At 43.0% G+C, this 141,275-nt stretch overlaps 9 protein-coding genes, 4 long non-coding RNA genes and 3 pseudogenes across 22 annotated transcripts; 5 read left to right on the top strand and 11 right to left on the bottom strand.

Annotated features, from left to right (window-relative positions):
- Positions 1 to 9,334: 9,334 nt before the first annotated feature.
- On the bottom strand, positions 9,335 to 10,236 carry LOC133914545 (14 kDa proline-rich protein DC2.15-like; annotated as a pseudogene).
- Positions 10,237 to 11,108: 872 nt separating this feature from the next.
- LOC133917140 (NADH dehydrogenase [ubiquinone] 1 beta subcomplex subunit 8, mitochondrial-like) lies at positions 11,109 to 16,991 on the bottom strand. The gene is made up of 4 exons (XM_062361138.1): positions 16,832 to 16,991; positions 16,645 to 16,731; positions 16,444 to 16,539; positions 11,109 to 11,645 (listed from the first exon to the last, which is right to left on the bottom strand). Exons 1-4 carry the CDS (start codon positions 16,946 to 16,948, stop codon positions 11,589 to 11,591), a joined length of 357 nt encoding a protein of 118 aa, XP_062217122.1. The 5' UTR covers positions 16,949 to 16,991; the 3' UTR covers positions 11,109 to 11,588.
- Positions 16,992 to 17,342: 351 nt separating this feature from the next.
- LOC133914924 (scarecrow-like protein 6) lies at positions 17,343 to 22,595 on the top strand. Its single transcript, XM_062357884.1, has 2 exons — positions 17,343 to 17,648; positions 20,538 to 22,595. Exons 1-2 carry the CDS (start codon positions 17,343 to 17,345, stop codon positions 22,338 to 22,340), a joined length of 2,109 nt encoding a protein of 702 aa, XP_062213868.1. The 3' UTR covers positions 22,341 to 22,595.
- Positions 22,596 to 45,336: 22,741 nt separating this feature from the next.
- On the bottom strand, positions 45,337 to 47,669 carry LOC133917139 (AT-hook motif nuclear-localized protein 2-like). Of its 2 annotated transcripts, none has more exons than XM_062361137.1 (5): positions 47,233 to 47,669; positions 47,086 to 47,141; positions 46,868 to 46,993; positions 46,388 to 46,537; positions 45,337 to 46,040 (listed from the first exon to the last, which is right to left on the bottom strand). In XM_062361137.1, the coding sequence occupies exons 1-5, from the start codon at positions 47,558 to 47,560 to the stop codon at positions 45,672 to 45,674; spliced, it is 1,029 nt and encodes a 342-aa protein (XP_062217121.1). In that variant the 5' UTR covers positions 47,561 to 47,669; the 3' UTR covers positions 45,337 to 45,671. The 2 variants fall into 2 exon arrangements, with proteins under 2 accessions (XP_062217121.1, XP_062217120.1); XM_062361136.1 differs by having other exon boundaries at positions 45,337 to 46,163; positions 47,233 to 47,662.
- A 1,300-nt stretch (positions 47,670 to 48,969) lies between these two features.
- LOC133917138 (uncharacterized) lies at positions 48,970 to 53,292 on the bottom strand. Its single transcript, XM_062361135.1, has 3 exons — positions 53,024 to 53,292; positions 50,080 to 52,050; positions 48,970 to 49,619 (listed from the first exon to the last, which is right to left on the bottom strand). Exons 2-3 carry the CDS (start codon positions 52,039 to 52,041, stop codon positions 49,290 to 49,292), a joined length of 2,292 nt encoding a protein of 763 aa, XP_062217119.1. The 5' UTR covers positions 52,042 to 52,050; positions 53,024 to 53,292; the 3' UTR covers positions 48,970 to 49,289.
- Positions 53,293 to 62,793: 9,501 nt separating this feature from the next.
- On the bottom strand, positions 62,794 to 65,563 carry LOC133914923 (voltage-dependent chloride channel 1, chloroplastic-like; annotated as a pseudogene).
- A 2,701-nt stretch (positions 65,564 to 68,264) lies between these two features.
- LOC133914544 (uncharacterized) lies at positions 68,265 to 71,277 on the bottom strand. Of its 2 annotated transcripts, none has more exons than XR_009909266.1 (6): positions 71,196 to 71,277; positions 70,376 to 70,462; positions 69,665 to 69,735; positions 69,215 to 69,373; positions 68,722 to 68,885; positions 68,265 to 68,451 (listed from the first exon to the last, which is right to left on the bottom strand). It is a non-coding gene; the product is annotated as an uncharacterized LOC133914544 (long non-coding RNA). The 2 variants fall into 2 exon arrangements; XR_009909265.1 differs by having other exon boundaries at positions 70,376 to 70,900; positions 71,196 to 71,266.
- Positions 71,278 to 75,101: 3,824 nt separating this feature from the next.
- LOC133917137 (mediator of RNA polymerase II transcription subunit 12-like) lies at positions 75,102 to 88,969 on the bottom strand. Its single transcript, XM_062361134.1, has 13 exons — positions 88,683 to 88,969; positions 88,126 to 88,443; positions 86,696 to 86,755; positions 86,337 to 86,442; positions 86,054 to 86,125; positions 84,966 to 85,019; positions 84,722 to 84,829; positions 84,088 to 84,237; positions 83,647 to 83,997; positions 81,260 to 83,550; positions 77,545 to 80,088; positions 76,204 to 76,522; positions 75,102 to 75,959 (listed from the first exon to the last, which is right to left on the bottom strand). Exons 2-13 carry the CDS (start codon positions 88,245 to 88,247, stop codon positions 75,522 to 75,524), a joined length of 6,615 nt encoding a protein of 2,204 aa, XP_062217118.1. The 5' UTR covers positions 88,248 to 88,443; positions 88,683 to 88,969; the 3' UTR covers positions 75,102 to 75,521.
- Positions 88,970 to 100,797: 11,828 nt separating this feature from the next.
- Positions 100,798 to 103,024, top strand: LOC133917136 (uncharacterized). The gene is made up of 2 exons (XR_009909574.1): positions 100,798 to 100,933; positions 102,552 to 103,024. It is a non-coding gene; the product is annotated as an uncharacterized LOC133917136 (long non-coding RNA).
- Positions 101,591 to 106,792, bottom strand: LOC133917134 (uncharacterized). Its single transcript, XM_062361132.1, has 7 exons — positions 106,654 to 106,792; positions 105,868 to 106,130; positions 105,367 to 105,425; positions 103,052 to 104,648; positions 102,862 to 102,974; positions 102,528 to 102,777; positions 101,591 to 102,443 (listed from the first exon to the last, which is right to left on the bottom strand). Exons 2-7 carry the CDS (start codon positions 106,022 to 106,024, stop codon positions 101,896 to 101,898), a joined length of 2,724 nt encoding a protein of 907 aa, XP_062217116.1. The 5' UTR covers positions 106,025 to 106,130; positions 106,654 to 106,792; the 3' UTR covers positions 101,591 to 101,895.
- On the top strand, positions 104,754 to 108,719 carry LOC133917135 (uncharacterized). Of its 3 annotated transcripts, none has more exons than XR_009909571.1 (5): positions 104,754 to 105,082; positions 105,513 to 105,653; positions 106,119 to 106,270; positions 106,532 to 107,334; positions 108,496 to 108,719. It is a non-coding gene; the product is annotated as an uncharacterized LOC133917135 (long non-coding RNA). The 3 variants fall into 3 exon arrangements; XR_009909572.1 differs by lacking the exon at positions 105,513 to 105,653 and adding an exon at positions 105,221 to 105,264 and having other exon boundaries at positions 104,757 to 105,082; positions 108,496 to 108,718; XR_009909573.1 differs by lacking the exon at positions 105,513 to 105,653 and having other exon boundaries at positions 104,759 to 105,082; positions 108,496 to 108,717.
- A 4,023-nt stretch (positions 108,720 to 112,742) lies between these two features.
- Positions 112,743 to 114,430, top strand: LOC133914543 (uncharacterized). Its single transcript, XR_009909264.1, has 3 exons — positions 112,743 to 113,819; positions 113,899 to 113,973; positions 114,064 to 114,430. It is a non-coding gene; the product is annotated as an uncharacterized LOC133914543 (long non-coding RNA).
- Positions 114,431 to 116,104: 1,674 nt separating this feature from the next.
- LOC133917132 (protein PAIR1) lies at positions 116,105 to 123,176 on the bottom strand. Of its 4 annotated transcripts, XM_062361127.1 has the most exons (12): positions 122,850 to 123,176; positions 122,523 to 122,748; positions 121,561 to 121,711; positions 121,139 to 121,276; positions 120,947 to 120,999; positions 120,662 to 120,859; positions 120,180 to 120,239; positions 119,721 to 120,094; positions 118,699 to 118,873; positions 118,305 to 118,386; positions 118,059 to 118,174; positions 116,105 to 116,581 (listed from the first exon to the last, which is right to left on the bottom strand). In XM_062361127.1, exons 1-11 carry the CDS (start codon positions 123,068 to 123,070, stop codon positions 118,065 to 118,067), a joined length of 1,788 nt encoding a protein of 595 aa, XP_062217111.1. In that variant the 5' UTR covers positions 123,071 to 123,176; the 3' UTR covers positions 116,105 to 116,581; positions 118,059 to 118,064. The 4 variants fall into 4 exon arrangements, with proteins under 4 accessions (XP_062217111.1, XP_062217113.1, XP_062217109.1 ...); XM_062361129.1 differs by lacking the exon at positions 116,105 to 116,581 and having other exon boundaries at positions 117,775 to 118,174; positions 119,721 to 120,088; XM_062361125.1 differs by lacking the exon at positions 116,105 to 116,581 and having other exon boundaries at positions 117,776 to 118,174.
- Positions 123,177 to 123,354: 178 nt separating this feature from the next.
- LOC133914922 (branched-chain amino acid aminotransferase 2, chloroplastic-like) lies at positions 123,355 to 129,717 on the bottom strand (annotated as a pseudogene).
- A 1,455-nt stretch (positions 129,718 to 131,172) lies between these two features.
- LOC133917133 (SKP1-like protein 21) lies at positions 131,173 to 136,029 on the bottom strand. Of its 2 annotated transcripts, XM_062361130.1 has the most exons (10): positions 135,854 to 136,027; positions 134,782 to 134,954; positions 134,435 to 134,659; positions 134,149 to 134,340; positions 133,967 to 134,077; positions 133,673 to 133,748; positions 133,272 to 133,372; positions 133,037 to 133,191; positions 132,511 to 132,629; positions 131,173 to 131,614 (listed from the first exon to the last, which is right to left on the bottom strand). In XM_062361130.1, exons 2-10 carry the CDS (start codon positions 134,815 to 134,817, stop codon positions 131,598 to 131,600), a joined length of 1,032 nt encoding a protein of 343 aa, XP_062217114.1. In that variant the 5' UTR covers positions 134,818 to 134,954; positions 135,854 to 136,027; the 3' UTR covers positions 131,173 to 131,597. The 2 variants fall into 2 exon arrangements, with proteins under 2 accessions (XP_062217114.1, XP_062217115.1); XM_062361131.1 differs by lacking the exon at positions 133,673 to 133,748 and having other exon boundaries at positions 133,967 to 134,033; positions 135,854 to 136,029.
- Positions 136,030 to 136,092: 63 nt separating this feature from the next.
- On the top strand, positions 136,093 to 140,910 carry LOC133917131 (ATPase 9, plasma membrane-type-like). 2 transcript variants are annotated; one of them, XM_062361123.1, is made up of 14 exons: positions 136,093 to 136,287; positions 136,404 to 136,529; positions 137,090 to 138,148; positions 138,232 to 138,360; positions 138,478 to 138,582; positions 138,667 to 138,784; positions 138,886 to 139,032; positions 139,124 to 139,362; positions 139,459 to 139,488; positions 139,573 to 139,654; positions 139,744 to 139,904; positions 139,986 to 140,159; positions 140,400 to 140,523; positions 140,616 to 140,910. In XM_062361123.1, the coding sequence occupies exons 1-14, from the start codon at positions 136,252 to 136,254 to the stop codon at positions 140,756 to 140,758; spliced, it is 2,673 nt and encodes an 890-aa protein (XP_062217107.1). In that variant the 5' UTR covers positions 136,093 to 136,251; the 3' UTR covers positions 140,759 to 140,910. The 2 variants fall into 2 exon arrangements, with proteins under 2 accessions (XP_062217107.1, XP_062217108.1); XM_062361124.1 differs by lacking the exons at positions 139,986 to 140,159; positions 140,400 to 140,523; positions 140,616 to 140,910 and having other exon boundaries at positions 139,772 to 139,904.
- Positions 140,911 to 141,275: the final 365 nt, after the last annotated feature.

The following is a 141,275-nucleotide window of genomic DNA, read 5'->3' as shown; positions in this document are numbered from 1 at the left end:
ACGGCATGAACTGTTTTCTGCAGAAATTCAAAGTGTCCGGAAAAAGTCTGGAGACTTCAGAATGGCTCGTACTTTGTAGAAATCTAGAGTGTCCGGAGAAATGCCCAGAGACTCCGCATTGTGGAGTGCCTGGAGAATTTTCCGGAGGCTCCGTAGCCTGGAGAGTCCGGAAAACTTCCTGGAGAGTCCGAAGATTTTTTCAGAGTCTCTAGTTTCCTGTTGGTTTTTCGATGTACTTTGGATCGCACAGTTGTTATTCATTCGCATGTCTTACACTTTTAGTGTGTTGTTTTGCATATTGTAGTATGCTTTGTTGCACTTTATTCATGCTCATCATTGCATACGTTCTTCTCTAGTGAGCGAAGAACTAGCGCGTGACCCGACCGTGGTTGAAGGCGACCCGATCTACCGAACTTTTTCAAGTGTTGCGCAGGTTGCATTAGGCAGACACCTGAGTAGTAAGGCAAGCATCTAAACATACCTCTCCCATTAATTTGGATCATATGTGTCATATGTGATAATTACACTTTCTGTATGTTATGCATGAGTTCGAGTCGATGTCGGATTTATGATAGGTAGAACCTATGTTGATGTACTAATTCTCATGTCTTGAATAATTATTGATCTGTCATTGCCCTTACTGGAAAAAGTTGACATGAGTACTCCTTATATGGACCTATGTCATGCAAGCCGTATAGTACTCAAGTCATGTAGGTAAAGGAGCACCCCTGCAGGGTGTAAAAATATTTTGAAATGCCACACTCTTAGTCATGAGCATACTTCTGTCCATTTGCAATGGTCATAGAGTTACGAATGTGGATTGATGTGGTGGTTATGATGAGATGGTTTTGTCGACAAAGGTTATTGTTACTATGGTTCTGTTTACATATATGTTCAGTTGAGGCTTATGTGTAGATAGTCGTGTTGGTCAAGTATAGATGCTCACACATGTTTATATCAAATTTACTTTCACATCTGAAGTTTATTTAACCATGTGGCTTTTTCTTACTAATATTCAAATACATGATCCTTGGAATCGGGTTATTTATAGGTGCACATTATGAATTAAGTCTTACGAGTACCTTCGTACACACGCTGTTTGTTCAGGTGTTACTGGCGAGGATGAGTTGGTTTTTGGTTACTTCACGCCTGCCGAGGTTGGTGACGGGCACGAGTAGGCAACTACTCTGAGATCGTGCTTTTTGTGATGGAAACTAAGTACACATGGATCCATCCTCCTTTTGTTGTTAGGTGTTATGGAGAAGTTTAGTTTAAATTATACATAGACTTTTTGGGTGAATCTGATTAAAATAGATTGCACATAAATTATGAAACATGTACAAAAAGTTTTAAATTTTTTGGAGAAACATAAGATCATTTTTTTTGTGTGAATCCAATTAAAATTGGATTTTGTATGAAATTAGTGCACAATACTTGTAGTTTTATGTTACAAATGACACAATGCTTGTAGTTTTGTCCAATTCACTGTATAATTTAATTACTAGCTCTTTATTAAGCTATGTTGTCATGTGTTATATTCGAAAGACATGTGTTCCGATTTGGACATAAAATACGTGCAGGGACTACCAGAATAGTATTCTTGTTAATCATTGAAGTCATGGTTAAGGAAATGATTAACTTTTTGATTAATTAGAATACTGTTTGGACGGTTCTTTACAGCGTGGTATCAGAGCTTTAATTAAGTAGCCTGAACAATATCCTAAGCATTGTTTAGTAAGTGTGCCTAACCCATTAAAACAACCCACTAAAGTTTCTTTTGCACCTGTTCATGCTAATATGTATAAACTTATTATATTATACCTCTAAGTGTAACGCATGCTTGGTTTGTTTGTTTATGCAATTGTGTTATTTCTCATTTTGTTGCATCAACGCATCCCGATAGTAGTAAGTATCAGAGTCTCAACTAGTGCTAGGTAGGAGCCCGATGTGTTCCGTACAGAGATGGTACAGAAAGTGAATATATTAGCAATAGCGTATGATTATCCATCATACGATGGTAGATATGGTCGTCTATTCATGTGGCGATTATATGGGGTGTCTCGTAAGGTAAAGGTATGGGAAGTGAGTACGTGAGCAACCACGTATGAAACATCGCTTGTGCGGCGAGTTGCACAAGCACCATTCGCGTGAATACTTATTCTTTTCGTGTGAAAGGTGATGTATGTGTTTGTGATGATTGTTTGGTGAGAGATGCATTTGTGAAAGAAACATGAAGATAAGGATCAAGCATGCTTCCATGTTTCGTTGTTCATTTCACACCATATTTTTGAGCATGCATTTTCTCTTGTTAAGATCTAACCTACATTTCTGTCTAACCGCGGAGAGTCCGCAAAAATGTGCGGACACTTCGGATATTGTTGCGGACACTCCGTAAATTCTTGCGGACTCTCCACACCTGACAGAGTCTAAAATTAATGCATCACTTGCGATTGTTATCTGACTAATATTACTTTTGTTATGTCAGAATTTGACTTTTACCTTTTTCACCTTATCGTCACCGTAGGATGAGAACCCGCGACACTTTGAGAGAGTGTTCGAATGAGAACAACCCTCCACCGCCTCCACTACCAATTATGGTGGATGTCCTGATGCAGATAGAGCAAAACCGCTAAGCTCAAACTACTCTCCTCAAGGCCCTCGTGCGTAACATGGCCCCTCAAGGAGGAGGTGGGGCTGGATGCCATGATGACTTCGCTGATTTCCTTTGAACTCAGTCACCCACCTTCACGCGGGCTGATGATCCTCTGGATGCCGACCACTGGCTTCAAACTGTCGAGCAGAAGCTCACTCTCCTTTGATGCGAGGACCATGAGAAGACGCCCTTCACCGCCCATCAGCTTCAGGGTGCGGCGGACGCGTGGTGGTCCAACCTTTTGGCCATGCACCCCGCCAATCACTGGGTGTGTTAGGCGAAGTTCCGCCAAGCATTTCATGACTTTCATATTCCTAAGGGCATTATGGAGATCAAGAGGCAGAAGTCTATGGACCTCCAGCAAGGAGGCAGATCGGTGATGGAGTACGTGCAAGTGTTCAACCACTTGACACAGTGTGCTCAGGATGTGAGGTCAACACAGATGAGCGAAAGCAATACCACTTTGTGAGCAGCCTCAACTCGAAGATGCAAGACCGGTTGTTGGTGCATGAGTTCGTCGACTTCAACAAACTAGTGAGCACCTCCCTCACGGCTGAGTTCAAGCTAAAAAACCACTAGGAGGAGAAGAAGGGCAAGAGGGTTCCGTCGCCTTCCATGGGCAGGAGCTCTCAATGCACACAGACAGAGAATCAACCTTCTCCATCCCACATGTTGGCCTCGACTGCTCCACGTCAGATGTGGATAGTGAGATGCTTGTCCTTCTCCGCTCCTCAAGGACAACCTCTAAGACCCGTCGGTTCTCAAGTGAGTGTGACGGGTGGCTCTGGCGGCCGTGTTACTACTGTGGGTGTGTTGGGCACTTCACCTGTGATTGCCCTTACTAGAAGCCAGGAGCCGTAGTGACTGCTCCAAAGCCGTCACCCGCTCAACCCGCTCCACAATCCTCCCAGGCTACACACGTCCCCAAGCGTGCCCAAGTGCGTTACACCACCACCGAGGGTGCTTGAGAGGACAACAATGTGCTCGTTGGTACACCATTTGTGAATTCTCACATCGCAGTTGTTCTTTTCAATTCAGGAGCATCTCACTGTTTCATCAGCGATAGTTATGTTTTGAGTCATAAGTTGGCTACCGAGACCCTGTCTTCTGTCTATATCATTGATGGATTCAGAACTAAGTTAGACCGACCGAGTTGTTACGAAGGCCAAAGTTCTTATTGAGGGAGTTCAATTTCCTGCAAACCTAATCCTCCTTGACACTAGAGGAGTAGATGTAATATTAGGGATGAACTGGCTAACTCAATATGGTGCTCGACTTGATTGTGCCAAGAGAGTCATTTCTCTTAAAGGTCCCAAGAGCAATCGGGTTTCTCGTCACCTTGGAGAGGGTGGTCTCCATGTGTGTACTCTTAAAGCAGTCATAGCCACTGATCTCTTGGATATGCCAATTGTCTGTGAATTTTCTGATGTCTTCCCAGAAGAATTGCTAGGAATGCCACCTGACCAAACAGTGGAGTTCTCCATTGAGTTGTTGCCCGATACGGCCCCGATTTCAAAGAGGTCTTATCGGATGCCGCCAAATGAATTAGCGGAATTGAAGAAATAAATTCAAAAATTTCTTGCGAAAGGGTTTCATTCGTCTGAGCTCCCCTTGGGGATGCTCGGCGCTCTTTGTCAAGAAGAAGGATGATATTCTGCGGATGTGTGTTGATTACCGTCCGTTGAATGTTGTTACAATCAAGAACAAGTACCCGCTCCCTCAGATTGATATACTGTTCGATCAATTGACCAGTGCCGAGTGTTCTCTAAGATTGATTTGAGGCTGGGTTACCACCAAATTATGATCCGATCGGAGGATATTGCGAAGACGGTTTTCTCGACCCGTTACGGACTCTATGAGTTCACCGTCATGTCTTTCGGCTTGACTAATGCATTGGTATTCTTCATCTATCTGATGAACACGGTCTTTACGGACGAACTCAATCAATTTGTCATGGTTTTCATTGACAATATTTTCATCTACTCGAAGACTGAAGAAGAGCATTCTGAGCACCTCCGCGTTGTTCTTGGCCACCTTTGAGACCACAAACTCTATGCCAAGTTCAGCAAGTGTGAGTTCTGGCTTAAAGAGGTTGCTTTTTTGGTTCATATCTTGTCAGAGAACGGTGTCACCATTAACCAGAGCAAGGTACAAGATGTGCTCAAGTGGGGGCAGCCTAGAAGTGTCACTGACATCTGGAGTTTTTTCGGACTCACGGGTTATTACTCTTGAAGAAGAATGTCAAGTTCAAGTGGTCCGAGGAGTGTGAAGCGGCTTTCCAGAATTTGAAGTCTCGTCTCACCACAACGTCAGTTCTAGCACAACTGGACGTTCACAAGACTTTTGATGTCTATTGCGATACCTCTCGCTTTGGACTCGATTATGTTCTCATGCAAGAATGACGTGTGGTCTCCTACACCTCACACCAATTTAATCCACATGAGGGAAGTTATCCCACACATGATCTGGAACTTGCAGCCGCAGTACACGTCCTGAAGGTATGGAGTCACTATCTCCTCGGAAATGTGTGCAACATCTATACTGGCCACAAGAGCCTCAAGTATATTTTCACCCAAGCTGGCCTCAACATGAGGCAAAGGAAGTGGCTCGAGTTGATCAAGGACTATGAGTTGGAAGTCCACTATCACCCAAGCAAGGCGAATGTTGTCGCCGATGCCTTAAGCCATAAGGCTCAGTGCAATTGCCTTATTGTTTCATCCAAAAATGCTACACTTTGTGATGAGTTCTGAAGGCTTAGGCTTGAGATGGGATCGGAGGGATTTCTTGCAAGTTTGGGGATTAAATCCACTCTCCTGGATGAAATCAAGGAAGCTCAGAAGGCCGATAAGGGCATGGCCTGAATCCGAGACAAAATGAAAGTATGCAAGGCCACATGTTTCTCTGAAGATGAGCAAGGTGTTCTATAGTTTGGAAACTTGCTAGTGGTCCCAAAGGTCGAGGATTTGAGAAAGAAGATTCTTGATGAAGCTCAAGACTCATTACTATCCAGTCACCCGGGGAGCACAAAAATGTACCAAGACCTCAAGCCCTGATTTTGGTGGACTCGCATGAAGCGAGAAAACACCCGATATGTTACTGAGTGTGATGTCTGCCGAAGGGTGAAGGTCGAGCACCTTAAGCCTGCTGGTACACTCCAGCCTTTACCTATTCCCTCCTAAAAATGGGAGGAAATCGATATTGATTTTATTACCGGATTGCCAAAGACTTCTAAGGGCTATGACTCGATTTGGGTCATTGTGGACCGATTGAAAAAGTTCGCTCATTTTCTTCCTGTCAAAACCACATATTCGGTCAAGTAATAGGCAGAGTTTTACCTCACTAGGATTGTTTGCCTCCATGGAATTCCGAAGAAAATCATCTCTGATCGAGGCATCCAGTTCACTTCTCATTTCTGGAGGAGCCTTCATGAGGCAATGGGAACTGAGCTCTTCCATAGCACCGCATATCACCCTCAGACCGATGGCCAAACCGAGAGGGTGAATAAGATCTTAGAAGATATGTTACGAGCTTGTGTTCTCATGTATGGCAAGAAGTGGGAAATCTGCTTGCCATTTGCAGAATTCTCCTACAACAACAGTTATCAGTTGATCATTAAGATGTCACCATTTGAAACTCAAGGAGCACCGGCGTTCTTCCTCTTTCCGAGCTTATCCTCCTTCAACCGATGGTCCCCAAGCTCGGCAAAGAATTCTTGGGTGAGTCTCCTAGGATCCCATGGCATATATGCATATTTTGGTTGGATGAATCCAGAATTTGGAGCTAATGTTGTGAAGTTGGTGTGTTCTTGAACTTTGGAGTGAATTAGAGGGATTTTGGTGAAATTTGAGTTAGAAATCGAGTTGATAGGTTAGTAAGTAAGTTCTAGACCCCTTGAACTATTGAAAAACCTTTCTCTTTGGTTTGAAATCGAATCAACCAAGTTTCCTCTTGAAATTTGTCTCTGCGAAAGTCCGGAGACTCTGGACAAATGTCCAGACAGTCCGAACTTTCCTAAAAAAGGGGCGTTGAATTGTGCTAAAAAATTGTAAGGGTTTAGGCTGCGAGTGGAGTCTAGAACCCTTTGTATAATGTATATGCATGCCTATGTAGCATAGATTAGTCATGCGAGTCGAATCGATCGATGAAACGGCACGAATGCATTTTTTGCAGAAATTTGGAGTGTCCGAAAAAAAGTCCGAAGACTCCGAAATGGCTCGTACTCTGCAGAAATCCAGAGTGTCTGGAGAAATGCCGGGAGACTCCGCATTGCGGAGTGTCCGGATAATTTTCCGGAGGCTCCGCAACCCGGAGAGTCCGGAAAACTTCTCGGAGAGTTCGGATAAATCCGGAGAGTCCGGAGATTTTCCTGGAGTCTCCGGCCTCATGCTGTTTTTGATGTACTTTAGATCGCACAATTGTTATTCTTTCGCATGTCTTACGCTTTTAGCGTGTTTTGCATGCATTCTTCTCTAGTGAGCAAAGAACCGGCGCGTGACCCAGCCGTGGTTGAAGGCGGTGCCGATCTACCAGACTTCTGCGAGTGTTGCACGGGTAGCATTAGACGGTCACCTGAACAGCAAGGCAAGCATCTAAGCATACTTCTCCCATTAATTTGGATCATATGCGTCATATGTGAGATATTGCGCTTTATGTATGTTATGCATGAATTCGAGTCGATGTTGGGTTTATGATGGGTAGAACCTATGTTGATGTACTAATTCTCCTATCTTGAATAATTATTGATCCGTATCCTTGTATCTTGGGTTTAATATGGTGTTATCCAACTTAAAATGTCATTCGTGATGCTTAGTAAGTGCTTAAGTCCTCGGTATAAATCGAGTGGTAAAATGTTTCATCATTCGTGAGTATAGGCTTTAATTACTTGCACAATTATCATAATGATAGGTTGATGTGTTGGTTCGATGAATGGTGAGGATGAGATGAGATGTAGGCGGTGTCAGGGGTGTTTGTCCTACCTGGATGTGGAGTCCCCCTAGGTAGGTCAAGAGAAGGACCCAGACACCATAGACCGCTTGCATCGTTTAACCACCGATCGTTGTTGCAGTTGGCTTTAGCACTTAACGTCTTACTATATGTCGCATATGGGAATGATAAGCCGATTACCTTTGTAGCTGTGGCTTTTTGGCGTGCAGGTTGATGGTGTCGGACATGAGGCCGGTTGGGATTTCTATTTTGCACTGGGAGTAGTTCTGGATGACCCCCGCACCTATCGACGCATGATCAAACGGTCGGGGCTTATTAGAAAAGGTTGACATGAGTACCCCCTTGTATGGACCTGTGTAGTCATGCAAGTCGTATGGTCATCAAATCATGTAGGTAAAGGAGTACCCCTGCAGGGTGTCAAAACATTTCGAAATATTGCGCTCTCGATCATGAGCATGCTTCTTTCCATTTGCAGCAGTCGTAGAGTTACGAATATGGATTGATGTAGTGGTTATGATGAGATGGTTTTGTTGACAGACATTATCGTTACTATGGTTCCGTTTACATATATGTTTAGTTGAGGCTTATGGGTAGATAGTCGTGTTGGTCAAGTATAGATGCTTACACATGTTTATGTCAAATTTGCTTTTGCACATGAAGTTTATTTAACTATGTGGTATTTTCTTGCTAATATCCAAATACATGATCATTGGAGTCGGGCTATTTTATAAGTGTCCATTATGGATTAAGTCTTATGAGTACCTTCGTACTCACGCTGTTTTTTAAGGTGTTACCGGCGAGGAGTTGGTTTTTGGCTACTTCACGCTTACCGAGTGTGGTGATGGTCATGAGTAGGTAACTACTCTAAGGTCGTGCTTTTTGTGACGGAGCCTAAGGACACATGGCTCCATCCTCCTTTTGTTGTATAGTTTTTAGTTTTCCGCTGTGTAGTTTTTTTATGGTTAGGAGTTGAGTAGATTTTAGTCTCCTTCTAACTCTCTTTTGTTGTAAATTGTAATAACTTGGTAAATACTTAAGAATTTGTAATATAATTTAATTACTCACTATTTATTAAGCTATGTTGTGATGTGTTATGTTGAAAAGACATATGTTCTGATCTTGTATACAGAACACGTGACGAGATTACTAGAATAATATTTTGATTAATCGTTGAAATCATAATTAAAGAAATAATTGACTTAATAATTAATTATAATACTGTTTGGACAGTTCCTTACAGTATTGCCCTTCTATAATAAATATGCCCCCTTCACATATTGGTGTCCCTCTGTCTTTCACCATACATTGGCGGTCCCTCAGGCCTTGCCCCACCGACATAAACGGCCCATTAGACCTTCACACACACTCGTGTCTATTAGACTAAATATTATGGCTCACACCTTATGCATTGGGCTCTTATACCAATAATATGATAAAATGGTCTTTTTATACCTCAAAAGCTAGCTAATGAGATGAAAAACTTCACATTTTAAGTTGTGCACATTGTACTTCTGCAACCAATATAAGACTATTTCAACATTTATAATACATTAGGAAAGAGAGATCATTTATTTACGTGAGTGATATCACTTATTTAGCAGGAGCAATGATGAAAGGAAATATTAAAAAGTGTATTGACGTCCAAGGATGACATACCTTCAGCGAAGAGTTTGTGAGACTAAAACACGATATATATTTGTGATCGGAGAGAGTATATAAGAAAGATTGATACCCACATCAATTAACAGATTCTACAAGTTACATTTCACCAAGCAAATAGTACAAATTCGTTTAAAAAACAAATAGTACAGATTACATGCTTATTGTTGAAGCAATGATCGATGTGTTCCTCTTACATCCAAACACACGCAATTTAAGAACGAAAAGAAGAAGCAACAACCAATGGACGCATTACATTCGATGACACACAAGAATCACACATACAGTAACTGCATGAAGAGATGTTCTACTGTTGGAGGAACAAATAATTAAGAATCGACGAAAAATTAAGTGACACGTGCATGCCCCTTAATTCAGGCGCACTGGAAGCCCTCAGGGACGCTTTTGCCGCAGTAGTTGAGGAGCAAGCTGAGCTTGACGGGAATGTCGAGGCTGATGCCAAGGACGTTGGCTTTGAGCGCGGTGCAGAGGCAGACGGCGGCCTCCAGGTCGGCGAGTCCGTCCAGCAGCGGGCAGCACGAGTCCGTCGGCACCTTGCCGATGGACACCTTCACCAGGCCGAGCACGTTGGCGCACACACCCAGCTTCAGCGTGTTCTTGGGGCACTTGCCGTAGCTTGAAGGCGGCGGGGGGCACGGCTTGGGTGCCGGCGGTGGAGGGGTTGGGTGCGATCGAGCAGCTGCCGCACGCCGCGACCTCGCTGACGAGGAAGGTGCTCGCGACGAGCAGGAGGATGAGGGACGCCGCCGAGAAGGTCTGCGAGGCCATTGCTGGGGTTACTAGCTAGCTGTGGCCGCTCGTGAAGCTGTAGCTGTAGCTTAGGGCTGAGCTAGCCAGGAAAGGGTTTATTTAGGCCTAGAGGTATTTTGCTGTATCTATGCATGGGCCATGCAGGCAGGCATGTGAAGCTGTAGCTGGCACGGCCCACTCAAGTGCCCCATTGGAACCTAGCTAGTTTAGTAGTGATCTGAAAGGGTGAAACCTGTGGCTCACATCTCAACTTCGATTATATTCGACCCGTGCATGCATGCATGCATCAAAATATCTAACCAGTTTTGCTGGTTTCATCTTGATTTTGTGTTGTCCTCTCAAGTCTCAAGTCTATACTAGGGCGTGCATTACATTGTTCGCTTCACAGGAGATGTTGAACTAGCTAGAGGCCAGGAATGAAGAGACAGTGCATGCATGGATCGATCCGATCCATACAGTGCATGCATGGATCGATCCGATCCATAGCTAGTGACACATCATTAGTCAACAGCGCCAAAATAAAATTGAGAGGTTCCTCTTGCCAAACAATCAACAGAGACCCTTCCGAATTACAAGCTAAAGTATGAGCTACCTTGTTAGCTTTCCTCGGGCAGTGTTGAAACATCACATTAGAAAATCTACGATACATAAACGTGCATTCTTCATAAATAACTGCAGCCGAACCTATGGAATTGCCACCATCCTTCTTAATATCGATCGCTTCCGTACAATCAGAATTAACTATGATCAAGTTGTAACCTACCTGTTGAGCTAGCCAACATGAGAAGTGTGAGAGAGGTAACAAATCAAACAGACTCGATGCATGCAAGTTGCAAGTAGTACGCGATGAATGCGTTGCGAGAGGGGGCCTGCCGGCTTGGATAGATTATTCATTATTGTGTAAGATCTTGAAACTTATCCAGCAGCGCATCGGGTTCACCAACCGATTGGCTCTGTAGGAAGGAACATCCATGTGTAGGCTGCACCAGGAAGACCATCACGCCTCATCATCCACACGGCCGCTAACGGTACTAATGGCGTGCTTGGTTTGAAAAGTAAATTGATCCTCGATGAAGTAATCTATATGAATTTTGGTGTGATTTTATTCCTCACGTTTACACCGGACATTGCTTACAAGGGTAAACACAAGGGATTCCTAAGATGAACTCCCCAATCCAAACGCACCGTAAGCCATGCAATGGATGCACCACCTCGTTACATTTGCATTCGCTGATAAACCCCAACAATCCCAAGCTGTCAGCAGCAACCATCCAGGCAATGCCAGATCACCTCGCTCACAAGTCACACCAAGACAAGACCAATGCTCTGCTATAGTCAGCGTCACAACGTCTGTACTCTTGCTGTGCTAGCATCATCACTTTGCTTCAAACACATAAAGTTAGCTAGCTGTAAAGTAATGGAAACAACAACCAACCAGTCTAGGGTTACACACACCACTCATGAAAGTGTAGGTTATAAGTTTTAAGAGCAGCAGGTCATTCTGATAATGGCACACATCGTAGCTTGATTTACCACAACTCCATCAGATGAAATGGTCCTGCTATGGCCTATCACCAAGTTCCACCCTCAGATTGTCGTATGGGTAGACTTTTGGCGTCTGCAACAACCAATATGACAGTCTTGGTCAGTTTGTGAACAATACCTATCAAAAGCAGCTGGCAGATTTCTCAATTTGTTTGCACATAGAGATTAAGTGACGTACAGGTAAAACAAATAACTTCTTACACTAGCAAGTTGGCATGCCAGCACAAAATGCCAAAACATTGAGAAAGACTGCGATTTTCAGAATTGCAATCATCACACGATATCATGTTACTTGCATACATGCATGGCCACAAATAGTACTAATAACAACCAAATCATATGGATCACAGTCCCATGTGATCCTGCAGATGGATGAATCACTTTATAGTACAGATTGGTTATTGTCTTTCATAGTTGTTATGGCGTCGGGATATCGTCGCCATAACGACGATATGTCGTCGTGGCGGAAATCCCCTTGTCACCACAGGGACGCCACGACTCCGCCGTGTATGGCGTCCGCCATATCGCCGTGGCGTCCGCCATATCGTCGTGGCGTCCCCGTGGCGCCTGTATGGCGTCCGCCATATCGCCGTGGCGTCCCCGTGGCGCCTGTATGGCGTCCTGTGGCACATGGCGGCTCTGTGGTGGGTGCAGTAGAAGGTTAGGTTGGTGGTGACTTACCTGGTAATCCAGTTAAGGACTGAGGAATCCGCCCGCACCATTCTATCTGCATCCATCGAGAGCCCGCAAGGACTGAGGAACCCTAGCCTAAGCCACCGCCGGTGGAGGTGGGACAGTCGATCTCCGCCCGCCCCTGCCTGGAAGTTCACCACCCCTGCACCTGCTGTGTTCGCCGCTCCCGCCTCGGATCTCCGGCCGCCCTCGCCCTCTGTCGGCCTCGCCCTCGGTGTCTCCCTCGTCGGCCACCCCCACCCTCGAGTTGACATCTCCCGAGCCGGCCGCCCCCGGCCGCCCTCCATCGAGTAGCTCCTCGGCTCCTCTTCTATTGTGTTTTTTTTTCTGTTTCAACTCTCATGCACAGTAGCAGCCAGCATGCCAGTATCACACTATGAGCACACACACTAGCAGTAGCAGTGTAGCACACTTAAGCACTTAGCACGTACACAGGTCAAGCAGCCAAGCACACATTGACACGTAGCAGTAGGCCAGTAGCAGTGTAGCACACAGCTCAAGCACTGCTGCACTAGGCACACATAACAGTAGAGAGTAGGCAGTAGCTATACTCTAAGCTGTAGCACACATAGCAAAGTACCACACTAAGCAATTAGCAAACATAACAGTAGCTTAAGCACATTAGCACACAATGACATAACAGTACAACTTTGAGACATGAGAGAGTTATGTCTTTTGTGCTACATTTACATTGATATTTGCCTTTTGTGCTACATTTACATTTCCTAATATCGTAGATTATAACTGTTAAGCTACATTTACATTGTTATTTGTTAATATTCTAGACTATAATGTGTGTATTCGCCACATGTTTATGGCGTCGCCACGCCACGCCACGCGCCATGGCGCTGTAAAGTTGTGAAGGTGGTGGGTCGCCATGCCTCGCCACACCGCCGTAACAACCATGGTTATGGACTCGAATCTTCCGTAACATTCTAACACAGCACATACAAGATATGTGATAAGACTCATAGGACAAGACTATCTTCACAGTTTCATGGTAACAAGGGATTTCCTCAAGCCTCAATGGAGTTATGGATTTCAAAGCTACAGAAAACTAGTAGAGCCGAGTTGAAACCACAGTTTCTTGTGGGAATCTTGTTCTGTTCACGCAACAGAAGTCCACCAACTTGTGGGAATCTTTTTCTATTCCAAATAACAGTAAATTATAGCACCAGCAGAACCAAAAAAAACTATCTTCACTTTCAAAATTCACTGCATAACAAATTTGTCCAATCTAATTTTCAATGTTTGCTACGACAGAGGTCATGCACAATACATGATGAGGATTCGGGCAAAGCGGACCAGCAGCATGATATATATGAAGTTCGGACCAAACAAGTAAACATTAACGGGTGGCATTGGGACATGACACCAAAATATTTTTTTGTGATGGAAATCCATAGCTCCACACAATATTAACCATATGAAAGGTTTCAATTGGTTACAACTTACAACATATATTTGGTCAGCCAAATGCATAGGGGAAATCACATTAGGTCTGCAACCACAAAAAACAAAAATCCTACACCACAATAGTTACATATATACTGGTTGACGAATTTGTTCAACATGGATTGCAATCACACTGCTCTTGCACCAGCCAAGCAGGGAAGGCAGTTGGATGATGGAGGAGGAACACCTCACTGAGCTAGTTTGTCTTGAGCAGTTATTTCCTAGAGGCTATATCCGTTCATTAGATCAGACACAAGCCTGACACCTCCCATCCAATTATCCATGTAACATTAGTACAGTACCTCTAGTTCCTCCCTCAAAAGTTGACTAATTAGAAGTTCTTAGGTTCCACCTATTGGTGTCACCTAACCGATCTCTCTCACCAACTATAGCAGTACAAAAAAAAACTACATATAATGTACAGTGTTTAATGGTGATTCGTGGTATAGGTCGAAACCGCGTAATTGGAGCATGTGTCATGAGTTATGACAAAAATTTACCATGTAGGAGGCAGTCCCAAGCTAGAGTTGGTAACAGGGAGACATGATGCATTGGATCAGGAGAGATTTATTTTGCCTGCCTAGTCAGCTGCCCAGATCACGTAGGCGTCGCCTAGTCGCTAGTCAACGGCCAACCGCCGTTTTTAGGAGGTTAAACGGTTGGCCAGGGGATCAAGCCGCCTAGGCAGTCCAAGGCGGTCCTAGGCGGCCTGGTCTGGATGGCAGCTAGGTGGTTCTGGGCGGTGAGTAGGGCATCTAGGCAGCCGACATGACCAGCTGATGTTGCTACTGCTTGCCTGCTTGGTGCTTGGTCTAATAAATATTGTGTTACCGACTTACTGCTAGTGCTACTTCTTGAGCTAAGATTGTGCTGCTGACCAGTGATTACTTGATTATGTAATTACTGTAGTAGTGTGTAGTGAAGTGCTGTAGAAAATCTGAAAAAATATGCAATTAAGGTAGTTTTTAGTATTGCTTCATGCTGCTCTGCTGCTCCACTTGACAATGTCAAATATTGTATGGACATGTCATAGCTACTTGTTTGCATAAATACATGGATGTTTGCTGCTACAGTACAAAGCCTCCTGACGTCCTAGTCACTAGGTGACCACCCGTCTAGCGTCTAAGTGAACACTGTTTTTCCCCACTCGGTGTTCAAGGATACAACATGGTATTTATCCTACGGCTGTGACAGAAAAAAGATGGGCCTTGTTGCTTATTTACAAACAATTAAGGCCTTGTTTAAGGTCAGTTTAACTCGAAAAAAATGGCCAATGAGCAGATTCCTTAGTTCTGATAGACGCAAGTATAGCTTACAATGATACTGGTGTACACATGTATCTGATGAGACGAAACATGTGAAAACCACAAACTGTCTTTGTACACATGTATCTGCTTGGTGCTTGGTGCTTAGTGCTTGGTGCTTGGTGCTTGGTCTAATAATTGTGTTACTGACTTACTGTTAGTGCTACTTCGTGAGCTAAGATTGTGCTGCTGATCAGTGATTACTTTATTACTGTAGTAGTGTGTAGTGAAGTGCTGTAGAAAATCTGAAAATGTGCAATTAAGGTAGTTTTTGAGTATTGCTTCATGCTGCTCCACTTGACAATGTCAAATATTGTATGAACATGTCAAATATAGCTACTTGTTTGCATAAATACAAGGATGTTCGCTGCTACAGTAAAACCCACCAAGACCGCCTATGCGCTGCCTAGACGTCCTAGTCGCTAGTCGCTGGGTGAGTGCCCGTCTAGCGTCTAAGTCAACACTGTTTTGCCCTACTTGGTGTTCAAGATACAACATGGTATTTGTCCTACCAACACCAAAACCTACAATTACATCTGTGACAGAAAAAAAGACAGCCTTGTTGCTTATTTGCAAACAATTAAGGCCTTGTTTAAGGTCAGTTTAACTCAAAAAAATGGGCAATGAGCAGATTCCTTAGTTCTGGTAGTCGGAAGTATAGCTTATAATGATACTGGTGTACACATGTATCTGATGAGACGAAACATGTGAAAACCACAAACAGCATTCTTCTACTAAGGACATAAACCAAACACGGCTTAGTTTGCTCCTAGTAACATACAACATCACACCTAGCTTACTTCCATATTACCTTGAACAATAATAGATTCAAGCTAGAGTTGACAACAGGGAGACTTGGCACACTGGACCATGAGAGATTGGTTTTTCTCCACTCGGTGTTCAAGATGCAACACAATCTTTGTTCTATCCACACCAAAACAATAGTGTTGTGCTTTGCAAAGGGCCGAGAATATAAACCTACAATCCCATCTGTGACAAAAAAAAGGACCTTATTGCTGATTTGCAAACAATTAAGGCCCTTATTTAAGGTCAATGTAACCCAAAAAAAAGCCTATAACAATTCTGCTGTGCACATGTATCTGGTGAGATGAAACGTGTGAAAACCACAAACAGAAGTCCTGTAGGAAGGACATAGACCAAACGCAGATTAGTTTCCTCCTCCCAATATACAACATCACACATTGCTTACTTCCATATCCCCTTGTACAATATGTAATACAAACACTAGTACGTTACGTCTTACACTCCCAAAGCCTAAAGGAATGTCTAAATCGCAGAATGCTTTCTAGTTGAAACATTCATCTGAGGTGGCAATGAGTAAAAGCATCTTATTCAAACGCAAGTTTACAGCGCGATTAATAGAAATAATGATTTTGGGGGCGTTGAGGAGGCACTCACATAGGGCACCTTGGACGCCTTGTCGTTGACAGCAGCGGCCAGGCCGAGAGTGGCGAAGAAGCCGAGCCCTCCGCAGAGCCACGCCAACGCCTCATACTGACCGAATCAGATGAGCAGAGTAAAGCTTGGATCTATGGCGTGCGTTACAGATAGAAAAGAAATAAATTTGGGGGGGGGGGGGGGGGGGGCAGAGGTAGGTACCTTGCCGATGTGTGGTGCGAGGCGGTCGATGCAGGGCTCCGGGTAGGGCGTGCCGTTGTCCCAGACGAGCTCGTCGTTGACGGGGAGCTGCGAGCGATTAGGCTCGAATCAGACGCGACGGAGTACAGAGCGAGAGATCCTCTACTCGATTAACAATGGAGGAGGGAGGGAGGGAGGGAGCACGTACGGGCTGATCGGGGACGATGTGCTTGCCGGCGGGGAGGCCCATGCCTGCGCGGTGGCGGAGGGCGGAGCGGGCGGCGGCGCCGGGGCCGCCGAGGATGCGGGATAGAGAGGCGGCCATCAGAATTGGGTGGGTACGGTGGACCTCTCCCTCTTCCTCCTCGATGATCTCAGCTACGTTGGGCTTCTCGCTTCGGCCCACATTCTGCGTGCTATACGGCCCATCACAGTCCCTATAAGGAAAAAATCCATATAACCTCCTTCAACTTCAACTATTGCTCGAATCTATTTTTCCCATTTAAACCGTAAAACTAGATATCTCACATCCTCTAACTATTTAAATCGGTGTAATTTACCTCCTTAGCTAGCTTTGATGGTAGTTTCGTCGTACGTGGCTCACACATGATAATGGGACCCACATGTCAGATGACATCTCATCATCTTCTCCATCTTTCCTAGCCGGTCCCCATGGGCGGTGGCTAGCAGGGCCTCTGGTCGATCCTCTCCTCAGTGCCATGGGCAGTAGCAGCAAGGTCTCCAGCTGGTTCTCCTCCTCTGCCTCGATGGAGGACGAAAGCAGCTCCACCCCCATCGTTCTCGGTGGGAGAGCGGCAGGGCCTCAGCGGGATAGCAGCACGGCTTGGCGGGGTGACAACAGGGCTCCAGTCTCCTCAATCCACAGTGATGGCAGTCCTTGGCGTGGCGAGATGCGTGGCATGGCTCGACGTGCTGCGACAGCAAGAGCTCCTGCCCATGTGGCTTCGGAGGAGACGACCGTGATCGACAAGAATTCGGTCTTCATCATGATGACCAATATTGCGGTGAGCAAGGAGGAGGAGAAGAAGAAGTTGCAGACCTCGTAGGAGGAGGCGACGAAGCAACTGTCGGTGGTGGTGGTGCCATCGGCACCGGTGCGCATGTCGAGCTGCACCAAGGAGTAGGTGGACGTGATCCTCATCCAGTGCGGTCAGCTCAGCCTAACCAACCATCTACTAGCCTACGCAAGGAAGAAGGCGGACTGAGGATCACTGAGAAAGAGAGACGACGATCAGAGTGGAAGAAGACTTGATGAAGTGGAGTAGAGCGACGACAGGGTACAAGGCTTGTGCGTGATCACCACTGGTCCGGAGCTTGTCCTTGGCGTCGGTGCGTCCCGGTGGCTCCTTGGCTTGAGCGTCAAACCACAATTAGAGACGGCTGGGATTCCACCGCAAGGCTCTCCTCCTGCGATTGTGCAAGAGGATCACAAACGCATCCACCATAGAGAGAAGGAGATAGTGCTCGATGCACGTGAAGGGGAAGCCTGCCAGGGGGTTCTTGGGCTGAGGGCCTGGCCGTGGCCCGATCGACGGTGTGCGACCGAGGCGCTCGATCACCGTGAAGAGGCGCCGGTGTCGAGCCAAAGGAAAAGTAACGAGCGCAAAAGAAGGAGGAGGGCGAGAGGAAGCTGACCGTGTGCTTGTTTGGTCGGAAGGAGCGCTACAGCGATGGCTCAATGTGCGATCGGATTGGGTGGTGGACAGAGTTGGGGAAGATGAGGCCGACGCACTCAATTTAGGTCAGAAAAGGGTAGAACGAGGCTCGGGTGCTATGAATAGTGCTCAGTGGCAGTTCTGCGCTATGCTCTGTGCTCTGGCCGAGAGAGGGAAGAACAAGGGAGAGGGAGAGGAGGAGGTGCAATGCCCTTTAAAGAGCTTGGGACAACGGCGTTCGTGGGTCGATGAGCTCTGTTTTTTTAGAGAAAGAAAAAAGAGGGAAGAAGAAAAGATAAGATGTCATATTACAAGTAGGGCTCACTGCCACATGTGACCCACGTTAGACAAAACTACTATCAATACTATAATTTTACTATATTTTATTATTATATTATAACAAAAATTAGTAGTCAAAATTGTATTATGAGGATCATGTTAATATTAAAAAAATATTTGGTTATTTGTTCTACTGTTCTTACCTGTATAAGTGGATGCAAAAATACACCCTCATCTGTTCATACAAGCGAACTCACTTATTAGTATCATAAAATTATCTTTATATGAATAACCAATCGTAATCTCATCTCGTACATCAACTTATACGATCTTAAATTTAATCAACCAAAAAAAATATATAACATCTACTTATACGATCTCCACTTAATCCCCTTTCTTTCAATTTACTTATACGATACATCTCTACCGAACCTTATTCAAGCACTAAACACACCCAAAATGATCGTTTGAGATGCAAAGAGAAGCTCGATCGAGCTGTAAGAAAGAAAGAGAGAGAGGGGCAAAGGCGGAGAAGCTGCTAGTACTTATCCATTTTCCTTGGACATCAAATCCAAATGGTAGACTCACACCGCCACGACAATAAAAATACTCGGCCCGGCTCCTCTCTTCTTCCACTAGTCAGCTTCACACACACCTCGCTCCAAAGACGATTATAGTTGTTGCAGAGATACTCGATCGTGGAGTGAGAGGGCAAAATTTTTAAAATAGGTAACATATATAATCATATTTATTAGAATAAATAATATGTTATCGTATTTATAATTATAGCATATGAATTGGACATTTAATTTATCAAAAACCGTTTTTTTTTCACGAGATGCCAAATATGGGTCGGTTCCATTATTTTCAGCACACGAAATATCGAATATGACATTGTAGATCATATTCGACACCTCATGTGATATAGTGCCGAATATAATCGGGATTGCCATGCGGTCATGTTTGTGTGGCACCTCGTGTGCCGAATATAGTCGAGATTGCCGTGCGGTCATGTTTATGTGGTAACTACTCTTGTAACGCGTGTGCTTATGTGGTAACAGCTCTTACAAATTCTTACAACACGTGTGCTCGTGCAGTAACTGCTCTTACAACACGTGTGACTGTGTGATAATTGCTCTTGTAACATGTGTACTTGCACGGTAACTGCTCTTACAAATTCTTACAACCCGTGTTTATATGGTAACTGCTCTTATAACGCTTGTACTTGTGTAGTAATTGCTCATAATAAATTCTTACAACGTATATACTTGTGTATTAATTGCTTTTATAATAAATTCTTACAACGTATATACTTGTGTATTAATTGCTTTTATAATAAATATGCTTATTTTATCTAAAGGCTGACTTAAAATATAGGTATGAACTTATGTCATGGTTGGAGCCTAAACATATTAATGTTAGCAATTGTCAATTTTTGATAAAATTAGAAATTATTTATTAATTTAAATATATATTTTAAAATTTTTAATTCACCTTATAGTCTCAAAGACTATGAACACTCTTAATATGATGTACTAAATACGTATATTAGAATTGTAAATAAGATAATATGTTATCTATTTAAAGAAATATAGTGGTGTATATTGCGTACCTTTGGATTTTTCCCGCTCACCTCAGCTCCGTACTTCGGTAGTAGTACAGTATTAAAAACAACACAAACAGCAGTTTGAACCAGACAAGATAGATATCCATCCACGGGGAGAGGAGCAAAAGCAACCAACCGCAAGGCCACAGCAGAGACAGAGCGGAGAGGAAGACTGATCGAGCCGAACAACAACAAGAGCAGCCAAGGCGCCGTAGCAGCAACAGACATCACATCGCAGCAATCATATTCCTGCTGCTCCTTGTTCTTACTATTCTTGTCGCTGCTGCATGCTGTGACGGAATGGAGTGTCTGTGATGAGGTAAGTGCTCTCCCTGCCTGTCCTTACTGCTTAGACGACATCGTCGGAGCCGCGCAATAGGGGACTCCCGCAACAACACCTACTACTCGCCCACGGCAAGCCCCATCAGGAGCTCGCCGCCTTCTGGGATCTCACCTCGGTGCTCGACCACCGGCCTAGCCCGCCCACCTCGGCGTCCACGCTGTCTTCGCCCCTGGGCGACGTGGCGGCCCTCGCCGGCGCTAACGCTAAGAGCGTCTCCCCGCCCCCTCCCGCATGGCCGGCCGGGGACGACGACGATGCCCAAGGGAAGGAGGACTGGGTCCACCACCTCCCGCCCCTTGACATGGAGCTCGGCGCCGCAGAGGCCTGGGAGCCTCCCGGCGTCGGGCTCCCGGAGGCCGTCGCTCAACCGCAGGGGCTCTCGCAGGACAATACCTTCCTCCGGTGGATCATTGGCGGCGACGACGCATCGCAGGCGATGCCCGGCGTTATGGACCACCCGGTTCTTGACCTCGACCACATCCCCTCCTCCGTGCTCTCGCGCCAGCCGCTGCCGTTCCAGCAGGCCTTGGACGACACAAAGGCGGCACCTTTCGGCCCTTCGATCCACCAGCCGCACCGGCACGCCGCGTTCCTCGGTGCGCTCCCGCCCTTCGACACGGCGCTGGCGCCGCCGGAGCGGCAGCACCCGATGGCCGGCCCCGCCGCGACCGCAGGTGGGCTCGTGCCCGCCCTGAAGCCGAAGGCGGAGGCGGCGAGCGACGACCCTGCCGCGGAAGTGGACCAGCTCGCCGAGGCGGCCAAACTTGCCGAAGCCGGCGACGTCTTGGGCGCCCGCGAGATATTGGCGCGGCTCAATTACCGGCTCCCCGCCGCTCCCACGGCCGGGTCGCCATTACTCCGCTCTGCCTTCTATTTCAAGGAGGCTTTGCGCGTTGCCCTCTCCACCACCGCCGACGCCTCCTCGGCGTTCACGCCGGTGGACGTGCTCCTCAAGCTCGGCGCCCACAAGGCCTTCTCCGAGGTCTCTCCGGTGCTCCAGTTCACGCACTTCACCTGCGTCCAGGCCGTGCTCGACGAGCTCGGTGGCGCCGGCTGCATCCACGTGCTCGACTTCGACATCGGCGTCGGTGAGCAGTGGGCGTCGCTGATGCAGGAACTGGCCCAACGCCGCCCCAGCACCGCGCTCAAAGTCACCGCATTGGTGTCGACGGCGTCGTACCACCCGCTGGAGTTGCAGCTAGTCCATGAGAACCTCTCCAACTTCGCCGCCGAGACCCGCGTCCGGTTCCAATTCGCCTTCTTCAACCTTGACACCATGGACCCCACGGAGCTCCTCGCCATTGCCGGCGGCGACGCCATCGCTGTCCACCTTCCCGTCGGCTCGGTCCACGCTCCCGCGGTGCCGTCCATCCTTAACCTTGTCAGGCGCCTTGGCGCCAAGCTTGTCATCTCCGTCGACCGCAGCTATCACCGCAGCGAGCTGCCCTTCGCCGCGCACCTGTTCCAGGCGTTCCAGTCGTGCGTGTTCCTGCTGGAGTCCCTGGACGCCGTCGACACGGACTCGAACGTAGCCGGCAAGATCGAACGCTTCTTGATCCGGCCGAGGGTCGAGAGCTGCGTGGTGAAGAGGTACCACGCCGCCACCGCGGGCGACAAGACGCCGCCCTGGAGGACAATGCTCGCGTCGGCTGGGTTCGTGCCGGTGCAAGCAAGCAGCTTCGCGGAGGCGCAGGCGGATTCACTGCTCAAGAAGGTGCCGGTTCGGGGCTTCCGTGTGGAGAAGCGCGCCGGCTCGCTGGTCCTGCATTGGCAACTCGGGGAGCTGGTCTCCGTGACGGCATGGAGATGCTAGCAGGCTCGCCTCCGTCATTTCCCCTGGAGATCACCACGAAAACAAGTTAGTAGGCTAGTTAGGACCACTGATCCTAACAATATTTCTGTTGCTGCATTGATCAAATTACTTGTGATGCATGTCATGTCACCTAGCTGGTTGTTGTGCTCCAACTGTCAATCTGTCATGCCGCTTGTTTGGCAGATTGCAAGGTCTGGCAGATTACTACAGTACCAGTGTATTTTACTTCTCATATTCCTGTGCAAAAATGGTTATATGGTGTATGAAATGTTCCATGAAACTGCCATTGAGGTAAACTTAGGTACGTTCATGATCATGAGATTCACGACAACGAATATATATTGACAAAAAGAGAGGCCTTTTACATCAACAGACAAATTGTAAACAAACTCAAAAGCTAAAAATGTCCTGATTTCCTGTTATTTGTTAGCCAGAGTCCCCATTAGGACTGATTTGGGAAGAAGGCGACTTAGCCAATCGTCTAGGATCTGTCAAAATGTCACCTGAATTTATCAGCTATTGTGGACTTACATTGAAAACTTCTTTAAGTCTATATGCAATTTATTAGCGCCGTCCTATTGTAAGAAGCATACTGTAAATTATTGGTGCGCATCACTCTTTGTCCCTTGAATTCATGAAAGTTATGCTCTAATAGTCTTCAGAAACCTAATTCCCACCGTCACTTTGTTTTGAATAGTATTCCATTTCCTAACTGCATAGGATTCAGACAATCTTATCTTTTGTCGAGATCAATGCAGAAGTTGATCTAGCAGTTTGGTGAGTTAGTTAAAAAAACTTGGCTACTTACAATAAAGTAATATGCATTTTGTAACATTCTAAATTTTTAATTTTCACAATACTTTAAAATTTTGCTAGAATTAAATAAAAATTGTAAATTTTATTTAATTTAGAAGAAAATTAATTTCTAAATTTAATTTATCATATGTTATATTTGTGTTTGATGCATTCATGCCGCAGTAGTTGCAATAGGTTTTATGTGTAGAAAAAAATTTAAAAAAATCGCTAGAAGACGCTCGTTTAAAATCTCTTTTGGAAATGGTTTAAAATTAAAATGAAAAGCGATTTTATAATTCCTAAAGCCCCTCAGGGTCGTTTTCTACCCAAAGCCTAGCCCAAATATCTTTTTCCCTCTCTTTTCTCTTCCCTCGGCCGCCTTCTCCTTCCTCTCTCCGCTTGGGCCGAGGCCTATTGACTCCCCCCTCCTTTCTCTCTCTCGGACCGAGCCTGTCCGATCGTTCGCCCAAGCCGACCTCACCGCTCCCCCTCCTGTTGCTCTCTCTGCCTCACGGGCCCGGCTCAAGCCGTGGTGAATCGTTGGACCGAGCCGGCTCCCCTTCTTTCTTCTCCCACCCAGCTCGATGCCCTCCGCCGGCTACCGCAAATTCCGCGCCTCCCCACGCCTTATCTCCCTCTTGAAATGGCAGGATTCAATGCCTTAACTCTCCAACAAGTGCCCCCACCTGTTTCCCTCTCCTTAACCTCTCTCTAGTGCTCAATCAAGGCGGAAAACCATCAGCTTAATGGCCATTAGTGTCATCGGCTGTTTCTCCAAACCCTGGCCATCCCGCTCGCGTTCGTGCCTATTTAAGCTGCCCCTCACCACCTCGGTGAGGTTCTACACCCCTCACACCCGCTCACACCCCTTTTCTCGCTCGGATTCACCGTTAGCACCGTTTTCTTCCCCATCTCCGGTGAGGTTGCACCGTCGCCGCCATTTCATCTCATTTGTGCCATCTCCAACCGATTTGACCTGTTCTCCGGCACTACAGGACCATTCAAAGTTGAAACCGGGGCACGCCGTCATCGTTCGACCGCAGGAACCCCGTCTCCGACGCTGCACCGACCGCTGCCACCATCCTCGCCATTGCCCGTTGTCCACCACCCCTCTTCGCCGTCGAGGACTCTGCGGTGAAACTCCATGAGTCCCTCTCTCCCTTTTGCGCTTTCTCCCGTCGCCAGTGCAGCCCGAGTGCGCTTTTTCGCGTGACTCCGGTGATGCTCTGGTTGTGTGCTGCCGTCGACCAGCCGCGATCCCTGTCCAGCATTGCCAACCAAGTTCAAAAGCACCACCTCCATCTCTGGCCATCCAATCCAGAACGTGCGGCTCAGATCGCATACCCCTTCACCCTTGCATAATCAGTCCACAGTGGACTATGGACCGGCCTGTCCTCAGGTCGTGGTCCATGGGTCCATGGACTTTTTCCATGAGTTTTTCAACATAAAAATAATTCTTTTTTTTCTTTATGTCATCAGCTTGCGCAATAAAAAGGATTTTCAGAATAAAAGAAATCTAAAAATTCTCAGAAAATAGGTAAATTTTGCAGAAAAGCCCTAGAACTTCAAACCATCATAACTTTTTGCTCGTAGCCCTGATTTGGACGATTTTTACACTCAAATTCTCGTAGTGTCGTGTTACACCCAGTTTTAAAGGAATAAAATTAGGTACAATACATGTATGACAGGATCAAATTTTTATGCATGTGTTTTATATCATCAATATATCATTATAGTGCTATTATTATAATAACGTTATTAACTTATTACAAAAGGACCCGAGGGTCTAAAAGAAAATACATCGGAAAAAGATAGCTTCAGCGCCAGAGGGTCTTCCATCTTCCACAGACGTCAACCGATGGCACACCAGCCTAGAACAGGAGCTTCGGATCGAAGTCATCCTCATCGAAGGATGTAGCTTCATTAACGACTTCTGAACAACGGATGTGAGTACAATAGGACAACGGATGTGAGTACAATAATGTACTTCGTAAGTGTAGGAAAGCATGATATAGGGCTTAAGTCAAAAAAAGATTAGACACTGGTTAACGGCACTAAGCAACCTTAACTTATGACTTCAACAATAAGCATCCTATTTACTAAGTGTGAAGACACAATTATAACACAAGGAATGACTAATCAGATTCTATCTGACTACCAAGACTCACCAGGTAATTCCAAGACCCGGCTACCCGATCATCCATACAAAAACCTTGATCCCAGCTAATGAAGAAGAAGTCCAAGCCGCTCTTAACCGTCAGCATGGCTGATCGATCAGTTTGACACTCTGCAGAGTTTACACAGCTTTCTCCACGAGTTGTGATTTTCGTGTTACTTCACACTTCCGAGGTGTGGAGTCGAGGTCTCACTACAAGACCTTTACAAAGCTTCTACCAACTTGCAGGCACCAACTGAGGTTTTACCGCTAACAGTGATTTCACCACTACAGAAGCCACATCTTGTGCCACACAACCGTCCATTGGTGCCCACAGAATCGGAGGGATGGCTAATTAATTAGCCAGACCATACCCACATAAGCCTCACGGTTGTGCGGTTTTACCAGGTTACATGCTTCAAGCACCGGTCCTTAGGATCTAACACAGGAACAACCACAAACCAACTATACATTACCCGCACACGTGCATTCCCTCACCATCATCACACAAACATCCTGTTAGGATCATATACCATGTTGCTACAAAATTACCATACCCGATTCGTGTTGCACAGATATTAGTCAAGATTAACATTTATCCAACTATGACAGCACTAACATAACCACTCATCATTACCCATGATTTATCAACGACGACAAGGATAATCATACATAATCTAGTAAACCCTAACATGAGATTTCAATTTAGACAAGCATGCAATGAAGAATAAACAACTACATAAATATTCTAAAATAGGAGCAAGATATTCAAGGACACTTGCCTTCAGTTGAGGGTTGCTCGAAGTCTTCAAAAATTAGATCTTGCAGATCCCCAAACTGATCACCTCCTAATGACATACCAAAAAAGTATACAAGAAAACTACTAAGAATAGTATACAAAACAGTACTTAAACTAGGTAAAAACCCTATAAACAGATTCTACACATTGCTATAAATATCTGAGCATGAAAATCACCTAAATTGGAGCTACGAGCAAAAAGACCATGTGATCGTCTTGCCGATACCCCAGTGCCAACTGGTCTGGGTCGGCCTCATCCTCACCATCCTCGTCAGGCCTGGATTTACATCCTCCTAGCTCCTTGTCCATGATGTCCCACACAACCTTACACTCGGTCAGGTCATGGGCATCGGTGTGGTGGATCATGCAGTAGCCACAACCCTTCTTTCCCTCCTTTTTCTCGAAGCGCCAGCAAGGTTGGCCGGTCTGCACGACCGTCATGACGTCAAATGGTCCTTCCTTGCGTTTTTTCTTCCTCTTCTCCTTCCGGTCGACCCCTTTTTGGAGGGGACGGGCTGGTCGGAGGTCGGCTACAACCTGGTGTCAATTTGACGCTCTCGGGCCTTAGCGGCATGTGCACACTTGTCAATGAGCTCGAAGAGCTTGATAGTGCTTCAGATTACCATGGTGGCTAGTTCTCGACCATCTTTTGGTCTTTGACCCATCTCTTGAAGGCGATGATCACAGATTCACCTATGATCCTTAGAATGGTGTTATGGTGCTCGATGAAGCGTGTCAAATAAAATCTAGCAATGACTCACCTTGTCTTTGCCTGACCTGGTACAGGTCATCCTCGACCCTGGGTCTAGCTTAGGTCCTCTAAAAGTTGGCGATAAATTGGTCGCACAGATCCTCCTAGGAGTGAACTGACTCACAGGAAAGGTTCATAAGTCAGGACCGGGCTAAACCGGTCAAGGCGGTCAAGAAGTAGTTTGCCATGACTTTCCTATGGCCCCCCATGGCCTGCACCATGGTTCTGTAGATTTGCAAAAACTCCTCGTGGTTGGTCGAGCCATCATATTTTTTTCAGCTAGGACCAGCCAGAACTTGTCCGGCTAGTGTACCTCTCACAGCTGAGCTGATAGGGCATTGCACCCCATCCGTAATAGGGAGTCACCCGTTGATGGGCGACGATACATGCTCGTGGAGAGAGGCGACGGTCATGTGGTTTAGGGGATGGCATGGAGGAATTTGACATCTCCCTATGAGGGGGGAGGCAAGTGGTAGCGCTATTTGCCCTTTTCCTGCTCTCGTCGGGCATAGTTCTCATGCGCTTGGGTGGCCACCTGCCTCTAAATAACACAGAGAGGTCACATTGGTGCAGGAAGTCGCGTAGGTTAGAGGGTTGGCTATCTCGACACAACGGGGGTCTCTGAGCGCTCCCTGTTGCAAAGGGAGGATGGGATTTTTCCTGCCGTGGAGCTTGCCACGATTCTTGGTGATCGAGACCCTCACTAATCCTGGGGACAAATGTGGTGTTTTCCACCGTAGTTTGGCATCAGGCGATCTCAACCAGGAGGGCAAGATCACACAACCATGGCACCACTGGCAAACCCTTTGGTACTACTACCGGCGGGTGGCTAAGACACATTCACATGATCTGTAGATTTTGTGCAAGCGCCATGGCTTCAAAGTCAAGCTGCTGGGTGCGGAGTGGTGACATATCACGAGGGTGGGAGCCCCCAACATTTGTGTGGCATGACGGCCTTGGTGACGATGCCACCAAAGATCGTGTCCTCTGCGACAGCTCCTCCGTGCAACACTGTGGGGTTGGGGCTATGTTGAAGTGTTCTCGTGTCCGGCTCTAGTTTGGTTCCCCTCTGGACGCGTGGTCTGGGGATCATCACCGACACCTGGAACACAGGTGCCTCTGCTACCCTCCATTGCATGAACTGTCATGCGAACCTCTTGTTGAGCCTCAGAGCCTTTGGACTCCGGTTCGGTATCCCATTCCTCAAGCACACCAGGCTCATCTAGGTCATACCCCATGATGAATACCTCGTGGTGACCAAGGTCCTTGGAACAGGACTCAACGATTACCGTGGATCCAGCCATGGATAGCCTAATCTGATCTCTAACACCTACCGAAACGCAAAAACGCACCCCTTACCTAGCGTACCAACTATTAAGGGTTAATCCCTGACAATGATTCTGGTGTGTACCGGTCAAAGGGCGCGTGAACAATGCTGAAGGTGTGTTCGTCGGTGTGTGTGTCTTGAACTCAAGAACATCAGGGTTATCTAGATTCAGGCCTTTCAAAAGATAACAGCCTTACGTCCTGTGTATTTTGTTATGAGTGCTTGTGAATCGATTACCCACCCTCTTTTACAAACCAGGTCCTCCTCTCTTTATATACCAGAGAGAGGAAGAATTTACAAGTGGGCCCCGATTAACAGACCCATGCCTAGCTAGATATTCAACTATTGGATCATATCTTGGAGAACCGAGTGAGCCCAATTTGGCCTGAGAGTTTTGAGTGCCTGTCCCAACCATGGAATGCCTCCACACCTGCCTTCCCTGGCCGCCTAGCCTATCCCATCGCTGTACGCCGTAAGATTGTCTGCTAAGCCATCCTACCCCTACGCTCCATGATTCTACTTGCAAAACCATCCACTTGCCTAGTCATTCTGCAGACCCTGTCTCATTAGCCATGCAGTGCTACGCCAGCCCACAAGGCCCCATTCGTTGCATTTAATGCTATGGGACGAGGCAGTGCCCAACCGCGTCGACCATAACTTTGTTCACTAGATGGGGTGCCTGGGAAAGAAAATGCTTGAGTAGATAGAAATAAACATGATTAGATGGGTTAGGTAAGGATCGGCCCCGCGACCAGCAAGGGTTGGTCGTAGGATCTCATAATATCGCAAGGAGGCTGGTCGTGCAAGCCTTGCGCTGGTTGTGCGAACTTGGATCAGGTGACGCAATGGGTTAGCATTCAGGAAATATCCTCCATCGATCGTCATACCCCTTGTGGGGCCGATTAGCTAGGACACCCCCTTACTCAATACTCCGACAACATGATATCAATGTATGAGAAGTGAGGTATAGGGAGACAAAAGACTACGCTTGCATCAAACCTCCGTGATCAGATAGATACCATGAAATGCTTTCTCCTTGAAGTACCTCCAAACACATGTAAAGCAGAATTACATGAGAAATGCATGTTTTAAGAATAACAATGGCATCTAGATATTGTATATTAGAAGAACATTTCCATTTTGACAATTGTGGAGTGCAATAGGGCTTGGGAGTAAAGTGGCACTGGATGTTAGAGGCAAGCATAAAGTAGCAAACAATTTCTGTATTGAGCAGGATTCTGATCTGCATTACATTATAACCAGGGCATGATTGAAGAGTTAACACTGTTATTAGCTGGCGACGGATTCGATAATAAAAAATACTTTGGTATATTTTTGTATCCGCATAACTTGATATCTATTTGTATGTATGTTTTTTTTTACCAGAGATTACCTTGGCTTATATTCAAAGCCAATTAAACAGAGTACACAACCATCCAGGAAAGAAAAGAACAGATACTAGGGCAAAACCGAAAAGGACTAGGGTTACCAGCGCACTAGATACAACAACGTTGAGAAACACAGGGCAGTAAAATGCTATCCTATTACATAAGATGTCGGGAAGCACCAAATCAAATGTCGCAAATATCAATGACTGAGTCGGGATTCAGATTGAAGCCTCGCAGCCACTTCCAGACTTGAGAAGAGACATTGTCCACCATCAGCTTATTGTCATCACGGAGAAGGATGTCCCATTTCTTCATGAACAATATAGCGAGGGTCAGAACTTCAGCAGGCCTTTTGGGTAACTTCTTTTCCATCGCCATAGTGTTCCTTGTCCTCCAAAGCACCTAAGCAATACCTAAAAAAAGGAAAAGCCCTAGGTTTTGAGAGATGTTAAAATTTTCGGGAGCCAGCTTGCCCATAAGTCAGCTACCGAGGTAGGGAACACATTCCAGCCGAAGACATCTCTCAAGACACTCCATGAAAATTGTGCCAATAAACACCCAAAGAATATATGGTTGACATCCTCAGGTTTACCACACAGATAATAGTGTATGTTCCCTTGCCCACCATCTTATTAAGCGAGGAGGCCACTGGTAGGTTATTATGTAGAAGCTGCCACAAGAAGATCTTGATCCTGAGGCGTAGTTTGGTTGACCAGATTTTCTTACCCCCCCCCCCCTTGCTAAGAACCCCCTCAAAAGTCAAGAATCTATACAGGGATTTAGCAGCAAATCTCCTTTATTTATTTAGAGCCCAAGCCACTTCATCTTCTGAGTCATTCAGGTGCACATTATGCAGCTTGTGCATCAGCTCTTCCCATTGAAGCAGATCATTTGCAGTTAAACTTCTATTAAAATGAACCTCCTACTCATTATTATCCCAACAATCAAAGACTAGTGAATCTAGGTCAGCACACAAGCCAAAATGGCTAGGGAATTGGACTTTTAGAGGAGTCTCTTCAAACCACACATCTTTTTAGAAGAGTACATTGTTACCTTTATTCACTTTATAGATAACTCCCCATTGAAAGTTGTTTAACCTTGTGCAATCCTTGCCAAAACTAAGAAGTGCATCTCTATCTAGACGTGAAGTTTCCATCTGGCATGTATTTGGTTTTGAGGAGTTTGAACCAGATTTCCTCAGACCTAGAGCATATCTTCCCAATTCATTTGACAAGTAGACATTCATTCATAACCATTGTGTTTAGAATGCCAAGAACACCATAGTCTTTAGGCCTGCAAATAGCTTCTCATTTAGTCAAGTGATATTTGTTCACATCCTCAGCCCCTCTCCAAAAGAACCGAGATCTAATAGTGTCCATTTTCTTATGTACCCTATGGGAAGGAGGTAAAACCCCATGGTGTACATGGGTAGACTGGTTAGGCATGAATTTGTCAGAGTTGGCTTGCCCCCATATGTTAGGTTTGTTCACCTCTATGGGTCTAACCTTTTGACCATCTTTGATAGAACCTCAGAGGATGCAACAATACCTAAGTGATGATCAGATACAGGAATACCCAAATATTTCAGAGGAAGCACTCCTAGTTTGTAGTTAAGCATGTTGGCCACTTTTTGCTGATCCTCTTACTCCATTTCAAAGGCAAAGACCTCACTTTTATGAAAGTTTATCTTGACTCCAGATAGCCATTCAAAACAGTAACAAATGATCTTAAGATTGAGGATGAAACTGTCAGAACCATCAATCATCAGGATTGTGTCATCAGCATAATTGACATGGGTGATCCCTCCTGGGCTAATAGGGTGAGCCTAGAACCTTGGTGAAACATTTGAAATCCACATTGAGGTGAAACCTTTGAAATACACATTGAGGAGGAAGATAGGTCTGAACTGCTTAATGGTGTTGGCCTCTTTAATTTTAGGAACCAAAGTTATTACCCCATAATTGAGCCTTTTGAGATATAGCCTCCCAGCATGTATGTCATATTTTCAATCTCCTGGGCAGAGAAGGGTTGGATCAGAGTGTCAATGGCCTCAGCTGGCAACCTGCTATGGTTGTCCCAGAAAGAGTTAGCTAACATCAAGCCATCTCTTGAGTCGGCTCCAAAGAGATTTTTGTAGAAGTCATATATGTGATCCTGGTTGGTCTTGAGAGGTGATCTGACCATGATCAGTCTCCACAGACAGGATGAGGTTCTTTCTCCTTTTCCCATTAGCCAACATGTGAAATAATCTAGTGTTGTTGTCACCCTCCTTCACCAGAGTTTTTCCACATTTCTATTTCCAGAAGATCTCATCCATGGAGATAATTTTCTTAAAACTTTCTTCTAACTTGTATCTATTCTCCCAATCCACCATAGATAACCCTTCTGATTCCGCATTGTCATCGATGGCAGCCAGTTGAGTCAACAAGTTATGCTTGTGTTTGTTCTGTTCACCAATCCTCTACTTATGCCAACCTCTCATAAACTGGCTAGTGTCACATAGTCTGTCATGCTATTTATCCATAGAGTAGGTATTTTCAGGTCTTTTCTCTTTCTTTTCCAACCACATCTAACACACAAGTTCTTTGAAATTGTCAACAAGAAGCCATTGTCTTTCAAAGGTGAAGTATTTACACTTTTGAATCCCAGCCTCCCTTGAGTCCAAGCAGATTGGGGTGTGGTCTGAGCCAATTCTAGTCAAGCTCCATGCATGACATAAAGTAAAGTGATATTCTCAATCACTGGACATTAGGAACCTATCAAGGTTCATCATTACTGGCATCACCTATTTATTAGTCCAAGTGTATTTGAGCCCAGGTCTCTTCACTTCTCTTAAGTGAAATTTTTCAATGAAACCATTGAATAGGTCCATCATGTTCTTATCTGAGTTGTCATTATTTTTATCTTGAGCCTCTCTAATGAGGTTGAAGTCCCCTCCCAGAAGAATTGGAAGTGACACCATGTCACAAATGCCCTCCAATTCACTGATAAATTCCTTGGAAGTTCTATGGTCTGCAGGGCCATATACTATGATGAGCTCCCACCTGAAGTTGGTGATCCACATCCTCACAATAATTTGAACATCGAATTGGTGGAGCTCCCACTGCTCCAGTTCGAGAATGTCATCCTTGACCCCCCACCAGAATCCCCCTAGAATGACCGTGGGCAGGTAGCACACACCAAGAAAACTTTTATGTACCAGCAATTTTATTAAATTCTTTTATTGTGAAGTCCTTCTTCACAGTTTCCTGAATACTAATGATATCCAACCTCTCCTGCATAATGTACTCATTGATCTGCTTCCCCCTTACTGCCTTACCAAACCCACTGACATTCCAAATGAAAATCCTCATTTATACTTTTTCTTTGGTCTGCCTTTTCCTTTTTTTCCTCAGGGCCACTCCTTGTGACCTCTACTTTCTCTGAGTTTGGCTTACCATAACCTCTCATAGAATTGTTAATGACCTCCATGGTCATTATTTGTATGTATGTTCAGATTTGTCATTTGTCAGCTAAAACTAAGAGCATCTTACATACCACTGTTAGTCAAGATACCGCGCTTGCTTGATTGCTTCCTATTGCCAGTGTCAGTTGAAAACAAGAAACAACAGTCCTGTAGGTGCTGCTATGACATTTCATAGCCAAGGTAATAAATACATGCTTGAAATATAATCATACAAGAGTATGAACAAGGATTGATCACTGGTAATCGATCTAAAGTTGAGAAATACCCTACTGCCTCAGTTATTGTTCCGTTCAGAATATGTTCTATAGTCGATATGGACCGCAGGTGTTGTATCATTCATATGCTAAAGGATGACAACTTGAGTAGAGTAGTCTTTATCTGTTCCTCAGGGAGGAAAAAATAAATATCATGACAGTGTTAGATTCTTGTTTTGAGCGGATCAGTGAGCTCCTGCTGTTGTTTGTACAACTCCTTTTCTTGAGGAATTTGTTTGCATGACACTAGGGAGATTGACATCTAGTTGTTTATCCTGATAGAATTTCTCGCTGCTGCAACATGAACCGAATCCTGTTTGTTCTGATGTGGATGCAGAGAATGGCGATCAGAATGTAAAGTGCCCGAACTTTACCTCAATGGTGGCAAGCATCTTCTCCTGTCAGAAGTGTTTGTGCGGCTAATCGGAGTACCGAATTCTCCCACGTTGGGACTGTCTTCTGTGCTGCACGGCCGGTCCCTGATGCTATCTGCGGGAGATAAGGCTATGTATTTTCTGGAGACTAGAGTTTCCTCATGCTAGTGCTTGTCCGTCGCTATATCTATTCAGCCCCCATTTGGAATGTAGAAATTTCATAGGATACCATTTCCTATGAAATTCCTTCATTCGAAATGGGCCCTCAGCTTTGCACTTCACCAGCTGCAAACAACAGCAGGCAGGAATGCATGCTGATAACTATGTCCAGTATGCACAAATCCATCCTGCAAATGTAACTGCAAAAACAAAACAGCCCTCAGCCACCCACACTGCATCCATTACAAAACAACCCTAAGCACATGTTTTTGGCCCTACAGATCACTTGCAAAGACAAGCATGGATTACTTTATTCCCGTCCATCAGTCTCCCAACTTTCTTTATTTTTTCTTCAGTTACATTATATATATGTATGTACTTTAGAGTAGTTTAGAGCTCAAGCGGTTAAAGCACCATGAATAGCTAGATCACAAAAGTAGAGCAATTTTTATCTACGACAAGGTTTGAATTAAGAACCCATCAGGGAATCGATCCTGCACAAGGGATGAGAAAGGTATTAAAATATCACAATATCTGCAGTAGAGTAGAGGTTCCAAAGCATGAGATGAAGTGCAAGGAGTAGTGAGTGCTACTAGTGGTATGTGGGCACCAACACAAGGAGTGCCGTCCTTGGAAAGGGCTAGAGATGCTTCTAAAAGCCTAAAGGAAAGAGGAGGCCGTGTTGTGTCATGGTGAAGGCGCCTCCGACTCCGAGATTGCGATTCGCTTCGACCTCCAGGTCGATGCATTGCCCAGCCTTTTTATAACAGTGATTACAGAGCTGCTAAGACTTCATGGCTAGTGCCTGGTAATGCATTGCTAGTGGCATTGTAGGTACATATGTTCATAAATTCAACAACCTTTCAACCTGGCAGAAGAAAGAAGGAAACTATGACTATTGGAAAAGTATGTAAGACATATGTATAAGTCCTTGAGCAATCTCCTCTTCTCTGAATGACAAAAAAAAGTCAGCTGCTAATATTTTCATGACTCAAATGTAATTGTTTCAACTTACAAATTGAAAGGAGAGATAAAATAAGAAAAAAAGACATTTCTTTCTCAGCCGCAAACTCTTTCTTTCTAAGCAAAAGCCAAGTTAGACTATCAGACGATTCTTCGACTGCGATGGGATTTCTCAAGTTAGACTATCAGACGATTCCTTGGGTGATTTGACTGCATGAACAGCTTTATCTTGGGTCGACTACAAATTCTATCAGAAAACACTTGAAAAGCAAAAATGGACAGGTAAAGCCATGCTTTGATACACATGTCCAAGAACTACACATCTCAAGCCTCAAACTGATGTAAGGCTACTAACACCAGCGGCACTGTCTTACAGAAACAAAAGTGAAATTAAGTTTACCAGGCCAAGTTTAATTTGTGCTGTATCGCCAAATGGCATCGCAGAGCGAATGTTGACCCTTTTTTTTTCCGCGGCTGAGAAGGGAATGTACCCTTCACAAACAATGATTATATGATCGGTTGGTTTGGATGAACATACCTGAGAAAACAAACGTGTTAAGCGAAGACAGGAAGAACCAGGAACCAACATGATAAGATCTCTAACCGTACATTAATTGTACAATGGAATCAAAGATATTGTTCTCAAATACTTGTCTAAAGAACAGCAAATTTCCTCTTTGGCGGGAAGGCCCGTGCGTATTGGTATGTTTGTCTGGAATACCATGCCTTGATTAAGCAATGAAATTCCTGTTCCCCCGATTCATGAAAAGAAAAAAATCAACAGTGTGATAATAGCAGGTATCACCTCCTTCCAAAAAGCAGGAATATATCTCTGAAGCACGGCTGATGTATCTACACTAAACCACATGTCTGCCGTAAGGCATCTAACAAATGAAGAAAAGGAGATGCTCTTTTACCTTCGCGAAGAAGGTTTCTCCTATTTTAAGCCGAACAATATGTTTTATAGAGAATCTAGGCAAAAGCTTTAGGTAATGGGTAAAGTGTAAGACACACTAGCGTAGCTGGGATGTTTATCATGTTGAGGCTATAACTGGACAGTGGAGAATGGTCGTCAACGATGACCTGCAAGTATACATGGCTTGCATAATTGCATTCCCTTCAACGGCAGGTAATGCAAGCTCCCTGAATGAAAAGGCCAGAAAGCAGAATACGAAAGATGTGTAGAAAAAAAAGAAGCAGGAATGAATTTCATCTATATATGATAGAAAAATAGAGGCTGCAACTCAAAGCCAGTCTGGATGATGCATACAATGTTTTTGTGTTGGAGAATAAACCTGTCTGGATGATGCATGATAATGTCTTGAAAAGCAAAATAACCAGAGTCTGAAGTGTAGACCAAGGTTGTTCTCAACAAATACTTTCATTAAGATATAGTAACATGTGCTACGTAAGAAACACAAGCCTAAGAATTAGGGAAAGAATTGCCTCTGTGAGTAAATGACATACTGTACCAGCGTCCGATCTCCCATCTTGCAGGAATGGTTTTTCAGAATGTGAAGCCATGCCGACACTTATTGTCGCCCACATCTGAAGAGGGGCAAGCACGAAATGGAAAAACTGTCCTTAGAACGACAGTCAATCAGTTACTACACTGCACAGAGATTTCATTCAGTTGAGGCAGGCAGCTTCTCAACACACTTATTTTTTTCCTCGAACACGCAAGAGGACTGCGTGTCTTTGTATTAAAGAAGAAAGAAGTAACGGACATTACAACGCACACAACGAAAATGAACACCACTCACAAAACAGCACGAGACAAACACATACCATGAATCAGGCTTGAAGCCTGCAACCTAATCGACTTCTCGCGACATTGAAAGAGCTCTGGATTTTCCTTGATAGTGCTAGGTGCATTCTAGCAACTATGCTAGCCCCTTGGCACCTGTCAAGTACCACAACTTTGCTTTCTCTCTTGTGAAGCAAAGCACGACGGCTATGTCCTGTCGGCCCGCCTGGAACATACAATCGTTGTGATGTTTTCATATAGCCCAGGCGACTAGCATGATGAGGGAGTCCATACCCTTGCGCATGCTGTTGCCGACGCATGTTGTAGCCTGTTGCCACTAGTCGACGAAGATATTGTCTTGAGACCAAGGCGTATGATAATAAAGGCCAATATCTGTGAACACGGTGTACCAAACTTGGTGTGCGAGGACGTAGCTCGTAAGCAGGTGTTGCACAGTTGCGACACACTTGCAATCCACGAAAAGGAGGCTATGACTATCAAACGATATAACACGTTTGCAACACCATACGTTGAAAGAATTCATCCTGTGGTAAAACCATTATCCATGTAACTGCCAGCTTACCGCCACATCCAGACATAGTAGCATCGTTAGTTGTGAAATGGCTCCATCTTTTCTTCTTTCTGAATTCTGATCCACACAACAACTCTACCTTAGTCAAATCCAAATGAAAACAACATATTACCAATTTGAGGCCATATATGTTATTATTATGTTACAAGTTAAACCAAGTTAACTAGTGCACACTCTTTTCCATGCCAGAGGACTGAGGTGAGGAGATTCACTCTCCCCTTTCTGTTCGTCTTGGTCATGGACATTCTAGCTTGATTGTTGACCTTGTCCGGCGAGACAAGCGTGATTGACTCTACGGAACGCGGTTCAATTCTACACCGTTTCTCCCTTTACGCAAACGACGCGGTGGTGTTTTTATCACCAACCCAGCAGAACATCCAGGCTCACTTAGCCATTCTTAATTTTTTTGGGGTGTTGTCCAACCTTACGACAAACCTGGACAAAAGTGCTACCATTTCGATCTGTTGTGCTAAGATAGACATAAACATTATCAACGAGAACCTCTCATGCAGTTGCTCTTCCTTCCCCATTAAATACCTGGGTATTCTGCTCTCGACTAGCCGTCTCTACAAACCTCATCTGCAGCATTTGGTGCTGGCAGGCCAAGCTCATTTCCAAGCTAGGCAGGGCAACTTTGGTAAGGTCTATGCTCTCATCAGTCATCAACACCTTTGCACACCCTCATCTCCATTGCGGTACCACCTTGGGTCATAAAGTAAATCGACAAGATTAGAAAGGCCTTCTTGTGGGCAGGCGACAAAGCTATGACAGGTGGTTGGTGCTCCCTCTCCTGGCCTAGAGTCTGCCAACCCTTGGAGTATGGCAGCCTTGGCATCCAAGACTTGCGTTTGGTCGAGATTGCTCTCCGCCTCATATGGTTGTGGTGGTAGCGGAGTGGCTCTTCCAAACTGTGGGTAAATCTTCCTTTACATCATGACAAAGAAGTGGTCGCTCTTTTCAACGCCTCAACCAAATTCGAAGTTGGAAATGGTGGCTCCACTTTCTTCTAGACTAACTATTGGCTCAACGATTGTGCTATCAAAGTCGTTGCTCTTGATCTGTTCAGATGTGTGCATTCCAAAACCTCAAAGAAAAGAACGGTAAGGGAGGCATTGCAAGATCGCAGGTGGATAAGAGATATCACCGGTCCTCTGAGCTTACTAGCGATAGCACAATATGTACGGCTCTGAGGCAAACTCGAATTCGTCAGCTTGACCTCAGCCAATGACCGATTAATTTGGAAATGGAGAAGAACTAGCCAATACTCAGCTAAATCGATGTACCTAGCCATGTTTCAAGGTGCCATCCATTTCAAAGGTGTCAGATTAATTTGGAATACTTGGGCTCCCCGAAAAGTTAAGTTCTTTGGCTGGTTGGGGTTACATGGTCGGCTTTGGACGGTGGCGAGGCGACGATGTTTTGGACTTCAATCCGACGACTCCTGCACATATTGCTCTCGACTCCTTGAAACTACTGATCACTTGCTACTCTACTATACAGTGGCATGAGAGACCTGGTGGCGTATTCTTGGGATTCAAATTCCTATGACAATGTCCTCCCTCATCGACTGGTGGCATAAACTACGACAACAAATCGCTAAAGAGCTACGCAAGGGTTTGGACTCGCTCATCCACCTCACCTGCTGGCGAATTTGGCTTTCACGCAACGACATAATCTTCAACAATCACCGAATCTCTTCGGATCAACTGGTGGCTCTCATCAATGACGACTTCGTCTGATGGCGAGAGGCCGGAGCAAAGAATTTGATCGCCATCATGGAGCGGCTAAGATGCTTCGACACAATTGTCTAAATGTTTATGCCGGCTATGCCTAGTTGCCTCCTTTGCTTGTAATCTCTTAAGGAAACGAATACTGGTCTATGCCACCCCTTGACCCTGCGAGGGTCGTTGTATCAATTTCTGTAACTTTACTATTACTTCTTAATACAAAGATACACAACTCTCTTGCGTATTCAAGAGAACTAGTGCACACACCGCAACAACTTTCTACCACAATGATTATTTAGGATAAATCATCGTCCAACATGAAGATTGACAAGGCCACTGGGGATTTAAAGGTAACAAATTTAGGCACCACATCAGAGATAGCATTCACTTCAGGAGGGTCTTAACAATGGACTTGACATTCAGCTTCTTCAGGTCAGTGTAAGACTGACCGCAACCAACGAACATCACTGGGGCTCCAGATATGTAAACCATGGAAAGTGCTGCTCCAACCTGCATGGTTTTTCAAGTTTGTATCAGAGTACTGCAAAAGGGGTATCCATAATATTAATGATCTAGTGAAAGTTCAGACCTTGTCGTCAATGGTGTCAAAATTGGTGAGAAGGATACCATCGATCAATCTAGCAGTAGGAACAGCAGACAGGTCTGCCAATTTCTGTTCAACCAAAAAAAAATTGTTCAATGCAGTCAGTATACAAAACTAAATTCCATATGACTAATGAATATGCGTCATTCTATAATATAAGATACCTGGTTAAATTTAGTGAGCTGATCGACAGCATCATTTCCAACCAATGCTTCTCCAACAAACAAAACCAAATCTGGGCTGTTGAGATTGATGAGCTTGAAGAATGCTCTCATGAGTGGCTCATTATCCTGACAGATTCAATTAAACAGAATATGAAGGTAAGAGAAGCTATGAAAGCAAGATTACATTTTCCGATACAAGCACACAAAGATACTTAAAACATACAAACTAAACCACTTAACCTGCCTGCATACGTTCAGCAGTGTCAGCCAGAACAACATCTGATTTATTTCAGCTTGCTTCCTGAATACCTTCCTTTGCTACAACTGCTGGATCCTTTTCATAACCCTTCTCGAATATAGGTATCTGTGCACAATGCCATCATGTTAATTTCCATGTACAAATCATGCTTTTGGGAGAGAGAAAGACACATACAGCAGCAGCAGCAGCAGCAGCAACAGTATTTGTCCCAAACAAGTTAGGGTAGACTAGAGGAAGACACATAGTATAACTTAAAAACATAGCTTAATCCTCTGTAGAATTAGTGCAGCATAACAAAAGTTAATTACTAATTAAAAACAGCATATTCTCGCTCAGTATGTCAATAGTGTTTGGCGCGACCGATCCTCAATCGGGAGAGCAGACGGGAGGAGGAAGAAGGGGGCCGGCTCGGTCAGAGAAAAAAGGAGGCGTGGGGCGCTGGGCCGAAGAAGGGAAAGAGAAGCCGACGGCCCAGAAAAGAGAGAAGAGGGCCGGCCTTAGGCCGAGCTGCTTTCTCTCTTTTTTTTCCTTCTATCTATCTATCCAAAGAAAATAGTAATGTATTTATTTTCTCAATACTGCCGTCAGACGTATAGTGTTGACTGTTGATTTTACGAGTGCAAGTCTGATAAGGAAAAGGTGGAAAGAAATTACCCAATTGTACTCCAAAGGCATTGTCATCATGCCAGAGAGTTATAAATATGCGTTATGTCGAATTGTTTACCTCCTTTTCTTAAGTTATCTACAGTTATGTCCATCTCTACACATATTATTATTTTTTGTCCATTATTTTCATCATCCTACTCTGATAAGAATCCCCAAACTCGTCCAAAATATCCCAGTTTTCATTTTGCGAACAATGTAATGACAAAGTTCTTAAATATGGAACAGATTGGTGCAATTACGGTTTTCTTCCTTCTGGTGGTTGCATTTTATGCCTTCTTTGCACCATTTCTAGGGAAGCAAGTCCTAGAATATGTCACAATTGGTATCTATACTCCTGTGGTAAGCCTGCCGAACTGCACCTGCATTGTATTTCTTTGTCATAATTTAAAAGCAGTCGTTTGTGCTATGCATTTACAATTTCTACTTGTGGAAACTCTGTCAGAAGTATGCTGTTTTCATCCTAGTATAAACCCTGCAGATCCTGGGATCATGTCAAAGTTTGAGGATTGCTTCGTTGATGCACCTTTAAGTACTGCTTACTTACAGGGCACACATTTGCCAGCAAAAGTCGATGCTACGAATGGAACGAACTCCCCAACATCTACTTGTAGGACCTCTCTAGATGGGCGTTCTAACCATGGTGGTTTAGCTGCTGAAGATACGAATATATATCTAAGCTCACAATCGCCAAGAAGAAGCTCAAGGACCTGCTTACTTGCAAGGCTTATTTGTGCTTTATTTGTCAAGGAAGATTGCAGGAAATTTGATGATTCGGATAATCAAGTTGATGGAGAAGATGCCTTGTTTTGCACATTATGCAACGCTGAGGTGCATTCAATGTTTGAATCACACATCGGTTTTTGTCTCATCCTTAGTCAATAGGCCCTATCTGTCATAACCGCCACACGGCTTGGCTCAAAAGTGGAAACTTGTGTTAGCAGATCTTACTGATTTACCAAGATATATTTTCAGGTTCGCAAATTCAGTAAACATTGCAGAAGTTGTGACAAGTGTGTGGATGGATTTGATCCTCACTGTCGGGTATTTCTTACACAGAAACTGTATTTTCCTTCAATGTTTAATATGCATATCTCATGCTTGCATCTTTGTCAGTGGCTAAATAACTGCGCTGGAAGGAAGAAGTATTTCACATTTATTTCTCTGATGGCTACTAGTCTCCTCTGGGTCTGTAAACTGGCCTTACACAATCTCCATTTACTTACATATTTAGCATAGTAAATATTTTACAGCATGTAATATTTAGTTCAAGTGATTGCTAAACTTTTTTAATCTTCTGTATTACAGCTTGCTATTGAAATTGGAGTTGGCATTGCTGTTCTTGTTTCATGCTTTGCCAATAAGAATCCAGAGAGAATTATTCAAGACAAGTTTGAGAATGGTTAACCTCGTCCCGCCTTTGCTACCATTGTAGTAAGTTGTAGCAGAAATTGTCAATACTTTTAGTATAATCTAATTTTGCTACTAAATTATCAGATGTAATGATTATATTTCTAGAACTCTATACTTCTGTAAAGATTCCATTGTCATAATTTCCTGTTTCCATGTCTTAATTACTATACTAAATATGGATTGTCATAGTTTCCTGCTTCCATGTCTTAATTACTTCTGTAAAGATATGGATTGTCACCGATGCGGCAGGTCTCCACACCGGCCGGTAGGAGCTTCCCGGCGGCGGCCTTCGTCTCCAGGCATGCGCTGCTGCCCACTCCGGCACCGGTGGTGGCCATGTCCATCCCAGTTATCTCGATGCACAAGGGGCGTCAGGAGGACACCTTAACGCGAGCCAAGCGGTGCCTTGCGCAGCAATTTGGCATCCCTCTGCCCCCGGCAGTGCCATCTGCTGCCTCCCTTCAAGAGTTCAATGACACTTTCAAGAAGCCAACTCTCTCAGAAGAAGGTCATCGCCATTACAAAGCTCTTCTCTGAGCGCATCCCTAAGCCCGCACCAGCCATGGGCATTGGGCAGCATCCTAACTGCCTCCCGCTCCTAGTTTTTTTTTCCCGTTCCTATGTTAGGAAACGAGTGCATCGCTTTTTGGAATGTGCGTGGCTTGAATCAAGTTGCACGACGTAATGTTGTTCGTTCTATGGTGTCCGAGCACAGAATTTCGCTCCTCTATCTCGAGGAAACTACAATCAGTTTGGTGCAGCAAGTTCTGATGCAATTGGGATATAGTTGCCTACAATGTTATGTGATGAAGCATAAACATATTCTATTCATTGTTCTATAGTGTTGTGTGATGAAACCTACAGTGTTGTGTGATACAGCAAGTTCTGATGCAACTGATTAAGCGTAAACATAAGAATATGAGATCTAATATTGGAACAAGCAAATTGCAGTAGTTCAGCTGAGCAAATTAATATACTATACCAGGCAACTATTCTATTCATTCAAGCAAATTGGAATAACAAAATGTAAAGGAAAATCACGATTTTAGTACAATCCTAAAAGCCAATGCCAAAAAAGAACTCGGTAAATATGCGGCATCACATGGATGAAGTTATGTCGTGTGATATAAAAATAACAAGTCTAATAACGCAAGCTTGAAACAAAATTTGGCATAGGCTAACTTTAAAACTTTCTACTAGCAGATAATTGATCGTTCGGTAAAGTACTAGACTACTATGATTATGTAAAGCATCCTAAATCTGAAAAGTTTTTTGAACATAACATCAACACTAGCAGCAAACTTGATTGTTCGGAAAGAACAAGGCTAACATGATACACTAAAGGGCTTGTATATATGACACCTGAGTGATTAACTAAAGCATCAAATCGTCAAAAATTTGTGAACCAAAACATCTAGAACTGGTGTCAAATTGACTATTCAGAAAAAGTACCAGCCTCTAATTTTTGATCATATCAGTCAATTAGAGATAAATAAAAGCACAACATAGAGGCTAAAACAGGTATGAAACTCTTAGTAAAAGAATTGGTTTACTACCTAACCCTCTTTAAACATGAGCAGTTGAGCTAAATGCAAATGAGAAAATACCAGATCTGATACGCAAAATCAATCTACTACCTATAGAAACATTTTGCTTATTTTAGACTAAGGGATTCGCTTAACAATTACATCGTGGGGGGGGGGGGGATCACCACCGAATGAATTAATCTCTCCTTTTTTTATCGGAATGACAAGGAAAAGTACACTAGAGAGAACATAGAGAATGAAAAGCAAGGCAAAAGAAGAAAAAGCTGAATGCTGAAAGCTCCATGTCCATGGTGAGGCAAGCTATGTCAGCGTTCGACAGTCATGCCAATGATTCGGTGGCGGGATCAGCCGTTTCTGGTCGTGCGTGACACCTCTTCGCACCCCGTCAACCAACACCAAGCCTGGATTGGCTTCATCACCATGTCACTGCGTGAATCTCGTTAGTGGCGTGGAGCTCGATCTGCCGCCACCGTGCTTGCCTAGGTCGCTCTTCCTTGACCCCCTGCAACAGCAAGGTCTCACTCGGACGACGAAGAGCCGATCCCGCGGGTAAGAGCTCGCTCCCTATGGCGCAGAGCTCGATCTCACGCAGAGGAGCTCGACACCGGCAATGAGGAGTCGATACCGCGCGTAGGTGCTCGATCTCACGGAAGAGCAGTCAAGGTTGGTGACGCTACACATGCTGGAGGCCATGCCCCAGAATCCTTCGTGCCATGTCGACAGGTCATCGCCTTGGGCGGAGAGAGAGATTTGGGTGGTGTCGACTTGAGCGAAGGTAACGAGGGAGAGAGAAAATGGCACCGCTGAGGTGTGCAGGCGTAGAGGCTAAATAATACTACATGCTTGGAAACAAGTTTTGACTTGTTTTAATTATCTACTGTAGTTTCCTTGTGCTCGTGGATGCCAGGCCAGCATTATTGACTTGTTGCCGTTCTTGGGCGCCCCTGGTCATGTCTCATGCATTGTTGAACCGTCACATCAGATCAGAGCAAAGAAAACTGCTACTACTAGTATATAGTATACTCATTCCTGTATTGTTGACCATTTCATTAACATCAATCAGCACATGAAATTACTACTCCGTACTATACTAACAGTTTGACTGGTCTTATTATCTCAAGGGAAGAGCTCAGAGTTTCTAAACTACTCTTATCTCAGGTAAATACGTTGTGCACGATAAATACTCTGCTTTGGCTTGGGTCCCCGTCCAATCCTGTGGTTCTGAATCTCATCAGGAAACACCACTCTTGCGAGCACAACACACTGGTGCTTCAAATTACGGTTTCTCAACATACAGCTCTGTCCAGGAGAATTCAGTTTCAACAAAACAAAAAAAAAAATGATGACGCGGAGTTTATCAGATGTTTCTCAGACACTAATCTTCAGATTCGGTGCCGATACTGATGTGATTTCTACGAACATAGGGGGCCTTTCCTGTGCATCCAAGCCACCTCCAACACACACACACACAAAACAGCTTTCTCGTTGTCGGCAAGAGGATGATGGCATATTATCATGGGGCTCTATGGGCCCAACAAGTGAGAGCATTTATCTTGGCAAAAGCAGAAATGACCCACATATGCAACACAGTGGCTCTCAATCAACATCTGCACGCTGTCCCAGCTGGCTTTTCCAAAGCAACAAAGTGGAAAATAATGACAACGACTAAATCTCTTGAATCTTCTATCACACAACTTAAATGTACGGCTACGATCAGTGGGTTAGTGCCATCATATATACAAGGACAACCTCACAAGATGCCAAGTACAAAACACTGACTAAAATCATCATCAAAGATCAAATTTTCAATTGCAATCGAGCCTTTTTGACGTTGCTTACTGCACCAGAGTTGTGCCTTGCAAAAGCCCGTCTGATAAATTTTCAAGTTTTCACCAATACCTGCCTTCCGGATCATGGTCAAAATTCACCCTTTGTCTAAGGTCAAAATTCTTATACAGATCAGAAGAAATCTAACACTATTAGCACTAAGCTATAAGCAACCGCGCCAGAATTCTCAACAGGGAAACCCAGAGTACAATATTACATAAACAAAGAACTGCTTTTGGACTCAACTTCCTACAACTCCCAGAGATACTTTGGTGATTCACAACAGCCTAGCTATCTAATACATGTACTTCTCGATCACCTTCCGAGGAAAACATACTGCTGGTTGAGTTAAATAACCTAAGCCACCACACGCGATGGCTTGACATCTATCTCACTTGATCCATCCTGTTCCACTGCAGTGCAGGATGCAAATTCTGGATTGGAGCCTTCAATGGATGGAGTGCTCCCGTTGTCCTTAGAACTGGGTTGATGGGAACTCCCATCACCAACAGTAACCTGAGACTTGGGGCAACGTGCGCTCCCAATGCTAACTGTGACCTGAGAATTAGTGTTATTTGTGCTCTCATCGTAAACAGTAACCTGAGAATTGGCATTATTTGTGCTCCCATTGCCAAGGGTAACCTGAGAACAGGGGTAATGAGTGCTCCCGCTGTCAACAGCAACCAGAAAATTGGGGTAATGTGTGCTCCCAGTGCCAATGTAAACCTGAGAATTGGGTAAAGGCGTGATCCCATTGCCAATGGCAACATGAGAATTGGGGTAACATGCAATGATCTTAGGTGTCGTGTTTGGCCGGAAAGCATCATTGAAAAAGCTTCCAACAATTGCCTGCATGGTGTACATTAACTTAGCTATGATCTACAGTTGTCACCTATACATTTCATGGAGGCATAAAACAGATAACAGAAATAGATGAATGTAGCAACTAAGCAACTACATAGTTTCACATGATTCTTCCCATGATAAAACACGAAAGAAGTTTATGCACTAAAAAACCTGTTTGCAATAATTTCCATGGATTGCTGTATGAAAGTCAGAACATCAGAAAGCACCTGTACAGGTGTTGCAGCTATGAGAGGTCCAGCTATAATGCCACCGACCACAGAACAATCAGCACAAGCAAGGGTCACAGATAAGCATCCAAATCCAGGGGCATCAGATGTCAAAATGGATCCAAACGCACGAATGATTTCTAAAGGACCCTGCAAAAAAAGGAGTTAACACTACATCAACATATCAACATTTTTTTCACAAGAACTTACTCAATTAAACAGCTAAGACTCACCCGTGGAAAAATAGCCCTCAATAATCACATAATCATAGCTAACTTAACTACTACAAGAACTGGAACATCCTCACCCCATGGTAGCTTTCTTTTAGTAATCTCACATCTAGCTATCTATTTTTCCAAACAGTCCTTGATACCCACAATTCTTGATAGCTAAACTGATTCTATGCTAAATGAGCAATGGGACAGAAGAAAGGTTAAACCTTGGGCATGTGAACTTTTTAAAGGGACTAAAAGATTAAACCTTGTGATTTAAGATGGCACTGGATGAGTGGAGTAGATTTGCATCCTGAACGGCCCCGAGCACTGAAAGAACACAGACGACCTTCCCATTTATTTGCGAGACCTCCACAATCCTTGATACGATATCCTGCACAATCATTTTTCAGATAATGCAAAAATGGTGATAACAGGAACAGACTTAGGTAGCTAAAAAGACACAGGTGCAGCAAATAAGCATACCTCTCCCACATCTATGTTGAGCACGTGCGGCTGGAGCCCACCCAATTGGCACTGTCCTGCCCACAACGACACACCAAACTTCAGCAAAATGCTAAGCAAAGAACAAATAAGGCACCAAAGCGTAGGACTCAGCATAGGAAGCTTCACCGTGAGCAGCCAGCGCCGCCGGTGCCCGTGCGGGCGGAGAGAGGGGGAACCCCGGCGGCGGGAGGAGGCGGTCGCAGTAGCGTGGGCGTCCCCGCCGCCGCTTCTCGGGTATCTGTAGCTGCAGCGGAGGAGGAGGAGGAGCGGCGGGTATTGGCGGCGGCGGGTCGAGGCGGGTGCGCATGGCCCGCACAAAGGGGGAAGGGGCCCGCAGGCTGTGGAAACCGGAGGGCCACTCCATTGCTCGGCCTAAAACCCTAGCAGCGGAGGCGGTGGAGGGAGACGGCGACATGGCGGCGCCACCAATCTCCTCTTCTCTTTCCCTCTTCATCTTTATTTCTTTTCTTTTTTTTTTCTTTTTGAATTTTTTGTTTTGCTTCTGGGATGACTGAATGGGACCATATAAATATATATATAGTACGGCCGCTCCAAAAATAGATGTTATCTTAACTGACAGATAGACACTACTTGAATAAGTCTGTATGGTACGTACTTCGGTTATAAATACCTATCATTTTAATTAAGATTTCATTAATTTTTTAAAATTTTGACTACAAAATATTAATTTGAAAACATAAAAATAACATTAGTATATTTTTATTAGATATTATAATCGTATTTTAATAAAAAATAATAGTCAAAGTTGCATGCTAAAGATGTGAAAAGTTAAAAGTGGCAAATATTTATGACCGAATAAGTATGATCTTTTAGATAAGATCTTGTCAAACTTTTTAAATTTTAACTATCAATAATTTTTAATCTGGGATTTCACAGAAAGTGCAGGTTGCAGCAGCGAAGAATTGTCCGCTTCACTTCATTTCACTCTGGTCATCTTGATCATTCTTGTCTGCTTCAACTTTCTGCACCTTGTCCACTGCTAATGCTTGCGTAAAAAAAACAGGGAATTTACTTTGTGCCTGGCCTACTCTATCTTACACAATTCCAACTGAACCAGATTAATTCTGAGAAGTGAAAGGAAAAAAGAGGATTGTGCAGGGAACAAAGGAGAGCAAAGCGGGCACATGGCTCCAGAGTCCAGAGGATCCGGTTTGAGGCTTTCTTCATTTGTGGTCAGAGGCACCAGATCTGGGTCAACATAGTCCACCATCTCCAACTGTTCTTTTATTCTTTTGCATCCATCCATCCATCTAGCAAATTCTCTGTAGAAAACAAAGATTGCTTCTTTCTTACATTGGTTGTAGGGAACCAACAAAAAAAGCATGCACAACAACCCTACAAACGAGTTCATTTTGCACACAACCAACTCACTGAAACAACAAATTTTCATGGGTTGCTCACTACTCAATACTGAGCAAGAACCCCAGTTGAAAATATGCAGAACTCGGTCTCGATGTGTGTGCAACATCTTTGTACCGCCAAAGCTCCAGCTTCCATAGAGGACAGGTCAGGTTCCAATCAGCCAAATTTTCCAGAATTTTCAGTCAACTCATAGGATTCTGCAATGCAACAAACATGAACGAACACGCAAGATCCCGACAACATTTTGCACTGCCTTAACTCCTAGCTCGTGGCCTAACCCCAACGCTGTTAAACAAATCGCCATGCATAGTTACAACACCAAGGACTTCGCTGTGCACAACTGGAATGGGCACTCCATTCCACAAAGCTTAACAGTAGACTAATGGACAAAACTGTCAGTTCCAATGTGCCTTCAGTTCAAAATTTCAAAATGAATTGCAAATTTGAAATGCACAATCAGAATGAACACTATGCTCAGATATAGGAAGCTAGCAAATTGTTTGAAGTGATGTTACGTACAGAAGCGATGGCCAGCTGTTTTTATCTATATTCTTCCTGTTGGAAAATGGAACTGCCTTCTAAAATTTTCTTCTATTCGACATTTCAACAGTACATTATGACCTTACTGACTAGAAACTACATGCAACCTCCATCATTATGAACAAGATAAATTTGCCCCTTTAATAAGAAATATGAACATGAAGCCAAATCATGACTGTTAAACAATGTTACACACGATGAGAACCACAGGTTTTTATTATATTTTCCCCAGGGTTCTTCATGCTTCAACTGCGCACTCCCTATACTCTTCCAATGGGAGAAAAAGGCGGATCGAGAACAACAGATGTAGGTGCCTTTTCTCTCCTCTTCTTTGACTTCTTCTTCTCTTCCGCCGAGACTGCCTCAATTAGGTTCCTCACATCCTCCTCAAGGAGCATCTTGAGTGAGCTGGAGTACAACTTGTGCTTGCCCTTCTCGATAGTGATGGCCATTGAAGCTTCAGAATAGTGCAACATAGACATGCAAACTGAGAATGCCTGTAATGCTGATAACCGCGCATGGAAATCCACCAAAAACTGTCCTTTCCCATTGGCCTTCATGGAAAAGGCAGGGAGCTCTTCTTTTCTACCCTGTTTGAACAATGAGTGCACATGAAAACTATTCTTGTTTGTAGTAAGATTAATATATGAATGGTCTAGAGTCCATAAGCATATACTCGTCAGTAAAATGAGCTTTAGGGCCCAGCGTCGTGCTTGTTGTGCTTAACTTTTACAGTAAGTTTGCAAAGGCCTAAATTATTGAGTTTCTAGGCTATAAGACAATAAACAAGCTTGAAAGGTATATGCCTAAGCCGGTCATATGGTTACCGAATGAGTTTTATACCTAGAGAGAACAACTGCAATATAACAAGTGGATCTGAAAATAATTGTCCTGAACAGCAAAGATGACTGTTTACTCCTATAAGACATTTTTATCATTTTTGGATTGGCTTTTGGGGCATCTCAGTATCCACAGAAACCCGATATGTGCATAACCATAAAGTAAATTACTGAAAGAAAAATACATTAAGATAGAGACTATATAGTATACCTGAACGAAGAGCTCCATAGGATGTTTCCCATTTATCCTTATAGACTCGGTCCAGTTACTATCATATGCATTACCAAGGACAACAATGGGACAAGCCATGTCCCATCCACCACAATCACAGCCTCCACCATACCTCCATCTATCTAGCAAGGGTGACGGGCTGGCTTCATTGTCGCTTGGTAAACCATGCAGTCCACTATGTGTAACCACTTTGACAGTACAAGGAGATGAACCATTCTTCATTTCTTTGGACTTATCTTTATTAAACGGGACCTGGATTACAGTTGCTGCAATCTCTAAATGAGGATAAAGATCTTCTTCAGACCATGGGCAAGATGTTGATACATCTGAGTTATTTCTTGCATTCTTTTGCTGGTCCATCAGATTAATCCTCTTAGGAGATTCACCAGAGATTGATTTGTCAACGACCCTGCACGATGTCGGTTGAGTGGTCTCTATACATTGAGTCTTCTCCTCAACACTCCGCCTTGCATGAGCAATATCGTATGAAACAAACTCGGTAACGACGGAGTTATTCACTGCACCATCTTTTCCAACTTCAGAGCATAAATAGGAAGAAACCTGCACCTGGCCTACAATTGGGGGTGAACACCAACCACCATCTTTGGAGATCCTTCCAGCAGCGCTTGATCGTTTACCACCACTATGGAAGGTGTATATAGAGTTCAACTCATTCCCAGCTTTCCAACTCCTGGCAGAAATGGATTCTTCAGGGCCCTCGACACAAAATTCGAAAACCTGTACACCATTTCTTGAATCCAATTTAAGAACCGCTTGAAGATGAGCAGGTGACAAAGCAGATGTGATATGTTTTATTTCTCCATTTGGCTGGCAATTGGATGCTTGTTCAGTTCTTGAAAAATCACTCAGCAATGATTTGCGGTATATGGAATTTTTCCTGCTAACTGGCACAGTTATAGAGTTGGAGTCTCCCTTTTCCATGAGAGATGGGCTCCTATGAGATTTGGACTTCATGATAGGGTCCAGAATCTTTTTGAAGGGGCTTGATCGAACTTTAACATTGTTCTTTATGCCATGGTGAACACTTTCAGATGGGCGGGTATCATCAAAGGAGCTTACTTTCGCCGACATGGACTTGGAACTGCTCCTTGAATCTCTCTCCCTCTCACCACAGTTACTCTCACTGGGACATCCACTGGTCTTGTGTTGGTAATTTGCTTCTCCACTGGTGTTGTGTTGGTAATTTGCTTCTCCACTGGTGTTGTGTTGGTAATTTTCTTCTCCACTGGTCTTGTGTTGGTAATTTGTTTCTGTACCTTTACCTGATTCAACGTCTAGCAAGTGAGGAGCTGCATTTCTGCAGGGGCCCTTTGTGAGCTCTTTCTCAAGAGAAATCTCAGAGAAACCATCACCTCCATCATTTTTCAACAAGGTACTGTCCAAGCGTGGTCGGTCTAGCTTAATATTCTCTTCAGGAAGCTCTCGGAAGGAAAGATCAAGGAAGTCCTTCGATGCTCGTTGAATCCTACGAGTAGTTTCCATAGAAGACTTAGGCCCTGACCTCCGGTTCTGGTGGGGATGCAGATAAGCTCCACTTGTGCTAGGCTGAGAGGATGAGTCAACAATATCAAAGGACAGAAACGCATCCCCATCAAATGCAGAATCTATTTTCCTCCTGCCCTCCTGGATTTTTCTGATTCTGCTAATTTCACTAGAGCTCTGGTACATAGAACCACGCTTCCCCACAATGCTTGGTTCCGTGTTTGTCTTGCGGCTTCTTGTTGGCAAGCTCTTGCAGTGGAAATTTGGGATGCGGTCTAGGCGTAACTCCCCTGAATTGCTCTCTGAGCCTTTCAACTGACGGTATCTGCAGTTTCGACTCTCATTTTCTTCATTGATACAGCAAGGGGACTGCAATATTTCAGGACCTCCTCCCATTCTAGAGAGATTCTCGCATTTCAAGCCAGCATCTTGCCCCATAGATGAAACCTACCATGTGAGCACGTGTTGTAAAATTAGGCTCCGTGAAATGTGATGCAGAGCATAGCCAAAAGTGGGGATGCGCACACATTAATTTCGATGGCGAAGTCCTCTAAACATATACATTTGTTTTAGAAGAAGCATGCACATTGTAAAAAAAAACTAAAAGTAGAATTTGAGATATAAAAATAGTAGAATACTCTACACAAAGATAGTTAAGAACAAAGGAAGCAAGTGGCATCAGTTATCCAACTCTGAATTCTCAAGCACGATGGACAACCATTGAGCACCAAAATAGGCCAAAATAAGCACACACAAAAAAGGAAAGAATGAGCAGCATATACATCAGATCTCTTGTTCTATTTGAAGACAAAGACGTATCGAATAGAACCAAACGGAAAGATAGAGTAAAACGATGAACTCAAAATTCAAGATGCTCCCAATGTGCTCCAAAACACAGAAACAAGTTTTCTTTCTCCCTTTGGACGAAAGAAATCAGGCTGTGTAGTGTATACACCAGATCTCAACACAGAAGGAAAAAAATTACCAAACAAATGCTTGAAAAACAGGCAAACAGTTACTGCTGACAAACCCAAAGACATTTTTTTGTCGCTCAAATAATCTCAGGACTTGTAAGCAGTACAAAGACCACGCCATTTTTAGCTCCAAATAAACCTGTTACATTAAGCGAAAAAATCCCATCTTTCGTCACGGAAGGCCAGGGACACTCAGATTTCCGCACCCAAATCGTATTATGACAACCATAAATCTCGTCTCTGTGAAAAATCCCAGCCGTACTAGCACATCTGCAGCACCTCGCAGACACAACAACAAAAAAAATCCCATCTTTGCCGCCGAAACAGCCCCAGGATCCCACCTCCCTCAAATCCCTAACTCAACACTTGAGACATTGCAAAGAACAGCTAAATCCTCTGCAATCTAGCAGCACTCCGAAAGTAATAGAACCAAGAAGCGCCATTACCTGGGAGAAGGTTGCCGCCGGGAACCAGATCAACACGCCAAATGGGGAGAGATTCTCCTCTCTTGCTCACCTCCCCCTCATGGAGCAGAAGGACATGGGGGGCCAGTGGAGACGCTGGTGCTCCTCTACCACTGCTCTTAGCGGCTGAGGTATACTAATTCCAACATTAAAAGTAACCTGTTTGGGCTGAGGCGAAAGCAGAGGGAGAGGGAGAGAGAAAAGAAAACGGAGGTACAGTTTGGGAAGAGTGATGGGTAGCAGTAGAGCGTCGCTCACCGGGTCTCCAGGGATCTTCTCCGGCCGCCGCTCATTAGATTAGCATTAGACCACCTAATGATTAGTAGTAATTAGCGCCTTTATCAAATGCTAGGCAGAGGGTGGTAATGCTGAATAATTATTAGAATAATTTGACGACGATGGGAGGATTTACCGTTTTGCCCTCCTTGTGCTCAATAATAATTATTGTTGTTGCACTAGAAATTCTTTTTCCACGCCCTGAGGTATAATAATTCTTCTTCTTTGATTCTCTATATTTTTCCACATGTGATTTTTAGACCCATGCATACACAAAGAAATGCTAAAATAAAAAAAGAAAATGATGGAGAATATCCCCAAAACAAAGTTCAGTTTTGGAGGATAAGCAATCTCCTGATTGATTAATTATACGGGTGTAAGAGTTAGGCTACAGGAGAATATATGATGATTAAGTACGTACTAGCTTGGTTGGACATGATGACTTGCATGGCTAATTAATTAAAGCTAGCGGTGTGTGTCATCAACCTTTTTCTCTCTGTCTGTTTTGTCACTGAATTAATTGTGAAGTTGCTTACTAGAATACTCCATATTTCTTCTGAACAACAACCAGCCGGTTGGTTGGTCGGTTCAGTTTGGTACGACTACACTTGACTTGAGCAATGCATGCAACCGGTTGGTTGCATTGGCTGGAAAAAACAGATAGGCTGTGATTGGTTAAGTGGCCAACCCCCACAACCAGGTTTGTGCAATGCAACCAGTCTGATCGTGTTTGATGCATGACTAGTCTCCTAACATCATCTCCAAGGGATTCTTGTTTGGGATTTAAATTCTTTCATAAAAGGATTTTCGTTTTTTCAGCACTCTAACGATTTTCTTTCACGGTTCATGTCCCGAAGTGATTCCTAATATCATTCCCTTCAAGACAGGATTCTCTCCTTTCCCTTCACGAATCCCTTCAAAAGAAAGTTGTTAAAGATGAGAGAAAATAAAAAGAATAAGAACGGAGAGGAGAATCAGGAAGAGAACAAAATGAAAAAAATATGATCATCTCCAGTATAGATGCTTTAAGACCATCTCCAGTATAGATGCTTTAATAGGTGCCGAACCAGTTTTCATTACAAGTAGGATAAGTAGGGTAATTATTTAGTAGCATCGATGAAAAATGTGCTTGCCCTGGATAGAGGTGATTTATACAGGAGCTTGATGGCGTGGCTCTGTTTAGGCAGTCCTATAAACACTTCTGCATTTGAGATACCCTAAGTCAGGCTCGGCTAAAGTAAAATACCCCTAAGCTAGGCTGGCTAGTACGATTTCTTGAGTTTTCTCCTTTTTCATGTTATGATTTTACCCTCTTATGTTGCTATTTGCTATGCTATGTGTCTTACTCTTCCGTCCATGTTAATTTGTCATATGTTTCTAACCATTTGAACTTATCATATTTGTTGATGCTTGGAAATCCCTTGCTTGCGTATTCCTGTTGCCTATACTTGTAGATCTGAAAAATGATTCATATGATGTTGAAGTGCTATAGATATGACGAATGCGGATCCATTTTTGAGCTTTAGTACATGATCGATAATGAATGTGCTTGTCTGTCGGAGGATCAACTCCTATCGCAGGGATCCCGAGAGACCCCTTTTTAGAGATTCGGCCGGGGGATGATCCTGAATAAGTTTGTCGGAGAAATAAATGAAAGTGAACGTAAATGCGACGACCGGTAGTGGAGGGATGATTGACCTAGTGCAAAGAGAAATAAATGCACCGGAGTTTAGACAGGTTCGGACCGCATGGGGGCGCAATACCCTACTCCTATATGGATGCAATAACTGTTCTGAGGGAGGTCCCCTGAGGATGTATCTGGTTACAAGAATATAGTGTCTAACTAAGAGCTTGAGGCTCCTTGTTCTTCGGCAGGAGCTCTTCTCAGGCTTGCTTGCAATGTCTTCGTCTGTTGGCTTGGTTCGTTGTGAGGTTCGTCTTCTTCGTCTGGGTTTTTCTCCTTTTATTTCTCCGGTGTGCCGACTCTTTTATGCACTCGCCGGCCACGATATACCCCGAACGGGAAGGAAGGGGTACAAGTTCCAAGACGCCATGACTGAAAAAGGCGTCATCATTTCCTCTGGGTGAAATGACTGGGGCGGTGGAAAAACACGGCGCGCGTTCGGTCACTCGTCACTGTGGACGCCCTGGCGACGGGCGCCGTTGAGAGGGCCCACCGGGCAGCCACAGAGGCACCCCGCGTGCCCGCCCTGTCTTGTTCCTCTGCCACGGCAGGGTGGCAGGCAGAACGCCTTGATCCTGGCAATGTCATCCCGAGACGCACCGGGTGATACGGGACGGGACCCGTGCAATTAATAGCCCCACGTCCCTCTGCCAAAGCATGACAGGAACTGACGCTGCGGCGGGAGCAGTTGGATATGTCAGGCCACGCGTGCTTATTTAATGTGGCCTTGGACCTCTGACGGGCAGACACCTCATCGGTGGGCCCCTTGGGGGCCTCTCTGGGTCGTCGGGGAACCGAGTGCTCGGGGGTACCGTTGACCTCCCCGAGCACTCTCTCCCGAGAATGCTTATCCTCGTCCTCGGGGCACCGGGTACTCGGGGGTACCATTTACCTCCCCGAGCGCTTTCTCCCGAGCACTCTTGTACGGACCTTCGGGGAACCGAGAGCCCGGGGGCTGCCACGCGCAACCCCGAGCACTCTCCCCCGAGCACTTTTTGTATAGATCTTTCGGGGAACCGAGAGCCCGGGGGCTGCCACGCGCAACCCCGAGCACCCTCTCCCGAGCACTTTTATACTGACCTTCGGGGAACCGTGCGCCCGGGGACCGCTGCGCGCAGCCCCTGAGCACTCTCTCCCGGGACTTAGCTCTTCTGATCGTCGGGGGACCAGGGTGCTCGGGGGCAACCGGGCGCTTCCCCGAGCACCTTCTTCCCGGTACTTAGACTTTGCGGGTCGTCGGGGGACTGGGGTGCTCGGGGGCCAAGGACTGTGGCCCCGGGCACCGTCTCCCGAAACTTAGACTTTTCTCACCTCGTGGGGGGAACCTCGTGGGATGGTGCCATGTGGCGGACAGCTGGCCTGGCCTCAGAACTCAGGGACCCCTGGTTCCGGATACACCGACATTGTCACTGAGAGATACATCTTATGAATTTTTTTGATGAAGTATAAATAATAGCACAAAACAATCACCACTACTTGTCACTAATACATGTGCTTAATTTGCCTATATACATAGATATTGTCAGTTAAGTGCTTGGACACCTTACGTGCTCTGAATATTTATGGGTGATCAAGGGCGGATATATAGGGTAGTCTTGATAGGCATAGGACTACCCTAGTTCAATCCTGGTAGGCATAGGACTATTCTAGTTCAGTCCAAAGTCCGACTAGCAATTAGTCAGGCTATTCCAAAAAAGCCCACTGGTGCTGGGTTGGAGTCGACAATCGTGGGCCGTAGCTCCTTCGCATCTTTCTGTCACGCGCATAGCCGACTCGACTCCTCACCTCCTCGGTTTCTCATGTGCTCGCACTCGCTACACTGGCCACCGCTCGCCTCTCGTGTCCCACTCCCGCCGGCATGACCGCAGGCTCAGCAGGCTGCCCATCCAACATCACGTGGCAAGGGGGAAAAGCCGCCAAATGCCAACGAGGATCACACGATCAACACTGATGTTACTTGCAGAGCAGCGAGATAGGGACTTGATTGCCCGTCTAGGTGGCTGGGCTCTAGCTAAAGCAAGCAAGCGGATATAAGATCTTGAAAAGAAGCTTTTGGGCTTGAGGTGTGTATGTTTCTTCCTCTCTTTTTTTGCCTTTTCTCAGTTTGTCTTTGTATAAGTCTGATTGATGTGAAGTCTCGATCTCATTCTAGTCTTCTAATTAATCACACAGTGGTCAGGTCATTCCGTCATTAAGAGATGAAGAGGCAGGGAGATATTGCTTTGCTTTTCCAGAAACATGAAGCAAAGGCAAAGAAGATTGTTTACCTTTCCATTTTATTAGTTCAGTTCAATGGGTATATGATTAGTGTCTTATATGAATACACTATGTTATAAACTATTTGTGAACTTTATGTCTAATCAATATGATGGTAAGTTTATTATATTAATGTATTATTCAAACATAATTCTTTTCAACATATGAAAAGTATTTGTGAACTCAGGCTTTAGACATACCAATGCTTATGCTAGTGTCCTCTTATGACTAATGTTGTAGCACAAGCACCATAGGGACTGGCATAGACTGAGGTTGTATCACCAGCACCTCGGGGATTAACATTAATTGTAGCTCTAGCAGCATCAACCATGTGATTGTACGAACCGTTCAACCTCGAGTTGTGCTTGCTTTAGGATGAATACTTAAAGCAGACTTTGACTTTGGATTAAGATCAAAGGGATAGATTAAAGCATTCTTCCGTTACTTCTACACATACTCAAAATCAACAGCTTCACAGGGAATGCTTTCTTAGGATTCTATGCATCCATGCAGAGGCAACAATAACTTATTGCTAAACTTTTACAGAATAAAATGACCACATCAAGCAACAGCTTTTACAGGGAATCTCTGTTAAGCATCAATGCCACAACTTTTTCAGCTTTCATAATGAATCCTATGCTTCAGCCCCCAGCCAAGTCCATGCACTCAATCCATACATCAGCCCCTAGCCACTATAAATAACCTCACCATCATCTATGGATAGATCACTCTTTCCTCAGCTCTCTCAAATGCAATGCCTTCCTCAGCTCCACTAAAATCACCTAAGAAACATTAGGGGATTTTCATCCCTAGGGGGTCGAACCGTCGATGTGGTTTTGTGGCGACTCTTGTAGGCTTCACGAGTCCCAGGACATCTACTACACCTATGACATACGCTTTTTCATGTGTGCCAACTACTAGTATGACAAGCCTCGATATGGACCATATGAGTATCCACCGGTATAGTGACGTATATCACTAATATGACACTTTTCGTACGATTTCATGCACTATCTTACTAATCTCCTATCTTGTTTCATTTGTCCAGTCTCCTCTACCTATTTGTGACTTTATGGAATGACTGAATATTGAGCAAAATACGCACCAGAAGCGGTGGGTCCACATGAGCAAATAGTGGAGGAGGAAAGCATACAAATGCCGAGAGTACGAGCAACAGCAGGAGAAACTACGGCTCAAGTGTCAGGGCGAGGAGCGTATGAGGAACGTAGTGAAGGAGCTTGTCCGCGCTAAAGAGGAAGACCCTGATGCCTTACGAAAGGGAAAATATTATAGATGCACTTGGTAGAGAGCATTTATTGTAACCCGGTCTATTTTCATTTCATGTTTGGTTTAGCAGCGGTACGCTATTAAGTTAGCCTTTAGGCGTACTGTCGGTGTACTAGGAACCAGGGGTCCCTGAATCCCGAGACTGGGCCGGCCATCCGCCACATGTCACCATCCCGCGAGGTCCACCCTGCAGGATAAGAAAAACTAAGTCCCGGGGGAAGGTGCTCGGAGCCGTAGCCTCTAGGTTCCCGAGCACCCCAGTTCCCCGATGATCCGCAGAGTCCAAGTACTGGGAAGGAGGTGCTCGGGTGGTTTCTCACTTATCCCCGAGTACTGTAGTCCCCCGATGATCCAAACACCGAAGTGCTCGGGAGAGAGTGCTCGGGGCTGCACGTGGCAGCCCCCGAGGACTCGGTTCCCCGAAGGTCCCACCAAAGTGCTCGGGAGAGAGTGCTCGGGGCTGCACGTGGCAGCCCCCGAGGACTCGGTTCCCCGAAGGTCTCACCCAAGTACTCGGGAGAGAGTGCTCGGGGCTGCACATGGCAGCCCCCGAGGACTCGGTTCCCCGAAGGTCTCACCGAAGTGCTCGGGAGAGAGTGCTCGGGGCTGCACGTGGCAGCCCCCGAGGATTCGGTTCCCCGAAGGTCTCACCGAAGTGCTCTGGAGAGAGGGCTCGGGGCTGCACGTGGCAGCCCCCGAGGACTCGGTTCCCCGAAGGTTCACGCAAGATCGTCCGACGACCCGAAGGGTCCCATCGTCGGGATGTCAGCCAGGCAAAGGCCCAATGCCGCATTTAATAAGCACGCGCGGCCTGACATCCTGACATTCTCAGCTGCCCACGCCCCAGTGTCAGACCCTGCCATGCACTGGCAGGGGGGCGTGGGTCCATTAAATGCACGGGTCCCGTCCCGTTTCATCCGGGTGCCTCGGGATAACGTTGCCAGAATCGAAGCGCTCTGCCTGCCACCCTGCCCTGGCAGAAGAACAAGACAGGGTGGGCGCACCGGGCACCTCTGAGGCTGCCCGGTGGGCCCCCTTAATGGCGCCTAAGGGCATCCACAGTGGTCGGATGCGCGCCGCATTTTTCCACCGCCCCTGTCACTTCGCCAAGACGGAATGATGACGCCTTTCTCCGTGGCACCTTGGCACTGGCACCCCCTCTTTCCCATTCAGGATATGTCGAGATCGGCGCGCCTATAAAAGGAAAGGATGGAGAACACGTAAAAGGAGAGACCGTAAGAAGAAAAAGAAAGAGGACGCAGACGCTCGAACCAGCTCAAGCCAAACTAGAACACGAGAGCCTCAAGCTCTCAGTAAGTGGCTCTCTCTTATAACCAGATACATCCTTGAAGAATTCCCTTCAAGGATAGATATAGCACTCACACAGGAGTAGGGTGTTACGCCCCCGTGCGGCCCGAACCTGTCTAAACCCCGGTGCACCCATCTTTCTCGCACTAGGACGATCATCTCCCACCAGCCACTGCATTTATTTCCGTTTCCCGCTTATTTCCCAAAACAAGCTCGTTCAGGATCATCCCCCTGGCCGAATCTCTAAAAAGGGGTCTCTCGGGATCCCTGCGATAGGAGTTCACCCTCCGACAGCTGGCGCGCCAGGTAGGGGGGAATATCCCTGGATTGTTTGTTTCGCTTTTTTTTCCACAGGAAAAGATGGCCGGTGGGCATCGCCTCCAGCGTTCCGGCTCCACTTCCAGTGACGGGGCGCTGCCCGACGCCAGAGGAGGCCCAGTCGCTGCTGCGTACCAGCAACAGCCACCATCCACGTGCGCGTTTTTTCCCGCTCAAGGGGATTAAGGCGTTGGGCCCATCAGGGCCGCTGCCGCCGCTGCCGACGCACTGGTGGTCGGGACCCCGGCCGCCCGGTCCGCCTCTGGACCGCGTCGGGTGCCACCACGACGCGGGCTCGCTTTCAGCGAGGCTAGCCCAGGGAGCGCGCTGCTTGCACTAGGACGATGGGTGTTACGCCCCCGTGCGGCCCGAACCTGTCTAAACCCCGGTGTACCCATCTTTCTCGCACTAGGACGATCATCTCCCACCAGCCACTGCATTTATTTCCGTTTCCCGCTTATTTCCCAAAACAAGCTCGTTCAGGATCATCCCCCCGGCCGAATCTCTAAAAAGGGGTCTCTCGGGATCCCTGCGATAGGAGTTCACCCTCCGACACGTACCGTACATGCCAACGTTTGTTGTCATCATCTCTTTATGGTTAGCATCTATTCGTGCAGCGACGAAAAACCACATATCCTATGTAATATTTATCAGCGTATGTAACCTCTATAATGGGTTATATGATAATCGTACTTCACAAATATTATTATTCAACAAATTAAAATTTATATCCTCACAACATTACTTAAAAATAGTTACATACACAACTACCTTCACAAAAAAGTTACCTAAACAAATTACGCAACGGGAGAGGTGAAGCACGTCGGATTTTCGGTGTTTGAGATACCGAATATATGTACTAGATTTATAAATACGTCAATATATTATCTATTTTGGTAATACGGTGATATTTATTATCTATTTTTGAATTTTACCAGCTACAATAGCTACCAAGGAGAGAAGTTGAGAAGCTTATTTTGCTTACTATTATGTGCTTGGTATTAAGGAGGACAATAATGCTGGTGTGAAAGATGTGTTGGGAAACAGTATACCTGCATGTCTCAAGAGGACCGGACAGGTGTAGGTAGGTGTGTACCGCACCGGTGCATCAAAGTTGAAGTGGAGTAGACTGGAGTGGGACAAGACAGCTTTATTTGACATCCATCATCTTTGTGTTGCCAACAACTTTTGTTTGTTGTTTGTTTTGGCGTCTTGTCTTCTTCACTTGCTCCTCTCCATGTGGCAAGTGGCAAGACAACTAGTAGCAGTAGCAGTAGCAGTGTAGTTTCTCTCTCCCGGCCGACACTAATGATGATTCCGGTTCCCTCGCAAGGCAAGTACGTAGGCGTCGATCAACCCCCCTGCCTGCCTGCATCCATCCAAGAAGTGTTTCCCTCCCTCCCCGAAAGATTGATCTGTACCACTTTCTTTCTCTCTTTACAACTTCTCTGACGGCCGTTAAGGTAAGGGACACAGAATGATAGATAGCAGCGAGAACAGGAAGGAGATGGATTGTGTAGGAGAGAGATGAGATCTCTATCAGGCTCAGCTTGCTGCATCTATCTCTTACAAACCAACTGGGCCTTCAGGTTCGATTATTGCTCAATCGATCCATCTCTACCCATTAATTGCATCGAATGAGTAATAAGCTTTCCAAATGATTAATATATGCATGGCGTGCTACTTTTGTCTTAATTTGCTACTCTAGATCCGAGTACACGCATGCATCAAGGTAAGGTTGCATGCTACTCCAATCTTTTTGGTCGCCAAAAGCTGAGGACAGGATTAGGTGAGAAGACTAAACGGCATCTTAGTTTGGGTTAAGTGACTCGTAATAAATGAGGAGTTGCTTTAATCTTGTCTCTTCAGTCCAGGCCTTTCTTGATCCCTTGCATTCCCATTGGGTTTGCAAAACAAAGTTAGTGAGTTTAATAATGTCCGACCGGTCTATTGCAAAAGCATGCATGCAACCACACATATACGTCCCACCTGTTGGTGATATGACTTACACGTAACATAGAGACATTTGTATCATGTTTGGTATGTATTTTTGAATAATGTGATATTCTATTTTATGGATAATTATCATTTACGTTGATAAACAAGTATGTGATTTGTCTGTGAAGCTTTTTTTCTATATTATGATGTCATTTTAAATGATTCTTGGTCTCATACTATAGTGATAGATTAATAGATTGTCACATATATTGATTGGTGATCATATTTTATAGATTATAGATACGACGATGTCAAATCAATAAATGTGAACATAGTGTTAGATTGACCCACTCAAGATAATACTTAATTGTTATGTGATATATCATCAATTGTATTAATATATAGTGTTCATACATACATGATTCTTAAATCTAAGATCGTTATTCATCCATAGAATTTATAGTAGTAGCATACTTAACGACTGCCGAACGCTACTTGCACTGGATGGGGATTTTCCTATTTTTAAATGGGTATTTTCGGTCAGGGCTGATACGATGAGATTGGGTTGTCTGGCGTGTTAAATAATTATTAAATGTGCAACGCGTTTAATAGCGCGTGTATGTTTCACCACACATCCACACTACTACATTTTTTCAGATATAATCCAGGGCCATTATATATTGCCTCAAAAAAAGTCAGCCACTGCTGACAGTGCATACATTCGAGATTAAGACATATTCTGCCAACGTCAATATATGGTCAGAAAGATACACAGCGGCACCTCATGCTAATCTAAACAGATCGATAGCTCATCAAGACTCTATACACAGCTAGGAGCTTCGTGTTTGTTTATACAGAACCTTGTCTACTCACCATCTCTGTGCATCTGTGCTTCCTTATTCTTGCATGGCACGACGTTACCTACTCAAGGGAACTATACACTACACTACAGCATGCAGTTCTTCACTTTATTCTACTCTAGACCATCAAACTCTCAGATTCAATTTCCCACGCACCTCCCGAGCTATCCGTACCAACGCGCTTACATACATAGAATATACCATACCAGGAAATCAGGCAGGATCGTGGAGATATGAATGACACGCACAATCTCTAATTAGTCGATATAAGATTTGCCTTGCTTCCTTGCGATGTCATCCTTGTATATTCACAACCTGCTCAGTCAATCTTCGCTTCTTCTCTTTTGGAGCTAGGCCAGGCCAGCCATTCTCTGGGCATCTGCTGCCTCCATGGCCCTTAGTCTTGGCGACTAGTCGTGTGTGAACCGAGTTCTGCACCGCCATCATATCCTTGGGCCGTCATGGAGCTGCTTGCACAGTGCGTCAAGAGCTAGCATGGGGAATGGCTCCTCAATAAGAACACCAACCTGGAATGTTCTAGTGTTAGTGGTATAATGCAGGCAAGAGACAGGGAGTCGTAAGCTTGTAAGTGTCCTACATTTGGGCAGAACAAACCGAGTATTTGATTTCTGAATATCAATCGTAAACTTGAGAGAAACATCCACTGCCTAATATGCCGATTACCAAGTCATGCCAAATTACCACAAGATTCTCCAGCTAAATAAACAACCTGCTGCTCCAGCTGTTTCTTAAAAACTCCAAAGACCATCCACAAGTTGATCTGTGACTAATTTTGTACTGATAAAAAAAGACAAATGCTCTTTTTAAGGTATCTGAAATCACATTCAAAATATTGATCCTGAAGCACTACCTGGAGTTCCCGTCACTATTCTGGAATGGTTAGTAAGCTTAAACTTATGGTACAATGCCTTCAACTGCTATATAAATAGTATGGATTTTGGCACTTGGAATGCAAGCATGATTTTGCGGGGTGAAATGAAATTAAAGTAGGAACTTACTTCCTCAATGCAGAACAGTGATGCAGCACTGATAAAAGTAGCTGGAACAACTATCCATTTACATTCATCCCAAAGTATCTCCGGGAGTGTAAGATGCCACAGAACAATAAATCTTGAAGTAAACCTAGTGTACGACAGAGGAATAGGGATCCCAATGAGCTGCTCGCAAACACCAATTCCTTCAAGAAAACAAGACAACTTAGACTCCTACAGTCAAGAAAATAAATAGCATTAGGTCACAATATTGTGTGATGTCTGGTTTGCAAACAAATAGGCCAAGACCCAGACAGCAGAAGATAGTCACCCGAACTACATCTAATATAACTTTTACAAAGACGAGAGGGATGTCCAGTTATTTACAGCCAACTAAACTACCAAGCATAGAATTTCCAATGACATGATGGAATAGTTACCATGATGCTCCGCTTCTGTTCGTCAAAATCTAGCATTTGGAGACTTTGTGAAATGAACTCAATAATACAACGAGGCCGATGTTTGGATCCCAGAACAACATTGAGGTCGTCTTGTGCGAGCAAACCCTGAAGATCCGTTTCTATGTCCGAGTCGCTAATTATATGACACTGAAACTCCTTCCAGGACAAGTGAAGAGACTGAATGAATGAACACTTGCATTTTATTATAGAAAAAGACTCAGGGTTTAATCTGAAGCATGTGCAAGAGGTAGACATATAATGCTAATCGGAGTAAATAAGTAAGCATCCTGTGAAGTACTCCCTCTGATTGCAAATATATGTCATTTTAGCCTCATCAACTATTCTTTAAATATAAGTCATTCTCGAATTTCTATGCATTTTTTTCTCTTTTATTCCTTTCTTACCCTTGTTTAATAAATAATATCACTCTCACAAATGAATACGTTAATTTTTCCAATGCAGAATAAATAAAGGGCAACAAGATCATTTGATCTACTTTCTTAATATCTGTGCACAAGTCTAAAACGACCTATATTTGCAATCGGAGGGAGTATGTACCTTGAGCGCGACGGAGAAGGCGAGGATGTAATTGAGAGAGCGCGCCTCAGCGCCTCGTCGTCACTGCGATGAGGATGGTGGTGCATGACCATCCCGGCAAGGTCCACAGCGTCGGCGAGCACGCGCATCCATTCCTGGCGTCCCTCGTCGAAGCGCGCATAGGAGGCCTCTGTGCGAAAGACGAGGAGAAGCGCGAGCGCGGGCGCCAAGCCCCAATACAAATCAAAGGGAAAACACAGTTTCATGAGAGTAGTTGGGAGAGGAATCATGGAAACATCTATATTACTTCTACTTTAACTAGGGTTCTTCATAACTCAGCCCAAATCTCACTCACGCATGCAACCTCGGCGTGGTCGTAGAACATGCGGCGGTCGCGAACGCAGCGCTCCTTGACGGCGTCGGCCCGGTCGGGCACCGTGGAGAGGAGGGAGAGCAGCGGGTTGGGGTTAGGGGAAGGGTCGGGGAAGCAGCGGGCCATGTGAAGGTGGCAGCTGGGCTTGGCCGGGAGCAGGTGGTGGCCGCGGGAGGTTGGGGGTTTCGGCGCCGCCATGGCTGCACTGCCCTGCGCGAGGAGGGAGGGTCGGGTCGGGACAGTCCATGTCCATTGATTGCCCAGTGGTCGGGCCGAGCCGGGTCGGGTCAGGTCGGGTGGGTCAGTCCATGTCCACCCGACCTAATTTTTGGAGTCTGTGGCGGAGGAGCGGATGTGGCGCGTCGCTTAGCTTGGCCATTGTCTCCTCTGACAATATACTAGTGGAGACCAATTAAAACTATAGAGAAGGGTTTCGAAATCATATAGCCAATATATGTGTATTTTATCAATTAAACCTAAAGTAACACCTAAATAATAAAAGGAGCAGCTGAAGAAAACCAGAAACTCAAATGAGTTCTACAACACAAATATTTAATCCATGTTGATATAAATATATCAACACATTCGAGAGGAAAGTATATTACATCAATAATAACAGTGATATTACGACATAGTATGGTAAGCCAAATAGCATACCTACTATTGTTGGGATCACTCACAATAGGCATAGCCTACTTGCATCTCAATATGGTCTTAGTCCCAATACCAAAGGAGCCAACAACATGAAAAAACCTATAAAAATCATAAATTCACAATGCCCACTTCACATGGCCAAGGAAGAACTGACAAATGAAGTGCACATTAGGTTTAAAAGTCTACCAACCAAATGCTACCCATATAGAATAATAATTACTTATAGATCAAAAACTGTAACCCACAGCTACAGGAATATAAGTAGCAGGGAAAAAAAATCATACTATAAATGATAAAAACTATCATCCGAATGTGTTGTAAATTTGCAATGACTCCCTACTAAGACACCTATAAAAAAATCCTATAACATTGCATTAGGACAAAAGTGAATAATGACACAAACAGCAAGTAGTAGCATTTACTCAACTTGATGCTTCAGATGTCCTTTTGGAGACAACCTTGACGCACCTTCCCTCATATTTGAGTACCAGCAGCTTGCCGAATTGGAGTGCAAAGAAAATATTAACCATCTAATTTCTACCGTTCTGCAACATATCAGAGGAAGAGGGTGTCGGAGGATGAACTCCTGTCACAGGGATCCCGAGAGACCCCTTTTTAAAGATTTGGTCGGGGGGATGATCCTGAACGAGTTCGTCGTGGAAATAAATGGAAACGGAAATAAATGCAACGGCCGGTGGTGGGGGATGATCGACCTAGTGTAAAAAGAGATAAATGCACCGGGGTTTAGACAGGTTCGGGCCGCACGGGGGCGTAATACCCTATTCCTGTGTGGATGCAATATCCTTCCTTGAAGGGAATTCTTCAAGGATGTGTCTGGTTACAAAGGTGTATTGTCTAACAGAGAGCTTAGGCTCCCGTGCTCTAGCTCTACTCGAGCTTGCTTGTGATGTTCTTCGTCTCAGGTTACTTGATCTTGGATCGAGCTAGGTCTCGCTGGGTCTTTTTTTTAGGTCTCTCTTCCTGTGTTATCCATCCCTTCCTTTTATACACACGCCGACCTCGACTTACCCCGAATGGGAAAGAGGGGGCGCGAGCGCCAAGACGCCACGGAGAAAGGCGTCATCATTCCGTCCGGGCGAAGTGACAGGGGCGGTGAAAAAATGCGGCGCGCATCCGACCACCCGCCACTGTGGACGTCCCGGCGCCGTCGAGAGGGCCCACCGGGCGGCCATAGAGGCACCCGGCGCGCCCACCCTGTCTTGTTCTTCTGTCAGGGCAGGGTGGCAGGCGGAACGCTTTGATCCTGGCAACGTTATCCCGAGGTACCCCGGATGATACGGGACGAGACTCGTGCAATTAATGGACTCACGCCCCCCCTGCCAAAGCATAGCGGGGACTGACACTATGGCGTGGGCAGTTGAGAATGTCAGGATGTCAGGCCGCGCATGCCCATTAAATACGGCTTCAGACCTTTGACTGGCAGACACCCCGCCGACGGGTCCTTCTGGGTCGTCGGGGCGTCGGGCGATCGTGCGTGAACCTTCGGGGAACCGAGTCCTCGGGGGCTGCCACGTGCAGCCCCGAGCACTCTCTCCCGAGCACTTGAGCAGATCCTTCGGGGAACCGAGCGCTCGGGGGCCGCCACGTGCAGCCCTGAGTACTCTCTCCCGAGCACTTGGCTGTTCGGCCCATCGGGGGACTATGGTACTTGGGGGCGAGCGGGCACCCTTCCGAGCACTTTCTTCCTTGTACTTGGACTCTGCGGGTCATTCGGGAACTGGGGTGCTCGGGAACCAGAGGCTGTGGCCCCGAGCACCTTCTCCCGGAACTTAGATTCTCCTCATCCTGCAGGGGGGACCTCGCGGGATGGTGACACGTGGCGGACGGCCGACCTGATCTCTGGACTCAAGGACCCCCGGTTCCTGATACACCGACAGAGGGGAAAAAGGATGTTTTAATCTCATTTGATAATACTAATTTTACGTGCATATCTATTTGTTCTTTCTTTGACATGACAATTTTCCTAATAGAATTGATGAGCAAAGTGTAAATTATGTACCACATTATTGTCAAACATGTTGAACTAAATTGATTATTGTACACTTCTACCAAGGCATCTAACAATCATATTATCACACCCGATTTTAAGACCAAATCGAATATAAACTACATATATAACAGGATCAAGTTACATACACATAGTGACGTCATAAGTGAGTAGCAAACATAATATCTATCATTACAATATTACTTTATTACATAAATGACCCAAGGGTCTAAAAGAATATTACAAAGCAGTAAAAATAAATTTAGCACGACATTCAACTCCATAGGCAATCGACCGAAGAGTCATCTGCCTAGACCTCAGCTCCATCTTCTGTGAAAGAGATCTTGAAACTAATAGGAAGCACAACTCTGTAGAGAGCGCCTGAATTTGCAAATGAAGCAGCCAAATGAGTGAATTATTGGTGCATAACCAAGGAAATTCTCATGTTACAAAGCCACCTGCAAAAGACCATATTCCGCTAGAGTAATTTTGCGAATAGGAATACCGAAGCTCGTACTCGAATCTTGATAACTTCAATGTAAGCATACTATCACAAAAAATAACCCTTAGTATGTACTGTTATTTTTACGGCTGAAACAATCATACAAATGACACCTCAGATTAGCACCGAATAATATCATGCGCAAAACAAACTATAGCAGAGTAATAGTTTCACAACAACTTAAATTCACTCATAACATAAGACTTTGTATCAGTGAGTGGGTTACCTGTATCCATCTTTTCTATGAGTTCATATGACCACTTCCTGATTTGCTCGACAGGTCTACTCCATGGTCGACCTCCCCTGGCCTTATTATAAGCTGAGCACCAATATAAGAAACATACTTAGACATGACGTGATTTTCCGATCCCTGGCCTCCTAAAACTTCTCCTACAACAAAGACAAGCAGAAATAAATGACTTAAGCACTAAAGCATGTATGTATAGATCCCAAGGGACATTAAAAAAAGAGAGAATAAGAGCCCCATCAGGGAACATATTCAGCTACAACAGGCAGTTTCATAAAGAGTATGTTAATGTGATATGTATAAGGCATAGTGCAAAAAATCTGAATCACTAAATCTACCAAGTGTTCAGCCCACTCAAGAGTCATATCTTTTTCCTCTGAAACCAGTAGACTTCCACTGACCTAAAGGACTAAGATGAGGTAATCACTGTTGTTCTACCATATATGTATCTTGTAGCATTTTTCGAACTCACCTGGACAAAGTGCACATACAACTGAATTCAGCTATCACTTTGGTATCCTCATAGCCTACACAATTATTTCCTTGTTTCCCTTTTCACAATGGTTACTTCTTATAGCCAATGTTTCAGGTAGAGTATCAGAACTAAAGGAGAGGGGCACTGATATTGCACCTGGAACATATAAAAAATTATATGTAAGATGACAATAGTTATTCAAAAGAGAACACAGTCCCCAAAGCAATGTGTACTGACCAATGTGAGATGACATCTTTCACAATCAACACAAAAATGTAAGGCTCGAGAAAATATACGAAAGCAACAATCTCATGATATTCTATCAGCAAACAACAGAGATATTTTGAATAGCGATATACATGCAACTAAGATATGGACATGAACACGATAAACTAATAATCTGAGATCATCCCAAAGTGTAAACACAATTACGAAGAAGGAATTCACCTCATGCTGAATGCAAAATGAGCCCAAACTACAACGACCTGTTTATCAGCAACTGTAAAGATGGATAGAGACTGTAAAAAAAAGTAGTTATTCAAAAGAGAACGCAGTCAATTACAGCCAGGACTTGTTTTGCCGAACAAATAACTGAATCTAGATGGATCAATAGCTGGCAGAGCAGGAACGCACTGGTTAATTGAAATAATTTTGCTGAAAAGCGAAAATGGACAAAACTAACAAAGCTGGATTCATGCATTGGCCAAAATCACATATGTACCACATCTGTTCCTGTGTAAAAAGAGGTATCACATTACTCTCATACCCATTGAGTTCATGCATTCGGGTGGGGGGGGGGGGGCAATTTTCAGCAACATGCCTGTCTTTCATTTCAGAAAATTAAAAGAGAGATAATCTAAAAGCAGCTAAAATTGGAATTGCAAATTGAAAAGGCAAGCATGGCTAAAGGTAAACATTAGAAAAGGATGTGATCAGAAAGGTTGCTTTTTGCTTTTAGGGAAAGTAGAAATTATAATCTACAGTTAGCGGTCATTCTTTTTCACAATTTCATCGGAAATGAATTACCACTGCCGAAGGTGGGCTTTGTTTAACATAATAATACCAGGCAATTAGAATCATCAATGAGGATATAGGATAGCATAGGTACACATCAAATTTGACGTAACTAAAGAGTGCAAGAAAAAAAACAGACAACACCTTATAAAAATAGACACCCACACAGTCCACGTCGCTTGCTGGTGCACCCCCACGTCAAGGTCAAGGTAACAGTTCAAGAAGAAACATCTGAATGAGAGGAAGAAACAAAACAACCGAATCATTTGGACTAATAAATTAGTGTCAAGGTGAAAGATGTGAAGCCAGGCCGATTATGAAACGCCATTTGGGTGTAGCAAGAGTTCACACCCACCTGCAATAACATAGCAAACATTGTGATACATGAACTGATATTCTTCTAGGTGTGACTTTCTAAATCTATGTAAGCATCCATGGGAGCCGACGGTTGAATCATGAGAGCTTCATCACTTCATGGTTCTGCAGCCACGCCATTGTCATTTCCCTACTCTAATAGCTATTTCCAAGTGGGTACAGAAGAGGAAGATGAGTTGTCAATTAACCTTCAATCTAAACAAAACTTTCGCCAATGTAGACCAACAATAGATCAGAGGTAGCTCAGAACGGTGATGACCGGCGAATCAGCTGGATGACCAACCTGCATAGGGCCTGCGTAGCGAGAAAAATGTACTCTACATATCATGCAATTTTGCAGTGAGAGAACACTTGCCGTATTAGATATGCATATGCATGCCATCACCAACACAATCAATCAAATAAAGCAATCTGAGCCAATTTTAGCAATTGCGGGCCATCAAACAAAGCCTGAAACAAGGCTCGCATCACGTAGAAGCAATGAATGAAAGAACTCGAACACAAAATGCATATATGGCGAGAGTATTGTTGGAGCAGTGCATCAACTGATACAAATCACAATCTAAAAGAAGCATAAAGCACTTTATACCTTCCAGGTTTGCAGCCCCATTGCTCCCTCTCCTCCTCCTGGCCAAGATGTGGCACTCTGCTGCGTCGCTCTGGTGGACGTCCCCATTTGTGCCTCCCTTGCAGCTTAGGAGCCCAACCTTGGCGACCGCCGGGCACCACCCCAGTCTTGGCCCCACCGGGATCCTTTGCAGTAAAATCGCTGACATATGAGTCAGCTGCCCCAGCACGTATAGTAAACCATAGTGAACAAGCGCATACCAAACCTCACTTTGATCACAACGGATTAAACTGCAACCAAAACCCCCAAGGGAATCAGAAAATCACGCTCCATAGAAACACCACATAGAAGAACAGCACACAACAGGTAGACCTGCATAATTCCATGTCCCAATCCTGAAAAAAAAAAGGAATAACAAGAGTTAATGGTCAAAGACAAACCCAAGGTCCAATGATATAGGCAGACAAGGTCAATGAGGTAACAGGTAGCTGGTACCACCAGACAAGGCACCGATAAGAACCTAGGAAAAAAATAACAGGAAACCTCCCATGACTTACAAACCCTCAGGAAGATTGCATGAAATGGTATTCTCTAATCTAAATAACAATTTAAATAGATCACAAATTGGTAACCACCAAAAAGAAGACAAGAACAAGATGACAAGACTACCATAATTTGATAACTTAAGTTTAAGTAACCATAATTTGATAACTGAAGAACACAGACTCCACCAAGCCTCCAGTCGACTGAACATATACAATAACGAAACCCACCTAGGTACCTAAGCGATACAATCTCCAACCCAAACTCACCGATCAGCCTACCTACCTCACACACCGAGGCATCAGGACATAAAGACAACCACTAGAAGGCACCCATAGAAACACACGTTCCTCCCTACATTTAATTGATAATCAGATAAGAAACAACCAAGCCACAACCTATCAAACGGAGGCATAGCGATAGGAAGAAGAAAAGCATGTACCTTGTTAGTGGACCAGGTGCCGTGATGCAACCTAACGGCCAGGCACACTACAGGCGTCCACCCTAACAGGAGAACACAAGCAAAGACGCGTTGTCAGCAAACCAAAAAAATATAACAAAAACAAAAACAAGTGCAAGGAATACCAATCTCATCCAACACCTTCCATACTTACCTTCGGTGGAAAAGGCCACCACCAACCACCAAGACCACACCACCAAAAAAGAAGACAAGACTAAGATGACAAGTGCCAATCTTTGGAGCTGAGGCCAACAAAAAAAAAAGAACCAAAGTAAATCACAGGACGGACAATACATAGGGTGAACCCAAGAATTAGACCAAAAAGAACTACACACAAAGCGAGGGCACAAAAGCAACCCAGGAGGAACTAAAAAATAAACGACACAATCAACCCTAGGATCAACCATAGGGGGAAAACAAAAGAGGGAAAAACTAAGACCAACGCCAGAACCAACAGCTGACAAGTAAGAAACAACTATAGATGAAAACCAAATCCAAATAATGAAACAGGTGGCAACAAAAGTGGGAGAACTGAAGGAGGCAACAGCTCAGGCACACACGCGCAGAGAAAAACAAGGCAGAACCACACACGTAGGCCTCTGATCAGACATAGGAACCGCTTATCCCTCTGGCGAGAGCGGCCAAAAGGTGGCGGATTTCTTGGAATTTAGACAAGACATGGGGACTCCCAGGCCGAATGAGGACAAATCTGTGATTTCCTTATTAACAGATGGAAGCGACCTCCGCAAAGCAACCTAACTCTTTCGATTACGTATGGGTTTGATCCGCTCGCCAGGGTCCATGGAGAACCAAGCAGACCAGGGCCGAAAAACCTGGCACACCCACCAAACACCACATCCAAAGCAATGACAAACCGAAACAAATGCATAAAAAACAGGGGAATAAAGAAGAGTGTCTCCAGCATAGAACCGATTGTAACTTAAAAACTAAATCCAATAGACCCAAGAAACAAGAAAGCTCCATAAGCTAGAGGCAAGAAGCATTAGATCTGCAAAACCCAAGAAACAATGTATGTCCACAAACCAGTGACAGGAAGCACCAGATGCACAACGCAAAGTCCCCATCTGACGATGACCCTAACCTAAGAACTAAATCCAATCGACCCAACAAACAGTAAGATCAATAGACCTAAGAAACAAGGAAGCTCCATAAACAAGAGGCAAGAAGTATTAGATCTGCAAGACCCAAGAAACAAGGAACGTCCAGAAAGCAGAGGCAGGAAACACCAGATCTACAATGTGGAATCCCAATCTAACAATGACCCTAACCTAGAAACTAAATCCAATTGACGCAACAAGCATGCAAGGTCCATAGCGAAGTGCTAAGAAGGAAGCAAAGGGTAGGACGACCAGCTCAAGAGCTCACCTAGGGAAACCACGAACGGAGACGCAAAAGCTAGGACGACAGCGCAAGAGGTAACTCAAGAAAGGCACGAACAGAGAAAACAAAGTCAATGGTCGAATCCATAAACCAGAGACGAAGCATTAATCGAATCAACCCAAAAAACTGGCAACATCCATAAGAAAGCACGAAGACGGAAGCGAACGATAAGACGGCTAACACAAGAGCTCACCCACGAAAACAACGGATGGAGAAAACAAAGCGGATGGTCGGACCCACGAATGCGCCGTTGCCTTTTACACGAGAGAGAGAGAGAGAGAGAGAGAGAGAGAGAGAGAGATGGACCACATAAAGGGAAGCAAATTTTTTGGTTCCAAATGAACCGCAACGCGCCAGCTGCCCCACTAGCGACCCCTCACGAACGGGAAGCCAACAATGACACACTCACGATAGCAAAACCCACGTGGTGGCAACCCATGCGCACATGCCCGCGATGAGGATCGAATAGCAGAAAGGCGTGGGGCGACGTGGACTGTGGGTACGCGCTAGGTGGGAGCCGCAAATAATAGTATAGATACACACATGGCACAGGTTGGAGAAAAAGACTTCAACCAAAAAGGGAAAACTATGGATCACCCCTTGAACTTTAGCCTGATCTTCAAATTTCACTCTGAACTATGAAACCAGATATATTTAATTCTGAACTTATAATACCACTTAAATTTCACCATAAACTATGAAACCAGATATATTTCACCCTGAGCTTTACAATACCACTCAAATAACAACTTAGTTGATTTTAGAGGGTGGTTTCGCCTATGTGATGGGTATGCATGAATATTTTTGCAACAAGGGTATGCTAACATGGCTGATTTGGTCCAATTCATCATCCACTTCAAGGAGACGTAGCAGCACAGACCCTAGCGGCAGCTCGTGTTAGCTCAGCTAGACGTCAAATGATGATGAAGCAACATGATCAAATCAATACATAGCAAAACCACTTAGAAAAAAGAAGAATAAAAACAATATTAAGTGACGTAGCACAGACCCTAACAGTAGCTCGTTTTTAGCTCAGCTAGACGTCGAATGATGACGAAGCAACATGACTAATTCAATACATGGCAAAACCACTTGAAAAAAAGAATAATAAAAACAAGATTAAATGACATATCAGTTTGTATGGCTTAATCGCCGATGCAGAGTTACCGCATAGGTAAAATCACCCTTTAAAACCGGTTAGGATGTTATTTAAATGGTACTGTAAAGTTTAAAATAAAGTATATCTGATTTCATAGTTCATGATAAAATTTGAGTGGTATTATAAAATTCAAAGTATCTTGTTTCATAGTTCAAGATAAAATTTAAGTAATATTGTAAAATTCAGAATAAAATATATCTAGTTTTATAGTGAAATTTAAAGAATAGATCAAACTAAAACTAAAATTCAAGAAGTGACCTTTAGTTTTCCCAACCAAAAATACTTGTCAACTTTGTAGCTGACAGCATGTTCCACAGGCTTGCTCCTTCCATCAGCCACGGTACATCAATTGGCCAGAACAACCTCAGCTAAACCATAGCAGCAGCTTGCACTAGCCATTAGATTAGATCAAAGAATACACGTGTCATTCACTGGGTTACATTTGAACAAAAACAAATACATGACCTTTGCCTAACAACCTACAACATATCTCCCTAATTTTGAATGAGCTACACAAGTACACAGGTCCAAGCTTGAGGAATGGATTAATGCTCCATTATATACACAGTCGCCCCCGCAGGCCCTAGAACAAAACGGGGGCGAGGGTGGTATTCTACATCGAGGCTGCCCTATAAGGCCCCACGGTTTCCACTTTGTTGTACAAAACTCCCTCAAACAATTCTTTGGTGACTGGTTGCAGATGACACAAATGTTGCCAGCAATCGAACCAAATCCGAAACTTAACTGTCCGTGCCTTCAATTCACTGAAATAATGGTATAGGCTTCAGCTGTCATCATCTAAAGACCCAATGTAGGTCAGTTCTGTCCTCCTCACCCTCACAGCACCCTTAAGCCAGCTGCACGCTTTCAGATTTGCCTGATCACCGGTGATGCCACTGGTACTGTTGCTTCCAGATGACGTGGAGGGGCAGCTTGTGCCATCTTCGAGCAAGGTCCACGGATCTACCTCCATCTCAGGATCTTGGCAAGGCAATACTGCCTTGCTTCTGCTCGAGATATCAGTAGGCACCCAACTGAGAGAACAACTCTTCTGTTGAGGACCTGCACTAGATGTACAGCTCTGGAGTGGTGCTAGTGCAGCCAAGGACAACTGAGGAGGTTGACATGGTATAGAAGGGTGCCGAGGTGGAGGGAGAATCGGCATGGCTGCTTGGACCCGCCGCCTAATTGTTCCAGGCAACTCCATGTGATCCAATGCAGACTGCAAAAGAAATCCAAAATTAGAACCAAGAACTGCAAGTCAACCACTTGCTACATATGATACAAAAAAAGGTATAAGTCAATCACTTGCTACATATGATATAGAAAAAATAAGTACAAGTCAACCAAAAGGATATATGAAGTGCAAGTCAATCACTTGAAAAAAGAACATTTATGCAGACAGATGCAACAGACGAAAAGAAAAATTAGTACATATATTTATGAATTTAAGCAAATGAACTAACCTGCAAGGCCTCAGCTGCTTCATTATCAAATGCGGAGAAATCTCGTTGAGTTCTAATGGTCGACTTAGAGGCCGACCTTGACTTCAGCCAACTTGGTTTGCAGCTGCCAAGCAGTGCATGGAGAACACATAAAAGCCTCTCAAAAAGACTTTCAGCAGGGCGATCAAGCAGGACATCCAGGGGAGGTTCCAGCAAGGAATCCACTTCCCTCCTTAGAGCAGTAGCATTGGTAGGAGGAAGGGGCAGATCCGCATCTTCATAAATCATGCGTGTTGCAAGCAGGCCTAGTATTGCAGAAGCAAGCGTATGTCTCATGCTCCTAGAATTTCCATAGTCAGTATATACAAGAATAAGAGAGTGGTCATTTTCTATTAAAGGAAACTATCCCAATATTCACTCGAGGGACAACAGCACCCTAAAATATCGAAGGGAGCAACCATTCCATTATCCAAGAAAGCAATGGCCTAAAGAGAATTTACACTAAAACACACTACTAATCTAGTAAATGTAATATTACACACCACAAAAAAACACTACAAATTGTCACATTCGCTTTTCTAACGGATATAGTAGCCTTCATAAAATTATAGTTTTGATTTAGTGCATTGCATATTAAAAGTGTCTCACCAAAGTGTACTTAATAGGTATATATAACAAAAAGATTCAGAAACTGCTTTCAAGACAGGCTATTGGATAGCAGTCCATAGAATGGTCACTGATAAACTCTGTACACAACATAGGGTGGACAGTAGACAATCGTGATCGAGTGCTATGATATTCAAGCAAACCCTCCATAGTATAAAAATATGTGCCGATAATACATATTGTATTCCAATAGTACATAAACTGTAGCTGGAAAGCTCTATATTTTCCCTGTTAAATGATTCCGGTCAAAATAAGGCTTCCTTCTGGGTTCTTGCAGACTACGAATTGTACCACAAATCAGTAGGCACAAAAAAACTTTTAAAAACTATAAAGGGCACAGCTCAGCCCAGCATGGGGTGTACCCATTTCTGAGTTCGCCCTCGTATGCTTAAATCAGTTCAGTATACTTAGGTTCGCTAAAATTGCTTAGGGTGAGGGGTGTCTCCTAATTTACTTACTGTTTCCAATGAAGCCATGCTAATAACAGCTGACGATGGAATGTCGCCCATCACACAATATCGTGTGTGTGGAACACCAATGAAAAAGTAACTTGTGTGTGTTATTAGTTGTGCAAAACATTGAACAATGCCACATCTGAAATTGAGTATAATCTATGACAACCAATATCTATAACTATTGAAAACCACAAGTAAATCAAACGCTCTCAACTCTAAAATAAACAATATGTAACCTCACCTATCTGCCATGATTACTGGAAGCAATCTAATGATCAATTGGAGGCGCAACCACAATGCTGCCCGCAGAGCAGATGCTGAAGGAGGATTTGGATCATTACCAACTGGAGCTCGCCTGCCAATATTTGGACTTCCACCTCGAATTCCTTTACGACCACTGGATTTGTTTGATGAAACTTCATTTCCTGAAGGAACTGAACCAGCTTGTTTAGCACCACTTCGTGCTATTGCTTTGATATGTTCACTGATAGCCCCCATCTGTTTGATCAAATCACCAGAAAGTATACCGCGGATATCAGCAGAACTTCTGTCAATGCACGGCAACACTAATTCAGCAAGGGCTTTCTCAGTTAAATATTTATTTATAGATCTAATCCCTTCAAAGCTTCTATCAACACCATGGGAGGTAGTCTTGCTAGGCCTTTTAGCATCAACAGTGTCATCCACAAATTCTCCTTCCTCAACTGAAGTGACTTCCAACTTCCTTTTTGTGGTTTTATTAGCTACGACATCACTAAGCAAGCTGGACCATCCCCATGGTTTCCAAACCTGTGCCTTTGTTGACAGCCCTTTTCGTTGGGCGATATGAACAAGCTGTTGTCTTGTGGACCTGCGCCCAAGAATGGCATCTTGCCCTTGTAAGATCCATTTTACATCCATGACAAGCGACTCCTGAAGCTTTCCAAGAAGGTGGACAACTTCTGAGTAGAGAGGAGCAGCATCAGGTCTAGCAAGTAACCTTGATAGGATGACTTCAGTAAACCCTTTCTCACTTTCAGAAAGGGTAAAACTCTCAGCATTAGGGGACAATGACCGAAGTGATTCAAGTGCTGTCTTGCCTGCTGTAACTTTTTCCATAAGAGCCTGTTCATCTAAAAGAAGCCTCATCTCAACCCATTGCCAATGGAACTTTGCAGGCTGAAGAGTATCAAGTAGTTGCATAAGCCTCTCGGAGAGTTTTAACTCACTATCTTTTGTGTCACAAGGCTCGGAAGCACATGAGCTATCCCCCTGAATAATTGTTGGCGTATTACAATCAACAAGAGCATCCAGAAAAAGCCGGGCACGGAGAGGTATAAACGACATTTTTGAATTCTTGTCTGGGCTATGATTTTCGTGCATCGCTGCAAACTCTGAATCGCCAACATCAGAAGCAAGAAAATCATACAGCTGATGTGTATTATGGAAGCAGATATCTCGAAAAGGCTGATGTCTGGTAATATCATTTATTGCATTTAATAGAGACTGATAAAGCTGCACATCTTCACGGCTAAAAATATATCGTCTCCAAAGAACCATGGCAAAAATTGAATAGGCTGGAGGAAAGACCACACTTAAAGGAAGCATCTGCTGCAACCTTGAGAGTGCAAGAATGTAGGACTCACCAAGAATATCTGCAATAAGCCCATCATAGACAGTTCTACAGTTCCCCAATAGAATCCTAAACCAATGTACAAAAACTTCAATGGAATTCTCCATCCTGAGAGTCCCAGTAGAACGGGATACACCATTTGTACTTGTTTTCAAACCTCTTAGGAGCTGCAGAATGTCCAGACCATCTTTTATTTTTAGAGCAGCAACCATCCGCTCGAGACTAACAGCTCCATGAACAACAGCTCCCAGGACAAGAGCAGAAACAGCAGCAGCTACTTTTGTGGTCCTCCCAATAGAGCCTTTTCCTGAGTTGCTTAGCTCACTTGTATGATTTCCATACGCATCATGGATCTCAGGAGATGGTTGAAACTGATTGCGGTGCATCTTTGGAGGAGCAAAAGCTGCTGTAACAGCTGAAGAAGCTTCAAGAGCCAGAGCTATTTCAAATACGCGACTAAAGCGATCCCCAAGAGCTTCTTTCAGTAAGCAAAGAGAATTTATGTGGATACGCAAAGTGTGCCGAACAAAATTTAGAGAGTTACTCACAGAATGAACACCTTGATAGTTACCTCCTGTGAAATCCAAATGTTTAGCTATGGCATGCCCAGCATTGACAACAACTGCAGAAACAGCAGAAGCAACTATTGAAGGGTCTCCATCTGGATTTGCACCCCCATTTTGCCTGATACATTCTAATAAGCCCAAAACAATGTCATGTGCAATTTGATGGCTATCTTCTTTATCAAAAGAGGGTGGACTTTTGGGTGCTGCAAGGATTTTCTTTTCTTTCAAATTGCGTTGAACCTCGTCCGCTTGCCGCTGCACTATCTCTTTCATATTTTGTATAACTCTTGAATTCCTTCCATTCAACTTTTGACGGAGCGGCTCATCAATCTCCTCACCTGCTGAAACCCCCGAAGAAGAAATCAAATCACCATCAATTGACCGTCCATTATCAAGCTCAGCTAACAGTCGCTGATCACATGTGGTCCTAAATTTTTTCTCCCACCTGGCCACACTTGCCACGTCTCTGTATTTCTTCAAAAAATATCGGACATAAGCAAAAGATGCTGAACCAGGATGCCTGGCAGTTGCTAACACATAATTTTTATTCATTGAAGCACTTAGAACTTCGGGCAAGATATCTGTCGCAAGAAGTATGTTCTCATACCTGTAAGCATTGCATTATAAAGAGATCAAAACCATGTAACAACATAAAAAAAATCAACATGCTAGAAAATATGAATGCAACTATCGCAATAGATGGACATTAAGAGCCTCAATTAGCTGGTCACAAAAAAATCCCTTACTGATACACAGTCATCAATAATCATTTTATTTGCTAACTAATCATGTGACATGATTTAATCCACAACAATCTATGATGCAGTGCATGCTCCCCTTTCCACCCTTTTCACATGATCACATCTTAAACGTCTACTAGGTGATGCCCAAAGTTGGTCCACTGTGTGCATGTTTCCATTTCCACACCTGGAGTGCATTATCTGAGTCCAACCAAAATAGCTAAGTTGCGCAAAAATAATCTGATGGGAATCAGCTAATTTTTTTTGTTGTTCTTTTAAGATGAATTTTACCTTGTTCAAAAACAAAGGTTTAACTGAAAATTCAACAAGTACTTTCAAGATAATATATCTGGAAACATTAAAACTTAAGCTTGCCTATGTATAGAACCAGAAACATAAAGTAGATCTCATAAATTGCAGGACGCAAGAAAAATAAAAATAAAAAAAGGTTGCAAGCATGCATGTACTGCTTTACTTGATAGAGAAAAATGGTAAATATTTTAGAACAGACCGCGGAGATGCAGAGATCCTACAAATATTCTATTGCTATTTTATTGTAAGCCCCCTTAACATGTATTTGGATTAGAGAAGGCCCAAATGAACTCATATCAGAATGTGCAATACATTCTACACTAAAAATCTAAAATACATACGCTGGACAAGATAACAAAAAAGAGAAAAAATAACCCCTAGTGGCATTAAAATATTACTCCCTACACTAAGAGATTTATAATGAGTGGTCAAGCATCCTTAACTTTGACTGATAATATGTAAAAAACTATTTAGATTAAACATCATAGATTTATTTATAAGAAGTACTACCAAAACAAAATATTTTTTGTACTTTTTCCTGAAGATATCACTATGAAAAGTGATGGTTTGCTTGATGGAAAAATTGTTTATTGTCCAAAACATCATATGCTCTTCAAGAGAAGTATATTTATTTCATTCCCTCGTTTGCGACATGTTTCCCATTTGTCTAAACAAATCATTGCACAAAACCTTTTGAAGTACAATAGAACATCAGGATGAACGTACCTAAGCAGAGATGAGAACACAAGCGCCTCGCTGACTTGACAAACTTGGTGTTCTCTGTTCTTCATATGCATAGCGCTCCTCCCAGTTTGACCCGAGGAACCCAATCCACCACGAATTTTTGCCAGCAACCATACAAGGAACCTTGCACCAGAGACTAAATCACAACATGTATCCAGTACATAGAGAACTGACAGCAGTTCTTCATCACCTAGCCTCCATTTGGATACAGATTTATCGTCAGGCTGTAAGGAAAGGGTGTTTATGGAACTGGTAGCTTTAGAAGCAGTCATTTCATTTCCTTCAACAAGTTGTTTTACTGATTTCAACAGCCACAAAGAAATAGATCGTCTTTCAAGCAATCTAAGTCTCTTTAGTGACTTCCCAACTTCAGTCAGATTTGTCATCCTCGTGTGATCAACATCTTTGACATCGTCACCATCAATACTAGGTTTATGGTGGGGGCAGCTCAGCTTGCTCTCACAAACATGACTAGTAGACGCCCCCTGGCTACCTTCAATTCTAGCAGCTGCAAGCTGTGCAAGACTTTGTGTTTTACGAACCACTTTTGCCCTACCCCTAGAAGTTTGCTTAACAGACTTCTGTGCTGGATCAACATTGAAAGATTCATGTAACTTTGTCCCTTTCCTCACCCACCAAATATCTTCCTCGTCTGATTGAAGCAATGGAAACCCTTGAAAACGAGAGGCACTATCATCCAATTTCTGCCCCTTGGACCTCATACAATCCTCACAGCCATTTTTAGCTTCTCCAGTATCAACTTGTGAGGGCGTTGAAGTCGATGATCCTTGAATATTTGTTTTGATTTCAAAAGGTTCTGATTCCACTAGGTGAGGATATGTAAAACGCAACAGACTTGACACCAGAGCTTTCACATCTTCTACTTGTTCTGGCACCCTTCCATGCTTATCGCCTCCTGATGCAACCGGAAGATCACTCTGCTTCCGAATGAAGGAACTTGAAGTATACTCTCTTCTGTGATCATTTGAAAGTTCTGAAAGCACAAGGCGACGCTCACTAGAATATGTTGACATCATCTCATATAATTGTTGCTCTTCAGCAGTTCTAGTTTCCTCAAGAATATCAAACAAAGAAGGCCCAGGAAGCTGCTTCAAAGTTCTGTGATGCCTCCTTTTTCTTTCCACATCCAACATTGTGTCATTCTTGTCAGTAATTCCACTAATAATTAGCTGCCTAACATAAGCCTGAGGATAAAATATACCATTGCGGATAAGTTCTATGATGAGAACATCCACTCGTGTAAAACCTGCAGCACTGCTAACCTCATGCTGATCCAACCAACACACAATAATATCATGCAGTGGGCCAGGGCTTTCAAAGATATCCTTGCTACCCGTCTTCTCATCCACAGTCTTTGCATTACCTCTCGATCCAGAAGGATCATCCACTACAACTGCTGCTGAACCAGCATCATTCAATGATGAACCTTTGATAATATTATTCGTGACAATGCGAATGCTACTCTTAGTACGAGACAAGTTATTCATCTCATCCATTTTATTCTTCAAGATAGACACTGCCACATGTATCTGAGATAAATCTCTTCTTCCTGTAAATTTTACATTCTGAAAGGGAGATGTACGGCAATCACGGTAATCACATGTTGCCCATTCACAAAGGAAAAATATAGAACAGATAAGGGATAGCTCAACAGTACCAATCCACATCAGAGAAGACTGCAAGCAAGGGCTGACTTCTTTAATCCATCTCTCTTCCATCAATGCATCAGATAAATCATTAAAGAGTGAATAATATGCCACTGTTAAGTTTCCCGTAACAAGTGCCTTGTCCAAAGCTTGTACCACTTTGGCTGCACTGCGCGCTTGAAGGTTTGGGTTGGCAACAGTTGCAAGATCAGATACACGTTTCTGAATTGAACAAACAGCGTAACCACAGGACAAGTACCGATATGCATCACGCCTCTTAGAACTAACAATTCCACTACCACTACCACCAGTTATCTTCAACAAAGCACCTCTACCATGTACATCAGGGACCACGAATGATGGAAGAGGAAAGCAATCCAAAGAAACAAATGTATCTGGCACTGCAAGTACCATGTATCGCAGTAACTCAGCAATAACAGAAGAAACAGATGGCCTTTTTGGACTGTCAACAACACGAGCATCATTGAGACGTCTAACTAACAATTCCACAAACATGCGTACATATGTTTGTGAGAGAGTGATGGTGTCAACCAGACAAAGCACAATAGGCAAAAGAAGCTCCAAAACATCAACTGAATCTCTCTCCTGAATAAAGGAGACAAATAGATTAATAATTGCAATCGATAAACAGGAACTGAAACATAAACTACTCTGAGATACTTAATCTGTCAAAAAAAGTACCTGAAGTTGGTTAAATAACCATTCAATAAGAACCGAAGGAACAAGCAATTCTTCTGTGAGATGCCATTGGATGAGACGAACCATATATCGCCATTTGAAGTGCATCAAGGGTTCTTCAGTGTCTCCAGCAGCTGGGGTTGCTTCGGTTTTCATTTTTATTTGATTGGCTCCAGCAATAAGGCCTGGTGATGACTGCTCTCTAAAAGGTAGAGGTACAACATTGCCCTCTTTCAAACAAAATTCGTCCAAGATCTGTTGTAAATATTCGACAACATCCTTTGTCCACTGATTAGACCGTTGATTATCAGAAGCACCTGTTGAAATACTGTTGGATGTCGGTCGGGCCTGTGGCTGTAATTGAAATGTTGAATAGACATCGTTACAATGATGTAGTATGCCATTTGGTAGTAAGCATGTGATAGGTTACAAGAGATTGCTAACCTGATTGAGGTATGTAACTTTCACAAACCATGTTGCTCTTAGTAATGGGACATTATATCGAGTGAGAACCTCAAAAAGTGATTTCCTACGATAACCATGAGGAACATGCTCCGATAACGAGCGCAGTCGCTTATTTGGCTGGGCAAGGGCCTGCAGAGCAATTATGTATGTAAGAAAGGAGACTAATTAAGGTGTAAACTGAGCTATTGGCCGCAGCACCAGTGTAAGTAAAAAAAAGTAAAAATGGTGTTCAGCACAATAAATCAAATCTTCCAAGCTATAGGCCTTTGGACCAATTCCACGGATACAACTCTTCAGATTCGGTAGAATAGGTGAAAAAGGCTCAGCTGCCCTATTTCCCAAGTAAAAGAACTGCAACCCCAAAAATATTGTACAGTAGAAATTTTAAAATGTCAAAATCTACCCACATAGTAAGAAAGACAGCATGTCCTTATGTGTTATTCTAGATCTACAGTTCCACCATCAAATACTCAAAATGAAGCAAAACAGCTAACTATCAAAAACAAGCTCGAGAAAAATGTTTTGCAAATTTAAATAGCAATACATGAAATATCTATGGAGATTCCATTAAAAAGAACATTGTAATAACAAATGATAGGTTAGTTTGCTCGACCTCGGCCCATATTCTACGTGTGTCCTCATTACATGGCCTTTGCTCCGGGTAAACTCCAGACTTTATCAAAAGAGATCCAGATAGAGGTACTCCATAAACTTGGCCAGCCTGTTGAAACAGGAAGAACATCAATTTTTTTTTTTTTTTTTTTGGGTTTGATACAAGGTCAGGAGATAAGAGGATCAAATTTTTACAGGCACCAACACTAAAGCAAATAAAGCAAAACAAGACAGGTGGCATGTACCTTCCTCTTTTGAGCACGAGATTCATTGATAGCCCTCAACCGCTTCTTTAGTGCCTTCATCAAACATCGAATACCACAAAGTGTTAATTTTAGCCTTAGCTGCGCATAGCCCATACCATACACCAAATAGACCAAAAAAAGGAAAGGAAAAGGGAAAAGAAGGTTCATGGGACAAAATGAACTATAAGATATTATTTGAAGAAGGCTGCATACACTGTCTACCAGCATGAAAAGCTTAATAAATCCCTGAAGAGGACAACAGAAACCTATGCTTCACACCATCGCATTCGACAGAATATGCAGCTCATGAATATCGAAATATGACATGTAGAACACAATCAATTTCAGGGGAACCCCAATTCAACTCAAATACAAAACCAACAATTCAAGAGAGTCAACCCATTGAAACTCAATGCCATGTCTCCTTGAAATTCAAGAAAGTCATCCATAAGCAGTACAGCTTTAGCATGTGCACTTGTGCTTATGCTAGAAACGAGAATGCCAAAACTAAGCTTTTAAGCAAAAAGTTCTTTCAGAGTCCTTCAGAGTAAAGTTTTCCTAGCTGCATGTTTATACCAATGATCAGCTGGCGTAAGCAAGCATTTTATCATTGAACAAGATTTGCTAGCCACAAAAGTAGTCTGTTCTAGGGCTGGTCAACTAAATTTAGTAAAAGAACATATGTACAGTGTCATAAAATCTAGCAATTCACGTTTTACAGCAAGAAATATCAAGTTCGGTCATCTATCAAGAGTATCAAATAGCAACAACAACAAGCAGCAAGCAAGAGTATTAAATAGCATTGAAGAAAAACCAACCAATTACGAGTTGATGCAGGATTAATTTACACAAAGAGGACATAAGTAGAAATGACAAATTTTCTGCCATGCAGCCATGAATAACGCTACAACAATAGCTCATTATACCATTTTCTGTTACCCATAAGTTTATGCACTGAATATCCATTCTATCCCCTCTTGTTATAGAAGTCGATTCATTTTGCGCAACCAAGAAAAAACATTTTCTCATTAAGACAAAACAGATTGTCTCATGAGCTAATTCAGTAAATTTTGACAGACTTTTCTCACCTCCTTGCATTTTGCAACAACATCTGGCTTGCAAAAGTATGGGATCTGGCTGAGTACAATCTCTCTAGCTTCCTATCAAGCCCAGGAAAAATTAATACCAGTTAATGTACAAGATTGTTGGAATATGTCCAATCTCTAGAAGTGAATGTGAAATACAGATGAATAGAATAATGAATTAGAACTTCCGATTGCCTAAACTCGTGAAAATATTGCTTGTGGAGCAAAATATAGTATATGATGTTCATAATGCATTGTACTATACAACGTCTGGTTCTGAACACACCTCAATTCCTTCAACAGTCTCCTTGTACCCAGATTGCACATACTCTCTGGTTAATGTCTCTTCAGGACAGTTTGTTGTTTGAGGATAGAAGTCAGGTGGCCCAAGCCTAGAAGATAGCCATAGTGTAGAGGAATACAGCATAAGATCCAGTGAAATCATATCAGAAAAAAATCAACAAGCTTTTGTTAAAAAATAGCAGTGAGAATGTGTTTTATAAGTTTATATGCAAAAGTCATGTCAAAGCTGAAAGGAAGGTAAAAAAATAGAGGAAATACAATCAGTCAGAGGTAAGCACAAAAATTAATGAACAAACTCTAGCTCTCTCAATGAACTGCCTTTGGTTCAGAAGTTGGACATACTTGTTATTAAGTGGCTCTTTATCGCACTTTAGCTTGTATGGAGCTAGCTGTTGTTGGCGCCTGAAAGACATCGGTATTAGAAAATGCACAGGGAAAATTTGAACAAGAATAGAGTGCTGAAAGAGAGGTTGCTGCTACTTCCTACAGCACCACATCGCCTCATTTCAAATAAGCAAGTGAACTTGGCACACTTATATCTAGTCTTCAAGTAGAAACATATATTCTAGCTATTAGAATATTAGATACTCCTTCCATTCTCAAATAGATGTTGTTTTAGGTTTTTTAGGTGGTGTTTTCCCAAAGAAAACCTATTAAAAGCTATTGGAAGATGGAGTTAAATTGAATGAGCATGGTGGATTCGGTGGTTTGAACGCCATTAATTGGTGATGGGAGTAATCAAGAGGGGTAGACTTGTCAAAGGTGGGTATATTGATCGCCACCTTGTTCTATGTGCTAGAGGTTAAAACGTCATCTAAAAAAGAATGGAGGTAGTATTACAGTAGAGGCAAAAAATCGACAAAACACCAATAAGAACAAGAAACTTATATCTCTGCATGTGTGGTGCTTTGGCAGACCAGCAGCCAAAGCAGCTTCCATACAAGCTCGCAGCAGTTGACTCATTTGACCGTACAACAAACACGAAAGAGCTGCTCCATGCTCAGACAATATAGACTAAAGTAAATTTCAATAGCATAACAATGATGAGGACCTGCTTATCTGCTAGACTGCAACATGTGATTCAGACTTATGAAAGCATGGTTCCCTAGATAATACATTTGCATGTGTTGTATAATGTGGGAATGAAAAGAAACAAACAACTAAGATTTGTTACAAGTACTATTCAACAGATGAACTAATCAGTCAATCTTGAGGACAGACTATGATAGTACGCCTCCAGTGGAATAATACGGTGGCTTAGGTTGTGCCCAATTTAATCAACGATAGAATCAGTATCAAGGATTTTATAGATTCTTATTGCGAGCACTACCATAATAATGCAAATGTCAACAATACGCATTCCATATTATTATCGTATAGAACTTTTTCTTATTTAGGGGAAATAATCTGTAACAGACTACTTTCTTGAGGCCAGATGACAATTTCCATCAGGATTAAATGTTCGTTCTGCCGGTAGGATGGAAAAATCTAAGGATAGCATGCAACCAGTTTGTTCCTGGAAGTTCAATAGCGAAGGACATCAAACAATAAACTACCGTTACATTTCTAAAAGAGCTACCGTTATTGCCTTATTTGACGCATTATCACATCATATTGCCTACTCAGTAATTACATCAAGCAAAATTCTTTCCAAGTAACAAAATCAAATCAGGCATGGTGCAACCCATGGTCTTGAGTCACTACTAATTATTTTAAAGGCTTAAACCACTGAATACATTGCATGGCTAAACAAGGGGGGAAAGAGAGTCCACCTTGAGGTCAGGGGGTAATTAGCATTAGAGAAGGACGACGCTTCCAACCTTGCGCTCTCCCTACCACCAGGCGTGCCGCCACTAAACCCAGCACTATTGCCAGCGCCAGCGTACCTTTGCATTGCCTCCAGCAAGTCACCTGAATGCTGCCCGCAACATTGGCACAGACCAGGGGGTTACAAGCAGCACGCCAATAACTTGAACGATCCAGCAACACTCGCAGAGGCAAGCTGTTTGTTAATTGGTGATTTTCTCCCAGTAGTAAGAGCAAGGGCTCAGGTGCTGCTCCCTCAGGCGAACTCGCTCCAAACTCGATCGCTGCACGGCAGCACGCTGGACGAGGTCAGCGGGAAAGCCCGGACAAACAGCAATTTCGAATAAAAAAAACAGCGGGAAAGGAGCGACAGATCGCGGGCCGGTGAAACCCTAGAAGCGGATCAGGGGAGCCGCCTCCCCGCCGATTCGAGGGGGATCCGCGCGCGCCCCACCCGGATTAGCGCGCGCCCCGATCCCAACTCCGAAAGTAGGGTTTTAGCGCCGGGAAGAAAAGAAGTCACCTTGTTGCGAAAATCGGGCGGAAAAAATGGCACCCGAGCACGCGCGACCTCGGGGAGCACGAGCGCGAAGCGGGGAGCTAGGGTTTGGGGGCGGATTGGATTGGAGAAGCCAAGAGGCGAGCGGGAGTGGGGGAGTAGTGATGCGAATGATTAGTGGATCGGGGAAGGAGGAGCGGAGGTAGCTGCTGCTGCCTGCTGCGGCGGCGTGTGGGATGAGCCGGGGGAGGTTGAAGGAACCGAACAGGGGCGAGGCTCTGATCCGATGGCCTGGGATGGGAGGTTGACTCTTTTTTTTCTTTTTCTACTTCTTAAATATCCTTACGTTGCAACGGATAAAAAAAATTATGAGAACGATATAATGCAGATACTGTAAAATAACACAAAACAATCAGATGTATATACATAATGGATTACACTTTATCAAATTAGAATAATTTGGATAATTGGTCTATTAGGCGTTTATGATTTATGAGAACAATTTGATACTTCGTTCTCTTATGTAACATGTAAAAGTCGTGATAGCATGTGGTCTTAGGTGATTTGATTTTAAAAATAAGCATCCATGTATCCATTTTATAATACAGCTGGTAGTAGTAGAGTGGCATTTTCTTATCGTATAGTGCTCTACTATTAAACTCAAGTGACTTAGTTGGGTTTTTAACCTCTCTTATTGCTTCTTCTTTTCTCTAATTAAATTGTTGTGTTTGTCATCTAATAGTAGTGCCACCAAGGATGTGGACGGACTGTCTCAGAGAGTTTACAATCTGATACATCATGAAACTGTCTAGACTGGTGGAGATTTCATCCATGAATAACGCCTTAGTTAGCCCAACAAGCATCTCTCCTATGCAAATTCAACTGGTTGAGAAGTTAAATATTTCTGTTGGGTTCAAAAGGTTTTGTGCACAAAAGATCGTAGATAACACACCCAGACTTGGTTTCAATGACAGTGCTTATCAAGCTATTGATCTTAGCTATTATGCATCAATAATTCCACTATTACCAACATTCAAGCCAAGTTGAAAGTATTATTGGGTCAATGTTTCACACTTAGACTTGGTTTCAATGATACTGCTTATCAAGCTATTGATCTTAGCTATTATTATGTCAATAGTCTCACTATTACCAACATTCAAGTATTATTGGGTCAGTGTTTTACCTACCTTGGTAGGATAAACGACCAAGTTGCACATGTGATGTTCTTTTATCAGGATGTCATGCCCTTTTTCATCATGCAAGCATACCGCTTCGAATTCATCTCCCCTTCATGCCAAGTTGAAAGTACTTTAACATCACTGAAAAATGATGATCCTACAACATAAATGAGTCAGTAAAAAAATAGAGTAATCTAGAATGAGCAACATGGTAAGATTCCATAAATATTTATATCAAATTAAGAATTTCATTATCGCGACATGCCTACTCAGCCGCTACCGAAAGCTCTCTCTATCGTGGATGTTAGTAACATAGACGACCAGACCTATAACATCTACAGTCCAGTAAAATATATTTAGACAAGCTATTATTAAGAATGTTTCACAAACAATAGTTAAAGTAAAATAAGATACCTGTGAATGTCTTATCTGGTCGTCTAGCTACATCCTCAAATTCCGCGAAGCTACGCGGGCACAAGGGGATGTTGATCGTTCTTCCTAGATTGTTGACTCTAGTATCGGAAGAAAGGCTCACGTAGTAGTCAGAACGTATGTAGAAAATATGGTGAAAATGTACAGCATCTGTGGGTCCAAAACCCACCATGCACTACGTAAAAAACAGACAAATAAGACACGAAATGAGTGACAGACCCGTCACTGATGATAAAAGTGACAGGTCATAGTTGTGACCCATCACTTACAAGTTATCATAAGTGACGAGTCATCTAGGTCAGTCATAGGTGACGGGTCATAGTTATGACCCGTCACCTATTACGATTCATAAGTGATGGGTCATCCCAGTCAGTCATTAGTGACAGATCATGACTTGACTCGTTACTAATGACTAACCAGTCATTAATGACGAGTCAAATTATGACCTATCATCAATGACTTAATCAACACATAGAGCTATCATTTCATGTATTATGTATATATACCCTAGGTATTCATATACTTAAGTTTATACCATGTGTGTATATGTATATGTATAGTAGTACAAACATATACTCATATATATCTGTATTCTATGTTATTTTCTCTATTCATCAGGGGTGTATATATATAATATAAAGCCTTGGGAATATATATACATGTATATGATGCTAAAAGATTTTAATTTTTCTTTTATTTTTTCTCACATCAGCAACACTAGAATAGGAATTATTGTAAAATTTTACTCAAGTTTGGTATAAGTGGTGATGGTTGTGGACACAAACGCGTGTTTCAAAAACAGTGCAAAAACTTCTAGAGGCGAGAACTCAATCCTTTAAGCTGTTTTTGGCCTTGAAAAATTCTCTGAACCTGACAAAGTGGGAAGAAATGGATGTAACTTTTTTTTAGATGTCCGTAGAGTCAAAAAAAACATTGAAATCAAAGTTCGCATGCAAAAAGTTATGTTCTTTTACTAAAAGCACTTCGGGTCAACATTTCAAAAAAAAAAAAATTCATCGGTGATGGGTCATAACTGTGAACCATCACCTATGACTTTTGGCATTTAAGGTTAAAATGATAACATATCCAGTTTCTATCATAAGCACATGATAGCTTAGGTGGTAAGGGAGTCGTGCACGAGGCCCTCAGCGCGGGTTCGAGTTTCACGAAATGCAAAGACTGTAATATATTTGAAAATGATGTGGATTGTGTATATGCGATGGGCCCGATATTAGGTTGCCTCTCGGGTGAACAAAATATTTTGTTTGATTTTTTTATGTCTAAAAACGCAAAACACGTTCATCAGTCATAAGTAATACGTCACTATTACGACCCATCACTTATGTTCAATTATAGTTGATAGGTCAAAGAGATGACCCATCACCTATGATATTCATTGGTGCACATATGACCATATTGGTGGCGGGTCTGTACCCGTCACCCATAATGACTCATCAGTGACCTGTTTGGGGTGACGGGTCCCACCCGTCACCCATGAGGGTTATCACCCGTTACTCATGTCCCTTTTTCACGTTGTGATAAAATCATACGATTGTCTCCTTACAAGGATATCATTGAAACAGACGCACTGCCAGCCAAATGCCATAGATTCCATTTTGGTGCCCTGCAAAAATCTATATTGATCAGGCATTTGATCCCATCAGACACACTATAGTTCAAAGGAATGAGATAAAATCCATACATAAAAAAAGATGTACGCACCTCATCATCTACCAATATAAAGTATAGGTACATATCGCCATTATACTCACGTATGTCCCCTTTCCAAAAGACTTTGGCCCAAACATCCCAATGTCTGTAGAAATTTTCCATTTTAATTTCATCGAAGTGAACCCATCTGCATTAGTGAATAACAAAAGAATATCATTAGCAATAGGCTAGCGCTCGGGAAAGATGATCTATATATCGAAAAACAAACCATTTTTACTTTCCTGTTAGGGGTCATCATGCACTAGGACGGTAGTGAAGTGGCATACACCTTCTTTCAAAAACAATATATTGATAGCAAGAACTAGAGGTGGGACTTGGGCTGGGCCGGCCCGTCCCGGCACAGCCCGGCCGTGCCTCGGGCCACGTCGGGTCACGCTTCCCTGGCACGATCAGCATGTCGTGCCGTGCCGGCCCGACACGACTCTTCGCCCGTCCGGCACGGCACAATGGCACGGCGGGCCGCTTCGGGTCGGGCCAAGCACGGGCACGACCCGAGCTCCGCGTCCTAGCAGCCGCAACAGCCGAGTGCGGTCCAGCGGCGGTGCTCCTGCGACGCACTACGGAACCTGATGATCGCGCCGAAGAGGAGCAGCACAGCGTGGCACCAGGTCCGACGCCTCGTCTCCTCCGCCGAAGGCGCCGCGGCGGGCTGAGCCGGTGGGGGCGGAGTTGGGGGCAGGTCGAACTTCCCGTTGGCGAGCGCGGCGGCGACGAGCTCCTTCTACTGCGCGAGCGCCATGCGCTCCGGGTCGGGGAGCTCGGACACCAGGTTACTCTCCTCCTTGAACGACCCGGTCCCGTCGATCACGGCCGCCTCGTCCGCCGTGACTGGCTCCTCGGCCTCGTCCGCCTTCTCCTCCTCTGAATCGTCATCGGCCTTCTTCTCCGCCTCCACGGCCTTCTCCTCCACCTCCACGGTCTTCTCCTCCGCCGGCTCGGGCTCGTCCACCTTCTTCTCCTCCGCCGGCGCGGGCTCGTCCGCCTTCTTCTCCGCCTCCATCACGACCACCTCGGCCGCGGCAGAGGCTGATTCTTGTTTCGTCTCCTCGGCGTGTGTGGAAAAGGCGACAAAGCGGGATGGTGTTCGAGGAAATTTGGAGCGCGAGATGGACGTGGAGAGAGAGAAGTGGAAGAGATTAGTAGACGCGACACGCGATGCAGACCAGCCGCGCGTGGCGCGCCCGCGCCAAAGCTTTTCGTCGCCCGCGTTATGGCCCTACCAGCCGCGCCAAAGCGTGGGCCAGACGTGCCAAAGCTTTTTGCCGCCAAAGCTCGGCGTCATCCAAACGTTACACATATTAACTTTCTTAATTGCAGAAGAAGAAAAATGCAATTGGGGAACATGAATTTTATTAATTGCAAATACATGCTAGTACACGGCCTCGTTAAAAACCTTACACCCCAGTATGGAGTTTTCCCCGGTAAGGAAAAGAGTACCGCATACTATTACAAAGATAATTAATCCTCGTCTTCGAGCTCAAGATCGGCCATGGCATTCGCGATCTATGGGTCCTCTAGTTGGTGCTGCTGTCGAGTTTCCGCGGACTCCCAGTCCTTGAGGCAAGTGAGTGCCTCGACCATCTTGGGTGTAAGAGACGACCTTCGTTCTTTGATTATTCTTCCCGCTGTGCTGAATGTTGATTCTGAAGATACAGATGATACTGGCACAAGAAGAACATCTCGTGCGAATTGGGATAGCACAGGAAATTGACGTTCGTTGTCTTTCCACCATCCAAGGAGGTCAATCTGGTCATCATCCTGAAGTAGTGGATCATGAGAGACTTGATCCAACTCGAAGTAGTGGTTGAGCTCTGCGCTGGGGTTCCAGGATGACTTAGCCGGCTGAGTTGAGGAAGAAGAGTCCTTGCCCTTCACCTTCTTCCACATATTAGCCGCCGTAGTTTTTCTTTTCTCATTTTGTGCTGGTTCAGACCTCGGGTGAGGTTGACCAAACTTCTTCTGGTACATACCAAAAACTCGAAATATCTCAGATTTAACATGTGAGTAAGCAGCTGAGTAATCAAGATCAAGTGCATCGCCAATAAAATGGAAAGCAAGATCTAATTTCTCCAACTTCTTATGTGGATCAAAGACGAGAGCAAAACAATATAAGTGTGGAATAGCATCGAAATATTTTAAGTATTTTTCCTTCATTGCATTAACAATAGGGACTAGCATTTCTTCTGTACTATGTTCATTAAACGTGTCAACAATTTTCATAAGCCATTTAAGAACTAGAGGAGATGTAGAGTAGTAAATACCAGACAATTGTATTGATGCATTATAGAATGGTTTTAAGAGACGACGTAAACTTGTAGCAACTTCCCAATCTGTGTTAGTAAGCAATATGCCTATACCTTGAGCATTGATAAAATTGCTGAAAATGGCCTCGTACCCTTTCACCTCTTTAGCATAGTGTATGTTGAATTCCAACGGACTTTCATGTCTAGGCCGAATTTTCTTGGTTTCAGACTGTTAATCTTGCAGTACTCCTTGAATTTGTTGTATGCCAATGGGGAGCTCGAAACAAAGCGAATAGCACTACAGATATGGTTTACATATTGACTTACCTGCGACATACCTGCCTGTACCATGAGGTTGATGATGTGGCATATACATCTTTTATGGAGGACATATCCACCAATGTAGCTCTGCATATATGGTTCCAGTGTCCTTATGGCTGATGTGTTCGCCGATGCGTTATCCAATGTAATAGAAATAATCATATTTTCTATCCCATATTCTTTGATAACCTCTAGAATGAGTGCAGCTATAGCCACTCTAGTGTGCGACTCATCAATAACCTTGAATCATATGACCCTTTTGTTTAGCTTGTACTCGTTGTCTATGTAATGGGCAACAACACTAAGGTAGCATGTCCTCTGGTGTGAAGACGTCCAAATGTCTGATGTCAAGGCAACAGAAAAGCTTATGGCCCGAAAACTTTGTTTCAGAAAATCCATTTTTTCTTGGTACCTTCTCATTATATCTCTCGTGGTGTTTTCCTAGACACATTACTATACTGTGGACAAAAGGCTTTTTTAATCATTCTTTCAAAGCTAGCACTTTCGCCCATCCTAATGGGTAGATTTTCCGTAACTATATGCCTAGCAATTTCGTCGCGAGCTATTTGAGGATCATAAACCCATGTACTTACAGAGCCATCTGCAGAGATGTTCAGTTGAATTTGCACTCTTCCGCCTTGTTCTCGCATGGTAAACTTTTTCAAGCATACCGGATAATGACGGTTTAGATGCCCCGTACCACCACGTGAGCCTGCAAAATATTCTTTTTTGCAATAATTACAAGTTGCAGACACTACAACCAACTTACCATTGCACGTTTCTTTATTCTTAATGAAATATTTCCAACATTCTGCTCCCCCCGTCTGCGGAGCAGATAGCCCGACAGTATCATTGGTCATCACCATCTCTGCAACGGGGTAGTTGGTCGTTGCTTCCTCCGGTATGGAATAGCCTTCGCCTTCGTGTTGCTCCTCCTCCTCGCAGCCGTCCACACCATCCATATGACAGTCGTCCATCCCATAGTCTCCCATGCTTGGGGACAGACGACGTGGATCGGGAACCTCGGGCATGGACGAACCAGGACTTGGAGAGCTGTTGCGCACATAGCTCCTTATTACTCTTTTTTTCCTACCAGTTCTACCACTAGAGAGCATATTTTGGTGTGTGAGGATTTGATGGTGTTGCTACTTGCTAGTGTGAAACTGTGGACTGTGAAGATCATGAACAAATGAGCCGGTGACTTGGTGACGAAACGAGTAACGAAAACATAGATTATATAGGCATTATGTGAACGTTAGTTTTTTTTTTTTGCCCATTGTCTCTTTACCCGTTACCTCTCTAGTCATATCTGCTCTCTCTTTAGTCACGTTAGCTTCCTCTTTACTACTGCTTCCGGTCAAAAGAGAGCAAAAAAAAAATGGCGAGGTGACTCATGCTGTCTGCACTGGCGCCATGGCGGAGCGGGCTTGATGCTGGCGTGTGGCAGGCAGTCAGGCACTCAGGCTATCAGGCACCACCTGGTGCTGGTGCGCGCCTGCCACCTGGTGCTGGCCGGATGAGGCAAGGGGGGTCACCGGGCTGGAGCCCATGGAGTGGTGTCAGGTGTGTGCAGTGTTCCTGTTTGACTGTGTGGTGTGATGGGATCATGGGAATGTGTGCTTTGGATCTTGCTTCCTTTTTCTCTGTGACATGGAAGAAAGAAATGATTCTCTGTGAGACTGTGACATGGAAGAAAGAAACGATGGGATGCATTGCAGCATTGTCTCGGTGCTGCACTGCTGATAATTTCTTTTCTTACTGCTCAAGGCCATCAATGCTTAAAGGCTGCTTAACCTCTAAAGTCTAAACACATTTTCGTTGGTACTTGGTACGCATTCAAATGCGAGCGGCGGGCAGTTCAAATGTCGACGGGCCATTTTCGTGCCGACGAGCTATTTTCGTGCCAACGGGCTTTTTCTGCGCCGACGGGCCATTTTCGTGTCGACGGGCCTTTTCCGTGCCGACGGGCCATTTTCGTGCCGTGCCGACCCAGGCACGGCCCAATTTTTGGGCCGGGCCGTGTCGCCCACCGTGCTTAGACCATGGGCACGACCCGACCCGCGTGTCCGTGTCGTGCCAGCCCGGCCCAGATTTTCTCGTGCTGTGCCGTGCCGTGGGCCGTGCCAAATCTTCATGCCACGGGCCGTCCGGATTTGGCCCGACCCAAGTCCCAGCTCTAGCAAGAACCCATCTCGTAGCTTTGAGTAGAAAAGAGTGGTGTTTAGTGGAAGAATTAGCCGCACACAAGTACATGAGTAACAAAACCATGATAATATACACCAAATGCAGTATCAAAACATGGGAATAAGGAATCATCTTTACACAACGTCACCTCGAAGATGTGTTCACAACTATCAACATTATGAACTCTGTAGGACTGGCCCTTCCTGCTCTTCTCGTTCATGTACGACATAATCTTCTCCGTGTACACCATTTGCCGGTTGCCCATATGTAGTGCGGCCTTACTGTAACACTCTCGAAGATACTGTTTGTGTCCCATGAGTGACTCCCTCCACAATTGCCACTAATGGCAGTGACTTATTCCCCTTCATCATCCAATTGTAAACCTCAATGAGGTTAGTTGTCATAATTCCAAAACGTGAACCATCAGTATCCACAATGAGTGCCTATTTCTCTAGTGGTTCGTGTCTGATCCAGTCGGAGAAATACTTAACCCTCCTTCCACCCTTCCTTCTCCTGGTCACACTCTACAGCTCATGTGGTAAAGGCCCAAGGCCCTCGGGCTCCTCCTCCCTTGGTACAACTATCTTCTTCAATACTTCGTAAATATGCTTACCAGTTAGTTTATCCAGCCCTTCCCACAGTGCATCAAACTTCCTCCTTTGATTATGTTTGCACAGCTTCTTAAAAAGATCTATCAACCTCCCACTCCTGAATTGTTTGTAGAACTTTGCTCGAGATGTCGCATGCACCAACGGCTATGCAAACCTGGCCATGGCAATACCTCGTTCGCACCACTTTGCAATGAGTTGATAGCGTTCAACAAATCTGCATGATGATCGTGGAGTACACACACGTTAGGCATGTTACCAACAACACCTCTCTTAACCCACTGCAAGAACCACAACCAACTATCCGTAGATTCGCGTTTGATGAATGCAAAGGCCAAAGGCACAACCTGGTTCTCACCATCTACGCAGATAGTTGTGAGTATCTGCCCCCTGTATTTGCCTGTGAGGAATATCCTGTCCACACACATCGTCGGCCTGCAATGTCGGAATGCCTCGATCATACAGCCGAACGACTAGAACACCCGCTGAAGGACTTGACCTCCATCCTGATTGATAAAATCATGAATAGCAATACAGGTGCCCGGATTCCTCTCCGGAATAACCTCTAGTAGGTAAGGTAAGTTGTGGTATGAGTTCTTATATGTGCTAAACCTCTTTTCTAACACCTTATGTTTCACTCTCCATGCCATGTCATATGAAATCTTGTACCCAAATCTAGTGCTGATAGTATGCATAACTCTAAATGGAGACATATTTGTCTTCTTCACAATCTTTGGGTACATCACATTTGCAACATAATCAGCGCTCATATTCTTGTGCGCGTGTAGAGGTCGGCTCAAGTTGCAAGTATGCGGCTCAACAATAGACGCTACCCATACTGTGTCACACTTTGGCAAGAATCCACGAACTCGTCAAGTGCAACCTTCAGCTAAATATTTGATATCGTATGTCAGAGGATTAGATATTACCACTTTAAACCCCCTCTTCTCCGAGAACATCATCTTTTCATTGCATGTTACAGATGGACCTTGTTATCAAACATTTGGCCTTTGGTCACCATGATGGAATCATATTAATAATATGCCGATTCGTGTCCATCGTTCATCATCAACTTCTTCGATGCAAAATTCATCCATTCTTTTGGAATTCCTGCACCAGAGTCCACAAATATGCGGAACTCGTCGTTATTTGCCCCCATCTGATCCACTAGTGGCTTGTTCCGCTCTCCCTAATCAGCAAGCATCGTGGCCCGATTTTCTTCCCCATCATTAAGTTCTTCTCTTGCAGTCTGTATCTCAACCGATGCAATAGTCTGCAGGGTACCTCTGGAACCACACTCTCCTGCACCTCCTCAGAGATAATATTTTCACCAACAGCTTCTACGGTGCTAGGTCCGACTTCTGTCGACGCAACATCGCTTGCTTCTACAAGGACGTAGTGAGAAATACCCTGTCTCAACCCCAGTGACACAAATTGCTACAATTACTTTGAACATGTAACCTCCAAGAGCTCCCACTGCCAGCCGGTTTCTCGACGTTTAGGAATTAAAACCTTCACCATCAACCGCTAATGCGCCGGACTAAGTTGCAGTAGATTATATAGCTATCCTAACACTTGGGATCGCTGAATCTCTCCCGGGCTATGAAAATATGTGTCTACATACTGAAAATTACTCAGATCTACCCCACTGTTACAATACATGATATATCCAGGATCGTAAAAAAACCCGAATCCCACTACGGTCGACATACCTGATTCAACAACCATATCATACTAAGTCAAGTTAAACAATTGTAACAAATATACAACAGGTATGACCACAAAATCTATTTAACCTCATCACTTGTATTCTACATAACGTCATAACCATCAAATATTACCGCTAATTTACTCTTCCTGTTCGCACTATACCATTGTATTGCTGTAAAAAATAATTACTGCATTTCTATTCTAAATATCCTATAGCTATTAAATATTTGTACTACATATTCATAACAATTTAACTTCAAATTAGCCTATGTTGTCTAACTATTAAAAATCCACAATAATTCAAATGTACAATTCCTTCTTCGACAAAAAATATATACATCTAATAATATCCAATTTTCAAAATACCATTAAATAACCTATTTTAATTCTACATTACCACAATTTTAAATTTTTTTCAACTATTCCTCATTTCTTAACTAAATATACTATATTTTCTAGCTATAGCTAATTCCAAACCATATCTACTCTACTCTATTCTAAATTTTATATCCTTATTTTTCTAAATTATGTACTATACTGAACACTTACCAGCGTTGTTGCACGCCGTCAAAGCCACCCGCCCGCTCGCTGCCGCTGCTCTCGCCGGATGTTGCCGCCCGCCTCCGCCCGTCGCCCCACCAACTCCCGTCGCATGACGCCCCACCGCCCGCTCATCACCGCCCACTCTCTCGGTCACACGTAGGAGAGGAATCGACGACCGTAGAATATATAAAGGCATGTCAGCATTCCGAATGCCGATATGCCGCTACCTTGCATAAACTGCCTATATGGCACCACCCTTTAGGTGGGCCCACAACCTATCGGCTTTCGGAATGCCGATAGACCCCTGGGTCTACTGCCACATAGGCTGTTAGCATATGGAATACCGATAGGTCTCTTGTCAGTATTCCATACGTCGACAGGTTCCTAATTTTACAATTTTTTTAATTTAGTTATTATTTTTATAATTTTCTATTAAAGTAATATTATTAAAACAATTCGACAAGTAGGAACCAAAGTTTGTTGAAGTATGTGAGGTGCTGCCACTTGAATAGAGCTCAAGTGCTGCTCCGTATAAAGTATGATTTAGGGATTTTTTTTTATTTCCATACAAAGCAAACAAGTGCAGATTCATTTTTTTTAATTTGGAATTTGATCGGTGTGTTCATAATATGTATTTCAGTTTATGTTCATAATATGTATTTTTTGTGAATGAATATATTTTCAATTTGATCTGTGGAAGTTACTCACCGTTTAATAACTTGATTATGTGAAAATATTAATGCACTTTTTAGGTCACACTAAGCCAAAATTTTAAGTGGTTAATAAGTAACTGATATAATCAGTTGATATTAGTATCTTTTGTTTCAAGCATGATTCACATAATTTAATTTTTAGTGTCCCACATCTATGATATACCTATAGTTCCATCTTTTTTTCCTTTTGCTTTATCCCTCATGTTGCATCTATTATTGATTTTTTGTTTTATTTGATTGTGTTAGTGTAGGTTTGTATGGTAAGTGTTGATTTATTGTCTTATATATCCTTTGTTGTTCCTCTTTTGTTATATATTTTTCACAATTTTTATTTAAAATTTATTGTAATCGATACTATAAAAAACTTCTACATGGTTCACATAATATTATTTTATCGTTACCACACATAAATATTTAACTAGTAATAAATAAAATTTAGTTAATCTGCTTAAAATACTATAGCTGCTACAACTTGGTAAACATATATTTGACAACCTAACTCTACCAAGACACATTTAATCTAATTAATCTACCGCGTCTCGTTTTGCGGAGGAACTCGCGATCTGGATGGAGATAGGGCTGGGCGTTCGCTCCCTCTGCTCCGCAAGCACGGTGAGTGTGAGTCCATCGCTCCCGACTCCTCCTCCACTTCATTCCTCCCCCTCTCGGAGTTTGATTTCTGTTCCGAAACTTCGATTCGCTGCCGACCGAACAATAACAAATCGGTGAAATCGTAGGATGTTTTGATGCTTCGGGCAGTGAGGTTTTCTGCACTGATTAGGCCCTTCCTTCCCCATTTTTTTTTTGGTTTCGCAGCGTGGAGATCATCGTTGGGAGGTTTTGGCTGGGCGATTTATTAATAGTCTCTTGACTTTCATTCCATAGCATGAAACCTGCCTGCATCAGATGCCAATCCAGCAATAGAGCTACTCAGGCAGAGAAAAAAAAATTGAAGTATGATCTGAATTAACTGATGCATTCATTGATGATAGGTTAGTACACACAATCAAACACACACATCCTCTCTCTCTCTCTCTCTCTCTCTCTCTCTCTCTCTCTCTCTCTCATGCACGCATGGTGACACGCGCACTCACACACTCAGTGTGTTCTGAACTTCGCTGAAAAACAACGTGTTGGTTGTCATACATATACGCATAATAACAAGAATACACAAAAGGGACAAGATGAAATTCCCAAGACCCCTCAGTCAGCCGCATGCTATGTGCTTTTGGCGTAAGAACACACCTTACTCTGCGTAGCCATCAACTGTGAATCTGTTAAAAGTTAATTATATCCATTGCATGGCTGAGGAAGCTGTGACATAGCTGCAGCTGATGACTTTAAGAACAATTTCTGCTGTACTTGGACTCCTAAAGTGAACTACTCAAATTCACAAGCGCACATTGTTTCAGTGGTCCTCCAGGTTCAAATTACCAGATTCTTCCACACAAACAGGTTATTGTCAGTATGAAAACTTCTATGTACGAGTTATGACTCTAGTTGCTGACTTGTTGTGTGATCAATCTACAAATAGTATTTAGGGAGACTTCAACTGTGACTAGGTGACTGAGGCTTCAAATACACAAATCATAAACAACTTCTTCTAATAGTTCATATAGTATGAAGTCCCATAACACCACAGTGATCTCTTCACTTTCTGATCGAAGATCCATCCAACTGCCATCTTCAAGATCCATGTTAACTAGCTGGTCTAATGTGCTTGGAAATTGATTATGGAGATGGCGCTCAACATGCTTATTGATTTCTGAGATGAGATTTTGTCCCATTGGGGGTGCCCTTATGTTGTGTTTGAGAGAAGATAAGCATGGATGACTTCTAAAGTATGTGCTCTGGATTTCTGTCACAGCTTCACAAATGCAGTCAAAGAGGAGCTTTGTATCATCTATTTGATTGCCTTGATGTAGTTCTTCAAACAAGCAAGTGCTGATTAATTCATCTTCTAGATACCATACCTCTAAGTTCTGGTATGTGCATAATTCTGATAGTTCTAGCAACGCCTTTATGTAACCTAACCTGACACCTTTGTCCTCCCATGAAATCCCTTGGTCTGATCCATCATCTACGGTGTACTGTGGCCTCAAGATATCTGCGTGCAGTTCACCTGTAAATCATTGGAGGACCGAAAGAAACCATTTAGATTTTTTGAACACATTTTAAGTTAGATTTTGTGTGAACTGAGTTATACATTTTATCATGTCTTCACTGTCAGGGTTGTCGACATCTTCATTGAAGAACGGATCGAGGACAGATACAGGACTGGGTTGCTCTTGCTTCTCATGGCTTCCCTCAAGAGAAAATTGTGATATCAGCTCAACCGATGCACTTGATCGGGGAGTTGCTGGCTCTTGGCATTCTGACTTTTCAACAACATTCTCAAGGGAGCTTGGAAACATCCCAACATGCTTTTTTCCTGGTTCTGCTCCTTCCACATTATTCTTCAATGTAAAATACACGAATTCATCAAAATAAGAAAAGCTTTGGAAACAAGATGGAGCTACTGAGTATTGGCTGGAACATACTAGCGATGGGTTATATCTGCATTGCTCTTCTGGGATGCACCATGAATTGCTAATTTTTTCCGAGCAATCCAGCTTGTCAATTTCTTCAGTGCGCACAGTGTCAAGTTCAGCACCTGCAAATATTCTATTCTATATGAGAAAATAACCCTGTGCTATTCAATCATTTTGATGACTATGGAAGTTTACTTACCATCTTGAGTTGTTTCTTGACTTTCTTCTTTGATGCATTGCCATTCCTGAACAGCCTGCTCATGCAGGGCTTCACTAGTACCACATGCAACACTTACTGAAATTTCCCCCGACTGGCTTTCTTCTTTTGCAAATTCTTCTCTCTTAGCCTTGTATATGGCACAAATATTTGCCTCTTCTGGTGAAAGGTCCATGCGGTCTTTTGCCCTAGGGCTGCTCCCAGGTGATGGTGTGCTGCATTTATTACTCCTAGGTGATGATGTGCTGCATTGAGGGAGGGAAAGCATTCTTATCAAGGAGGATCTTGAGATCTGAAGTGTTGGGTACTTTGTGGTTTGACTTTTGTCCTTCAGAATATTTGTCAGATGTTTCTTGGCCTCGTCGTAGAAGATAAATTCATCCTTTGATGATGTAATTATGTTACTGTTAATTTCACCTGGTCCATCATTCCTTTGCTTTTGCCTACTGTTAGTTGAAGGCCGAAAACCCTTTTTAGCCGTAGATGAAGCTTTCTCTTCTGAGTTCTGTTCAGCGAGCTGTCTGGTATCTTTTCTAATTGTGAAAGCTGAACTTTTGAGCCAATGTTGATCTTTTTGGAGGTTATCTTCATACACCAAGGGCCTTTCTTTTCTAGCTTCGCTAGTCACGATTCTGAATCTCCTCTTGATTTCCTTAATTGAAAATAAATTTTCAGTTGCATTCAGTTCTGGAGTTTGAGTTGAACTAGTAGCCACAGTAGGGTCAATCCCTCTTCTTGGATTTGGCTTCAGTATAACTATTTTGTTAACTGGCTGAGAACTATTGTTTCCTTCTGCAGTATGCCCTGTGTTTGATCTTTCCTTCTTCCAGAAAAAGATATGCGTGCTCTCTTTATCATGTGTCTTGGTGGCCAACTCTTGCTGATTTGGACTCTTAGTATCTTCGATGGAGTCGGTATTCCCTGGTGTTTTCGCGGACTCTAGCTTGGTTCCTATCTGCCTGTTTTGGTGCCTCTGGATGTTCTCCAAAATATGTGAATTCGGCTTATGTAGTATCTTCAAGAAAAGTTCAGTGTCTGAGCTTAGCATCTCTAATGCATCTCTGATTTTTTTGGGTTGAGATTCCCTGCTGCTACAAATATGTTTGCCATGAGCAATCTCCTTTTCCCCACTCTGCAGAGTTTGCTCATAAGCAAGACTGCAAGGAGGATCATTTAACTCGTTAAGCTTCTTTTGGATTAAGAACTTCATCTCAGTACACAGTTCACTCTTATTCTTGCAATTTTTATGTGGCCACTCATCATGGTACCTATGGATTTGCCCCAAGAAATCTGCCAAGGCAAGCTCAAGTTCATTTTCTTCTGCTTCTTTCATGCTGTTGGAACAACTGGGATCCAAAGATCTGGATGGAGAAGCCACGGTGACGCTTGTGTTGTGATTTTGGTCTCCCTTTGATTTGCTGTCCTGCGTTGAACTTTGGTCCAGACAGACACCATGTCCCAGGTCAGCTAATATTCTTTGAACCTCATCATTTGGAATCTTCAACTGTTTTACCTTTCCTAGCTCATCCTCCATAAGTCTTTTGATTGTTGGTTTTCTTGAACTGCATTTGTCCATGTTCTGAGAAACATAAGAGCAGCAGATCTATACTTTTTCAGAAAATAAGCTTTAATACGCAGCATACACATTACAGAATGGGATACTGGATACGATTATATCACATGTTACATAGAAACTTGATGAAAGTTAGATCAGCTATACCAATTTGATACTTTATGATGATAATTTACATGTAAAGTAAAACTGATTTTATTAGGAAACTACTTTTGTGTGAAGCGTTGTTGTTTCAGTTTGGAGGCAGTGACTTACAAGTCAAACAAATATAGAACCCAATAATGTAACTATTGCTGTTTATTTACTGAACAGTTCTTCTGCAGGTTTATGACCAAAAGAGCAATCCAGTTTTGCTGGAAACAATATTTTGAAGCTTGAACCAAGTCTCTTTTGCGTCAAGAATGCATGATGGTTGCTTCGTCCAAGTCCATAAATGACAGGTATTCCCTGATCCCTTCTACCCCGGAACAGAATTGTGGGATCATTTCTGGCATGCTTTTCTAGTTTTTTTGCACAATTATATTACAGTACACATGCTGAAGTAGCATATGATGCTATTAATACCAGATTTTCCACAGGTCATAAATTTCTTATGCAAGTAGTAACCAGATAGTCAAGAATGGTATGTTCACTAGACATCTGCTGCATCTTTGTGATTTAACAAAATTATTAAGCAGACTGTAGCAAGCATGTGCTATATATTTATCTATATAAAAAAACTTACATCCCCGTCTTCATCTATTTCCTCAAAGTCCCTGGACTTCTTTCTTGAGTGCCCTCTTCCTGCAATCATGCAGGGTGCATCAGCAGCAGTACAATATTCAAGTTTATAAATGTGATGTTCTCCTCAAATGTTTTAATATTTGCCAGGAGCCCAGCTGCCCAGGTGGTCCTAGAGTCTAGATTAAAGGGATTTTATGATAGTTGGTAACATCAGAAAAATGTGAAGCCAAGGGAGATTTTCATAGATCAAGATCATATTGACATGCAGATGTTGCATCACCTAAATTGGTATACTTTATTGGCGTAATTTCATCAAGATACATATTATAATGGATCAAACAAACGTGAAGACCAATTGTCATCTCTTATGGCTTTGGTCAGCAATATCATAATAAGGAGATTTTTTTTTGGATAAATTGACAACAGTAAAACAACCACCATCCCACTTCACAACCTTTAAGTTTTATTACTACAGCAACTGTGAGGCCCTGAATATAATTACCAGTAAAACCACTGAAAGTGTGCCTTCTGCTCCCTTGATTCCTGTCCAACAAGAACTTGGCGTCATGGCGGAAATAGAACATGCGGATGAAGCCCGACATGCAGCCTATATTGTTTTCCTGACGTCGTATAGGCCGACTTTGACTTCTCTTCCCCATTTTAGATTTTTTCTCTCTCTCTGCACTCTGCAGTTGAAATAACACCTCTTGTTTTCTCCTGATTGCTTAGTTTATCGGGCTAATCCTTTTGCAGCAAGTGTTGTCCCTGAGAGATTTGTAGATAAATCAATAATCCAAACTCATGCAATGATCACACGGCGAATTTCTGTTGCAAAAGTGGGAAAAAGAAGTCTCTTGCCAAGTCTGGAGAACAGAATAACTGCTATTTTGCACAAGAAATACAAGGTAAATGTGGGCAAATAGTAGCACAAACCGGCCATTCTTATCTTTTTTAATGAACTGCTGAACAAAGCAGAGATCTGAAATGAAAATATGCTAAAAACTCCTCTAATATTGACATATAAGTGAGTGAAAGACCCAGTGAAACCATTTCACATTGTGTTTAAGAGACATCTTTAAAAAAATTCAGGGCCTTATACTCCAGTTTACTTTCTCTATTACTCTAATTAGTAAACTTCAGAGCACTAAACTATATGAGCTCAACAGGTAGGTAAGGACCATGCATACAGATGTTTCCCTTAAACAAACTCGACTACAAGCAGCTGCAGAAAGTGCAAATCAAGAAGGAAACCCAGCACCTAAGAATTATTCATGCAAGACTCACTTACCTGATAACTGAGAAAACACTTGCCGCTTTCAACGAGAAGCCTCAGAGGAGGAGAACCAGCAGAGCTCTTCAAAGTTGAAGAGATGCTAGGAGCAGCAGCTCTGAGCTGTGCCTGTGCTGTGCATCCTTTTGGCGACGACGACGGAAGGAATCAGAAGCCTTTCTTTCTTTCCTGCACAAGCAGCCTCGTCGGTCAGTACTGCTATCTTTTCTTTTCCGTTTCTTCTACTTCTCTTTCGCCCCCTCTGAAGAAAGAAGAATGGAGGTGAGGCAGCGGCTATGGCGCTATAGCATCGCAGCACATGCCATGCACAAGCAAAATGCTCTTTCGGCCAGTGTGCCGTCCCCCCCACGCACGCTTGCTTTTCCCCACCCTGCCGGCAGAAAAAGTGGCAGGGCAGAAAAGCCGATCCAGAGCTCTGGCAACCGTGTGCTAAAGCTTGTAGCAATGATAGAATCTTGTGAGCCTTGAGGTGAAGGAAGAGTATCGGATGGCTATGCCTCGACTACAATTTGCAGGATGGCTACGTCTTTGTATGGCTCTGTTGGGAAAAGCCAAAAGACAGGTCTATTGCATTGTGTCAAATGTCAGATATGCACGGATCCAGATGAGATGACATCAAACTTTTCTTGGCTACGGACAGAGTTATCCACCAACAGCCGGGAGTAATGGCAAAATCAGGTCAGGATCTTGTCGAGCTGTTTAGTAGAGTGGGAATAACTGGGTTTCCGTTAGTCTGAAAGTGCATATCATCTCCAAGAGACTAATAGTTTCAGTTTTCATTTCACATGGCATAATATAATAGTAGGGAACTTTGTGTTTCAACAAAAAGATCTGTCAGTACTAAACTCATTTGGATGGCTCAGACGAATCTAGCAGTATAATAAACAAAGGATAGAGAATTAATTCGATGTGCTCTACGTTGATGGGTTTTTGCAACATTTAATCTAGAACGTCACACTCAATTTGACTAAAATCTAGGGTTTAGATTAGAGTTAGGGGGTAACAATTTCAGTAGCACACTGCAGGACTGCACTGGACTGGAAGGGACCAGATAGAACGTGGATGCCTTAAGTCGATAGAACGTGGATGCCTTAAGTCGATAGAACGTGGATGGCTTAAGTCTGGTTACGGCACCTCCCTTGTGTTCCACAGAAGGAATTTTGCGATGTGGCTTGCAGTTTGCAATGACCATCTTGAAGGGAAGGAATTGGTTGACCATCCCTACCAAATGGCCACTACCCTTTAATCAGCTGCCAAATTATCCAGAGAATTTCTATTATATAAAACATGAGGTTTTGGTGCTACCTCTCTATTCTCCACACATCCAACAAAAAACTTCTAAAATATAAATAATTTACTCATTTTACCATTCATCATCATTCTCAGCCTCTCTGTCTCGTTACTGGTTGGAATATGTTTTTACTAATATAAATAAATAAAGAAATTAGGAGAGAAATTAACGGATAATCTCCTACTCATTTTTTAGATTCTATTTAAAATTAAACTTCGGCATTGCTCCGACATATTCGTTCGACGATATTCTCATAACGTGTCTATATCTCTATATTTTGAATTTGTATTTGATATTATTACGTCTAATATTTATATTTTCGTTACAATATATGGACACTTAACTATTCATTAATTAGTTACTGGTCAGGGTACTAACTTATGCACGCCGTATATTCTGTTGGATCCTTGGATTATAAATATTTTATGTTTATCATACGTTCATATCTTAAATTTGTGTTTGATATTACATGTGGTACTAACTTACACACCCCGTGTATTCCGTTGGATCCCTGGATTATAAATATTTTATGTTTACCATGCATGCAGCTGCAGGCCGTAGTGAGTATCAACTCTCAGCTAAACAACTAGCAACGTTTGTCCCACTCTGTGGACTCGATCTCTGGTCATGTATGTTTTCTTTTATCCTATTCAATTTGGTTTAAGTTGATGCAGTATCAAGTGTGGTACTTAGTACAATACTCATTCCGTTTAAAAATAATATAAGTTAATAATCTTTATTATCTACGACAATAATGGTAGTAAGAAGATGACTCCAAACTAAATAATCGATAAGATCAACGTCTATGAGATAACCATAAAATATGAGGTGGAAGTTTCTTCCTTATCTAACATCAAGAATCTTGTTTTCACAAGCAAGTAAGCTCAATTTCAACATATAAAGGTAAGAATGAGGAGACAAGAGCAAGAGTCAAGTTTAAGCGAAGAAGATGCTGATCAAGATAAAGAGAGTAATGAAGATGATGATTAAAGCACATCAAGTGATGAAGAAATTGATATCAAGATCATCAAGCTCTTATCAATTAGAGAATATTATAAAGAGTATCAATATCAAGATTGAACATATAATCTTTATTGAATACTTGGTCAACAAAATTGATCATATCAAGAAGTAAAAGAAGATAAGAATAAAAAAGGGTCAAGGGGAAGAGTCAAAGCATTCACAAGTATAGGAAGATGTGTAAGTGAAGATGAAGAGTCAAGATCAAGTGATAAAAATCTCACCATCTACTCCTCCAAGAAAGGCTCTTCTCACATTCATCTCACAGGTGTTATGTGGCCAAAGGTATATATAGCGATATAAGTGATGATGAATCTGATAAAATTCTATATCTCATGAAGAACTTCTTGAATTGATCTACGAACAATAAAGTGCCTTAAAAAACAATCAAAAGAGCTTAAAAAAATTAATGCACTTAATAACATTTATGCTATATTTGTTTCTAATTATGAACAATTATTGAGTAAATTCAATTTACTAAACAAGGAGCATGAAGAGCTTAAGGCTAAATTTGAGTGCATTGAATCTAAAACTAAAATCCTTTTGAAGCAATCTACCTCTCTATTTAATTTCAATCTTAAGGTAGGTACTTCCACTTTTTATAATGATTTGATTGATTTATCTAACTCGTCTCTTTGCAATGAGATTTATGTTGAGAATGCTATTGTAGAACTATCTAATAACCTCATTACATAAGAGAATGATGAGCTCAAGTAAGAAGTAAAGGAGCTCAAGAAGGACTTAACAAAATTAAAGGGTAAAAGACATGCTCGATCTCCTCAAGATAACTACGATAGTATGGTGAACAAGCTTGCAGACGGGTCCACCATTACATGCTTCAAATGCCATTAAGAAGACCACAAATTCTTCCAATACAAATCAAAAAGAAGATCAAAAAGAATAAGAAGACGATTAATCTCTCTAACAAGATCTCCAATCTCTACACCAAGTCTAACTACAAGATCAATACTAAGAGTAACTACTATAAGATTAAGAAGAAAGAGAATAACAAAGTAGTTACACACATAGTTGAGAGAAATGACCAAGGGTGGAACCAACCCATTTATGTGCTAAGGAAGTCATCACTAACATGAAGGGTCTCAATTAGTTTAGGTTCTAAAGAAGACTTGAAGTTCGAGGTGGCTATGTGGATTTAGAGACTTGGCTCATAAGATGAAATGAAGATTCAAATAAAAAAGCCAAGTGTACAAGATTAAGTGTGTTGATGAATATCATGATCATTATATACCCAAATTCACATCCAAAGATAAAAGAGATAATGGTACTAAATCCAAAATCTTTTCAATTAATGAGTACTTTTACCTTGTCTATTTGCGTATGCTTATTTCAAATTATTGCAATACTCACTATAGGTTTTTTACATGGTAGGTCGCTTGTGTTTCTCTCTTTCGTATGAGCAACATACATGATTTATTAGTTGTAGGTTCCTTACATGATACTAGTTTTACAATTAGTATTCTTTATGTGTCATGAGTTCAATCTATAGGATATCCTACTCATTATTATCAATAACAAGTGCATATATCTCATAAATATTTAACATTTTTATACATACATTTATGGAGAGTAGATCTTATAGTTTGTGATTTTGAGACTAACATATCTTTCAAGTGATATCTTTTGTAGTCTCATGGAATAATCAATAATTCTCTGGAGACATACAATGCTTAAAGGCTTCAATTGATATCTTTGTTAAATCTTTTGTTTATTTAAGCTATCTCTATGTATAATATGACTTAAACTCACTATCATGATATATTGTCTAGTTGTGCATATATTTTTTCTCATCATATATATATATAGAATGAGTTTAGATTATATTATATGAGTTTTATGAATTATGATCTATGTTCTTTCATTTTAATTGATATTCACATATCTTTTAAATTGAATCCTTACAAGTGATATCACTTTATTAGATCATAGTTTATGAAGCTATCTCTCATACGCTCTAATATTTTTCTCTTAAATTCAACATGTGCTTATAGCTCTTGCATAGGTTGATCATGGGAGATAGTGACGTTGAGCAAGGAGGAACCATAATAAAGGGGAATTAAGTGGTAAGAATATGCATTAAAGCAATGTGGTAAGATTTTGTGCTCTTTACAATTGGTATAATTTATTACTTGCCACTTGCTTTAGTTTTACCAATCACAAAAAATAGGAGATTGCAGCGAAAATAATTCTATTAGATCATGATTGTGATTTTGCTGATTAATAACAATGTAATTAATGAGACTAACATGTTTGTCAATAATATATATTAGTAGGTCTCATGGATGCAATATATTAAGAAGCCATCACAGTCGGGATAGAGTTTGGTTGAATTGAAGAAGTCTCAGAAAAAATAATTACACCGGAAGATCCGACGATCGGTAGTGTGCATGCCGGAGTATACGCCGGAGAAATTATTGCTGAGAGGATTGTAACAGTGGGAAGACCGAAAGACTACACGCCAAAAAATCCATTGATTGAAATGTACACGCTGGATCATTTGTTACAGAGAAGATGTCAAATTCTAGTTTGGTGTAGTTTAACACGTCAGATGGTCCGGCGATGAAAAAAAGTAACGTCGGAGTATTTTGCACTGAGGAAGGCGCGAGATGGCTCAGTTGAACACGTCAGAAGATCTGATGATGGAGCTGGTGAATACGCCAAAACATCTGGTGTTCACATTAGTTTTGAGTGGAGTTCTAACGGTTAGTTTTTAGAAGGTATACACACCAAAAGTTTCGGTGAGTACAATCTGTCTACACCGGAATATCTAGTGTATATAAAGAATTTGAGTCGTTATGGCATGACTGAATTTGTTGGAGTTCAGAGAAGCTCATATAGATATGAGAAGACATCCAAGCCATCAAAGTGCTAAAAGTGATCATCCAAGGTAATTGAGCATAAGATTAGAGAGTGATTAATGCTTATAGGCTTAGAGAGAAGTGTTGTTAGGTGCTGCAATCTAGAGAGTGGATCAAAGAGTGATCAAATCTTGTACCAAGAGATACGCTAGTGCCTTAGAATCTTGATGACTCGCCGGCACCTTGAGCCTTAGTGGCTCAAACTTGTTGACCCTCCAACTTGGTGTGGAGCAGTGGCAATAAACGTGTACGGGGACACGTAGGCATCTTCCTTGGTGGCTAAAACTTCGAAGTGAAGACGATGTATAAGTGACCGGAAGAGAGGTTAGTGGTGAGACTTTACCTTGGTGGCTTGGTTGCTCATCGTGCTTGAGGACTTGCCTTGGTGGCTTGGCAGCTCAAGAGTCGTGATCGGAAGAGTCTTACCAACCGAGAGTATACCCTTTGTGGAGCTCTAATATGGACTAGGGGTGGCTTGTGTGCCATTGATACCATGAGATAAAAATCCCTTGTGCTGAGTTTGCTCTCTCTACCTTATTTACGTTTTTGTATTTACATACTTACAATTTAACTTTCTAGAGTAGGTTGCAAACATTTTTGAACGGTAGAGTAGACACATTAAATAAACCTAGAACACATTTAGATATAAATTGATATAGGTTTATCTTGTAAAGTTTTTAGAGCTATTAATTTTTAAGTATCCTAATTCACCCCTTCTTAGGACGTTATCGTTCCTCACAATGGGTCACCAGAACCCGTTACTATAGAACCTTTAGTGATAGGTCTTTCTATGACCCGTCGCTTATGTAGTATCGGGTCGAGAACGTACCATGATCTACTCATTACTAATGTTATAAGTGACAGATCGTAACTACACCCGTCACTAATGTATAACACATTACTAATGTATAACACATTAGTGATGAGTCTCCCTAGGCCAGTTATTAGTGGCACGTTATGTTACAACTTGTCACTTATGACCTGACATTAGTGATAGATCTATCTGGGCCAATCATAAGTGACGTGTGATGTTACGACCCGTCATCGATAATAAGTCATAAGTGATGTGTACTATAATGACCTGTCACTGATGACTCGACTCTGTTATTAGAGCTGGCCAACTATAGCACGCCCAGCAGTTACAGAGCGCGATCTTAGCGCCAACTTCTGGCGATTTTCTTTGGTTTCACTAGAGACTCTCTAATATCTTGTTGATTTAAAGTTTGAATTATTGCTAGGTCTTTGAAGGTTCGTATCTCCCCCTTTCCTCCTCCTCTAGCCAGGAAGAAAGGCTCTAAGAAGCACTTACGAAGAAGTCGAGGGCTATTGTACTGGTGTAGAAGTCCACAAACATTGGAGAAGCATGGACTAATGCTCACATGAAATTCTAATATGGGAAGACTTTGATGAAGGTAGGTGACCTAACAAGGGTGGGACAAGTATGTGTGGACCTATATAATCACTATATATAGGCTTGTAGAGACACCCATACTCAATTCATAGTCGTACAATACAAACTATGTCACTTCTTAACTGACGATGACTACTTCTTTACGGGTTTCAATGACTTATATGACCTCTTCAACCTTGATGCCATGAACGTATCGTTATTACTGATCTTCATATTGTAAGTTCCTTAAAACTGGACATTTATTAATTAATACCACTAAATCTTGTTATTTTCTTATGTGGAGACACTTGATAAAAGAAACGAAGGAGTCCATCGGATCTTGACACTGATGCCATTTTAGTCTCGGTCATCAAATTGCATGGCGACTACGCTGTGGACTATGTGGCTAGGATAACGCAACACTATTCCAAAATTGACTACCTGTTGGGTCTCCACAACATTAGTGTTTATTGGATTATTTGCCTCAAGTGAAACTTGGTGTGATATCTCGACTTATCAAGACCAGTAGGACCAAAAGACAAACCTGGAGAGCGTGATTACAACGCTGTAAAATGACTCTTTATGTGTAAGTTCTGCTTGGTTTAGTTTATATATTTAATTTTTCTAACATTCAAATGTTTTCTAATCGATCACTCTTCATGTAGGGCTTTTCACAATTACCTTCGAGCTGATCTTAACTACAACGTGAAAGATGGCCGCAGACTGACATACAAGACCAGGTTCGTGGTAAATACTACCGAGCAGATTACCAAATGCTTCACGTTGCTGTTTTTTCCTTTTGATCTAGCAATAAATTTTCTTTTCCGTAGTGCTACCAACAACCACCTAGCAACGTCTGCAGATTCTATGTTACATACAACATGCTCCTATTTATGATCCGAGCAAAGGATATTCATGACATGGTTATTCATAACTAATTTCAGTGAATAGTTTAATTTCATGATAACATGACATTAGTTACGTGTCAAATTATGTAGGATTATGAGGCTTGTTTTTTCAACGACGGTGCACTCCCAGGGATTCGATAACGGATCGTCAAGTTCATAATATTTGAAGTCACCAACCCACACAGTGAGTTTCACTATAAAAACACTAGGTCATGAGATCTTATGTAATATGAAGTGATTATAACTTTATAACTTGTGATTTCGTGATAAATTGATTGAAACTTTGCAACCTTTGTGATTCTGTGATAAAGCGAGTTCTTATATAAGTATGTTTGTCGATATGGATATGGATGCAATACTGTTGTTTGTAAGGAGAAGATGACTGCTAAATCATGACTATGCTCCAGGATGTAGCTTGGAAACAAGAGAAACTTGCAAGGGCTGAGATCAATAGTGATGGATAAAGATCATTACCCGTCACTTATGACCTACACATAAGTGACAGGTAACTTTATCACCCGTCACTGATGTGTTTCCCCCAACACATGAGAGACACACATCAGTGATAGGTGAAGACTATTATTCGTCACTTATGACCTACACATCTGTGACAGATAACTTAATATTAGTGACGAGTAACCTTATAACCTATCACTGATGTGTTTCTTCCCAGCATATGAGAGACGCACGTCAGTGACATGTTACTATTATGACCCATCAATAATAATCTCTTATTAGCGACATGTTCGGGGTGATGGGTGCGTTACCCGTCACTAATGATAATTACCACCCATCACTGATGTGCTTTTTTCACATTGTGATTGACAATTCTACAAATGTAAATTGCATAAATTAAATGCTACAAGGTAATGTTCAATGTAAATAGAAGAATAAGGAAAGCTTTTTTCCCCTTATGTATCGAGGAGTTGATGCTCTCCTTAATCCTCACAGGAGCACACGCGTAAGGGTCTAGCTCTCTCTTCATTTGTTCAGGGACCAAACGCTCTCTAGCGGTAGTCTTTCTCTAATTCGGATCGGTGAACTTTAAACCGGTGCATTATTATTTTGGAGCTTCAACTAATCATCTTCATGAAGCTCACCGAGATCTAATATCATCAATTCATCTAGGTAACGCCAATCACAAAGAGTAGTACTTCGCGTCTGATGGAAGTATGTCTTGTCTCAACTCAAACGATCGCCGTGGAGCCGCATCTTAGGATCCCAAAGGGAGAACAATGGGACTGCAGTTGTGATGAACAATGCTTTTAGAGGCCACACTGGAAACTTTTATTTTCGCATGCGGAACAGGTAGTGGTTACCATGCTCCAATTTGCCAATCTCGTGTACACGCATGCTCCCGGCTAGTTCCATGCATGCCTGTTCTTCGCGTAGGAAGTAAAAGCGCTGATCACTGAGAGCACTGTCGAGTACGTATAGTGACGCCATGCGAGTTCCCTGCACATACATGGATTCTATACTTCTTCCATGAACAAAAATGAAACCTTCGTCCAGCGCATGCATATGTACCGGGCTTTCTTTTTGTTTATAAGAGGTATATCTCCACGCATGGCTGACAAAAGTTCTTTCTTTTCAAGAACCGGTACGGTTTAGCGTGGGATCCTGACTTTTCGGACAAATACAATCCAATGTAAGATATACCGTGTATATTTATCTGAACAAGCATCGTTGAGTGCAAGATGATTTAGACAAGCGGAAGATGAACGACCTTTTAGAGCGCAATAGAGATGGGAGGAGAATTATGTTTCATCGGGCATGCCATTTTGTTTGATTTTGTTTTCACAAACAAAATGAAGACAAAAAAAAAAAAAACACGCGTAGGAGAGGACAAAGTATTGTATGGATTCTGTGATGAATACAAAATACATAGTTCCACTACAATTTGTCTTTTGCGTCGATGCATAAGGACAGGTCTGACTTCAAGAAATTACGTAGTTCGCCTATTTCCGGGCCTTGTTAGGCGCCACGGGTTAATTCATCTACATGATAAGCCTGCGGAAAACTCTGATGAAACTGTGCTTGGGTCATCGTCATGTAGTGTGCTGCTCGCCATATGCAAGTATGGTGTAGTGATAGGTGTGAGTTGCTGTTGTTTCACTGAAGCTCGGTCACAACTATGCCATCGCCACGCCAACTTGTGAACAGAAAATGTGGATGAAGAGGATGACTTTTGCCTCGTTGGTGCCCAATCATGTTTATGCCTACCTTCATCAAGTGTGAACGAATGTGTCACCTTTGTCTCTTTGGTGCCTGGCAATGGTGTGCCCGTCAATAGAATAGTGACGTGGCCTTGTCGGCACTTGGCTAGACTTTCGCCAGCCTTGTTGGTGCTAGATGTTTGGTGATGGTGATGTAGCCTTTGTCACGTCCAACAATCGGCCATGGTCGATGTGGATGATTTATGTAAAAAAGTGCGTCACGACTGGCAACATTTAAAAAAAAAAAAGGTAGGAGAGGTGTTAATTATATTAAAAAGAAGATAATATCGGCCGTGGCCGAGAGACAACACAATACTATTCTCTCCGAAAAAGCCACCCAAGGAGGCTCGCTCCCGCAAAGTCCAAGGTGCTAGCTTCGTCTTTGATCCTATAGGCCACGACGAGTGCAGGTTGTTCCACTTTATTGAAGGTTCTGAGTTGCGTTCCTTCTAGATCTCCTAGCAGACGATGATACTGAAGTTGGTGGATGTTATTAGCCATGTCTGTCCATTGGTGGATGAAGTTGGACTGCGGCCATGAAATCGGCTTGAGAGAAGGTTGCAACACCCAATTTGCAAGATATGACCAAACACGCTTGGTGAATCTGCATTTAGTGAACCTATCCGATGTCCCTAACTTGTTCAAGCAAATAATTTTCATTTGGACGATATCATGCTTTGGACGATGCTTATTATACAATTATTTGACAATGTCTTGCTCCCGTGCGAGGGGGCAAGGAACAACCATGATTTTAGCCTTCCTGGCGTTGTGGAGCTGATCAAGGCAACAAAGATGCATGGGCCGTACACCAGGTCGTAGCGCGGCGCGGTGGTGGCGATCTGGCAGCTGCTCACATGCATTGTTTGCAGTGTGGCCGCAGGGCTCACCTAAGATATATAGCGCGTGGCCACCAAACTTGACATTTTCTCTCCATCTAGCTTGGAGCCTTCTTATCGACACCAACAAATGTGCTTACCGTGGAATGGAACGTGCTGCAGACTTGGTGCGTTCATGCATGAACGATTGCTCGTTTTATAGAGCAGTGGAAGGAAAATGCATGCATTATAAGAATAATGTGAATCTCCTTCTCCTCCCCCCCACGCCAACCAAATGCCAGCGTAAAAGGGCAGCATTATGCTATGCACTCCTTTTATCCGCATAGGTCCAGATCGAGGCCACTCACCCAAACAGCACACAGCACAGCCTTTCATCGTCGGGGCCTACAACCATTCCCTCCATTTACAAGTAACTGACACTTTTGACTTTTACTATTTAAAGCTTGTTTCACCTAACGTCTTTTCTATTTTTACTTCACTAAGTATTTGAATAAATATTGTTAGTCAAAGCAAAAAAAAAAAAAAAAAAAACAGAGGGAGTAAAAAACCAAAACAACTGGCACCATCGAGATACATGTCCGTGGTATAGTGGGCAGATACGATTGAAAACGGTGCGCGCCTATCTGATTGTTCAGACAAAAATAATGCTCTCAAGTCTCAAGTAAAGAAACAAAGAAAGAAATGGCAGCGCTTTCTCCTGGAGGGGAAGGGGAAGGGGAAGAAGCACAACATACACCACACCACCTGATCTCAACTAACGACTCGACAAAAATAACATCACACAGCGCAATTGACCTGAACCAGATAACCTTATTCGAGATCGTCCTTTCTATTAAAACAATTGTTACGAGATCGCATCATTTACCTTGGATTAGGCGGGCACAATGGACTGCATTTCTCTCCTCCTCCTCTTCCTGGCCCTCCGCAGAATCTGCAGGCTCTCCTCGGTGGCTTCCTTCAGCAGGTGGGACTCCGTGTCAGCTGCACCGTACAAACAGAGTCACACATCGTTCATGTCCAGCTCTTGTTCAAGTACAGAAAATAATACTATGATCTTTCCAGAAGAGAAAATTCAACGTAAGGAAGGAACACAAGGTAAAGTTCAGCTCACCTGTTTGTGTCTTCAGAATCACGCACGAAGCACGGCCATCACTGTCATCATCAGAGTCGATGATTATCATGACTGGTGGTGCCTGCATTTTGCATTCACTAGCAACCATGATCACACGCTGATGAATATAATGCAAGTGCAGCTTTGCAATCTACCGCTATCACTTGCTTTGACAGGCAAAATACCAAGTTATAGCCACGGCATGGATGAAGCATGGTCAAGTAAATTCAGTTATGCTCGTCTTGAGCTATTATCAATGTTGCAGGGTAATAAGCTATTTGCCAACAGATATTACTGAAAGCATTGATCCAAAGCAAGAACAGTCAACAACTTAATTTTGGGAGAGGCACCACTTATCATTTTCACTGAGCTAAAAAGAAGCAAGACAGAATACCTTCTTAGTTGCCACTTGCTGGGTGACCTTTCTATTCGGCAGCACCTCTTCCTGTTTTGGTGTCACCCTGGTTCTAGAACCAGTCAACTTTTGTGGAAGCGCTTTCACCTTTCCCTGTTCTACCTTCAGCTTCGGATCTGCCACCTTTGCAGGAAAAAACAAAGGTGCAGGAAGCCTGGCATTAATAAGCAAGCTAGTCAGAATCCAAAGTCAAACGAAGACACGGAAAAGGAAAATCAGTGCAAGTATATGTTCAGAAAGTGGCAGCCATGCTAGTAATACAACTGAAGAATAACAACATAATCTTGTTGAGAGAAAGAAAAAAAACAAAGTAAAATTCCACTGCAATAGCATTAGAATATGCTACCATTTCAAGATTTGAACCGTTGCCATTAACCAGATGCAATATAAAAGAAGCACCTTATAACATGTCCATGCTTCTAAGGAGGAATGTTTAATAAGCTTTCTGAAAAACATATAACAATTTCTAAAACTTATATTTGAGGATTCAAGATTTGACAATTCAATTTGCAATTCGATTCCAAACTTCCAGTTCAATGCTCCATGCTAAGGGAATTGAAGATACAACTAAAATCAGGCTAGGATGCAGAAAAGGAAAAATCATTGCAAGTATATATTGAGAAAGTGGCAGTCATGTTAGTAACACAACTGAAAGAAAACCAACTTAATCTTGTCAAAAGAAAGAAGAACAAAACTAACATTCCACTGCAATAACCTTGGAACATGCTTCCATTTCACACTCAAACTGCTGTCGTTAATTAGATGTAATGAAAAAAGAAGCAGGTCATCAAAAGATCACACATCCAATGTTGAAATTTTTAACCAGCCTTCAGGTGCATATAACAATATCTAAACCTTGTTTTCGAGGATATCAAAACTTGACCACTCGGTTTGCACTTTGATTAATCATTAAGAGAACTTCAAGTTCAACGCTCCATGCAACAACAACAGAAAATTATCTAATAACTGGAGTTTGTAAGAATTTGAGGCTAGAATATTACACTTTTGGTGCTGGTACTTGGTTCGTATGGGGCTGTCCACCTGCTACAGGTATTTGGTTCATCTGGGGCCTTCCGTTTGCTTCTGGTTTTTGGCTCATCAGGGGTCTTCCATTTGCTGCTTGTATTTGGCTCATCAGGGGTTTTCCATTTACTGCTGGTATTTGGCTCATCAAGGGTGTTCCATTTGCTACTGGTGTTTGGCTCATAAGGGTTTTTCCATTTGCTGCTGGTGTTTGGCTCACCAAGGGTCTTCCATTTGCTACTGGTGTTTGGCTCACCAGAGTTGCTACTGGTGCTTGGTTCACCTGGGGCCTTTCATTTGCTACTGGTAGTTGGTTCACCAGGGGCCTTCCGTTGGTTGTGCAGCACTGATCCTTCAGCCAAGACGAAAAAGAAATAACTAAGAGAGGAGGATACTGATGGAGTTTTGACTTCGATTACTTTAGAATGAATACATACCGTTGGCATTTGCGTTGCAGATGGCATACTGTTGAGAGATCTGATAGCTCTAACAACCCCCTGCACGGAGAGGCAAAGATCAGCCAGTTTAAATCAAACAGTGGCACTGCATTGTTTCTCTCAGTACGCCATGGTTTCAGAATGCAAAACAATATACAGGATTGCCCATGTCTTAAGTCATCTCCAAATTTGAGCTAACTTGGTTTCTCTCAGTAACACCATGGTTTCAGAATGCAAAACAATTTACGGGATTGTCTATATGTATTAAGTCATCTCCAAATTTGAGCTAACTTGTATGTTTATATGAACCAGAACCGACATGTATTGAGATAACAGAACTTCACGGGCTAGCAGCTGGGCATGATATTAATTGTGTAGCCGTGTGCATATTCCAACCATCAGAAGAACCCAAAGACCAATGAACCTATTGGACTCATATCAAAATTAAAGGTGAATCATAACATAAGAAACTTGAGAACTACCTCCATCTCTTTTGTAAAAATTCTGAAGATGTCACTCTGGAGTTGCCTTAAATCTGCCTCTATTTGTTTTGGCCAGACTGAAAGGGTTGAGAATATCTCATCCAGTTTTCTGGAGTGGGAGTTCAGAACACTCAGTTGATCAGCATTGCTTTTGGTGCTGCTCTCAACAAGTGCTTTGAGATCATCTTGTCCCTTAAGCTGCAACATGAGTAAATAAATCAAACTTTGTTATCTGTGAAAACAGAAGGTAGTAGGAGAAAGGACTGAAGCATCAATTATCCTTACAATTTTCTGCAGTGAGTTGTCTAGGAGAACAACTTTTTGCTGTATACTGCCAGCTGAACATGACACATACGTCTTTCAGTGATGCACCAGTTGTTGAGTAAGAGCATAATTAGAGTGCAAAAGCTCACAAACAAACAGAAATTTCTGCAGTGTCTTGTGATTGGAATTCAAGTACCAATTAGGGGGACTTACAATCTAGTGATGCTTCCTTCATGGCTCTGTTTAACTGCATAACATCATTTTGTACCGAATCTAGTACCATTCCCATCTTATGCACCGAACTTGCCAAATGCTGAAATTTGCGCTCAACATCCTCATTAGCAAACTGACCTGTTAAAATACTAACTGTCAGGCGCACCAATTAAATAGAGATACAATGAAAGCATGACAGCTTAATGACTGTAGTCTAGAAATATAATGGCTCCGGTTTTACTTTTCATTAGAAAAAACATGCACCAGACCAGCCTTGTGCTTAGTGAATGACATAAGTTGATTTAACCTGTTCAAAACACCACATTCAACTGTGCCCCCAGTTTTTTTCTGAAATACTACTATGCTGATATGCATAAATTGAAAACAGTACCAAATGCAGCATAGGGGTCTTGAGGGTTTACATCTACTGTCAGGAAGAGAAGGGTTCCACCGATGGACAGAGTTGCTTGATAGTTTGGCCAGTTGCAGCTGAGATTCTTCTCGCACGCAAGATGTTGAATTGACAGGAAACGAAGGCATCTTCTTTGATGAGTCGTCATGCAACCCGAATCTCTGGTCACCAAACAAAAGAAAACGGAGGTCATAATTGGGCAAGAAACCATTACTATACATCTTTGAAAACTAATGAGCTGCAATTAGAAACACAGGTGCTCTGAGTGAAACATGAGCAGCAGGAGCACTGTCACTTTGGGCATGCATCATGCCTTCATGAATAAAGCAATTGAGGGTCAGAAAATAACGGGACGAAATTGCATATTGGTGGCACCTAGAAGGGCACAGATTTCAAAAAGACTCACAGAAAGAAATCGCGATTTCAAACAGCCTCACATTCTCAGATGGATATCTATTCCTAATAGCTTCAGTATATGTGTGCAGCAAAAGAGATACCAGGATGGTGCTACCAGTATCAGAGCAAACACTTTTACTGATCAGAAATTCAGAATAGATTAGTCGTTCATGTAAAGACCATTACAGAAACAGCTAAATTATTCAATCTGCGCAGTGTGGTTCTGAATACTACAAATTTGTGCAAATGACGACAACCAATACACCTGAAAAATCCTCAAGCAGTACACACTTTACAAATTTCTGCAGGTCACTGCAGCAATTTGAAGTATTCCATCCACGCATCAATCAAGCACAACTGAAATCACATGAAGCAACTAATCCAAAACGATCAACCTGATGCAACTAGCACGACACTCACAAAATTTCCAACCACTAATTACCCTTCAGGAACGCACCGATCAAGCAAAACCGCCAGTTCCGCTGATCACAACACCATTTGAGTAGAAAGCGATTAGCGGCTCGCATCACCGATCACCACACATGAACTGCAACGAGAGAGGGGGAGGGACGGGACCTGATCGCGCGCGGGCGAGGCGAGGTGGAGGCTAAGGAGGTTCTCGTCGAGGGACGCCTGCGAGAGCTGCGACTGCGAGTGCAGGAGCGACGACCCGCCGCCACTTCCTCCACCACCCTGCGAGAACGACTGCTGCGACAGCGACTGCGACCGCTGCTGCTGCGACGCCACCGCGGACAAACCCGACGCACCCACCCCGCCGGTGCTGCCGCTCCCTCCGGTCCTACTGAAGCAACACAAACACACCACGAACCGAACACATATGAGACGAGCGGAAGCAGAGCGGTGTGAGGGGATGGAATTGGGCGGGGAGGTGGGGGATTTCACCGGGGAGGGAGGACGGAGATGGAGCCAAGGTCGCAAGCCTTGTTGATCTTAAGCTTCATCGCCTTCTCCCGTAGAGGGTCTCCAGAGAGGATGAGGAGGCGGTGGCGGTGGTGATCGCCGGTGAGAGAGGAGGAGGCGCTGCAAATTTGAAATTTCTGCCCTCTGCCTAGCTGGCCTGCCTGGTGAGCGCTTTTTATAGGCTGTTTCTCCCACCCAGCCATGTGGGCCCATGTGTGGCGGTGACTGGAAAATTGACGTGTTCTACTTCCATAGGGTCACTGACACCTGGGGCCCAAGTTTTTATCAAAAATACTGCAGCAACCTTGTAGTGCCCTGTTTGTTTTTTATTTTGATTATGAATTCTAGCTTCAAAAGCAAAAATAAACAATCCCAATATAAAAACTAATTCTCACAATCTATAATCCAAATTGTACAAATGAAATTCCACAATTCAAAGTTTAGGAAAATGCTTCCAGATTGTAAAAACGAACATAGGCTAAATTGTAACAATCCATAGCAAAAACGAACATACCCTAAATTTGTTTGCTGAACCTGTAGATGTAAAAGAAAAGGAAAATAATATCAAACCACGTAATAATATGCTGATATTGTACTTAGCATAATAGACGACAATAGAACAGCATCAACATACCGATAGAAATCTGGGACACTGAAAACAAACTAAACTCAACACATTCAGTTGAGCAGCAACGACAATTCTTCACTACAACAGTTTGAACATGACATGATGCCACCATTTATTACTTCGAAAACAACAGATCAACAACAGAGTGTTCTTGTGGTCAGTAGCGTGAGACTAGTAAGCAGTACATTAAGCACACTGCGTTCTCTGCTGACCCAAAACAACACAAATATAAGGCGGTTCGAAAGGGATGCGCCACATCTACAATATATATCAGGAAGACAATTCAAGAGCTACTGCAAAACTAACGGGTAAATTGTCGCACTGATCGGGCTGAAATGCTCTGAAAATCTTTGTAGGTAATATCTGTGACCTGCTATTGATTCAGATGCACGGTCCAACCCATCCAATCCTCCACATGGCTCATCTGGAGGCTTGTAAGTGACTTGTATAGCTGCTGAGATATGATGCCAACTCCTTGGTTGCCATATTCTACCCTGCAAATAAAAAACCATGGTCCTAGACTCGAACATGGCCACCCATTACTCTATGAAGAATGAAATTTTCCATCTCAAAGAAAGAATGACATTTCCACTTTCTACAAATCAACAATGCAACAAGCACACGGATGTTTTGTAAGTTCAAGTGCAGGGGTGAAATTGGCTGCTGTTACATAATACCACAGTAATCAGTCTCAGAAGAACATTATCACCCTCACAGTAATACTGGATTCCATCTCACACTATATTTTGCTTTTACCCAAAGCAGGGAAAAAGACCTCGGTCCAAATAGCTGGTTAGTAACATACAACGCTACATTGAAGGAATGCATGCAAGCAAGCAACAGTTATATCAGGAAGAGATGATGACAGGTACAATCGAGGTACCAACATTCATAAACCAGCACTCCCAAGAAAAAAGAAAAACAAAGACTGAATAACATACAAAATAACTGATTACAAGGAAATAATCACAGCAGTACACTGAAATGATCGGAAAATACAGAACAGGAAGTATTTACTGGTCACTGGGACAAGGAGGTTTCGCTCATCGTGTTTTATTTAAGTAGTAACATCTGTTTGGTGCTATTTCAAGAAAAAGGCCATGTCTTATTCAAATAAATTATAATGATACTTTTTTGAAGAAACAATACAAACTTCTAATTCATCATTCATGCATATAGAATAACAAATAAACTAGCAAAGCTGCAAGGCAAGGCAGACGCATCACCTTTTCCCCATATATGTAATGCTCCCCACAGGTGACACCACAACAGCAGTTCCCGTGCAGAAAACTTCGTTAGCGTTAAACAACTCATCTACTGACACCAGTGCCTCAAGGATACCGACTAGAGGGGAGAGGGGAGGAGGGGGGAGGGGAGGTGAATAGGCAGTTTCAAAAACTAATATCTTAGCGATCAAATAAAACTTGAGGAAATTAAACTAGAGATCACTAAAGCAATATAAAGTAACAAGAACTATGTTAAAGTTTGCAATCCTAAGGTGACATGCAACAAATTATATTCTAGGGAGATAAATTGCATAAAGTAAATTGCATGAATATAAAAGGCACAAGAGATGACATCCGAAATTTTATCCCGTGGTATCGCTGATTTGCCAATCACCCCTAATCTACGTTGAGGTGAGTTCAAGCTTCTAACCGCTCCTCTATCAAATATGCAATTTTTACATCAAGAAATGTTTCGAGCAACTTGATCTTAAACCAAAATAGAATAATGAACTACTCAATACCTTAATTTCACTAGAGTAGCATTTTACCGCTCCGGCAAGGCGTGCTCAAGGCTTTTCACAATTACTATCGTGGCTCCTTCACAAACTCCTTTGAAGTGCTCAATGATGCAACCACCTTCAAGCCGTCTAGAAGGCAACAACATTTAAGAGTAATAAGTTGATGACGCTCGCTTGAAGGATCACAAATGCCACCAAAACTCAACCGCTACAATGCAATACACTAGATGCTCTCACACTCAACCACTAAGACAAGAGAGGGAGAGGATGAGGGCAAAGTGCTCAAGAGTTCAGAAATGAGATGCTTGCTTACCCCTTTGAACCAGCAAGAGGTCTATTTATAACCCACAACTCAAAATGTGACCGTTACCCAAAGTTTGAATACTCTGCGCATTTGACGGTTAGACCACTGCCAATACAACGACTATAAAAGGTGTAATGATAACTCTGACATCAGAGAAAAACTGACCTGACGGTTAGACCGTCACTTGTCTCGATCAGACTGCGAGCCTAGAACAGAGTACCAAAACTCTCTCTTCCCTGGCGGTTAGACCAACTAGCCTCGGCGGTCAGACTGCCAATAGGAGTAGAGCTCTCTGTTCCTTGGCGGTCAGACCGAGACACCCCTGGTTAGACCAGGACTGAGGTCCTTCTCAAAATTCTACCTAGTTTATACAACGGTTAGACTGGCCACACCTGTCAGTCAGATCGCCACTCAGGAACTTAGAAAAAATCTGCTTTGTTTATACAACAGTCAGATCGGCCACACCTAGCAGTCAGACCGCCACTACACAGAAAACTCTCAGCGGTAGTTTTTCTAAGGTTCTTGTCAAACTAAAATCCTCATTTTATAGCAATTGTGACACTTTTGATATCTCAAATGAGCGCACATCAACCCCTCTTGATAGTACGAGACTTATCCTATCAATTCAATCATTTTTCTTCTCTAATCATCATTGACTGACAAAAGAAAATACCATATATTTTATACCTTTGCTTTGAGCTAGCCATTTGCATATCTTCCAAATATGCTTCTTCTAGCTTCACAACATTCTTAGGACTAACTTTTTCATAACTCAATTAAACATATTAGTCTATAAATTAAATATTATCATTAATTACCAAAATTCGAATTAGAGGCCTAGATGCTTCAACCAGGCGCTCCTCAACCTTACAAGAAACCAACTGCATTAGTTAAGACTACATAAAATTAGAGGCAGCATAAGATGAAGTTGATCCTACTTCGCATATCCTGCTACCTATGCTAACAAGTTACACATTCGAAGTATTTAAGGTTTGAAAACTACAAATATGATCACTTAAACTTGCAGTTAAAATGCATTGTTCAGGCAATCAGGCAGTCATTTCTTCCCCAGCTCCTTGTAAACCATGAAACTGATGAGTAATTTACCTTGAAGCCTTTGCTCTGAGCAACTTTGATGATACTTTTCCTTGTTATACCAGGCAGTATTGTACCTTTAATTGCAGGAGTAGAATGACATTGCCCTGGAGCAGAAAGACAAGAAAATAACTTCATCATATCATAATAAGCTTAAATAAGATCCTCGATGTCCTCAACTTAAGTGAATAAAATTCCTCAAGAAAAACAAGGCAGGTTACATTTGCACGTAACTATAAAGAAATGACTAAATTCATATGTATGAATGAGCAAGTCATCCGCCAGGGGGCAAAAAATGGAACTTTCTACACAACTAAGGTGAAAAAAAAACTAAAAGAACCGAAGCAGTTTTTTTTTATCTTAATGGAATATTCATGCCACTTCACTGCTGGGGAACTGCTGTGTGAGTTATGAATAGCACTTGTATTCAATAATAGCCCTAATGGGGCAATATATAGAGTACATGACAGAGTACACGAAAATGATTCTAATAACGAAACATAAAGGACTCTGCTAATGAATACATAAAGGATAATACTCCTAACACCCCCTCCCCTCTCAAATGCAAGGCGTATGCAATAACGTTGCATTTGAAAGAGTGGACACTAAGTACTAAACTGAGACAATATAAAATTCATACATCCAAAATCTATCTCTTCAAAACCATTGTAGAGTGAAGCCTAGGTAACCTGTCGTGATGATGTCAACAAAAGAATATCCTAGATCAAGAATCGCAACCAAAACGATGAAGAGTTGCAAGATGAAAAACGGAATTGTCACTAAAACTATGGAAAGACCTAGATGGCACATCTGCATCAATAACGACGTGAAAAGATTAGCTAAACAAAGACGAAATTTAGCTAACCACAAAAGAAATCAACTGACTGATGAAGGAATATGTGGACTCGCACGGCATAGAAGAACTCAAAGAGAAACAGGGATGTGGACACAATGGAAGAAAAGACTAAAGAAAAATAGAGATACTAGCAACGAAGGTGAAAGCAACAAAACTAGCAAGAGCAGCGAAAATGATACTAGTAGCAATGGGCAACAACACAAGAAAAAATGCACAGAAGAGGAAGTCCAGACAACAGCAGTATGAAGCCACCGTGCCATCCTCAAAAAATGTAGCATGAGATCCACAACCCAAATACCACCACCAAGCCTAGAAGAAGCCCATCAAGCATCTGGATCGACCCATGTGTGACACAAAAGGAGCAACCCACTGTACCACCAGCAAGCATCCCACCAAAGCATCTGTTAGCTCCTACTACTGCACCACGAACTGAGCAGAGCATGCAACAGAGCAAAGCAGAAAACCGTTGTACGCCAGCAGACCAAGGCATGATAGATCCAATCAGATCCACCCAATTGGCTCCCCACAGCGGTGGATTCGATCCCGGCCGCCTTCGACGAAATCTGGCGACGTGCGGCAACGGGCGACAAACCCCAGGGGCACACAACGACACTCAAGGGATCCTAGCGGCACGCGACATGCTCAACGTAGAGGACGCGATGTGCTTCGACGGATGAGTCTAGGCGACGTGTGACAGAGATGATGATCTGGCGGCGCCCGTGAAGATAACGTTTTGGCAACGGGAGGATCCACAGCGACAGCGGGGGGATGAGCCGCTGCACCATGCGAAACGAAGCTCAGCAAACTTGATGAGGATCCGAACGAGCAACAACAAATAGAGAAGGGCAACCATGCCCTAACCGATGAACTACTCAGGATGAAGAGCAGCACAATGTAGAAGAGTTGTTCAAGATGAAGAACAACACAACAACTACAAATTGCTCCGGATGAAGAGCAACCTAACGGTGATGATTATGTGTGTTAGTGTAACGCACATGAAGAGAGAAAACCGAGCCCTAAACTTGATTCTGATACCATATTATGAATAGCACTTGTATTCAATAATAGTCCCAATGGGGCAATATATAGAGTACATGACAGAGTACACGAAAATGACTCTACTAATGAATACGTAAATGATAAGGATTCTATACTCCTAACAATGTTCAACGGCGATCTAGTGACCATACATGACCATCAGTGGGGACTTCTTTTTTTTTTTTTTGCATTTGGTGCACTACTAAACCAAATGATGTTGCATAGGCTAAAGAACATGTTGTGGATAACTAGAATGTTGATCAGCATCCAAATAAAGGACATCGGAATATACTTTCTCCTTTGCAATCTTTTGCGCTTTCAGTACCTACATGGTAAACACAAAGTATGCAGTTAAGTAACCAATTGAAGCAATGAACAATATGACTTCCGCAAGTGCTGATTCATAAAGTTACCGAGCCATAGTTTCCAATGGTTTTCACACCTCCAGTTCCACCAGGGCTAGCACGGTGAAATTTGTCTTCAACAATCAAATTAATAGGAGATAAACCTTCCTGTAGAACAAGGTTAACAAAGTTCTAATCAACATATAGGCAGCCAATATGTTGAAAAAAACTATTTAAGATGCATCACTGAGCTCATATTCTAGGTGGTATCATGAAAAGGATATCTGCTTGTGACATAATTACTATCCTATACCACCATCTACTGAGAGCAGGGGGAGAACACTGGTTGTAACATTTTACTCTAGGTCCATGATTCTTTATATTTTGGATGAACGCCTACAGAATCTGGTGGAATTTCAAGTAAAAACTCAATACGAACCTTGAAAATAATTCCCAACAGGGGAGACAAATGATAAAGGTATACGCAGGAGCAGGTGCAAGACCAAGAACAGACCCGCTGCCCATTAGTAGTGGCTTGATATACAAGGAACCTTTACCAGTGGGAGGTACCTAGGAACATGATACGTTAGTAAGGAGATATTGAATCATGAAGTCATAAAGACAAGTATTATAGAATACATAGCCTAATACAATGAACACATGAAAAACATAAATTACTAACCCATCTTTTATTTGCCAGAACAGTTTGTTTTACGGAATCAACAAATTGCTCAACAGTTGGAGCAAGCATGCACATTCTCTCTGCACCAGTTCTCATCCTTATTGCATTCTCCTCTGGATGAAATAATAGGATGGACCCGTCGGTTTTCCTTTATGCTTTTAGCCTTTAAAAATCCCTGCATACCAAAAATGTCATTGTCTAATTTCCAGATTACAATAGTTCGAATTAACCAATCCACCAGAGATAAGAAACAAGGCCTCCCACCTCCTTAAACAAAAGGCAAGGTCAGTGACAGTTGTTAAAATTATCTCGATTCTTTTGGCATCTTTACAAGGAAATACAAAAGGCAAGCTGGATATCCATTTGAAGGAATAAAACGTCCATTCGTTGGGCCAGGGAGGTGAAGCACGATGGGATTATCCAGAAAGGCCACGCAAAGCGAATCTATGCAATTTTATTTTGGTAGCCATACCGCGATACTATTTTTTTTTATATATAAAAGAGGGGTAGCCATAGTGCCATACAAGTAGGCGAGTTTCTGTGCCTGCTTTACGGATTCAACCATTCAAGGCATGAATAAAGTGGTCAAAACACGAGAGACAAGCCATTTATGTGAAACTATCTGTCTAATGGCATTCCGGTACTGTAAAATCGTCATTTGTTATCAATCCCATGGACCATGGTCATTTGGCCTAATCCTTTTGCCGAGTCTTCCTCCTTTCAAGCTCCACCCAAGCCATTTCCCAGTCACTTTACGCACGGCTAGAAACTCCCTTCTCTCCAATGTTCTGAAGATGTCAGCAGAAAGCAAGTTGTAGTCTAACCCCATTCCCTAAATCTCTCCCTAAATCCACGCTCCAAAGTCCAAACGCATCCGACGTATTACCGAAAAAGGAACGACATGTTAACGCGAGTTGAGAAGGAGAGACCTGAAGCGACGCGGGGGGAGGGCGCCGCGGGAGGCGAGGCCGAGCTCCAGTTCCTCCTCTAGCGCTAGCCCTCGCAACCCAGGGGCTCAGTGACTCCCGCGGAGGCAGCCAGGCGAGTGAGGAGCGAATGCGGCGGCGGCGGCGGTCAAGCTGACTACCTTGCCTCTACAAATCACTCCAGTTGTATGCTTTTCTGCCGTTCTTTGAGCTGAGTATTCCTACCTTATCAAATTCGTCAAGATGTAGGTAATTTTAGACCATTTTGATTCTATTTTAAACTTAAAAAATTATTTAAATAATTTTATTATAGTATATAACATTTTCTAGCTCCTGATTTGATAGCTTTTAATTTTTTAATTTCTCAGCACACCAAAAATAAAAAATTCATCTCATTCAGTTTTTTAGCTTTTAATTTATTTCCTCGAAAACCACCCACAGCTTGACCGATCGCGGCGCTGCTTGCTTACTAGTGGAGTAGTTGTCGCTCCGATAAGAGAGGAGATGATGCACAGCACTGGCGCGGCAGTTCCAACAATACAATCTAGTACCTGTGCATCTTACTTGCCTCTTTACGAGAGAGGCACTTGTTGCCTCTTGGCGGTTGGAGCAACCAGCCTGCCAGGACAACGCCATATCAATGCCGACGCCAAAGTCACAGGCACACGTACTCGCATGCAAGCATATATTCCAACCAAACAACGCCACATTTTTTCTGTGCAACATATAGTTAATCAACATAATTTCCTAACCACGAGTCACAACTGTAACAGCTACAACCGCCATCACCACTCTATTGAGGAAAAAATGGCAACACAGCCAAGGAAAACCGAGTCAACAGACCTCTAACGCTCCCAAAGAAACATGCCAAGCGAAAATTCCCATTTTTCCTTGACCTCGCTATGCTTCATCCCGACTAAGCAACACCCTGCCCCAGAAAATGGCCAAGGGAGGCGGATGCACATGTCTGCACGCTTGGTTCGGAGTTAGCAAGGCTTTTCGACAAGCAAGTCACTCAAGCTCCAGGTGGCTAGTTTGGTCTTTAGCTCTCTTCGAAGCTGTATGTGCACAAATTTCCTCTGCTTCTACTTTTTTATCCTGCCAGCTTAAAACTCACCTGTGATTGAACCCTGCAAATATGCAAACAAGATTAAATACGTCAGCCGACTTTCCTAAAAGAGTTTGGGGACGTCAACCAAGGGACAACATGTCCAGAGCAATGGATGAAACAGAATGCCTAAGCTCTATGGTCTATTAGACTATTACCAATGCACCCTTCTAATCATTTTGAACAGTGATGATGCCAACACAGCTCAGATGAGGTCAATATGTTCAGACTTGAAACATCAAAAGTAAAAACAGTGCTGTATTGCAGAATGGCTTCTTTCATCTAACGAGTTTTGCAAAATGATCCCATCCCACTACCAACTTCACCGTCTACTGGAATGAGTTAATCATAGAGTCTGGTGATTCCGTTCCACTTACCAAACACAATCCTCTAGGTTTAGGTGATTCCAGTGTGGTGCACTCCAGAAATGCACATATTTTCACTACAAGTACATTTAACGGAGTTCTCCAAAATATTTTATTTTGTTAATCTATTAGGTCGTTAATATAGTTAGGAACATTTAATAAATAAGTTGTTTGGTAAGAGAGCCTTTTTGTACTGAAAGTTTTGAAACAAGAACTAGATGAGGAGAAAAGCTACTGAATACAGGATACCTCTGACAACACTAAACTGACTATTCAGGTGAAACATGAAACTTATTACAAAGGATGCAGTCCTGAAGCCAAACTATGTCCAACATTCTGAACTTAATACTAGCAGTTCTAACTGCTAAGCCTCGTAAAACTGGCACTATTTTAGTTTAAAGAGCAGGATACATGCAAATTTCAATTTTTTTTCTGGTTACAATGTTCACCACTTGGCCTGCATTCTCTCGGATAAAAATCCTCCCTCCCTACGGTTTTTTAGTACTCAAGTAGCAAAATTCTCATCAAGAAAATTATATGTGGAAAAGCTTACCAGAAAATCTCTGCAGAGAACCATTACCACCAATATGTGAGTCAATACTTCTGTCCTGTCCCAAATGCATTCTTTCAGGCCAAACCGAATTCAACCTCCTCGCGAAGTCCTCCACTTCTCTGCATGTTAAGAAAAAAGCTTATCGTTATTTCAGGCCAGGGCACAGTGCCATGTGTGTCAACCACAAACTGATTAAATCTTTCTAAACACAGCTTAGAGCAAATGATGAGCACGAGCAGCAATCAAAGTATTAGCTGAAATTGAGTTTCATGGATTGCAGTATTTGATACAATTCTTTAAGTTTCCACCCTGGACTCAACTTAAGTTCTCAACATCTAAGTATTAAAAACTTTTGAAGATTTACTATTTCAGGAACAACTACACGCTTTATCAATTGAGAAACAGACCAATAGGCACAAAATAGAGCCCCATAACAGTTAACACTTCCGAAAAAAAGAATGAGTTGACACAGCAAAAACAAAACTCAGCCTACATGCGGCAGCAATGAGTTATCTCATATCCTCACCTATCAAGCTCTTCTTTCATTGCAGGATCAAGTCCATCATCGAGGTCAGCATCTTCAAAGGGGTCAACATCATCTTGCATATCTGGACTTTGGCAAGGAAGTCTAGAAATATTACCACTATCCACTTTGCATGTAGCCACAGAAGCAGCTCCCTCCTAAACTCCCAGATAGATCATGTAAGAAATATATACTCTATACAGAATACAGGGAAGCAAAAAATGTTAGGAAATATAACCTTATTTACAGGCTCAGGGTCAGCTTTTGATGGATTCTTAGCATGATCCTTCCTTCTTTTATTCTTTTTCTTACTCTTAGCAGCCTTCCCACCTCCAGAACCTGTCAAATCGTTGCATGAAACCTAAGGATATTTTAACAAAAATAAAGAAAGAACTCATGGAGCGAGTCCTCGTGTTGCATGTTATTGCAGCTTTTGCACATTGGTTTAACTAACTTGAAACAGAGACAAAAAATCAACAAAGATACCAGCTAGTCAATACTACAACAGAACAGAAGCTTAGGAAGTGAAAATCTGATCTAAGTAAAATAGTCAGATCTATGTCATCCAAAGAATTACAGGGTCAAATGGGAGCAGAATAACATAAGTTATATAGTCAATATAACTCACTGTAATTATACCTCCATCCCCATTTATAAAACAAAGTAACTCATCCAAAGATCTCTCATCTTTTTGCTCTTCTTGTACTTGAACATCCTGAAATAAACTAAACTTCAGGTTCTAACATAAAACATGAACAACACTGCTGAGCCACTGAGTGAATTGGGGAAGTATCATTGAACACAGCATGTCGAAGTTTTTGAAAGGAAAACAGTAGGGGAAGCCCCCACTGTGGTAAATATATTATATAATGAAAAAGGAAAAACAACTCAAGCAATGTACAGGGGGCCCTAGACTAAACATGTAGAAGTTACCTTTAGCCTCTGGCGCTCCTGGAGTTCTTTCCTCTTCTTTGCATACAATCGGTTCAATAAGCGAATCCTAGGATCATCATTTATATTTTTTAGGGGCTCCAATTTCTCTTCCTGAGTGCATATAAGTTTTGACAATAAGAATTAAATGTGTCAATACCTAAAACTATAAACGGCACTCTTACCTCTGTTAAGTCATCTGGCAAATGAAAAATATCACGAATTTCCTCAGGTGTCTTTCCTTCAATGATTCGAGCAAGCGCTCGACTAGTAAGATCAACCAGTGGCTTTAGCTGCAGACTGTCAGCTGCAGAAGTCAATTCGCAGAGTCTTTCTGTGTCTATCTTAACAAACTTTTCATCAAATGACTTCCTCTCCTGCAAAATATAAGACAAACACTACTAAGATACGTGGGGGCACATATAGACTCGGCAAATGAGATCTACAAGAAAACTATAAATTGCAGCAGACCTTGTTTGAGCGCCCAGGGACCTGATGAAACCGACAGTACTCAAGAATCAAACTCAAACTTGCCGGATTAACTCTTTCCGGGAGAGCAATAGCATGATTTTTGGATGACCCTGTGCCATTTTTCACAATTTCCCGGCCTATCATAGGGCAGAACATTGCAACCTCCTCCTCCACTTGCTGTATGGAACCATCAAAGCACTGAAGCCAAATATAAGTCTTCAACGCCTGTTAGAGTTCACCAATAAGCTCAAGATAGACCGAATTTAACAACAAGATAGGAAAGCATCTCTTTCCCTCCAATTCAAAGCAAAATGAGTTGCAGTTAAGAAATGCACAAGGGGGCGCACCTCTGGTTTTATCACTGCTAACTCACTCTCCGACATTATTGCCAAACGCCAGCGAGAAAAAACTGATGATAGCAGAGCACTTGAATATGGAGAAAAAATTACAAGAAACTCCTTTCTAGGTATACCACCACCAGTCGATCCAATGTCCAGCAAATAAATGAGAAAAATTTACCCTGTAGAACAAATCAAGGTGTCCCAGAATTATCTTGTTTGCTTTCAGATCAAAGAATGAGGCTTATTTGCAGTTTGGATTAATGGAATAAACTTTGGCTTCAACAACACATTCAATGCAATCAGTTTATTTGTTAACCAACAGTACAAATGCATGAGTAAAGGGATTTTTCCAACATGGGATGGATGAATAATCACAATGAAACAAAAGGTGTGCAATGAGAACAAAAAATGTAAGAAGCAACTGAACACACAGAATAACCAATATACAGATACAGAAGAAATAATCTGTGCATTCAATGGGTACATTCAGCAATTCAACTACGTGGAGCCTATTGGCGATATGTCAAACATCACTAACACATCTGTATGCGAAAGGCCATTGTTGGACTCATGAAAAGAAGTAACCTTTTTCTGAGTTAGGTATGAAAGAAGAGAAAGAAGGAAATAACTTTGCATCCTACCATGACAGATGATCCCAAACATGAATGGTGACCAACGAAATGGGTACCAAGCAATCAAATATGACAGGTCATACAAAAACTCGTGTCCTCATATCACCAGAGATTGCTCTGCAAGGCGCCAAAATGTTTCAGTAACCTAGACGCTTGAACCCTGACAACCTACAGGCACGGCTTCTTCTACCTATCCGAGTCCATCCCGGGCAAGAAGACAATACGCTACGAACCCTAAACAGCAGCAGCAGGAGGAGAAACACACCCGCACGTCATCACAACGGCCAGAATAGCGAAATGGGGTTAAACCCTAGCCAAAGATTGACGCCGCGGGGGCAAACCCTATCCGTATCCGCGGAATAAGCCCACCCAGAAGCGGCGAGGCCGACCAAAACCCTAACCCCGACACGGCGAAGCGCAGGAATGGATTGGCCGCGGGGGCGTACCTCAGGCGGGCGCGAAGGTAAGGAACCGCGACTCTCACTCTCGGAAGGAGGAGACGAGGCCAGCGGCGACGGCGGCGAGGAAAGGTGTGTTTTTTTTGGTTGGTGGGCGTACGCCTGCGGTTTGTTCGTTCGGTTTTGGTTGGGTTGTGGGGTGGGGGACGACGACGGCCGCTGCGGCGAGCCTCCTCCTCCTCCTCCTCCTCGTCGTCCCCCCTTATCTATCTGGCAGGCATGCCTGGGCACGACGCGTTGGGCCCATTCCTACTTGGCCCGGGACTGTGGAGTTGTTTTGGGCCAGCACGGCCTGATGGTTTGGTTGGTTGGCCCGTCTCTCCGCTCGGCGTCGTGTCCAAACGGACGAAGAAGGAAACGAAACGAGCGCATGCGGATGCGCCGGGATGGCGTCGCCGGAGGGCAAGGCCATGGCAGAGCTGGTGAGTACCCGAAGCTTCTTCTCCCTCGCGTGCGTGCGGTGTTTGGTCGGTTGGGCTCGATTGGTGGAGCAGCGCGATGTGATTGTGATTGTGATTGTGGCGTCGTTGCAATGCAGGAGACGGTGGAGGAGGAGGAGGTGCTGCGGCGGCTCGGGACGGGGGAGGACGCGGGGCTCACCGAGAAGGAGGCCGCGCGGCGCCTCCGCCTCCACGGCCCCAACGTCGTCGTCCTCTCTCAGCACGTGCGTCTCCATCGTCCCTCCCATTAACGATTCGATTCCTTCACCATTTTGTGGTTTCGATTATTCAACCGGCACTGCTGCTCGGCTCCCTCGTCATCAATCTGTTGTATATTCTGGTTTCTGGATGATTTGGCACAACTATTCAGTGATAATTCCCAGTTTCCTAGGTTCAGAACTAGACAAATGCGAAGCTCATGTGCTAAATAGTTGCCCGGACCAGTAAATTATTGTACAACATCATAATCTTCGCAGGTGTAGGTGTCTCGTTCGCTAAACACGTTCTAGTTCCCTTAGTAATTTCGCCGGAACTGTCACCATTCTGTTCGTTTAGCCGTCGAGCACTAAACCATTCTCTCTTTTGTGGATCATTCCCTTAATGATTCTTGAGCTACGAACTAAACCTCTTTTGATTGATTGTAGTATTATTATACAATTGCTAGTTTGCTACATAGTTCAGAAAAAAAAGGTGTTAGCATCATCATAATTTTCCAGGTCGTATTAGTTTGCTTATTCACTACAATACCAGATTTGGAAGCTCAAAATTGAAACTTGTACTGCAGGAGGACAGCATGCTTCAAAAATTCCTGATGGGTCTCTTCTCGCTCTGGGGATGGGATCGTGTCTTCCCCGAGTACAATAGCATGGTCCGGATCATACTTAACTCCATGTCATGGATTACAGTACTAACAACCATCGCATCTCTTGTCATCACCTTAGCTGGCCAAAGATCATGTGAACTGCCCGTCATCATTTTCTTAATAGCTACCAGCCTCCTAACGTGCTTTACTGCAAAGCTTGTTCTGGAGTATTCTAAGGCTCCATTGGAGGCCAAAGCGTACGCACCAAGGGCCAAGGTTCTGAGGGATGGGAGGTGGAGAGATGCACATGCAGCAAATCTGGTCCCTGGGGATATCATATTTCTCAAGGTTGGGGACATCGTGCCCGCCAATGCTCGTGTACTCCGATTTCAAAAAATCGACACAATGACTTGCTGGGCCAAAAGGTCTGTTGATTGTGTGCATGGCTTCCTCATATACTATGCTTGGACTGTGTCCTGTGGCCAAGGAACTGCTGTTGTCATTGCAACTGGCCGTGGCATCCCTAGAAGCACGCTGCGACTCTACCCACAACGTTTTGCTCGGCCCGGGCAACTTAAAGAGGGAGTCATGGTTGCTGGCTGTTTTTGCTTTTCCCTGATCCTTGTTGGCACCATTACTGAGTTAGTATTAAGTTTTTGGTTCCAAAAACAAAACTACGAGGACATGCTGCGCAATAGCCATTTTACGCCATTGATTGGTGGAATTCCAATGGCAATGCCTGTTTTCCTCTACTTGGCGTTGGCATTGGGATCTCTAAGGCTTTGTTTTCTTGGGATTGCTAGCCGAGGAACAGTTGCACTTGAAGATCTGGCCAATATGGACGTGATGCTCTTCAGCATGACTGGTACTTTAACGTGTAATGAACCCTGTTTTGCCCGCGACAAGATTGAGTTGTTTGCAGATGGTCTCAATAAAGACCATGCCATTATTTTAGCTGCACGGGCATCAAGATCTCAACATGACTTGTACATTGAACCAATTGATTCAGCTATTCTACGCCTCTTGGATGATCCAGAACAGGTTCATTTTCTCCTACTAAGTTACCCTTTAATCCCTCTGTGTACTTCTGTTTAATAAACAAGACATACATATTGACTTTTCAGGCAAGATCTGGTATTCAGGTCTTAGAGCACCATGCTCGTTTCTTTGTTGCATTGAAGTTGATGTTCCTAACCACATACATCGATAGAATTGGCTCCAAGTGTTGTGTATTCAAAGGTGATCCTGCAAAGGCAAGTCACCGATGCAATGTCAATCATGACCACACACACACGCATGCTTGCACACACTTGCATGTATTTTGTTCGTCGAGCTTGTTTATTAGTCGTCCTTTTATTTTCATGCTATAGGTTGCTCATCAATGTGGCTGCAGCAAAGAAGCTAAAGACAAAATAAGCGTGATAATGGATAAGCTTGCTCTTGATGGATATCAGGCCATAGCAGTAGGACATCAGGTAGGCAATTGGATTTCATATTAGCACGCTGCAGCTTTCAAATTTATGATGTATATCATTTAATTTCTATTATTTTTCGTCCAGGAAGATTCATGTTGGGAGTTTATTGCTCTTCTGCCTTACAGAGATGACCTTAGAAGTGATAGCGCTGAAGCTGTTGATAACCTTATCGATTTGGGTTTGGATATAAGAGTCCTCACAGGTGATTTTCTGTGCACCTTTCTTGTTGTTGAGATTTCCGCTATTGCCACTTGCTCTAATAAGCAGTTCTTCATCAGATGTTATTTTGTTTTCTCTTCTCAGAAAGTCCATTGTCGACCACAAAGCAAGTTTGTGGAAAGCTTGGAAAACTAGGTATTAATGTGTTACCTGCCCATTCAGTGTTTGAGTTAGCTCGTAACAACAGAGAAGTTCATTTAAACATCAATGGGATTTCTGATCTCCTTCCAGGTCTATCCTAACCTTCTGTGTCCTTCCTGGCAAAGGACATCTTGCAAGATATTCTTGTTTAAGATTTTGCTAACTTGATTTGTTAGTGCAGAGGACAGTAGCGATATAGTAAGAAGACTAAGAAACTTTGGTTTTCGTTGTGCAATGGTTGGGTATGAATTTCTTGATCATGGTGCCATAGGTGAAAGCCATATTGGAATTTCAGTTGCTGATGCCACTGATTACACCAAAAGTGAATCCGATCTCGTTTTGACTCAGCCTGCCCTGATACATGTTTCTTCAGCTGTGCAAATCAGTAGGAAGATTTGTCAGATGATGAAGGGCTACACCGTAAGTCATTCTGTTTAGAGGCTTGATCGCTGACAAGCTACTTTGCATCTAGATCATGATAAATGGACAATCATTAGCAATATGTTGTTTATGCAGATATACACTGTTTCATCAACTGTCCATCTTGTGAGTACAAATTATGGTTATTTTTTAATAATTATAAACTACTGCATTGTGCAAGGCTAACTTTAATCATTAATTTTATTGAAGTTTGGTGTCCGTGTCATTTTACTTCTGTGGAACTTCGACTTGTCAAGTGTCCCGGCTTTGGTGATTGCCGCTGTTAGTTACTGTGAGTTTCAGCTGCAAAAACCTGCAACCCTTCTTTACAATCTATATGGTTTGTTTCGTGGTTTACTTTTTCTTTGTTTTTGTTTCCAGCTACATCCTTTGCAATGTTATTTGATAGGGTGAAACTGAATAAGTCACCAGATAGATGGAGAGCTAGGGAAATAATTAGAACCGGTGCTGCTTTTGGAACCTACATAGTTTTGAGTACAGCCATTTTTTTCAGGGCTGCAATGGCAGCAGACATTTTTTCAGTGAGTGCTTTTCCTTCTGATTAAAGATAACTTCTTTTGGTTTTGTGGCGGTGATAAGCTGATTATCTATTACTTGGACAGTGTAAGTTCAAAGATAGGTCCCTGATGTGCACTGATGAGGAAATTAGAGCTGCTTTGTTCCTTCAGATGAGCATTGTGAACCAGGCTGTTGCACTCTTTGCCCATTCTGATGATTGCTGCCTTATCATATCTCCTGGACCTTTTGTCACATTTACTTTTATTTTCTCCCAGATGGTGAGCTCGTTTCCTTTATGTTTCTGTTTTTGCTTCTCTGCTGAAGTCCTTGGTTTTCTGCATGATAATTTCATCGAACTTCTGATTTTCAGTTAGCACCATGATTTTGCTCAGGGTCGTTGTGTTTGTGACTAGTATATTCAGAGTTGGATTCGTTCTGTCAAGAATGCACAAAATAGTGAACTTTCTGAGTACTTCGCATTTATATGCTCAATAGCCATTATATGAATTGTTTATCAGGTGGCAACCCGTAAAGCTGTCCATGGTGACTTGGATTTTGCACTAGCAAAGGGTGTCGGTTTTGTCAGAGCTGGATTGATATGGTTGTACAACTTAGTCCTGCTCTTGACCCTTATATTAATCTGTAAGTTTCTACATTGCAGTTTGTAAATTATAAAAAAAAAGTTTTCTTCACTCCTCTTTTGTACGAGTTACTAATTTTCTGACATTTGGCAGGTCGGAGATGGAGGCGTATAAACATGACTAGTAAAAGATTATTGATAATATGCATGCGTTCGGCCATCCTACGCATAATTTTCCTCTGGTCACTGTATGTGATGCTTGATGTCAGAGGACAGCAGTCGGTCTCTAGTTACTAGTTAGATAGCTTAAACACGTTTTTGTAGCTGTTGTTTTGCAGTGTGTCACCTGTAAAATGTCTCGAGTAAATAAATATCTGTTATAAGAATTTTACATTTGATTGACCCTTCATGATTCAGAACATACAGTTGTGCAGTCAGAACAATGGCCAAGCCTACCATATTGTTTTCAGGTTATGTCAGTTAAGACAACTTTGCAGGAGCTACAGCCTACAGAAAGTGCTACTGCTTCACACTATGCTATTTAAGTTAAAGAAACCATATGCGAGGAAGAAATATATATTACATAGTAACATGGAACAAGTACAGTAACATGAAAGTCCAGCACATTAACTTTTGGATCAATGGATTACGATGGGATTAGGGGCAGATTGATCAAACCTGAAGACTATTTTGCTAGGTTCTAACATTTTACTTCCTGTTTTTATGCATTTCCCTTCTCTTCAGTTTCCTTTATCTACTAATTTGTTTTTTGTTTAATTTTAGAATTTGTTTTCTATTTGTTATTCTTTGTCTT

Source organism: Phragmites australis, chromosome 4, assembly GCF_958298935.1.
Source record: "Phragmites australis chromosome 4, lpPhrAust1.1, whole genome shotgun sequence".
Taxonomy (NCBI): domain Eukaryota; kingdom Viridiplantae; phylum Streptophyta; class Magnoliopsida; order Poales; family Poaceae; genus Phragmites; species Phragmites australis.
This window is presented reverse-complemented; position numbering and strand designations above follow the sequence as displayed.

What these genes read in the sequence shown, in the direction of transcription:
- LOC133914924 (XM_062357884.1), top strand. Translation starts at nt 17,343, where the DNA reads ATGGGCAGTAGCAGCAAGGTCTCCAGCTGGTTCTCCTCCTCTGCCTCG. An exon ending in TCATGATGACCAATATTGCG is followed by an intron (nt 17,649 to 20,537) that starts GTGAGCAAGGAG and finishes CTTACTGCTTAG; the next exon opens with ACGACATCGTCGGAGCCGCG.
- LOC133917140 (XM_062361138.1), bottom strand. Translation starts at nt 16,948, where the DNA reads ATGGCCGCCTCTCTATCCCGCATCCTCGGCGGCCCCGGCGCCGCCGCC. An exon ending in TCGCACCACACATCGGCAAG is followed by an intron (nt 16,540 to 16,644) that starts GTACCTACCTCT and finishes TGATTCGGTCAG; the next exon opens with TATGAGGCGTTGGCGTGGCT. An exon ending in AGGCGTCCAAGGTGCCCTAT is followed by an intron (nt 11,646 to 16,443) that starts GTGAGTGCCTCC and finishes TGGTTGTTGCAG; the next exon opens with ACGCCAAAAGTCTACCCATA.
- LOC133917133 (XM_062361130.1), bottom strand. Translation starts at nt 134,817, where the DNA reads ATGTCGGAGAGTGAGTTAGCAGTGATAAAACCAGAG. An exon ending in TTTTATAAATGGGGATGGAG is followed by an intron (nt 133,373 to 133,672) that starts GTATAATTACAG and finishes ACGATTTGACAG; the next exon opens with GTTCTGGAGGTGGGAAGGCT. An exon ending in ATGAAAGAAGAGCTTGATAG is followed by an intron (nt 132,630 to 133,036) that starts GTGAGGATATGA and finishes CTTAACATGCAG; the next exon opens with AGAAGTGGAGGACTTCGCGA.
- LOC133917139 (XM_062361136.1), bottom strand. Translation starts at nt 47,560, where the DNA reads ATGAAGAGGGAAAGAGAAGAGGAGATTGGTGGCGCCGCCATGTCGCCG. An exon ending in GTGCCATCTTAAATCACAAG is followed by an intron (nt 46,538 to 46,867) that starts GTTTAATCTTTT and finishes CTTTTTTTGCAG; the next exon opens with GGTCCTTTAGAAATCATTCG. An exon ending in TAGCTGCAACACCTGTACAG is followed by an intron (nt 46,164 to 46,387) that starts GTGCTTTCTGAT and finishes TACACCATGCAG; the next exon opens with GCAATTGTTGGAAGCTTTTT.
- LOC133917137 (XM_062361134.1), bottom strand. Translation starts at nt 88,247, where the DNA reads ATGCAAAGGTACGCTGGCGCTGGCAATAGTGCTGGGTTTAGTGGCGGC. An exon ending in AAAGAGCCACTTAATAACAA is followed by an intron (nt 86,443 to 86,695) that starts GTATGTCCAACT and finishes GCTATCTTCTAG; the next exon opens with GCTTGGGCCACCTGACTTCT. An exon ending in GGTTATTTAACCAACTTCAG is followed by an intron (nt 83,551 to 83,646) that starts GTACTTTTTTTG and finishes TCCTTTATTCAG; the next exon opens with GAGAGAGATTCAGTTGATGT.
- LOC133917138 (XM_062361135.1), bottom strand. Translation starts at nt 52,041, where the DNA reads ATGGGGCAAGATGCTGGCTTGAAATGCGAGAATCTCTCTAGAATGGGA. An exon ending in CTATGGAGCTCTTCGTTCAG is followed by an intron (nt 49,620 to 50,079) that starts GTATACTATATA and finishes TTGTTCAAACAG; the next exon opens with GGTAGAAAAGAAGAGCTCCC.
- LOC133917132 (XM_062361127.1), bottom strand. Translation starts at nt 123,070, where the DNA reads ATGGCTGGGTGGGAGAAACAGCCTATAAAAAGCGCTCACCAGGCAGGC. An exon ending in TTCTCTTCCTGACAGTAGAT is followed by an intron (nt 121,277 to 121,560) that starts GTAAACCCTCAA and finishes GTATTTTAACAG; the next exon opens with GTCAGTTTGCTAATGAGGAT. An exon ending in GAAGGAAGCATCACTAGATT is followed by an intron (nt 121,000 to 121,138) that starts GTAAGTCCCCCT and finishes TGTCATGTTCAG; the next exon opens with CTGGCAGTATACAGCAAAAA.
- LOC133917131 (XM_062361123.1), top strand. Translation starts at nt 136,252, where the DNA reads ATGGCGTCGCCGGAGGGCAAGGCCATGGCAGAGCTG. An exon ending in CCATAGCAGTAGGACATCAG is followed by an intron (nt 138,583 to 138,666) that starts GTAGGCAATTGG and finishes TTTTTCGTCCAG; the next exon opens with GAAGATTCATGTTGGGAGTT. An exon ending in TGGCAGCAGACATTTTTTCA is followed by an intron (nt 139,905 to 139,985) that starts GTGAGTGCTTTT and finishes TTACTTGGACAG; the next exon opens with TGTAAGTTCAAAGATAGGTC.
- LOC133917134 (XM_062361132.1), bottom strand. Translation starts at nt 106,024, where the DNA reads ATGGGGAAGAGAAGTCAAAGTCGGCCTATACGACGTCAGGAAAACAAT. An exon ending in TCAAGAAACAACTCAAGATG is followed by an intron (nt 102,975 to 103,051) that starts GTAAGTAAACTT and finishes GAATATTTGCAG; the next exon opens with GTGCTGAACTTGACACTGTG. An exon ending in CAGTGAAGACATGATAAAAT is followed by an intron (nt 102,444 to 102,527) that starts GTATAACTCAGT and finishes AATGATTTACAG; the next exon opens with GTGAACTGCACGCAGATATC.